The sequence below is a fragment of the Trachemys scripta genome, chromosome 11 (assembly GCF_013100865.1).
Source record: "Trachemys scripta elegans isolate TJP31775 chromosome 11, CAS_Tse_1.0, whole genome shotgun sequence".
In the NCBI taxonomy this organism is placed as follows: domain Eukaryota; kingdom Metazoa; phylum Chordata; order Testudines; family Emydidae; genus Trachemys; species Trachemys scripta.
Genome location: NC_048308.1, coordinates 31,933,507 through 32,077,685, shown reverse-complemented (window position 1 = coordinate 32,077,685; position 144,179 = coordinate 31,933,507). Strand labels below are relative to the sequence as shown.

Here is a 144,179-nt window from a genome sequence, read left to right as displayed (position 1 = left end):
TAGTCACTTTGAAAATCTTGCCTATAGTACTAGTCATTGAACTCTTAGTGTTGATACATGTGGCACAGGTTGGGAACCACTGCTGGGTGCTATGGACTAAAAAAAAGAAGTGGGGAGAGAGAATCTTAAGAACACTTGCTCCAAATGCAGCTTTTTTCAGGAGTTCTTTTAAACATTTGGCTTGATCCAGACACCTCAGTTTCACACCAGTATAACTCAGTTGGAATATACAGCATTACACTTGCATAAAATCAGTACAGAATGAGGCCCTTTTTCAGCATTTCATGACACAGCACTAGTACAATGTAGCATGTACTTTGGAGGTGGGGAAAGTGGATTAGTTGGCATCCCAAAAGAGAAGAATTCTAATCAGAAAATAGCCTGAATAACAACTGGGCTCCCACCCACCAATCTCCATGTCTTTGCTGAAAGCCATCACAGTATTAACCATTCAGCAATTCAGAGTTCTTACTATTTTTGAAAGAAATGCCAGGATACTTTTTACCCATGACACTTAATTATAGACACTGATGGAATATTGTAAATAAGTCTTATATCAAGCTACAGACTATGGCATGCTAAAAGGAAATAACATCATTAGCAGAAGTAGGCATCCACTTGCTTTGCTTCTTCTCCAAAAGACGGAAATCTCCTTTCTGATAAGCTGAACCACTCAAGTTCAAGCCATCAATGGCATAATACAAGCTCAGATAACTTCCTAAGCTATTCTAAGACTGATGGATCTGAGACCTTGCCTAGCTTTCTAAATGGTTGGAAGGAAAAGAAACTCCACAAGTTTCAGTACAATGTAAATAGAAATTAAACCCTTACTAATGTTGCCTTAAATATAAAATCTTCCAGAGGGGTGGTTGTTTCTCTGTGAATAAGTTGGAAGAGTGCACACCTTACGTCAGTAGATAAGGGCAGTGATTTAATAAAAGGCATTTAGGGCTCAATCACTGATAGCTTGACTTCTTGGTTACTGTGACATAAAAGCAGATTTTTATGGGCAACAACCTATAATCAATCTATAAACAATTCCCCATTGCCCACACGCACACAGTCAGACACACTTGTGCAGGCATTGCTGCACCTCAAGAGAGAATTCATACCCCAGAACAGGCGGTGTTTGCACAAGCCTCTCTTGGAGGTTACACTAGTGAAAAGGCAGCGATCCTATATGTTACTGAATGACCCTAACTCTCATTGAAGTCAGTGGGGTTTGAGATGCTCGGCACTGTGCTGGATCAAGCCCTTGAGTTGGAGTAGGTCTGATTCTAGTCCATCACAGTATGTCTGAAGGTATTAAATAACAGGAGTGCACCTTAAAAGGAACTCCTTCACCTTTGATTACTGGATGTGACTGCTATGGAGACACCTGTATGAAACAGTACCCACAAATTGGATGTTGTCTGGTTAAACTTTGCATAATGCAGAAATTGGTATGTTGGGAGTTGTCTTAGATTTGTCATTTATGTGAAATACAAATTAAATGGATTAAACATCCCCACCTACATCAATATGATTGTGAGGCAGTATGAAGGTTTTGTTTTAAATAAAATATGAAACAATAACAATCCAGATTAGTGGCTTGTTTTGTTATATTTTATTTCTTACTCTCTCATGCTAGTCTATCTCTCAAGTCTATGACAATCATTTAATTTACTTTTAATGTGCGTTTGTTTGAATATATTACACATCAATTCAAGGTTGATATGCCAGTTGTCTGATTTATGTTGTACTTATGAAAGATTTATCTCTTTCCTGTCTGCTTCATTCCTAAATACATGGAATAACACCATCCACTGGTAAGAGCAGGAGGTATTTGTATCAAATTTAATTCCAGTGTAAAGTGTGGAGAATATCCATGTTATCTGTTGGGTTTAGAGCTTGTTTAATGTTTTCTATTTTTAGTTGTAACCTTTTTGCATGATGAACTGGTAGATAACAAAGAGAAACGCACCTAAATTGAATCAGGGGCAAAATAGATAAAACTGCTTGATGTTGCCACATTTATTAGACAGTTTTATCCCACAACTCTAATCAAACTTCTCTGTCGAAAAAAGGTCATGTGTATATGATATTCATTAGATAGTTGCTCTGTAGAAATGTCACACTCTTATAAACCTGCCATGCTGATCATTCTGCATTTTCCTTTTTATGTGAATGCTTTTAGTTCAAACCCCATATGCATGTTAGCAGCAAGTACTGACGAAGCTTTCCAGGCTCTAAACCATGTCCATATGCAATGGACTGGCATGTGGTTTTGAGAGTTTGAACTTGCATGAAATCTCTATATTTACATCCAAAGGGATCAATTCTGTCCTCAGGCAAGTGTGTGACTCCTGCCAACTTCAACCGGAGTTCTGTGTGAATATCTAAGGGCAGAATTTGATCCTGACTCTCTCCCTCCTCCCCCATCTCATCACTGAAATCTGCGTAAAAATAAAGTCTAAAATAATTTTCCTTCTTTGAAACCTGAAATTTATGAATAATTTACATCATATACATAACTAATAATATGAATTTTGTTTCAAAAAATGCTTTTACATGTCAGGACTAATAATTTAAGAATTCAGGGAAAACAAACTAACTTTTCACTTAAGAAATAATACTGTACTTAGATAAATAAACTTGCTTTCTTTAAAAAATCCTGCAGTTTTTTTTACTGAAAATAAGGAGATATTTCATGTTCGTCTTAGATGACTAAACATAAAAGTAACCTTAAAGCTCTGGTGGTGAAATATGATAAGAAAATGATTAATTTGTTCCTCTCTGCTTCACTTCTACATCTCTTTGATTTTGATGCATTGCATAATGTATTTTGATAAAACAGTTGTACTGATAATATAATTTTGCATGGACTGGATAAACAGTATTTAGGATTTACTTTAATCTGGATCAAATTCTTGAGTCTACAGAATAAGCATAATTTAAATCATGCTGTTATTTTATTCACTGGCAAAGTTAGTTACAAAAGACGATTTATAATGAAAGCTCCTGCCAGTCCCTGAGATTTAAAAGGATTGTTTCATTGTTATAGAATTTTTCAAACTATCCTGTTCTGTTTTTCTTGTATTCTTTTCTCCTTATATTTTCCACTTCCTTCCAATATTATCAGTCCAGCACCCACTGATAACAGCATGACTGTACTACCCCTTTTAGAAAGAAACAGTACTTAATATCCGAAGATCCTTTTTTCAATTATGCATGTGTTTCTTCTAACCCCCACTTTCCCATGCATTTTTCTTTGCATCACGATAGGTGTATTGGTTTATTTTGCCTAAAAGAAAGTCCAAAATAAGTGGGCCATGCTCTGGGAAGGGTTTGCCCAAACATGTATTTTAATTAACATTTCAAATATAGACTGAAGGAAGTCATCATTTCTTCCAATATACATTTTTAGGCTCTTCTCCTGCAAGCACTATGAATATGCTTAATTTTGACACATGTGACTAGTCTCATTTGGCTGCAATGGTGCTAGTTGTGTGTATAAAGAAAAACACCTGCATAACTATATGCAGGATAAGGGCCATAAATGGTACTGTATCAAAAAGGCAGCTTTCACCAGCTGGTAGTGCACAGAAGTTTCTCAGTTTTATATTCTGTGGTACAACTGTTTCAACACAGTCTACACTTGCTTATGCTCCTCATACAATCACTTCTGAAGCCCAAATTGATGCTACCATCATGTGCTATCTATGTACATCCCAGAAAGATAAGAGAATAATTCACATTTCACAAGCCAAAGTGAGGTTACTTAACTTAACTCCATCCTGACCAGAGCCATTAACTACATTGATTTCTCTATCACATCTGAACTGTACCCAGATTGCCAGAGTTTGGATCATTAACCTGTAAATGAATTGGCTGAGATTAGAACTGAGTGGGAATTTTCCAACAGAAAGGTTTTTTTTCTGAAAATGTCAATTTGTTGAAACTGAAACTTTTTGCAGGAACATGCCAGCTGTAATGAAAACTTTTGATGCAAAACGGGAAATTTTCTGAAAATTTTCAAAATAAAATAAAATTGCAGGACAGTTTCCTACTCAGTTTTACTTGAGACAGCCAAAAAGTACTTCAAATATGAATATATTGGGAATTGGAACGTTGTTTTTTCCTTGTCTATTGTAATAATGGCTAATGAACAAAAAAACTACAGCTAATCGAGAGATCCAACAGAAGAGACTTATGAGACTTGAGTATATGAATAAACTAATCTTGTATCAATAGTTCATTGCATTGTTTTGTGGGCTAAAGTCTCACATACAGGATAATTACTAATCTTTCTACTATTGATTGCCTTCATTCCATAATGAAGACAGGATATGACTCACCACTGAACTGACCATGAAGTAAAAAAAAAAAAAAGAGAGAGATGGTCAGCCACATTCTACAACAGTTGACGTTTCCAAGAGGTTTTCAGGAGTGAACATTTCAGTGATCCATTATGGAGGTCACAGAGACATGAGGAGGTCTTGTGGTTAAGGCACTGGACTGGAACTCAGGAGATATAGCTTCTGTTCCTGGCTCTCCCATGTGTGACCTTGGGCAAGTCATTAACATCTCTTTGTCTTATCTGCCACTGGGACAAGGATAAAATCATACTTCCCTACCTCGCAAGAGTGGTGTAAGTCAAAAATAATTGTCTGAAAGATTTCACAGTGATGAAGTCCCTATACATACTTAGATAGACAGTGATAATCAGAACAAAATCTGCATTCAAAAGAACAGGTCACAGCCTGAAGCCTGGCCTTTCACTCTGCCCATCTTAGAAAAGAGACCACCTACATTGTCCCTGGAAACCCCATGGACCTTGCCAGCTTCCTAATTTTTATAGTAGTAAAAATTATTCTCTCCTTGAATTAGGGGATCAATGACCTAATAAAACATTCAGACCACTTGCTGTCCACAACACTTAAGCTCCCAAACACTGCAGACCACCATCCAGTTCGCCACAGCTCTCAGATAAACTCACAAGGTTAATAAGGAAGCTGGCATGTGGATGGAGAATTCCAGCAAAAGTATTTCACACAAACTTGTGCATAAGTGCTGATTGAAGCCAAAAGATTCTACTTCTCCATGATGATAGCAATCAGCAAATCTCATCCCAAGGAGAATCACATGAAAACCCAGATTGCCTCCTCTGACTGCTATCTGTTTTAAGGAATTCTTTCATGTTGTGCCAAAATCATGTGAATCCATGACAGTTTTTTAGGCACAGAGAAGAAGAATCTCATATTTCCACCCATCGCGATAGAAATGTGCCTAATCCTATACATAGAGGCACTAGATGCACTGAAAGGATTTTGTGCCCCCACCTATGACCTTGCCCCTTGTCCTTTTTAACTGGCCAAAGCCATGTGAAATGCCATGTGAAATTCCCACTGCTCACAGAAACCATTAACTCCTCCTAGAGATGGAACTTGGCCTTGTGTACTAGTATCCTGAAACATGCTCTAAATGGCACGTTCTTAAGAAAACTAAAGCTCAGACACCACTGACATAGCTTAACTATTGTAGAGTCTAGAACCTCTTCTCCCTGGCAAGGTTATTATGTAAGTGAATGCAAAGAGATTTTAGTAGTGCCTGGCCTTCAGTGATAGCCTAGATCCCTCCAGTTAGGCTTTAGGCTGGTTCCTATCAGGCAGCCAAAACTGATGGAAGCTCTCCTTATGATGAGCAGTGGCAAAACAATGGTGCTGAAACTTCTAGAATTGTCAGCAATTCTGGATACTATCAATCACAAGATATTATTGCATGACCCTGTCAGTTTAAAAGCATCCCATTTATTCTCATAACAATCTATTCTTTTTTCTTCTCAAAGATCCTAAGAGTCAGCTGTTTCTCTCCTCCCTGTGAACTGATACAGAACCCATAAAATAGAATCTTTTGATTGACTTCATTGTGTTTTGGATCAGGCCTATAATGAGATGACGAGGGGTACATTGCCAGTAATTTCACGTAGCTCTGTCATCTTTTTATTCATCTTAGAAAGTGCGGTCTCCCTGATATCCTACCACATAAAGTAAATTGGAGTAAAGAACAGCTGGCTCTAACTGAACCCAGGAAAGACCAAAGAAAAGATAGTTAGAAGAAAGAATCTCTAGCTATATCTGAGGGTTTAGATGTTTCTTTAGTTGCTTTACCAAAACTTTCTCATTTCTTTCCATAAAAACTGGAGATTTCAGACAGAATATTAACTGGTGAGATTGCTAGCCATAAATCACCCATCTATCACCCTGTCCTTCTAAAAGGAGGAATTAAAATCTTCTCCAATTATAGACAAAGTGTCTCCTCACTGGACTTCTCAAAAGAAGGGATACATATAAGTCCAACTCATAGGTTGGAGCCTGAAGCTCCCTAAGTGTCTACAGAATGTAAGTCTTGAAACATTGTTACATGCCTCAAAGACTTATCTTCTATAGTCATATCGATAGGTTTAAAAATTGCCTTTTTCACCGTAGATAGAAGAAAATATGGTGGAAAAATATAAAATATCTTTCTCCATTCTGCACATCACTCTGATCTATAATAAATTGGCTAAAAACCCAGCCAAGTAAATTGTATTAACTTTAAAAGTTCTTAGAAGTTGGGTTGACATAGGCTGGAATAGCTATAACATAGCTAACTCCCAGAGGAAGTGCAGCTATGTTGATATAGGAATGTTTCACTTGATGTAATTGCCATTGCACAGGGAAGGGTATTCCAACACCAACAGAAAAAAAATTTCCATTGGCATAGACTGCATCTACATACTAAAGGATTATGTCAGAATAGCTATGATGTTGTAGCTTTGCATAGTGTAGACATATGCTAAGGCATGTACCTGAGTATTAAATAGGTTAGTTAAGGAAAAGCATGTGGAGATTCCCTCAGCAAATCTCCAAGGGCTTAATTCTGCATCTATTGAAGTCAATGGAAAAAATCCCATTGACTTAAATGGTGAAGGATTAAGCCCATAATGCATAAATGTTCTCTTATGTGCCTACACTTATTCCTGCCTCTTCAATTATTGGTATACCTGCCTGCATTCATAAACAGGTCTGACTCTTGCTTTAGGGGAGGGATGCCAAGCAAAAATGAGTTTGGGGTGAGCCTTCGTCCAAATATAGTTAGTGCGATCTCTTCCGCAGAAAGTCTACTCTGATTGTCAAGTGCATGCCACTTTATATTTGATCATGTCCGTATCAAAAGAGACAACTTGAACCATTGGAAGAAAGACAGACACAGAGTACAAGGAGCACCACTGACTGCCACCAGGACCAGTGTACTGCAACATGTACTGCTTGTGGAATCAAAATATATGTAAAAAAAAAAAGGGATACTGCATCCCTCAGGATTTCCATCCAAAGTCAAGCCTATGCCTGACAGAACAAAAAACTGAATTTCCAAGGAGTGTGAAAGCAGTACCGCTGAATACGAAACACAAATCATGTACCACGCTTGCCCCAATGAACACGCAATATGTAAAAGTAATGTAGCTTGAAATGGTTGGCAAAAATACATGGAACATGACACTGTGGGCCAAGTAGAGTGAAGATAAAAACAAAGAAACAAAACACATTGCATCACATGATCACATGAGCCAAAACTTATTAATAAAAGGCCTGTTAGCATGGTGCAAAAACAGCCCATGCATGTTGCTTCATGATTGCTCATTTATAGAGGATTTATTGTGCAATAATCCTGACCAACCTGGAAAGGAGACTCAGTTAAGGGATGCAAAAGACCTGTGAAATAGTGGTTACCTTGAAATACTCATCATTAACTACACAGGAGTCTTTGACTTTACTGATGTATTTGTGGGTTTTTCATGAGTATAATCCCACCAATAAAGCAATGGAAATAACTGCTGTAGCAGTATCCTGATTTGCACCTATTGGAGTACTTCCCTAGTATCTTGTAAGGGATAGAAGTTGATGGCATATCAAAATACTGTTCAGAAGTTCAACAGAAAATGCAAAACCCACATGGCTCATCATATACATTATTATTGACTCAGACAGTAAACACAGGCCACTTTTCCTAATTATGAATTGTATCTTTCAGTAGCCAATATAAAAATAAGATGGTTGCCTGAGGTTAAACCTCATAGATATTGCTCATTCTACTCTCATAAATCCTTGTGCACCAAGATACATGTGAGGTTGACATCCAATAGAATATTCTTGGAAAAGCTTTCAATACCAGTCATCTCAGGGTATGTCTTCACTGCCATTAGACTCATGCCAGCTGGTGCAGGCTAACAGGCTGTTTCATTGTGGTATAGGTGTTCTGGCTTGGGCTGGAGCCCAAGCTTTGGGACATAGCCCGAATGGCTACCCTGCAATTAAACAGCCTCTTAGCCCAAGCCCTGTGAGCCCGAGTCAGCTGGCATGGGCCAGCCACAGGTGTCTCACTGCAGTGTAGACATACCCACAGTAAGTTATGCGGCAAGAATTCCTCACCACCTCCAAAGAACTAATCTTCTAGCCAATTTGAATAATCTCAATACCTTCCTTTTTAGGTTGCTCCTGATCATGACACACAGCTTGGCATAGAGAATCCTCCCCTGTGTATGAGCTTAACTTTTCTCGCTGAGGATGCCAAATAAGATCAGTCAAACATTATGTACCATACAGTGGGTTACAAAGATGAGGAATGAGTTTGTGTCCCATGACTGCCAAAGAACAGAGCTAAAACCCGTAGTAAAGAAGTACAATAGCATTGTGCGGAGAGCGGAGTCTCCTGAATTACACTCCAGTACCATGGTGGGGAAGCCCCTACCCCAGGGGCGGGCAAACTTTTTGGCCTGAAGGCCGCATCAGGTTTCCAAATTGTATGGAGGGCTGGTTAGGGGAGGCTGTGCCTCCCCAAACAGCCGGGTGTGGCCCAGCCAACACCCCCTATCCAACCGCCCCTCTCCTTCCTGACTGCCCCCCGGGACCGTTGCCCCCATGTTCCCCACCCTCTGACCACCCCAACCTCTATCCACACCCCCGCCCCCTTACCATCACCCCGAACTCCCCTGCCCTCTATCCAACCCCCGCTGCTTCCTGCCCCCTTACCGCGCTGCCTGGAGCACCAGTGGCTGGTGGCACTACAGCCACGCCGCCCAGAGCACCAGGACAGGCAGCCACGCCGCCCGCTTCGAGCGAGCCATGCCACCACGCAACACAGAGAACCAGGTCAGGCCGTGGCTCTGCAGCTGCACTGCCCCAGGAGCTCGCAGCCCCACCGCCCAGAGCATTGCGCCGGCGGCGCAGTGAGCTGAGGCTGCGGGGCAGGAGGAACAGCCAGGGAGGGGCCAGAGGCTAACCTCCCGGGCCAGGAGCTCAAGGGCCGGGCAGGAGGATCTCGTGGGCCGTAGTTTGCCCACCTCTGCCCTAGAGGTTCAGCTGCAAAAAACATGAAAATCTGAGTTTTTGCTGAACAGAGCCCAGTGGGAAGAGATTACTGAGAAATGTGAGGTGTCAGAGTGTGGAGGTAGAAACATGAAGGGGAAGAATGGAGAAACTAAAACACACACATTTAAAAATCTTCTCCTGATAGACCCCCCCAACACTACTATCTCAAAATCTGTCACCTAGAATGATGCTGTTTTGAGAGCACTTCCTATCTCTCTTGTACTCAGTGTTGTCAACTTTCATGATTTCATCACAAGTCTCACAATTGTTAGCTTTTTTCTTAAAGCTCCAGCTTGTGGAGTCAGATAGCTACAAGAGCATCTCAGCTTTTATTTTTTAAAAGAGTAAGTTTTTAGTCCTCCTGGTCACAGAGAAACTTGTAAATGTGACCAGAGTGTATTTAATGGCCTAGAAACTAGATGATAGATCAAAAGAACCCTCACTCTATTAAAAAAAAAAAAAAACATAATTTTTAAAGACCTGACTCCTGATTATTGAACACTTTGGGTTGGCAATTCTGGGTACTCTATAAATATTAAGGCCTGGTTTCCCAATTCACCAATCTACAGGAGTTATAACTCTATTAATCTGAATACAGTTATTCTGGATTTACAGTGGTGTGAGATCAGAATCACTCTTCATTTTTTTTAATTTTTTTTTTTTTTTAACATCTTGGTAAAATTGCTGAACCAAATATTTTCATAAAGACCAGAATGGATTAGAAAAGAATAAGTAAATTTTATGGCAGATTGTGTTTTAAATTATTCTGTCAATTTGCTAATATTTAAAATAGGATCAAGTATAATATAAGTGGTGAGGCAATTCTGCTCTTAGTAGTACTGTATATACCAATGTTCTAACAAATTTTAACTCTACTGACGTCAAGAATTTAGGCTGTGATTTTTCAAATTTTGCCTTAATGGAGTTAAGCACCCAATTCCCATCACAATTAAATGGACTTTGGGTGCCCATTTTCCTTAGGGACCATTGAAAATCATAGCTTCAAATCATAAATGCTTTTAATACCTGATTTATGGTATTTTAGGGTATAATCTGTTGGGGGCAGGGCCTATCTCCTCATACATGTTTGTACAGTGCCTAGTACATTTTGGGTGCTATTGACATATGAATACAGCAACTAACAAATATTAAGCAATGGTTTAGAATATCTTCATAGTCAGAACAAATTAATGACCTTTATACTTGTTTCTCTAAATAAACCAAAAATGTGCAGAAATATTAACTAAACCAACAAACATGCTCTGCATAGCTTTTGTTTAATAGTAAAGTACAATTCTTTGTTAACTAATACAAATAAAAACAGAAGTGAATCTGATTCATGTTAAGGCTGTGCTTTTGTGTGTCTAACAACATAAAAACATTTCACTTTTAGCACATCTGAATTGAAAATATGTTGGTATTTCATGTCATTTAAAACTGGGGCTCTTCTAAATTACATTAAAATGGGAGCATAACAAAAAGAGAGAGAAAAAAATAATTAAACACTTCAAAATAATATATTCTTTTCTTCAATCACATGAACAGAGACCAAAATAATTTAAAAGAAAATATTTCCAACTTTTCATCCCCCAGACTGTTGATTTAATATGTTTAGATATCAGTTTTTTTGTATTATTCAGAACATGGTAAATTTTGTAAATGATAGCAACTTGTTAATATGTTTGGATATAACCATATTAAAATAAATAGAATCAATTGTACTTTAAGCAATATCAGGTTATATGTAGTTAGACATTGGTAACAGAGTGCTAAAATAGGGGCTTTTCCTTTTTTATTTTTTTGTTTTCCTTTGCTTCTTGTTGAATTCTGGCTTCTTTGAAGATGTATGACTGGTGTGATAGTGTCCAAAGGCCATAAATTGTTAAACTATTTGTATAAATGTGTGTTATAACATTGTGTTTTCTGTTATTTCACAGTAGAAGCTGTATTGATTTCAGTTAGCAATCATAGAAATATTTCAAAAGCAATTAAAGGTACTAATGTTTCATTTGTAAATCATAGCTTGGCTTTGGTGGACAAATAGCCTCATGTCAGAAATGTACACATCCCTCTTCTCTGTTAGCAAGGCAAGAGATAGCAGTTAAGAACCTATTTATGGACTGCACAGAGCTTTATTGTGCTGAAATAAGAAAATATACAGTGAGGATTGAATCCTGTTATGACAGGAATTATTTTAAATTGCATTCTCTACAGAAATACCCATTGATATTACTTATGTCCATGTGTACACACTGTAAAAGAAAAAGTAGTAGATCAATAGACTGTGTTAATAGCAGGAAGGCAAATCCTGTTCACATTACTCATTAGATTAGTCCCATTGTGTCGAATTCAGATAGGTATATGCAACTCCCCCTGTAATCAAAGAAAACTGTGCAATAAAAAAGAATTTGGCCCATTAACTTCAATGGGATTCTCTGCATAAGTGAAAAATAAGCAGGATGTGGTCCAAGAAGTGGACAGTTCATAGTAACTTATGTGAGTCGTGTTTCTGAATACAATGAGTTTACTCAGTGGGTGGGCATTGTTTCCATTGAAATGAATGGTAAAACTTCCATTACCTTCAGACGAAACAAAGGTTAAGGCTGAACAATTTAGCAAATCTCGCACCCATAATGACCAAGTTGTAAGCAGAATCCTAGTCTTCATTCTATGAACAAAATTAACATTGTATCTTTGGGGAATCCTGAGGTTCTAGTTCAGGTAAACTCCAGTGAACCTGAATAACAGATGAGCAAGTACCTGCAGTTTATGGGCCAGATCCTCAGCTTTTGTAAATCTGGCTTGAATGGAGTACACAGATTTGCTACGGAGGATCTGGGCTATACATTTCTAAATTAAATATATTTCACAATACTCATCAATTTAAATTTTCACAGTTATGCAAAATTATAGGTTTTAATCTTTTTTCCCTATTTTTATCTATTTAAATTTTCAGTTGTGGGAAATAATGGGGGTCAGACAATAATTGTTGTAGACCATAAGAATCAAAAAGTTAAAACCTTGTAATCATTAAAACACAAATAGCCAACATCACAGGTCAAGATATACAAAGTAAGTGTACTTAAACCAAACTCTAAGTTCTCAAGCAGCATTTCTCTTACTTCACCTACTTGTAAATTTTGATTATTATCAATGGAAATATTTTTGTCAGAGTGTGTATGGTGAAATCGACATTTAGTGACCTTTACATATAAAAATCTAATCCTTCCAAGCTTAGTTATATCTTATCGTTATCCTGTTGCAATATATTCATACATGTTCTGATTACATTTCCTGTAATGCAAGAAATAAAAAAAATCGTGCGTGGGCACTAAATAGGGTGACCAGACAGCAAACGTGAAAAATCGGGACGGGGGTGGCAGTAATAGGAGCCTATATAAGAAAAAGACTCAAAAATCAGGACTGTCCTTATAAAATCGAGACATCTGGTCACCCTAGCACTACACTTTCAAGAGACCCTGATAGTATTCAAATTAAATGATATTGAGAACACCTATTTGATCCCATATTTTGATCAAACTACACATTCATTAAATTGGATGAATTGAAAATACAGTAACTCCTCACTTAAAGTTGTCCCGGTTAATGTTCTTTTGTTGTTTTGTTGCTGATCAATTAGAGAACATGCTCATTTAAAGTTGCACAATGCTCCCTTATAATGTTGTTTGACAGCTGCCTGCTTTGTCCATTGCTTGTGGAAAGAGCAGCCCATTGGAGCCGGGTGGACCGGCAGCCCCCCTATCAGCTCCCCCTATCAGTTCCTCTCTCCCCTAAGTTCCCTGTGCAGCAGCATCCCAGCAGGCTATCAATTGCCCGCAGTTCAGCTGTCCCTCCCCCCACTGCCATGTGCTGCTCCTGGGAGCCTCCTGTTTGCTGTGCGGGGGGGAGGGAAGAGGAGGGCTAATATCAGGGTGTCCCCCTGCCCCCTGCTCCTGCACCCTGCCTACCCCATCTCCGTAGAGCAGGGGTAGAACATGACAGGGCTCAGGACAGAGGGAGGGAGGGAGCGTGCTGGCAGCAGCTGCTGTCTCAACTTCCTGCTCTACTTAAAAAGGCAATCTACTTAGAGTGGTTCAGCGTACTTAAAGGGGCAATGTGCATCTCTCTCTCTCTCACACACACACACAGGGTGTGTGTCTCTCTCTGTCATGCTGTCTCCCCTCCCTCCATTCGTGCTGCCTTGTAGAGTATGAGGCTACATTAACAACAATGTGTTAACCCTTGAGGGCTCAGCCGAGTTCTAGTTCATCATTTAGCAGTAAGGCATTCCCTGGGAAATATCCCACCCTCTGACTCCATCACCTCAACCAAGTTTCACAATCATCATTGTGTACAGTATTAAATTGTTTGTTTAAAACGTATACTGTGTATACATTTTGTGGTGAAAAAAATTCCCTGGACCCAAACCCCCCCCCCCCCCCCCCCCCCATTTACATTAATTCTTATGGGAAAATTGGATTTGCTTAACATAGTTTCGCTTAAAGTCGCATTTTTCAGGAACATAACTAAAACATTAAGTGAGGAGTTACTGTATTCTGAACAGCCTTCTACTCACCACTATTTTTATGTCGATGCATTCATATTGGGAACAAAGAAAACATTACAAGTTACTTAAAATTATTTGCATAGTATTGATGTGAAACTCTTTCATTTTTCTCTTCAGGTCCTAAAGGGGTTTCCAGAATGCTTACAAGCTGACATTTGTCTACACCTCAACCAAAACTTGCTTCAGAACTGCAAAGCTTTCCAGGGGGCCAGTAAAGGTTGTCTCCGAGCTTTAGCTATGAAGTTTAAGACAACCCATGCTCCTCCTGGTGACACCTTAGTCCACTGTGGTGATGTTCTCACAGCTCTTTATTTCCTGTCAAGAGGCTCCATTGAAATCCTCAAGAATGACATTGTTGTAGCCATTCTTGGTATGTATTTGCAAACTAAGGAGATGGAATGCCATCTTTCTGCTAGCACAAACTACAGAACAGCAGACTGAAAAGGTCTATTGCCATATTTGGTTCATGTACCCTGTGAATGATACAGTCACTTTAAAATCAAGCTTCTCAATGACTAATTTAGCAGCACCACCTACATAATATCCTCACCTCAAGGGCAGGAAGGGGGCCTGTCCATATCACAAGTGACTTTGCTGTACAGGGGAAAGGCTAGGATCTGGAGAGTCCATGCAGGGAGTGGAGAATCCCTGTGCACCGAAGAGCCCAGCTGCCTGTGCATTTAGAATTTTCCCCGATCAACTCCAACATAAATCCCTGCCTAAGTTAATATTATTGAAACAGCATTAATGTAGCACTTCCCCCTCCTGTGAGTCAGTCCTATGGCATTGGCTGGTGACAGAATCCTTAGAGGTGAGGTTACAACTGGAGATGGGTGAATAATGGATTTTTCCATGCATTGGCAATTCCAAAAAATTGGGAGGAAAAAGTGTTTTGCATCAAAACACAAACGAAATTTTGAAAAATGTAAAAGTAAAAAAAAAATTATCTTGAGTCCAACAAAATGTTTCATTTCAATTTTGAGCATTTAAAACATTTTTCACTGGGTTTTTTTAACAGAATTAAAGGAAATGTTGAACCAAAAAGTCATTTTGAATTTTAAAAGTGAAATGTTTCATTTAGAAAATGTTGAAATTAAATGTTTTGATTTTGGGGAATTTTGGAGGGGAGGGGTCAACTGAAGCAATTTTGACAAGAATTCATGAAATGTTTCAGTGTTGCCAAATCTGCATTTTTCACCAAAAATTATTTCATGCAAAAAAAATGTCACCTATCTTTAATTACAGTGGAGTTGTGTTGAACAAAAAGTTTTAACCTTCCTCACAGGAGTCAATAGAAGTTTTGTCATCTACTTCACTGGGAGCAGGATCAAACCCCAACAGAAAACACAGAGGGGAGAGAGGGGCTAGTGCAGAGACAAATGACCTCCCTATATTACCTGAGTGCCACAAAGGTTTTGTGGTATAACAGACTCCTACTCTTATTGCAAACCCTATCCCTCTGGAAAGAATAACACCAGGAAACTGGAAGGAGAACCATGTGGAGCTTCCAGAACACCTTCCAGTAGAGTGTTCAATCTATTCCATGGAGACCATCTTAAAATATGTGAAAATAATTGTAGTCCTCACAGTCAAGAAAAGAAATGAGGGAATTATTTTTATTTTATTGGCTATTGTGCTATGCAAATGATAGTCTTTTATGCTTGCTTGCTGCTGCATTGGTCAATAAGGATTTGTGACAGCAAGAATATAAACACATGGGAGAGTACAAGTCAACAATAAAATGATATTGGTCAGAATGACGGGCTGGTTTAAATTAGCCTGCATGAAATTAGCCTGCAATAAAACCTCATTGGAAAAAAAACAAAGATAAACAACATTTTGCCAAAAACATCTTGGGCCCTACTATTGCCTCCTGCAGAAAAGCACACAGGAGGGAAAATTAACATGGAAAACTCCTGTTGATGCATCCTTCCCTCTCCACTGGGAAAGGTTTGCAGCCATACACAAGTGGCATGGCGAAAGCCCTCTGCACTGTGCATATGCAGGAGCGGCGCCAGGGTTTTTGCCGCCCTAGGCAGCATTGCTCCTCCTCTGAGCATTTGGCGGCGGGGTTCCTTCCACTCTGCATCTTTGGGGCACTTCAGCGGCGGGTCCTGGAGTGAGTGAAGGGCCTGCTGCCGAATTTCTGCTGAAGACCCAGAGCAGAAGGACCCCCCACCGCCTAATTTCCGCCGAGGGCAGCAAAATGCCACCCCCCAAATCCTGCCACCCTAGGCGACCGCCTAGGATTGCCTAGTGGAAGCACCATCCCAGTGCATATGTCCCCAAATCCTCAAAAAAACCCTTAGATGTGAGGGGGGTCTGGACAGTCAGTCCCTCCTTGGTGCTCCCCAAGCCCCTTCCTCCTAGCAGCAGATCATTCAAGAGCCAAGCCGTGTGATCACTATGGATTTGATTGCAGCGGCAAACTAATCCTTTTCTCAGGGGGAGATAACGCAGCTCAGCATTATAATGGAAAAACCAGTCGTCCTGGAAAGTATAATCCTGCGTAATTGGACTGCTCCCAATTCCTCCCTCTCTGGACTGCCATTCCCCCCAAATTTTCAGAACTCCAACCATGCAGTATATTGAGGGGAGGAGGCTTTTTAACATTGTTGGTTGGCGGCGGGGAGCAAGGTTTGTATGATGGTTCATTGCTACCTCGTTCCAGGCCAGAGCTGAAGGGTGTTTGTGATCATTTTGTCCCCTTTGTGCCTTGCAGAAGAAGGGATTATAGGGAAGAAACAAAGGCCAAGATTTCCTAAATGGCTACTGATTCACTGAATTTGGGTACCCAACTAGAAACACTCTGGGCCCTATTTTCAAAGGAGCTGAGCATCCACAACTTTGTTTTGAAGTAAATTGGAGCTATGGGTGCTCAGAACTTCTGATAACAAGGTACAAAGTGTCTCAAGATGGACACCCAAAATCAAAGTTCACTCCTGAACATGTTGGCCAAAATCTTTGTACATTTTTGAAAGATGGGTAATGGAGATAAATTCTGGACCCATTTCAATCTGAAGGCCTGATCCCACATACCTCACTGCATGCAATGGAGATTTTGCCGGAATACAGTGTGAAGTGATTACAGAGTTCCTGGTCCTCCACAGCTACCAGAGATCAGGATGCAGCAGGGATCTTAATAAACAAGGGAACTTCCTTGTCAAAGGATTCTCTAGTTACTGCTTAAGGCATGCTTCTTTGTGTCTATGTCCTCACACTACATATGCTATGAAAGATCAGACGCAGATTTTGGAAAAACAAGCATTTACATTACTGTTGACAATGTTAGTAATAAATACTGTAAATGTGTCAAGGTTGAAGGAAAGCAGAGTTGTAAAAGTATCAGCATGAAAACAGCTCTGTTTACGGGGCTCCTGTCTCTTGAGGTATTGAATTACTGTTTAAAATTAATTCTAATATTGAAAATTGAGTCAGCTTCTTCCATTGCAGATCTTTGGGGAAAGGACTATGTCATCATATATATTTGTACATTTGCTAACACAATGTGGTCTCAATCCAGATTGGGAACTATGGGCACTACTATAGTATAAAATATCATTATCAAGAATATTATTTACTACTCTAGATTATATTCTTTTTACAAGAAGGGGCTAGCAGAAATTCTGCATGTATTCTGTTATGGCAGGAATAATGCAGAACTGATTCAAAACAGAGTTTAAAAATTTCCAGGTTTTCCTCTCACTTTGACCAGTTTTATACCAGTGTAACTCCATTGATTTTGATGGAATTACTCCTCTTACATACACTAGTGTAAATCAGGATAATCAGGTTTTATAACTTCATATCCCATAGTATAAGTTTCTTAAAGAGTTATGGGTGCATTCATTTTAATGGATTTCTCATAATTAAAATAATCTGTCTGATTTTGTTTTTGCAGGTAAAAATGATATTTTTGGAGAGATGGTACATCTTTATGCAAAACCAGGGAAATCAAATGCAGATGTGAGAGCTTTAACCTACTGTGACTTGCATAAGATCCAGCGAGAAGACCTACTAGAGGTTTTGGATATGTATCCTGAATTTTCTGATCTCTTTCTCACCAATCTAGAACTGACTTTTAATCTGAGACACGAAACTTCAAAGGTACATACAGTAGGTGTTATTTTTTTTCTATGATTTTCTTTCGAGTGTATGTGTTAAGTCACAGAAAAGAAAGACATCCCTGGAAAATATAAATTCTGGCTCTTCTCTTACACCAAAGTTAAATTGACTAATAATGGTGTGAGAGTGGAATCAGATCCATATGATCAAAACTGGAATGAAATGAAAAACAAAGGTTAACAGAATTAAAAGCAAAAGGCTTGAGGCCAAATTCTATTCAAGAAAACTTATCTGTGTGGTCCCAGCGAAGTCGGCTAGACCTAGCAGAAGTGAATGAGATGACTCAGGTGATGTTAAACTACCAAGATTTGGTTCTATATTCAAATACACCACTACCTCAATATAACGTGACCCAATATAACACGAATTCGGATATAACTTGGTAAAGCTCCGGGGGGACAGGGCTGCGCACTCCGATGGATCAAAGCAAGTTCAATATAACGTGGTTTCACCTATAACGCGGTAAGATTTTTTGGCTCCTGAGGACAGCGTTATATCAAGGTAGAGGTATAGTGTTAAGATTTCAACCAGGGGGATTTTGAATATTTTGATACACCCATTAAAAAACTGTTTTGAAATAAACAAATATAAATTGAAATATATTGACAGTGTCAAATTTCTCTCATTATCAGAAATACAAAATAAACAAGAATCAGGCTACCCTGGTTCCATTTATGACTAAAACTACAACAAATGTAATTGTCTTGCAAATCTTCTTCCACAGTTCTGTCCTCTTGGACTACATTTCCTATATTCAAAATTAACTAATAAAACATATGAAGCACTCTTGGTAGGACACCCCATGCTTGTCTTCTCTACTCTGAACCTGCAGAACCTCCGTTTGTCTCTCCTCCCACCAATTACTTCCTTACGATGCCTCCCTGCCCACAGTGTCCCCTTCAAAAAAGGAGAAGGAAGTGCAGCCTGGGTAGGGTTTACATCTCCCTGAAAGTTTGTCAATCATCCCTTGTTCTCTTTCCTTTTAGACGTAAAGTTTTTAGGAGGAAACCCCTTGTCTGACAGTCTTTTAGATGGTATCAAAGATAGTAATCACTGTCCTTTTGCGGGAAATGGGAGGAAGTTAGTTGAGATGGGCTGGGGTTTTTAAACAGATGAGCTGTTGTTGCTGAAGTTCAACCCCATTTCCTAGAAGACAAAACAAGACACAAACACACAAAAGGGGAGAGGAAACAACAGCAAAGATAGAAAATGTGGTTTCTATCTCTGATGTTGAATATCACTTGCAACCTCGCTGCTGAAAAAAAGGAAGGCACAATGCACAGTCTTATCAGTCACTCTGAGACCTGGCAAACTTATACCAGCATCAGGCTATTTAGGGCATTGCTTTTAACTGCCTCTTTCTGGTCACAGGCTCTCAGCAGTGTTGCAAAATATACAGTTTTTGCCAGCTAAATTAGACTCCTCTTAGACAGAAGGCAAAAGGAGAGGGAGAGGAAATAAGGGGGGGAAGGAAAAGAATACACAGAGTTGGAGGAGCAGGGTGTGATAAAGTCTCACATCCCAAGTAGTGGTTGGGATTTAGCTGAGCCAGGTAGAGGTGACGATATCTTCTGGCTCCCTCTTTTTTTGGCCTAGTCTGGTCAGGACACCTTTCAGGATTAGGATGAAGATCCAGGGTCCCAGGAGACCATGGGGCAGCAGCTATGATGGTGAAGCTCGCTCCTTCACCTTCTCATCTTTCAGTCAGTGTTCTGGCACCCAGCTTTTCCCCTATGGTCTCTTTGTTTTTAAGAACCCCAAAAGGGACTGATGGGCAAAATAGTCCGTCCACTCATTATTTTATCCACCAATTAGGCCTAATTTCTAACACACCAATTTTGGTCCATTGATTTCCAGTCCCATGCTTCTCTTGTTTGCCAACCATGATTTGAAACAGAGTCCTTGAATTATCTCAGTAGTCCTTTCTGTTTGAACTAAGTCAGTCTTTGTCTCCCTTTTGTACCTTTTCCCATCAGCATTTATTGTAAGTGGCTATTGTGACCATTTATAAACATTCACTCACTTTTTACTGTTGAGCTCCCAATTAGGGTACATTTGTAGGCCTAATCACCACAACATAATCCCTCTTTTTCTGTTAACCAGTTCTGCCTACGATCAGACATTTGTTCATAATGTCACAAAAAACATATTTCAATTTAAGCATATAGAGGAGGATGGGGCAGGGTACTTGGTTATTATTTACCCCACAGCTGGCATTTACAAATCTTATTTGATTAGATCTTAACCAAAATTACAGTTAAACCTTCCAGATGTTAACAAAAGCTAAGAACTTACCACTTACTTCTTTTGTAGCTAAAACAAATCTCAAACAGCTGCTGTTATATGACTGTAAGATGTTTAAAAAACAAACCAGCTGTTATCAGTTCTTTGGCTGTATGCCCAGAATGGGTAAAGATGGGGGTGGAGGGGAAAACTTTCCCCTTCTTTTTGCCACTTACACATTCAAAGCTGCATATTTACACAAACTGTGAACATTTATGCACCAATGGTTAAACTTTGTCACATGGAGAAATTTGTTTAGCCCTGATGGCATTTTTACCCAAGCATATTGCCTTCTTTTACAAAGAAGCAACAAGATGATGTTCTTTAGGAATCACTTCTGCATTTATGAGCTATTTCAGAGGAGGGCAAACTATGGCCCGTGGGACCATCCTGCCCGGCCCCTGAGCTCCTGGCCTGGGAGGCTCGCCCCGACCCTTCCCCTGCTGTCTTCCCTCCCCCGCAGCCTCAGCTCGCTCGCTCTGCCGCCGGCGCAATGCTCTGGGCTGTGAGCTCCTGGGGCAGCGCAGCTGAGGTGCTCTGTGCTGCATGGTGGCGGCGGTGTGGCCCAGCTCCAGCCAGGCGGAACAGCTGTAGCGCTGCCAGCCAGCAGTGATCCAGGCTGCGGTCAGGGAGCAGGGGGGGTTGGATAGAGGGCAGGGGAGTTCGGGGTGGTGGTCGGGGGGGGGGAACAGGGGGCTTAAATGGAGTTAGGAGTCCCAGGGGGGCAGTCAGGAAGGAAGGGGGGTTGGATGGGGCAGCGGGGGGCAGTCAGGGGCAGGGGTTCCAGGAGCAGCCAGGGGACAGGGAGAAGGAGTGGTTGGATGGGGCAGGAGTCCCGGGGAGGGGGCAGATAGGAGGTGGGGGCCAGGCCATGACCCCCTCCCCTAACTGGCCCTCCATACAATTTACAAAACCTGATGCAGCCCTCAGGTCAAAAAGTTTGCCTGCCCCTGAGCTTATGAAACACCCAAAGGCAGTAAAAACTTAGCAGGCATTTGTACTCTATGACAGACCTTGCCCACCTTTTTCACCACTAATATTTGTGAGGGCAGCGAAGCCCACCATGAGGTCTAACCTGTGGAACAAAAAAAATTGACACCACAAACAAAACAGAAAAAAAATTGCAAAAGCATAAAACAAGAATAACCCCAAAACATTGCAAAAACAATAAGGAAAATTTATTTTAAAAACAAAAATTGCAAAAACACAAACAATCACAAAAGTCTTTTAGATGGTAATAAAGATGGTAAAAACTATTCTTTTTGGGGAAAAGAGAGGAAGCTAGTTGAGCTAGACTCAGGGCTGGCCTCAGGGGTGGGCCACCTGGGCAGCTGCTCAGGGTGCCCAGTCATCAAAGGGGTGCTATGCAGCAGCGCAGGTTAGTGTCAGAAACTGCTCCCTGAGGAGGGCATCCAGATTTCTCCCTGCTTCCTCCTGGCAGAGGAGCATGGGGGGAATGGTGACACAGATACTGCATGCACCCCCAACGTTCCTCCGTGCTTCTCTAGAGAGCTGTTGGGGGTGGGGGGGAGAAGCAAGGAGCAACACCAAGAGCTCCGTGCATCCAGGTCACTTTCCCCACTTGGGCTGTGCTCTGAGGCAAGCAGCAGGAGCTGCTACTGTCTGCCTTCCCCTTACGTAGCCCAGATGAGGAAAGTGACCTGGATGCAGGGAGGTCACTCCTTGCTCCCCCCGCCCCCACACACACAGCCCCCTAGTGGTGCATGGAGGATCAATGTTCTAGGGGGAGCAAAGGAATAAAGTCAAAAAGGAAAGTGATACTTCCCCCGCCCCCGATGTGTAAAGTCTTACATCCTAGGTAGTGGTCAAGATTTACCTAGAGGCAGTGGAGGTGGCAATGTTACCTACCTCCCTGTTTTGGCCCAGTCTGGTCCAGACATCTTTCAGGATTAGGATGAAGAAGGTCTGGGATGTTAGGAGACAGTGGGGGTGACAGCTATGGTGGTGAAGCTTGCTCCTTCCCCTCTTTTTGTCTTTCAGTTAGCCAGTGCTGACCTAAGTTCCTTTTTAAGGACACCGAAAGGGAGTGATGGGCAGAATAGCCTATCCTCTCATTGTATTGGAAATTAGGCCTACTTAGTGGATAAAACATCAATTTTGGTTAATTGATTTTTAGTCCCACACTTCTCATTTCCCAGGCATGATTTAAAACACAGTACTTGAGTTAGTGCAGTAGGCCTTTCTGTTTGGACTAAATCAGTCTGTCTCCCTTTCCCTTCAACATTTATTGGTATCGGTTATTGTGACATTTTATAAACTTTCACTCACTTTTCACAGTTAAGCTCACACTTAGAGTAAATTCCTACGCCTAATTATCACAACACAGGAGGAACAAGAGAGAAGCACCTAGGTAGGTTTGCCTAACACATAATGCGGTAGAACTGCATCTAGCCATGTCCAGAAAGTATGGGCTATACTGCACGGTGGATCTATAGTTGTATATTTGAAAAACTTAGTTAAAATTTAGGTTTTATTATTCCTGATATACATCACAGTATTCCAGGTTTTCCAGTATATTTTAAAGTAGAGCTAATAAAGCCTTAGTATGGAGAGACCTCCCTGTAGCACTCTGATCTTGAATCCATGCTGAGACACGGGGAGACAGAGACCACTGGGATTTTGTACACAAATGCCGGGCACGAGGGTTGCCGATCAGCAAAGTACAAATCAGGAAGGTTCTACATATGTTTTAGGTTTTTGTTGTTTTTTTTAATAGAATATATTAAAAGTCACTTTATAGAACAAATCATGTTATGTTTAATGCTGAGCCTTCTTTCATAAAAATTGTATTTTTTTTTCTTTACAAAATTATCCTTTTTGTGCCACATTTTAACTCTGCTTTGGAAAGGTCATCACTGTTATTTAAATGTTAGATATAATATACTTTACTGATACATTGAAGATAGGCCTGAAACTCTGCATATTTGAGAGCTTCTAAAGGATAGAATTAGTTCTACATGATAGTTTCTCACAAGCCCCTATTTCCTGTACTTTCATTATAATAATGTTTTATAATTATTTTTCTCCCTGGAGGCTCATTGTCAGTTAAAATGAAACTATCCATCATGTGTGTCAAAAATCCATGATGTAGAACCCAGAGACAGTCCCCTTACACCCATCCTCCCCACCTATTAGTTCCTTCGGGGTGGCTCCTGATTCTTACTGCCCCACCCATACACGCCCAAGTGAAGAAGCAACTAGAGACACCTTTGGGGCTCCACACAGCGGGAAGACACCCATGCCTATGAATTCTCAGGAACGCGGTTTTCACTAGTAACTCACTGACTAACACAATGTTTCTCAAATGCGGCCACTGTGGCTGCATGCAGCCACCGGGGGCTTTTCATGCGGCAATGACAGCCTCCTAGGTGGTGATGGGGGGAGGCAAAGCATCAGCCCTTCCCACTCCTCCTTGTTGCTCCTGGAGAGAGGACACAACGCTGCAGGAACAAGGTGAGTTCTTGATCCACGTTGTGGGGTGGGGCAGCAGGCTCCAGCGGCAGGACTTCAGGAACCTGGCTGTGCGGCCCTGGGCTCCGACTGCGGAGCTTCAGTCTCCAACTCCTCGTTCCAGATGTGGGGCAGCAGGCACTGGCCCCCGGCTCCAGTCCCAAGCGATCGGCGGCAGTTCGGCGGCAGCTCTACCGCGCCGCTTCATTCTTCGGCGGCAATTCAGCGGCTGGCCCTTCCCCTGAGGGACCCTCTGCCGAATTGCCGCCGCAGACCCGGACGTGCCGCCCCTTCCCATTGGCTGCCCCAAGCACCTGCTCGCTGCGCTGGTGCCTGGAGCTGGCCCTGCGGCCTAGGCTCTGGTGTTGTTCCCCTGCCCTAACTACATGGCAGCAGGCACCAACCCACAGCTCTGGCCGTGCAGCCCCTGGCACTGATCTCCTGCCCCGGCTGCGTGGCATCAGGCTTCCCTGCACAGCAGCAGGCCCCAGCCCACAGCTCTGTTCCCACGTAGAGGCAGGCGCTGACTCCTGGCTCTGGCACTCAGCTCTGGCCCTACAGCAGCAGGCACTGGCCCTGGGCACTGACCCACAGCTCCAGCTACGCAGCAGCAGGTTCAGATCCCTGCCTCCAGCCACGCAGTTCCTGTCCCCAGCTCCAGGCTCTGGTTGAGGGCACTGAGCCCCAGCCCTGGCTGCATGGCAGCAGACACCAGGCCCTGGCCACGTGACAATGGGGCTCATCACCCATCGCCCTTGGCCACTGCTGCCTCCTACGGCCCCGTATCCATCGCTCCTGGACCCCGGTGCCTTCCTGGTCTCGCATCCATCCCCCATTGCCCGAGGTCCCCACTGTCTCCCCCGGCCCCGCATCCATCCCACCATCACCTCTGGCCCCTGCTGCCTCCTCCTTTAGACCCCACATCCAGGGCTTAATGGGTCCTGGGGCTTGCTGAGAAAAGTGATATTAACAAACATGCAAGTATCACTTTTCACAGCAGACTTACTAGGTATCTGTGAAAAGTGATACTTGTATGTTTGTTAATATCACTTTTCATAGCCTCCCAGGTAAGTGTGCTGTGATATTAACAAATATACAACTGTCCCTTTTCACAGCAAGCCCCAGGACCCAATAAGCCCTGGGTGGAGGGCTGAAGGGAAAGGCAGCATTATTTTTATTATTGAGTCTGCCAAAAAACAAAAATACAAATACAATGACTTGGATGTGAATCTGTGCATTTTTAATTGTTTTTCCTAAAGTTAATTAAGTATTTTAGGAAAAAGTGTCACTGTGGCCACCAGTGAGAGTTGGCGGCTGCACTGTGAGGCCACCAAAAAATCTGTTGGGAGAACAACACTGCACTAACATAACTCTCAAAATAATATGTAAATGATGCAATCGGCACATTTGTGACCAATGTGCTTTTGGAAACTCCAGGAGGTCCCATTTTTTTATTTAGCCGATAGATGCCTGTGCCTGGCTATGCCTGAGCTATTCCTACCTTCTTTTCGCTCCATTATTCCATCCGTGGGGCACTGTTGTGAAGTCCATATAAATCTAAACCTCATCCTTCAGGACTACAATGAGAGTGGCAGCAAGAGCAGTAAATGTTGCACCGTCCCTTCTTCCCAGCCCAGTCACATGACCAAGCAACTTACCCAATTGGCATGTCCTCTCTCACCAGTAAGAGGAAGGGAAGTGGGTTCAAAGCCCATGCCTTGTGCATATTCACACACAGCACTGCCTTCATGCCATATCATTTGTTTTTAAATACATTATCAGCATGTTATTGCTCAATTTTTTGGCACTAAAAACAATTCAAATGTGTTAAATGCTTCTTGAATCCATTTCTGCAACAAAAAGCACAAGTTAAAACTTCATGTAGACAACAAGATAAGATGGATAAAAAGAGAAACCACAATTTTCAACTACAGAAAAAATGTTTCAATGAGGTGAATTGGAGAGGGAGGAAGGGAGGGACTGGACAGATAAAGAGTAAAATGCATGGTGTTTATCAACCTTATATTTATTGTTGTAAAACTTAACCTTTGTAATCATTACCATGTAATTAAACATCACAGCTAATTATAATCAGTTACCACATTACTGCCTGCAATAATACACATCTTTTGTAAGAGCTTATTTTAATTTTTTCTCTTATTTAACTTCACCACGCTTTGTTACTTAAACACTATTCCAAGAAGCTCAGGAGCTGATGACTACACACTCATGCATTATAGTGAACTAATTTGTCTGGACATTATTATTTCACCATCAGATGGTAACACTGCTGGAATTATTCCATCCATATGATCATTTTAATTATTAATATTGAGCTATGTCAATAGTGTTTTCATTCGATCCTGACTGAGTAGTGTAATCTTACCTTCCTTAAAACAGGAACATGATTAACAGTCAATCGCCTATTGATAATATGCTATTTTCAAATGGGACTAATCTGTCATTGCATTACATGTTTCATTAATCAAGGCTGATCTCATAATAAGATCACAAACCACTAATGATTCGGATGGAGATAACTGCAAACTTCGAAGAAGGAAATTGTCCTTTGAAAGTGAAGTAGAGAAAGGTAATTAACTTCATGTCTTATATTTAATAGACAGCACTGGGACATTATTCATTGATATTTAAGAGGGTATTCTTTTCACTGGGTAACAGAGATACATTAAGGTTCCATTGCAGCAATTACTTGTGAGCTACTCAAGGTTTTGTTGTTCAGCAGGCAGGGAGTTCTGTGCAGTGGCTCTCAAAATAATTACACACGGACACTGGATATCAGCTTCACCTTAACTCCTCAACCACCACTACAGATCCCATTTCTTTATATGTGTATATACTTAGACAACATCGTGTCCTGCACTATACTATTAAAATATTTGGAGATTCTAGTCTGTTGGATTTTTATTAGTCGTATTAATTGTATTCTCCCACTAAGCAGCGATTTTGTGCTTGATGCAGGCTAGTGTTTCTCAGTTCCTGTGATATCCCTGAAATTATAGCATTTTGTTTGCAGTGTACAATATATAATTGTGTGTGTGTGTGTGTGTGTATATATATATATATACACACACACACACACACACACCCTAGTGAATTTGTGCCTCAATTGGCAGTGTGCAGATGGGTCTCTTGGCAGGTCTTCAGGTGTCATTTTCTATGCTTACATGTAACATAAAAGGCCATTGGGAGTAGTCAGAATGGAGGGGAGCATTTGGCCAAATATTAACTCATGATACCAGCATTAAGAACTCACAAATACCAAGGGCATTGGTTAGGTACTCATGAAGGAAGCTAAATTAAAACTTGTATGCCTTTCTTTGGAGCTGGGTGAATCCCGTATGTGTGTGTGTGTGTGTCCAATGATTTGGCAAATCAATGTTTCTGACATTTGCCCCACTCTGCCTTTCCCTTTCATGTTCCACTGTTAAAGGCCAATCCTAAATGCAGGACAACACTTTGAGAGCCAAAACTTGCTGATGATAAAAAAAGGACAGGTGGAGTGCTGGAAGAAGAAGAACTTTAGACCAGTATGTTCCTGGTTAGCAGAATGGCATTGCCATTTCATCAAAGAAGCATCTTTGAGCCATGAAGCCACAAGTGACAACACATCTGGCAGGAAAATGCCCCCATCAAATATTGAGTCTGCTCATCAAAAAGAATCTGTTGACAGAGGTGCCTTACCTCTGTAACCTTCACATTTCTTATGAGAAAACCTACCCTGCCACCTAGACAATATGGAAGTGATTTGTCAGCTGTGCTTCCTGCTCAGAATAGCCTGCTAAAATGCCAGGAGGGTGGCAAAAACTGTGTTTTGTTGCTCTTACCAGTAGTTCTTGCCTGCTAAATTATGAGTCTCGCTGAGCAGTCTTCTGATTGCTGGCATTCTTTCACATTACTTTTGACAGGATGTCATTTGCCACAGTTTTGTCAATGAAAATAGCATGCCTTTGTGGGAGAACAGAAATGAATGGTAGCCTACTCCTAAATTCTGGTAATTATAATATGTTATCTGGCTGACTGAGTCACACCAGAGAGAGAAACTCCACTTCCGGAGAGAGGGTAACCAATAAGTGTGTAGAGTTTTGGTCCCAACGGCACACTTCTTCCCTGCCCTAGTCTATGCTGCAAAACTCTGCATGCGGCCATAGCTGTAACAGAGCACATGGAGTTGTTTTTCTGTAGCCTGTCCCAGGGCCTGTGTTGTTCTGTGAAGAACCATGGCAGTTCCACTGATTTCAAGGCCTTCCACGCCTGTGGGAGGGTGTTAGAACAGAATTTGGCACATTCTAACTTAGACCACAATCAATAAACAGTTTGGAACAGACAATACAGCAGTTTGAGAGGTACAGCACAAAAGACATAGCCCTTGGCTGAGACACATATTTCTGCCACCCTCCTGGCATTTTAGCAGGCTATTCTGAGCAGGAAGCACAGCTGACAAATCACTTCCGTATTGTCTAGGTGGCAGGGTAGGTTCTCATAAGAAATGTGAAGGTTACAGTCTTGTTACTGTTTAGAGAAAAGTTATCTTTATACAACATTTTAAGTGTCATATTTTCACTTCATAAATAAAATCTCTAAAAATTAAGCAATCCGTGCATGTTCTTATGAGGCTTCAACATTTTAAATCTCAGTAAAATCTTAATGACTTATACAAGTATCAGAGGGGTAGCCGTGTTAGTCTGAATCTGTAAAAAGCAACAGAGGGTCCTGTTAAGACTAACAGTCTTAAAGGTGCCACAGGACCCTCTGTTGCTTTTTAATGACTTATACAGTCAGTTGTTCATGTTGCCTCTCTAGTGCGGTACCTAACTTACATTCTTGATCTTACAGAAGGGGGGCTCTTTTTAATAGACATATGGACCTCCTGCTAGTGCTTCCCATTCAGCTGTTGACCAACTGGTAAATTATACTGTTTGAAATTGCACTTGTCCCTTTTTGGTGAGAGCCTACAGTAGTTTGAGATTTTCTCCCTTGTGGACTGTTAAACATGGATTTGTATTTCTCTCTTCCTTCAGTTCATGTGAGCCTGATTTGGACCTTGTTGCCCTGGTAACTCATTGTGCAATAGTTTCATCAGGGACTTAAAGAGCTGTGAGATATTGTCTGATTTATCTGCAGTATGTACTCGCTTTCTTTCCTAGAAATGGGACAATTAATTCAGTCAAGGTAGTTTGTGATTTGCTGAACAAGCATTGCACTCTCGTGTGGTGATACAAGACTGTCTTAGTCTACTCCAGATGCATTTCCAGCATATTCTAGATGATTCACCACATATCTGATCTTAGCTTCTATGTATGGCTTATTCTTTCGTGGCCAAACCCTGGTCCCAGAGAGCTATGTGGTGCAGAGCTAGCTGTAGTTCTGTAGCCCAGCCTGACTCTATGGTTGCCAAGAGCAGTTGGAATCCTGAGAGAGCCCTCGTTAGGGGTTGCCACATGTCCACTACCTGGCAGTTTTACCCTCACACTTACCCAGTGGGATTCCATGACTATTATCCCATCCTATCTTTTGGGAATAGTGTTGGGGGGTGGGAGTCCTCTGTGCATATGCAGAGCACCACCACAGCCGTAGAAGCCAGTTGCCACAGATGACTGACAGTCATCCACAGAGATTCTTACCAAGATTACTTGGGCCCAACAGTGCTACTGGCTGACAGTTTGTAAGCAGAGCTGTCAGCCAGGGTGAAGTTTTCTCCTCAACATAAACAGGTGAGAAGCAATGGGGTGGTACAGTGCCTTCACCTATACTTTTGCCTCCTGGCCCACACACAGGGAAACATTTTTTTCCTTTCTTCCCCATTTCCTCCCTCCCCCCCACTCTCTCATATAACAGGTCAGTAGGAGTTATCCCAACCTCATGGCCCACTGGGTGGGGAGAAGGGGAAAAGTAGTTAACCCTGAATTCAGATGTGCTGTGGAGCCCCTCTACTCCACCCACCTATGCTGGCCTGGCCATCTTCAGGGTCAATAAAGCCAGCATAAAACCCCCATATGTGGCATAAAGGAAGTCATGGCATTGAGGTAATGGTCAGAATTTAGCCCTGACAGAGTAAATTCATCTGTAGCAGGACTTTGAAAACACTTTTTTGGTGAGCTCGTCAAACTTCCTGCATCATTACTCACTCTGGTGTCATATTTAATTTTTTGTTAACATTGGCATTGCTGGTATCTAAGAACTTCACCTCATTGGGTCTATTCCAGCATATAATCATTCTTACCATGAAGAGATGTTCTCCATGTCAGCCTGGAATTCATTTTGTCCTTCGCTGAAAGCTATCAGATGCACACAGAATGCACACTGAAATATGATGAACCTCAAGAGGCAATCAGATGTGAAGACTATCCATTCCAAGCAGAAGATTACTTCAGGAAGAATGAGGTCAAACTGTATTGGTGATCTTTCAAACTCCTTTGGACAGGGCATGTAAAAATCCATTAGCCACATCCAGGATAGTTGTTTTAAATACACCATCTTAGATGCAGTAACTTGAATGGAATGATGATGTAGACAGCATTACTCTGGATTTTCATCAGTGTAAAAGAGAGCAAAATCTGGCCCACGCTTCTAGGGCAAACAGAATCTAGTGAGAGGCATATTGTTCTGTTAATACCCATCAATTCAGTGAAAATAGTTGTTTTGTCAACTTATTGCCAACTAGTCCATGACGAGACACTTAACTCTTGACAGGAAATTTTTATTTTCTTGGATTTCATTTTAGGAGCCCACAAAAGAAAGTCCCTGTGAATCCTACTGATTGCATTTGCCCAGCTTGAAAGCAAGAAATGTGTTCCTCAAATCCTACATTTTGCAAGGACTCCCTGACAGCAAGTATATAATCATCAGACAGTCCATCACTGCAATTGTCCATCTGCTCCTATTGCAGCCTGTCCCAGGGGAGCACAGCTCCTACAAGAGCCTTGTTTCCAAGGGTAACTCCTACTGAAGCAGTTTTCCCATGAAATGTGGCCTTCTGGAAATGTATATGCAGTCATACATATTGTCAGCTATCAGAGAAAAATAATCTTGTAGTGGAAGATAAGCTCTGAGTGTAAGAGACTGGAATTCTATCATTGGAGTCAGAGATCCTTCGGCCTTCACCCTGCATCATTTTGCATTACCCTCACATTGTCATCTCAGTAACATTAAGATTGTGGCAAAACCAGACAAAGCTCAAACTATTCAGAGATCAGGCTCTCACTCCATCCCTAACTAATGCCATTGTGCTAAAAATGGCACAAAAGAATAAGTTAAGGATTGAATGTTTGCTTTAACTTTGAAGTTTCTGGCTTTGAATTTGACACACATTTACAGTCACTCAAAACTAGCTCTTTAAATTGAATAAAAAAGAAAGGAAAATAAATCTTTATGGAAAGGTTATCTTGCCTGTATATGCCTGCTGTCCCATTTGCTAGAGTAAATACACTTAAGGTGCTATAAAAATAATTACACACAAAAAAGCTACATTAAAAGAGCATTATTAAGGTTGCAAAGTCAGGCATTCAAAAGTCAGGAAATGCCAGAATTAAGGCTCTCTGTGCAACTTTAATTCAGCTCCCTTATGCCTATATATTATGACACAGTCTAATTCCATGATCACATACTACTTTTTCCAGAAGTCCCCTGCTTCATTCAATGCACAGAATGCATGGTGCTCACTTAGTAAGCAGCTATTCAATATTTTGTTTGCTTCATTAATGCAGTATGTAGATGCTCAACAAGGTAAATTAGCTGCACAAAGCGTTGTCCTTGGTGGAGTTCAAAGTGGATTCTTCTCTCAGGTTCAAAAAGCTTTTCTAGGAGTTCTTATGTGTGTGCACAGATGTTAGTGTTCTTTTCTTTTCTGCTATGGCATGGTTGCTTTGGCAAACACAGAAGAGTCTAGCAATGTATTCTTGAAATGGCCAGGCTTTGGCTTAGTCTTCCCTCTTCAAATATATTGTTCCAAAGCCAAGAAGTCCTTTCTGGGAACGCTTTTTCTTCATTTCTCATTAATTTTGTCTGAGACCTTGTTAGGTGCAATGTCTCAGAAGAGCACAGCCACTTAGGAAGGTAATAATAGGTCAAGGTCACATCATATAATGGGTCATAAAAACATAAATATGGCATTGTTGTAAAATTCAGCTATGAATGAATCTATGATGATTTCAGGAGTCTTCACGTCAGTCATATTTTATTTCAATTAAAATCTGGAATCACTTTTAGTTTCCCAAAATTTGAAGCTGTCTGTGGAATGACTTCAGCACCATTCATTAGATACAGTGAACTTTAGCACGGCCTTTCATTATGACCAAAGACTGTCACTGTAACTTTCCACCATTTAAAGAAAAGCAATTTCAGAACAACAAAATCCCACATTAAAACAACACTATGAGATGCTTTAAGCCAACAAAAACAAAGAGGCTGCCAGTCTGTCCTTAATTCTCATTCTGCTGAGTATAGTGTGGAACATATGGGATATAAAATTGTCCACTGTTCAGAGACCTTTGCAGTATTCAAGTGCATTGAAATTGGTTGACAGAGTTCGAGGCTCACTTCTGAATTTCACAGCTTTTGTCAGCTTGTTTCAGAGCAATACAGCCAAACGTTCTGCCTGGCCATAACCAGTTTTCCATTTTTGCACTCACAATTTAGGTCATTTGTATGTCTAAGAACCAAACTGCACCCACAATCAGATACTTACACATCTAAATTACCTAATTAGTGATCAGAATTGGTTTGGTAGAAAAACTGCAGATGTTTGCATTTGCAATTTGTGTGTGCAAAAGTGGAGGCTGTCATTTAAAAATATGGCCCCTAAATTTGTGTGTACATATTCTACTTCAATTGGAAAATAAATCTACTGAAGCCCTCAGAAATAATGTCATCTTCCGTAATAATGCTTTGCCCTTCCATAGTGTTTTCCATCTAAGGATTTCAAAGCCCTTTACCAAAATGAATGTGTTAAAATTCAACAGCCCTGTGAACTATGTTTGCATTGTCATCTCTGCACATTGTGCTTGGCTATCTGTGGATGGAAGATGTTATAGATGTATTGTACAATAGTACAATTATTTCTGGGGAAACAGACACTGAGGGTATGTCTATACTGCAGCTGGAGCTCTAGGACCCTGAGAGGTGGGACGGCCCCAGAGCTTGATGTGCAACCCTAGCCTGGATGTCTACACTGCAATTAAACATCCCCTTAGCCTGAGCCCTGCGAGCCTGAGTCAGCTGGCACGGGCCAGCCACCGGTGTCTAATTACAGTGTAGACGTACTGTGAGTTAAGATACTTACCTAAATCAGAACAGAGATGGGAACAGGAACCAGATCCTGTAACATACAGTCTAGGATTTGGCCTTTATAATAATGTAATCCGAAGGATTCCAAATTACTTCTTATAACTTTCCTTTGATGATTTCTTATTGTTTACTTGGTAGGCTCTTAATATTAAAGGCATATTTTAATAATAGCATAAAATTTGGATTGAATCATCTTGCACTGAGTCATTCTCATCTGGAAGAAAAGACAATCTTTCATCCTCACATTCACCAGTACTCAACTTCTGCTATCCCCTCTGATGTGTGTGGTCCCACTGGGTCCTACAATAGTGAACACTACCCCAGGGTTTAAGTGTTTGTACCATCTGACCAAACTTAGCTGGGCATATGGAATTGATCTCTTCTCCACTTGCTTTTCCATCAGTGACTATACCAAGCCATAGTTAACATAATACAACATGCAACTTTCCCTTATGGTCATAGGCTTGTCTAATTAAACACAGAGCAGACCACACATAAAGGGGAGTAGTGCTTACAAGTCATATATTGTTCTATGAATATTAGACAGTATTCATGTTCTTTTTGGTACTACTGAGTGAAAAGTAGTAATTACAGTAGTTAGGAATAAAACTTCACTAGTTTTCTTTGACCTGCTCCTAGTCTGTGCTAAAGAATCATTCACATGTCATGACTATATAGGGATGGAAGATATGCATGTATTTGTGCAGAAAAGTACAAACTGTGCATCAACAGACTGATTTTTGCAAACATATGGCAGGAGGGGGTGTTGTAAGGAAGTGAAGCAGTGATCAGGTGAGCTCACCTCATGCAAGATAAGGCCCAAAATGTATTTAGACAGTGTGACAGTGCAGGACTCACCGCTGTGGTACCTCCTGCTTGTCATCTCAGTGAATTAGCATTTCCAGCCTCTGGAGAGCCCTCTGCAGGCCAGTGTCCCACTGCCACTGGCCCCCATGTCCCTCCCAGGATCCTGGTGCCCTTTTATCTGGGGGGCTGCCCCCTGGCAATACCCCCACACTCTGCCTCTGGGTCTCATCTCTGAAGAACCCCCAACCCTCTAATCCCCACCTTGCCTCAGTTGTGGGCTACTGCCAGTCACCATCTAGCCCCCGTTCACTGGGGCAGACTGCAGTGTAAAAGCCACTCATCATAGGCAAGGGGGGGTTGAACCTGCTGCCTCTGCCTACCCGTGGGCTGCCCCCTGCAACTGCAGTACCTAATTGGCCTTCTACTAGGCCACAGTCTGGGGGGTTTCCAGGCCATAGCTCCTCTGGCCTTCCCCTAGCCCTACTCCACTCCAGGTACCTTCTCTCAGCTCCCTGCAGCCAAGTCCCTCCCTCTCAAAGCTAGAGAGAGTCTTTCAGCCTCTGACCCTCAGCCCTCTTATAGGGCCAGCTATGGCCTGATTGGGGCATGGCCCCAGCTGTGGCTACTTCCCCCAATCAGCCTAGCTGTTCCTTCCCTGCCACAGACTCTCCCCCGGCTGTTTTAAGCCTTTTAAGGTAGTAGCGGGTCATTACAGGGGTTGTACATTTTAATTTTGACATTTTTACAAAATGTATTTGTTCAAACCATTTTTGTAACTGTTTGATAGAGAGTTTATTCTAACTGGCAACTGTCATTTGCAGGCTTTTCACTTAACTATGTGCTATTCTTGGTGTGTGATTAGTCACCGAAGACATTATTATTTCTGCTTTCTGACTAGATGGCTGACATTTTTAAACAGGAGACTCCTGTTCACTAACACCTTTGTTTGCATATGAATATGGACAATCATACAGAAACTATGGACAACTTGAAGAAACACTCACTGAAATACCAAGTAAAGATATTACCCTTGTAACTGGGGACTTAAATGCAAAAGTTGGAGCTGCAAGATCTCATAAAGAAATAATGGGAAACAATGGTCTGGGTTCGTAAAATGAGAGAGGAAGGCATGTAGTTGAATTCTGCAGCTCTAATCCCCATTTTCACTCAGCAGGTGGAGGTCACCTGACAGTATGGCAAAGAACCAAAATCACCTATGGAATAAATATAACAATGCTGGAAATTGAATGGAAAATGGACAAAGACTTTCATGAGTACAGACTGGGTCAGCCCATCAGCTGTTAGCCTCAAACATAAATTGCAACTTTAAAGATACCATGTTTGACAGGTCTACTGCATTTGGACTTGTCCAGAATCAATTAAAATTATGGGTTTGAGGAATTGGCACAGATGAAAGAGGAGAATAACCCCAATGAACTTTGGAATAAAGTGAAAACTGTTATGTTTAAAAGGCCAAGCACACATTCAAAAAGTCAGTGTCAGACTACACCATGGTTAACTGAGAAGGTGTTTGAGTTGGCAGAAAAATGATACAGAGTAAAAGAGAATGGTTTGGAAATGGAAAAATATAGGAGAGAATATTCAAAGGCAGACTAGACAAGACAAGAGCAAATATATAAGGGCAAAATGCATGGAACTTGAGAAATGTAAACAGAGTAATAATATAAAAGATAGATTCACAGTGGTCAGACTTCTTACCAAAAGCTTTTCACTGTGATCAAACATAATAATAAATCATGATGGCAGACTCCTGACTGAGGGTGATGATACTAAACACAGGTGAAGAGATTACTGTGCCAATCTGTATGCCTCACCAGAGCCACTCATAATACAGGCTGGCAGAAAAGAGAATATAGAACTAGAGCTGTCAGTCTTATGAGAGAGAGAGAATGAAGCCTGGAAAAAGCACCAGGGATAGATAACAGGCCTGCAGAATTGTTAAAAGTGATTGGCGAACACAGTATTGATCTTTTGTGGAAAATTTGTAAAGATGTACAGGTGACTAGAGGCAGAGGACTGGACGAAGGGAATTTTTCTGCCCTTACCAAAGAAGGGAGACATAACCAAGTATAGTAATTATTGTACCATCTCCCTGATTTCACACATGAGCAAAGTTCTGGTTTATATAATCCAAGATTGCATGATAGAAGCAGAACTACCACCACCACAAGTTGCTTTCAGAGTTTTTGAAATGTGATGCTGGCAAAGGTTCTTGCATACTTCATGGATGGGGGAAAAAATGAATGCCTAGGTTAAAAATATTATTGGAGAGAAGCAGACTCTGATGTTGGAAATGAACAGATGCAAACATATGTACTGTGATCGCACTAGGCAAAGAGATTAAAATAATCTAGAGAAAGGTATGGAAAAAATGGTGAAGAGTCGTCATAGTAGGGAACAATCAATGAGGAGATGGATGGTGTGCAGCAAATCACTGGAAGGTCAACTGCTGAGTGCTCAAAATTAGCAATGGATTGTGGAGACTTCCAAAAATTCTGCCACCATATTCAATATTTAGACATGAATAAATGGATGTATCTATACAGAAACCAGCCATCCTACCAACATTCCTGCAAACAAAATTCCCTTCATGTGAAGAGATGTGACTATCAAATAAAAGGGGAACAATGATGGCTGGACCAAACTGCCATTGGGAATATGAATGAAAATTTGTAGACTGTTTTACAGCATTTACTTCACACTCAGAATGTCCCACGCCTCAGCAAGTGCCTTACCTGGTGGTGTTTAAAATGGTGTGGCAGGATTTTATAAAAGGGGCTAGAAAATGTCATGTCCAGTGATGAGGTTTGTAGTTATACAAACAAAGTTAATTATAAGGATTATCCGTCTCATGATGTGTGGTGTAAATTGTTTTCTGCAAGAGTTAGTAAGGTAGTCACCTCACTTTCTACGCAAAATTGAATGTGTCTAGACACACTAAGGTTTTTACTTGGAGGTGGGAGAAAGGAATTAAAGGTTTGCCTTCTTCTGAAGCAACAGACTAGATAGCTGGTCCAATTCTATAAGCAAAGTCTAGTTGACCAAATTCCACTAATAATAAAAAAGCACCTGTTGCTCTCTATGTAATATATTACTATGCCACTTTTATTGGTATCAAAATTTGCAGTGGTATTGAGTATAAAGAAATCCCAGTTCACGTAGACTGCCACTCACTGAACGGAGCCAATCTTTTTTACTACTGAATTAGCATGACAAAAAATAAAAAAAAAATATCTGTTCTCTAGTAATTGTCACATCTGGAAGACTCCGAAAAGTACTGGAATAAGTCATTTCAAAGGCCTGATCATGTCCCTAATTCTTCTTGCCCGTCTGCCTGAAAGGGGCAAGCAGTCTTTCCCATAGTTAGAAGTCAAGGGCTTTGTTATTTTCAAGGCTGAAAAGTCAGACACTGTTGCTCCTATAAATCAGGAATTCCAGTGTCATCATGTTCATTTGTGCTCTTTGGCAGACATATAAAAAAAATCACAGACTAAAATGGTACACATTATGTTTGAAAGGATGTTTGGCAACGCAGGAGGTTACAGAATATTCAGCCTCTGAAAAATTGTTTCTAGCAATCTGAATCAAAAAGTGAAACGCATCTCATTGGAAAACAAATGGAGGAGGGAGGATGAATCTTTAGTGAAGATAATAATCAGTTCAGAAATCAAGCTTTTCTTGCAGTCAGACAGGGGAGGGAAAGAGAGGGGAAGAGCTTATTTGGAATTGCCAGTCTGTATAATGGACAGAGAACTTAAGGAATTTATTCCTGCACAGAAAAAGCCCAGCCAGAGAAAAAGCCATTCCTGTCATCTGCAATGTTCATTCCAACCCAATACCGTGGATTCTTTAGAAAAAGCAGAAATGATCAAGCCCTATCTGAATAAAGCATTACCTAGAGACTGCTTGTAATGTATTTCAGCTGAACTGTCCTGTGAACTCCATTAGCTCCTACGGTTCAGAGCCAAATAAAGAATGCAATTTCCATTTTTAATTCATATTTTAGTCATACAACATCATAGGATTATTCTCAGTGCTAATGTTTTTGCTACATTTCCTTACAGTGAAGATTTCGTTTCCAGCCTAAAATGAAAACCTTCCTGGAGTAACCGCATAATGAAAAAGCAATGTTAAAATTTCTGAATACAGGAAGAGAACTAGCAGATGCAGAAATGGCATTGAACACATGTTATGAAACTGATCAACTAGTGGGCAAAAGTTATCTTCCTTCTATTTGGAACCCAGATAATATCATCGGAAGGGACTTCCCTTTCATCTGTTCCTTTGTACTTGGGCCTCTAGCTATTACAGTGATTGGCACTCTGTAAATATGATAGATCCGTCCTCTACACACACTTCAGCCATTATGCGATCTCTCCTGTCTATGTTAGAACTGTCTCTGCATGACCTCTCTTTGCAAACTAGTTCATTGATCAATCTTTCTTTTATAAAGTGCCTATGACTGCTATTTTTGATTCACATATTCCCATGAGAATACAAAATTGTTCAAAAAATGTGGACATATAAATGTTTCCATTTCAAGTCAATGTAGCATTGAGTAGTTAAGCCCATTGTCTTTGTAGGACTGCAATAAAACAGTTCCATCACCCAAGAGTGAGGACAGGGGAAATTGCTGCAAGAATCATCTCATGGAGCTTTAGCCTCCATTGTTCCATCAGGAGCGTGGGAGGATGGGAATTGCTGGCCAAAGGGCCATCCCACAAAACCTATGGATCCCCTGCAAGCCACACTATGCAAGCCCACCTTCATCTGTGCTGCGCCACAGCACCATCCCTGTTCCACTTGCCATGTGGTTTCTCCAGCTGGTGACAGGGATCCTTGTTAAAAGGGGAGCCTCACTGTGGAGACAAGACCAACAGAAAGTGAATTCAGCTCAATGCTGTATTAATTTCCCGCAGGGACTCCAGTGAACGCAGGTGGGGATGATGTGCATCAAACTTGGCCTTGCCCCCAGCTTGATCATTGTTATCACTCACCACTTGCAGATCTCTGAACTCATGGAGTCAGTGCAATAGAGGGAGATGCTGCTGCAAAGGCAACAGAGCCTCGCTTTCTGAGCAGGAGGAGGTTCATTCTGTGTGCAGATCATGGGGGTATGATCAGGCCCACTTACATCATTGTAAATGATGACCGGGAAACAGTGTTAGAAAAGAAGAAACCTGGGAATGTACAGAATCTTGTATTAACCATTGCTGTGAGGATTACATGCACTCTAGAATTATGTTGATTAGTAATTAGCTAAAACCAGATGGGGAATCATGCTACCTCCCCAGGAAGTTAATGCAAACTAGTTACAGTATTTATATCTAATTGAGACTCCCCTGCTAAAATATGTTCTAAATAAACCTTCAGAACTGGAATTATCTTCACATTTCAGTTAAAAATAGGCAAGATCAAATATTGGATTTGAAATGATACAATAAAATACGCTTTAAATGTTACTCTAAAGGCAGTTCAAGAGGCCTCCATACTCACCAGATGATCACTGTTGGTTTCTTGTCCTTATTTTATTTGTTTCAATTTGTAATACATTGCTGTAACTGCCAGAAATCAAAAATACAGCCCCAGGAAAGTATTGAACCAGTAGCTGTTCCTCACTCCGGAACCTAAAAATATTCGAAGATGAATTCAAGATTCAACCAATACCCACCTTACCACACACACCACATCAGCCCTTGTCATGTACCTCACTCCCCAAAAACCTGGTAAAGAGATGGGCCTTGCAGAGAACCCTAATGGTCAACAGACTGGGGCTATTTTCAACCAAGTTGAAGGCAGTAGATTCCAAGGTTGAGGTGCTCTCAGAGAAAATGCCTGCTGGCAGCCCCCTTCTCTTGTAGACTGAGGGGGCTCCAGCACAAACACCTGAGATTGCTATATAAATGAATGGTAGAACCTGCATTAGAAGGAATATCTCCAACATCTCTACTGTGGTCCTTAATAGAAGAGACATTAAAGTTATGTTATCCCTAACAGACAGTGAACTTGCTAATTGATATAACTTCTACTCTGCCCCTGAGGCCAGTGCTGGTGCTAGCCCATTGGGGCTCTAAGCAGGAATATTTTGGGCCCCTCCACACACAACCACATACTAATAATTAATGGTGGGGGACTTGAGCTGCTTGGGGCCCTAAGCAATTGCTTAGTCTGTTTATGCCTAGCGCCAGCTTGGCCTGAAGTCCAGGATAAATTGGAATAAGATCTCATGCACTGCACATTATTTTATACAATTATTTCTATTTGACAGTCTATGATAAAGAAAACAATCAGAATGATCCTGAAGACTCCGTGGATAATACTAGACATTATCAGTGTACCAAGAAACACTTTGAAGAGAAGAAAAGTGAGTCATCATCTTTGGTATCATCCATTGAAGATGAGCAGAAACCTCTCTTCTCTGAAATAATCAATTACCAATCAATGATAGGAAAAACTACAGGGCTGGACTTCGAAGAAGTGGTGCGTGCAACAGAAAGGATCCATATTGACAAAAGAAGCCATTCTTGCAGAGGTAATCTATTCCATGTTGCTATTTTGTAAAGATGGCCTATTCATTTTTGCTCTGATGATCAGTGGGAGAGAAATAAACCTCTTCAGAATGGTTCCATTGACAAATAATACATTAATTTACCTTTTAAGGGTTTCATGAAACATTGACAAAATAATCTTCTTTTATGTCAAATGTGGAATGTTCAGAGAATTATTTCCCTTGAGAGGCACTATGGTTTGGTAGCCTGGGAATGAGATTGGAATCCAGGAGCTCTTAAATTTTAGTCTAGGCTTTGCAAATGACTTCCTGAATCATCTTGGACAAGTCATTTAAGCCAACATTTTCATTTCATTTCATAATGTTGGATGCCTCTATTTTTTGGATGCCTAAAATAAATGGGCACCTTTGAAAAGCTGGGCCTTACTGTCTGTGGATTAAATTTTACCTTAGTTAATGATGGCTTTCACTATTGTAAACAAAGCCAGAGGATTCACAGTTGTGGTGAGTCCATCAGATGGAGGTTGGAGTGAAAAAAGTTGACTGCCCATCATGCTACAGTGTTGGGTGGCAGTACAAAACCCTAGATAGAAAGCTAGATAGGGATACTAAATATGAGTTTCACAAACCCAGTCTAGTTAAAGGGGATAAATAAATATTTAATTTAGAAAATGTTGAAAAAACATTTTGATTTTTTTTTCCAAAAAATGTTGAGGTTTGTTTTTGACTTAAACAATTTGGTGAAATTGACATGAATTCATGAAATATTTTGATGTCATCAAATTTCCATTTTTTGCACACACACAAAAAAAGTTTTGCTCATAAACTTTTACCAGCTTAACCCATTTTCTTCATATTTTGTACTATTGAACATGTAAAATAGTGTTGAAGCAATGCATAACAATGAGATTGAAAGACATGTTATCTAGTTCTGTAATATTACTTAAGTTAAAATGATGAAATATCACACAGGAACACATCTTGACCTCAGTGGGAAATTTGCTTGAGTAAGAAGAGCAGAATTTGGTTCTTAATATATGTCATATGGTTTACAGTGATTAAGCAATCTCAGTTAACTTAATATGGAATGAGTGTTTTATATCATCTCATCAAACATTCTTTTGTCTTTCTTTAAAGCCTTAATTTTCTGTGATAGGGTGAACTAATGAAAAGTCTATTTATACAACATTAAAGGTTTTGTTGCTGAAGATGCATTTACAGTTGCTTCTGTTTTAAAGGACTACTTCTATGTTTAGTGTTTATTGCTTTTTTCCTCAACAATTTATTTCCTGGTACAATAAATTTTGCCACACAAATTCAGGATCAACTTTAGGTTTCTAAGATATTATTTTAAATTATTCTAAAAACTAATCCAGCAGAACAACATATTTTGATAGTCCAAAGGCCAAGCTATGTGACATCTGGTCTTCTCAGGGTAAGGTTAAATGCTGATATAAAGGTGTTTTGTACATATTGCTGTTTGAAAGCTTACCTTGCCCCTGCCGGTAGCCAGAAATGTGTCCTTGCAGCTATAGCAACGTTTTCCAAGGCAACCTAGTGCAGATTTTACTCTGAGCTAAATTTAGCAAGTCTAAAGGGTGTGCATTTTGATTAAGACCATATACAAGCCAACATTTTGAGGGGGTGAATGGGTGTCTTTGTAATCCTGCATTTTTAGTGGTGTATTTGAAAGCTGATCACCTTTCTTATAGCTTCTATAAAAAGTCAGATTGGTTTTGATTGGTTTTAAATTAAATTCTCATACCTGATATCAATTAGAAATTGATTTTATGTTCTCTAAAGGCAGTTGTAAATCTAATCTGACTCAATAAGTATAAATCTTGTAAATATACATATAAATGAACTTCTATATAAGCTTCCATAACTCATTACCATTACAAAAGATATATTTTTAGCCTAGTCCTTATTTTATTTTTTGTTTTAAATGTTAGCAGTTAATGTACTGTCCATGAAAGGAAGGGATTATTAACCTTGAATTGGATAGGGTGGGACAGGCAGTCTAAATGTTGCCAGTGTAATCCTGACCTGCAGCACTCATTTTATTTCAACCCTGAGCCTTTCTTAACAGCACATGGATAGCTTCTATGTAGTTGCTGCTCCCCCTTTCCCCTCCCCCCTCCCCACTGCAGAACAATCCCATTTTTCACTCTTTGGGGCCTCCCATGGCCTTTATTCAGGTCATAGGATTTCATCCTTGAACTGTTTAGATTAACCAGGCCATATATTTATTAATTTAGTTCACAGCTTGAGAACAATCCTCCATTCTTCCAAGGCCATGCTGAGTAGTAATGTTTTGACTGTCTCCTGGCCATGGCTTTTGTGGCTGTTCATACATGTGGGACTACCTAAGAAGATGCACAGAACAAGGGGAGTGACTTATCCCTTGAAGGATATGTCTAGATTAAAGTTTATTATGGTCCTGTTTTGAATTCAGGTTAATTGGCAGTTGCATTGTAAACATTAATCTAGATACTCCACAAACATTTATTCCAGGACACAAACAACTGTCATTCAACCCAGGGCTGACCAAGAGACACCAAGACCAGGTACAGGAAAATATGTGGTTTTAGTGGGTGATTTATATGTAAAATCTAAGGGATTTTACAGAGCAGTAAAGAAGAAGTGTAAACAAACAGCATTTATTGTTTACATTTCATTCCTGATAGTCATTGTCTATAATCAATGAGTTGCTTTTCCAATATCCTGCAAACATTCTACAAACAGATATGGATTAAGATTATGCTGGGTCTGAATCTGTCAGAATTTTGCTCCCTGCTCCTCTCAGAAAGCTCTCCAGTTTCCTCAGAAAACTGTAAATTGTACCATGCATGCTAGCTGAGTCAAAATTACACAATTCTCACCCATTCCCTTTCCCGTGGGGCCATGTAGTGAGTGGTCAGAGAAGCTGAATGGGCCACCATGGAGCTAAGGTGAAATCTCCTCCTCCTTCAGCCCTATTCATACTATCAGGTGCCTATTACATCCTATGACATTCACAGACTCACTATAGCCCTAGGAAACCCTGGGACCCCTCAGATCCCAAAGATCCATTAATCCAATAAAGCTCATCTCCCCCTTCTCTTACTAAAAGGAGAGGAAGAACTCCTCCTCCTTTTTGGTTTATGTGGTGAGAACTCCCCTTCCTGATTCAATCTACTTTAACCACTGTATATAACTTTGGGAGGGACTTCCTTTCTTTACTATGGAATATGCTCCCATCTGGTAAAAGGATTAGCTGGGGGCATTTGGACAGGTCTCTCTGGTGTCCTCCAGAGGCCCTTCTTTCTTATAGGTAAGTCTCTAGCTGTTATGATTGCAAAGAAAACCTTGAAAATGTGAAATGAGTGTAACTGATGAGGATGGAGTCATCTGCCTGGGTTTGAAGAGAGTGAACTAGTAGCTCTGAGAAGTGATGTGCCTCACCTGTTTCAATGGGTGCTAACATTAATGTCAGTTATAATTCTTTAAATGTCAACATTGTTGATGATTACACTGCCCATCAAAGTATGTACAAAGGGAGAGGGAGTATATGATGATGCTCTACCCCAGCATTTCCCAAAGACTGTGCATAAAGGGTGCACCAACAACTGCTGGGGCAAGCATGGAAGATGTACAGACTAAGATGTTAGCCTTTAACAACATAAGAAGGAATTGCAGGTCAGAGCTGTGATTGGTTTAATTTACCTTACCTGAAGAGGGAGGGCTTAACTTTCAAAGGTTTGCGAAACACTGGTTTATGTTCACTTGGCTGAACACTCCTAAAAATCAAGTGTAGAGACTGTAGCTCTAACTCAGTCATGCCATACATTCCATTAGTGTCTATTCTTAGTGCATCTGTACGTTTATACTTCAAGAGATTTGTTTTTTGGCAGACATCAATGATAAAAGAAACTGGGAGTGGGAAAACACTAAGGGGCACCAGGACGTCTCCAGACAGTCAGCATTACCTCATGTTACATGGGGCATCTGTGAAACTGAAAGTGAGCTGACCTATGGGGAAGTGGAGCACCGGCTAGATTTACTTCAAGAACAACTCAACAGGTAAAAGTAATTATGTGACAGGATCAGATTGGGTTGATAACAACACCATTGATATCAATGGAGCCACAAGGATGAATTTGGTGGGAGATTTTCATAAGCACCTAAATGAATCTAAGTCACTTAGGGCCAGATTTTTTTTAAAGTATTAAGGCTCCTAACAATGCAGATAGGTGCATAGCAGAAATCAGAAAAGTGGCGAGGCACCCACCTGCATCTTTAAGTACCGAAATACAAATCTGGCCCTTAAGCCCTTTGAAAATCCTATCCTGGGATGGGTAGGTGCAGGTTTTTGACTCTCTCCGTCAACCGTCTTTCCCCTGAACTTTTCCTCTAAAAGCAGTTCCTGGCTTTCTACACACAGTTCCTGTCCCCAGAAAATGGGAGGTGCTATGCTTTCCTGGGGGTGTACTGAGCGAACCAGCTGTCTTCCTTGCAGAAGCAGCATTTGTATGATAGGCATCTTCACTTTTTGATGAGTAAACCTCCTTCTGCAGCTGTCTCTATAATAAACAGCCATGGGAGTATCACAAGTGCAAAACACACGTACTACAATAGAAAACAGTCATTTTCTTTGTCAAAAAATGCATGTATAAGTTACCTTTGCTAATACATCTCATCTTCCTTCTCCCCCTCCCTACTGGTGTCTAACATATATAGTTGGTGGCTAAACAGAATAGCTTATGGAATCTTAAAAATATGGTGAAAGTATTCTGATCAGTCATATACTATAATTTATACTATAATTTACCATGTAATTTCAGTTCATTTTAAGTTGGCCTGTGCTCGGGTCTTTGGCTTTTTATTATTTTCCCCAGAATTCCATTATTCTCAACATTTTTGCCATGACAATTACACAATTTAACTCCAAATTTACCATGACACAAATTCAGCCTTAATTATACTTTAGTACAGCTTCATTGACACACTGTATTGTACATTTTAACAAGCAATTGAAAGTGAGTGTAAGGACGTCTTGCCCCCTTTGCATTCTGTGAACCAATCAAACTTCAGTATTCTCATTTCTAGTGACATACTATATGCTACAAGATACATGTTTTAACATGTAGGTTGAAATTCCTATAAATCATGAATGAAGTAGAACTATGTAGGTATTTATCTACCTATCTAATCTAACTAGGCACTTACTGGGCTCCCATCACAGCATTTGAGGACATAATAATGTCTTGCTTATTATTCTTTCCTTTTCTTGAAATCCTAAATGTATCTAGAGCTATTGCTCGGTGCTGGTATTAGGGTTATTGATGCCATAGACAAAGATTTTGCGGCAGGGAGTTTTCTGATGAACTGCTAAGATTTTAGTTTTATTTATTTCTTTTTCTGGATTTTATCCACATCCCACTTCATTTATTAATTCTTTTGGTGCTTTTTAAGGTACCTTTGTGCCTCCTGGATTCTGGACCTGGCTAGTCCCTGGCACAGGTCAGATCAGCTGCAAGGGAACTATTCTAATTTATGCAAGCTTTGAACAACTATTATGGTGACCCAGAAAAGTCAGAAAAGTCAGAGAGCAATGTGCCCTGAGCACACCTCCCTGCCTCCTCCTACCCTCAGCCGTGTCCCTGATATGATGCTAAACTGGGGGTACATGGTGGACTGGTAGAGGGTTTTATACAAGCTGGAGAAGCCCAGTGATCACCTATCACTCTCTTTCTGCTGCTTTTATGCCCAGCCATAATATGGCTGTTTTTTAAGGGTTTGTTTGTTTGTTTGTTTGTTTGTTTGGCTGTTTTTTGTGGGGTGGTGTTAAATGGTCAAGTGAGAAAGAATGAAGAGTAGAAGAAATTAGAACTCTCTGATTTGGAGTGGAGGGGAACTGAAAGGAGGGCCATTCTAAAGGCAGGGGGGAGCAGGGGCAGAGAGGTACGAGAGGGCAAAATTATCAGCCAAGTTCTCAAATTCTTGCACATCTTCTATTCAAAAAGGAATTATGACAGTTTTAGCAGACATGCTCTTTGGATGGTGGTGCTGCTGCAGCATTTTTTCCCTGTGGTATCGGCAGGATGCTTACTCTGAGGTCAATATTGGCATATTGGCAATCAGCACACAACGTAAGGGAGCTGAGCAGAGGATGAATAGGACATGAATGGGTATAACCCCAGGGCTTGAGCTGTGTATTAGGTTGCTTTTATAAAAGCTGATGCCACAGAATCTATGGCAACAACAGCTGACCTATGGCAATGTTTCCTTTAATATCTACGTGAGGAGCAAAGGCATCTTCAGTGTCCATTAGGGGACAGAGATCAGGTGCAAGTTTAGGGCTTAGTGCACAGCAAAAATCTGCTAGAGCAGGAGTAATTCGGCTGCTGCAGAGCTGTAGTTGGGACGTTCACAACACTGAGGGCTGTTGACATAAAAATTTGTTTACAGTGAAAATGATTCTGTCAGGAGATGAGTTCCAATACAGGAGGATTTATATCCAGATTACAATCTGTTATAACACATTGTGTGGTCTCCTAGCAGCTGGGGAGGCACAATAGGCATTACCCATTGCTGAGTCTGTTAATTATGTTGGCAAGACAACTTAAAAATCATTTCAGTGCCATGGCAATGGAAGTGTGGAGAAGATAAGCAGGCTCAAATGTTGTGACTTACACCAAGGTTTATTTAAACTTTCAGGATTCATGCACCAGATCATGAAGAGTTAGTCAATCAGTCAAACAATCAATAAATATACCACTTTTGAACATCAGCTATGTCGAGTTTAGTTCTGAATTTTGAACACAGTTTCAGATCAGTTCTTCCCACCCACCCCCCGAATCCTACTTTAAATTCTAATAATTCACCATGCACCTAAAGAGATGACTGTTTTCAAGACCTTTACTTAAAACAACTGGGAAAACATAAATTATGTCGCCTTGTTGTGTTGTACCCCCTTAGAAGTAGCTTTGGGACTGTCAGAGTTTTCTGTTGCTTTAGAAATCCTGGACCAGACCCTCAGCCTGTATAAATCAATACAGCTCCAGTTAAATCAATGGGGGCTATGCCAGTTTACATCAGCTGAGAATCTGGCCCCCAATATTCATATTTATTGCAAACAGAAATGATAGTAATGTATTATTCTTAAATTAAACTCTTAACTAAGGTCTGGAGCAAACATTAGAATGTATATTCTGTATGAGAGCGTGAGCTGCTAGCCCTGGAATGGCTCAGTGCTCCCCCTTCTGTTCTTTCCTATTCAAAACATGATAATACTGTTACACGTAATGGCTTGCTTTGTTAATAAGCTGCAGATCCCTCTTGAATGCATTTGTAATCGGTGTGTTAAAACATAATCATCCATGACCATGTGTTAATTGATTTCATATTACTTCCCTAGGCTTGAATCCCAAATGACTGCTGACATTCAAACCATCCTGCAGCTTCTGCAGAGGCAGTCAACACTCATTCCACCTGCATATAGTATAGTGACTGCAAGTGCAGAATATCAACAGCCAGCTATCCGGGTGATGCAAAGCCTTCATCCTGTAGTATCTATTAAAACAGATAGAAGCTTCAGTCCTTCATCACAGGTATGGATGTGCCCAGAATCAGCTATAGTGATTGATTAACGTTGTTACCTATTGCTGGAAGACTGAGCATTTGTTCTGTAGTTTTCTGAACAGGAAATTGTAACTTGGCCAAATGTCTCCACAGGATTCATCTAGTTATATTATTTTGGAAGCGAATCTCTAGAGGTCAAATTTCCTGCTGTGTAGAAGCCAAATATAGGTCTCAAAGCTACAATTGTAGTCATCATCATGCATTTAGCAATGGTTGTGGACCCCACAGAAAAATATAGAGGAAGAGGGGAATAAGAGGCATGCCCAAGTCACAAAAGGGTAGATTGTGGTTAGCCCGGCAGGGGAGCATGTGGAAGGACTCAAGAAATTTCCAGTCATGACCCAAGGTTTGCCTTGAGACACATCTTGCTTGCACCGGCCATGCAGAAACTCAACTGATGCACCAGGGAGTATATGCTGCCTAAGTGGGTGCGGGAGGATTACACTCCCTCAGCACTCCTGGAGGTAAAGTGCATGTGCCAGAGAGTTGCCACCAGGACATCTCTGCACACTTTCTATCACAGGCTCTGACTTAAAAGATACAGAATAACCCAGTGTTTGGATCTGTATCCAGATCCACACTGCCCCAGAGTTAGGAATTTGATACAGTCCCAGATTTTGATTCTGAACTGCCCCAGATTTCAGAGATGTTCAGAGACCCAGGAGCTCAGCGTTGGCCCATCTCAAGACAGCTCAGTCTCTGACGGAAAATTTTTGTAAGATATAGAGCCAGGAACAACTAGCCTGAGGAAGAAGGGTGGGATTTCCTGGTTTATCCTCCAATAAGTCCTGGGCAGAATTGCATTAGACTACAATTAATTGAACACAGTATTTAGTGAAAATGGTTGATTTCTCTGCTCATGTTTCAGATTTGGTTTGCAAAGAATGGTTTGGGGTTGGGAGGGGGTTTTTGGATTTTGTTCATTTTCAGTAGAAACAGGAGTATCCATGAGACTGTTTTAAATATATTGTCACCTTATTTCTTTTCCTTTCTTTCAGTGTCCTGAATTTCTAGACCTTGAAAAATCGAAACTTAAATCCAAAGAATCCCTCTCAAGTGGAGTGCATCTTAACACGGCCTCAGAAGACAATTTGGCTTCTTTTTTAGAACAAGAACATGACCAGTCTTTAGAGTTTCACCCACAGCGTTATAAAACTTATCTTCATTCCATTAGGCATCCTTCCTTGCCAGATTCTTCCCTAAACACTATAGGAATCTTGGGTCTTCATAGGCATGTTTCTGATCCTGGTCTTCCTGGGAAATAATCCTTTTATACTATTACTTCACATAAAATGTAAGTGCTTTTAATGGCTGTTTTCCTTTTTTTTTTTTTTTTTTTTTTTTTATTTAAATCCTCTATACTTGACTCAGGGGCTACAAGGATATACCATTATATGCAAAAGTACTGTATATTTTCCTAAATTTGAAGCTTGTAAGGTAAAGTTGAGCAGTTACGATGTAAATATATATATATATATATATATATATATAAAAACTGTATGTTCCAAATGTAAAACTGCCAGCATTCTCAAGGCACCTTATATTTTTTAATTTTTTTAAAACACATGCATGTTCTGAAATTACAATTTATGTTGCATGGAAATTACCATTTACTGCTTTCACTGAAATGGTACTTTCTTGTGGATAAGCCTTCAAAGCAAATAAGAGACCAGGTGATGATGATAATCCACACGGTCGTAACTCATACTTCGCTGAGCTCTTTTAGTTCAAACCGAAACCTTCTTCCAACTCACATTTGAAAAGATACAATTATCCTTCTTGTACTGAGCATTTTACAGTCAATAGCCATCATTCTGCTGCTTAGAGAAAGAATAAGAGAACAATGTCTACCAGGTTCTAAAACATTAAGATATAGTACAGAAAGCAGCCGCTTCAAAGCAAATTGAAGTAGGTCACTATTTTAACAGGCAGAACAACAGTACTACACAATGGGAAAGTACTGTCACTGATTGCATCTTCAAGACCATGCTAACTGAATAATTTATCGGATTTTTATTTAGGATTTTTATTTTTATCCTCATCATGACTAAAAGGTTGGCTGTCATAAACAGGCAGGTAGTTCTCATCTGTCACCCAAACATAATCAAATGCAATAAATATAATTTCTATGTAATACAGAAGACTGTGTTCCTTTTGTTCAGTGCAAACTACTAACAAGCTGTATAATTCAAATATTTTACAAGTTTTCTTTTTATAATTATCAAAATTGTTGTTTGTGATATCTCTTTTTACCTACTGGTCCCTCCATAGAGAGCTAGTGAATATATATATATATATATATATACACACACACACACATACATATCTATGTGCATATGTGTGTGCATACATATATACGTATATGTAATATAGATGTATATACATACAAATATGTGTGTATATAGCTACACATGTATGTGAGTATAGATATATGTATATATACATATGTACATATGTAAAATCACTTTAAAGTACAGTTGTAAACTTTCTTATTACAAAACAAGTAATCTTGTGTCCACAGCTGACTACACTAGAATAAATTGAGTTAAGGTCCATAGGCTTTAAATACAGTATGTACTGTATATGCATAATGCTTTGTCAATACTTAGATTTAATTTTATTAAAATATTATACTGCTTCAAATATTGTGTTTGTTTTAGGAATAACTGACCTTTTTTATTCCTATTTTTAAATATCTAAAGGTGGTCATGTGATTTTCTAATCTTAAACGAAGCTTTAAAGTAGAAATCCCCTTGGAGGGGAACTCTGCTGAGTTCTGAAAAAGCAGAGACACAGGCAAGTTAATGGGTGGGCATATATAATTTAAACTATAACCAAACTGAAACGTAGGCTCTAGAAATGCTAAGGACCCCTCACATGTACAAGCACTGGTTCTGGCAGGTCAGAGTTTATAGTAGTGTCCTCACAGATTTTGTATCTTGATTCATGGCAGCTTTAATCATAACTAGCCAGTAGATAAACACAAGAGACCCTATTCTCCTCCCCTTATGCCATTGGGTTAGTCATGATTTTATTTGTGTGTACAGAAATCAAATTTAACTTACTAATTTACACTATTGCAAGTGAGAAGAGAATCAGGCCCTTGGCACATGGGATCTGATTCTCTTCTTGTTCACTCTAGTTTCACATCAGCAGTGAAAGAACGCAACCCTGAAAGGTGTGGGGCATCCTCAACTCCCACGGTAGTCAGGAGGTGGGGTGGTGGTTTCACACATCCCATGACTGGACCCTAAGTGAGCTCAGAATCAGACCCATTAGCATTCTCTGCTCAGAATCACTGAAACGAAACAGAGATGCTGAACAAACAGTAAATATTGTCTACCTTCACCTTTTTGTGCTGTAAGAGTTCATTGTTTCTGTTTTATCTTAATGAGGCAACCATCTGCTAAATGTTAATGCCTATTACCAAGTACAAAACAGCACAATTTCTAGCAAAACCACAAATATTTTTGTAGATTAAAAATAGTCTGATTTAAATTAAGCATTAAATTAAAGTAAATGAAAGAGATAGAGTTTAGCAAGTGCATTTCATACTATAGCTTTCCACAATCATGCAGTGGGACCCACTGTAACAAATAGGCCAGGGACAGCTCAGAGGAGTACAGCTGCTTCTCCTCTACTATATGCAGAGGAAGCGCTCCTCCCCTTATCCCTCTCCTGGCTTATGAAATGAGGTCTCCCCAGGCAGTGGACTCTGAAGTGGGAGCTGCTGAAGGGGATGGTACTTGGCTAAGGCGTTTCTGAGGCTCCCAGCCTCTTGCCAGTAGATGGAGCAGCAAAACATAATGAGGGAAGTCATAATATCACAGCTAGGAGACATCCATCCATTCTCCAGTAATGGGGGAAAGATCAGTCCACCTTTCAAGTGGCAATGGGGGAGCCTGCAGCTCTTTTTCCCCTCAGGGAGCACATAAAGTAAGATTCTATACAAAACTCTATCTTTGGAACAGTCTTAATCTTCTACATTGCATGAAATGGCATCAGGCACTTCAAACATTCCTGGTCCAGTCCCACCATTGTCCCGCATTCTTGTTTTTGAATCAGTAAGATGGCTCCATCTTGGTGACGTTTACATTTATAGAAATGGGGATGGAACACCTACTGTCAAGGCTGAATCCCCACTCTGTCACTTTGAGTGCAGAAGGTGGGGGCCTGCAAGGATTCTAAAAATTAATACTTGCCACTCCAGGCTTGTATTACACTCCCAAGGTTACAGCTTCTCTCTGACCTTGGCTTGGTAAACGCTGACACCACCCAAATGCAAAAAAAACCCTTTGAACATAGGAAGGAGCACTTGGGAATTCTTCCCTGTGGGGTACCCTCAAGCCTTTTCACACACACCCCCCTCCCGGGGAAGAGCTGAGAAAGAAAACAAAGGAAATGTGCTGTGACTACCAGCTAATCAAACAACATGCACAAACCTCTGAGGACATCAAAACTCCAATCCTGGTCTTAAAAAAGGTAAATTTTATTAAAAACAAAAAGGAAAAAAATACATCTGGAACTTAGGCTTTTTGCTAGATCTTAAAAGAAATAATTACAAAAATTAAGCACCCAAAATAGCTTTCTTGGGGGTTCAGCTTAAAGGTTACAAGCAAACAAAAGCATCTGGGGTTAGCACAGAGGAGATCCACCAGCCAAAACAAAAAACAAAAACCTAATTGTGCCTATTTAAACATGCCCTGTTCAATAATTTCTTCTAGGTATGGAAGATGATTTTTATACCTGATTCTAGCATTACACAGTATTCCTGCTGCCCTCTGTTCTCTCTTTCCCAGAGAGACACAACACACAAACAAAGGGAAGTTTTTTTCTCCCATTTTAAAAAGTTCTAGCCCTCCCATTGGCTCTTTTGCTCAGGTGCCCACTCCTTTTCCTTTACCTGGGGAACTTTGTTAACCCTTTACAGGTAAAGCAAGCAGAGAACAGCCACCAAGAGGGACTTTATAGCTAACTAGCTGGCTGGGTGTCCCTTCATTTATCACACCAACCCAGCTCCATCCATTGCTGAAACACACCCACCTACACACACACCCTTCTTCATGCAGCTGGCTATGGTCTGCCTGAGCACAACGCCACTCAAGTACATTTCTTGTCTTGCTCCCATTCTCTCCTTTGCTGCTTCTATGGCCACCTAGTGAAGTCATGCCCCATTACCCTATAACTTGAAGAGTTGTGACCAGTATTGCTGTGCACTTCCACCTATTTTGATTCACTTTAACGACTGAGAGAAGAATTTGAGAGGTAAACTAATAAAGGAGTTTAAGGCTACATCTACACTATGTGGGGGGTCGATTTAAGATACGCAAATTCAGCTACGTGAATAGCGTAGCTGAATTCGACGTATCGCAGCCGACTTACCACGCTGTAGGGACGGTGGCAAAATCAACCTCTGCGGCTTCCCGTCGACAGCGCTTACTCCCACCTCCGCTGGTGGAGTAAGAGCGTTGATTCGGGGATCGATTGTCGCTTCCCGACGGGACGCAATAAATCGATCCCCGAGAGGTCAATTTCTACCCGCCGATTCAGGCGGGTAGTGTAGACCCAGCCTAACATGGCTATCTGCATAAAGAGTTTGAAGGTGTCAGCTGTTTACAACTATTCTTAAGAAATGTTTGAATTCTCTCACGTATTGGCACAGATTCATTTCTTAGCTGGTCTCTGCACATTCTTAGAGCCCTTTGTACAAACTAGATGAAAATACGATGCTGTCTGTAGTTAATATCAACAAGCTGGAGCATCCTTTGCATTATTTTAGCCACATACTACTAATTGTGTGGCTCTGGAAACCAGTTTATCAAGTTCAAATCTCTCTGAGTTGGAAGGGTGGCAAGGGACCATGAAAATTGTTTCTTCCCTCCCCAGCTACCTTCCTGGGAGCCTGGTGGTTAGAATCCCTGTGTTCAAACCCTGAAAGTGAAAGTGTCTAGCATTTGGTCCAGAGACTGAAGCTACTTTGGATAGATTGTAATGCCCGCTGAACACTAAATGTGCAGAACATCCCAGCTGCACATGTCTGTGGGGTGGCCTCCCGGCAGACAGATAGCCATGTCCATGTCCCTTGCAGACCCATTGGATTGCAGTGTAGGAATTGAAAGGTTGTTAGTCTCACCATGGTGCTATATAAAAGCCAAGCCAGTGCTGCTGCTTGAAGGGTCAACTGACTCCACAATCCCTGGAAAGAGCTAGTCCCATCTAAACTCCACAATCCCCTATCTCCCTTCAGTGGGACGATTCCTAGGAAATCCCAGTTTCCCTTGCAGAGATTTCCTGTTGCTCTGTCCCCTCCCAGGGATTTCTCCATAGGATAGAGCAGTTTTCTGATCTTTTCGTCACTTTACATAGTTTTACTTTTATTTACTACGTCAGTCACCTCCTGGATGCTCCTTTATTGCTACTTTCCCCCTTCTATCTTACTTTAAATTAAACTGTGCTGTAGTGGCCTGCTTGATTCTTCCCATGCTGAAGGCAATGAACGTTTGCCCCTGACTTTAATGGGATCTAGGTGACGTCGTAAATGTGCTTTTTTTTAAAGAAAGATAAAACGTGGCCAACTCTAACTGTTATTGAAACCCCAATCTGCCTAGCAACTGGAGCTGGGAGAAGACCCAGCACTTGTATTCAAATGAGCCCATCCACTGATTGGTTTCAGTGGCACTTTCCTGGGGCCACATTTATCTTTCACATTTTTATATAAAAATCTCAATTATATTCTGTCTTTTTACCTTTTTTATATATGAATTAAAATATGCCAGTTGCGAGGAAGTATCCGAGAAATTCACAAATGGCTAATGCAAGTTAAAGCAAAGGGTGTTTTAAATATAATGGGCCAGCTGCTATAAATCAGCATAGCTATCCATGATTTACATAATCTGAGGAGCTGACACACAGTTTAAAGATATCATTCACAGCTTGGACACCAGGCAAGGGTCAAAAACTATGCACAAAAAACTGTTAAAAGAACATTATTAATATTGCAAAGTCAAGAACTCAAAAGTTAGAAAATATCAGAATTAAAGTGTCTCATGCAACCTTAATTCTCCCCACTTGTGCCTATGCATTATGATACAGTCTTTAATTGCATGATCATATACTATATTTTCCACAGGATGCCTGCTTCATTCAGTGCACCTTTTCTGAGAGCTAAATCCAAACAGCAAGACTTCTTCAGTCAATTTTTATTACATTAAAATTATTTTGCAGCTTATATATATAATGATTATTCATTTAACAGGTTTTACTCAAAATGAAGGAATTTTGATATTTAAAAAAAAAAAAAAAGGCAAGAGCAAAACTTGCTGGTGTCTGAAACTACCGGTTCCCTTGAGAGGAACCTTAATTTTGTAGCCTTCTTATGCTTTATAATATGTGTATACTTCAAAATTACATGGCAGCTCCATTTTTTGTTGTTGTTGTTGTTCTTCCTTCAAGGCCCACTCTTTTCATTCCATCTTTTCTTCTCCACTCCTCCTTTTCTTCTGATACCAAGAAAGGAAAAATAATATGTCCATTTTAGTTTGTGAGAGTGAAAATGTTGGCCTGGCTTATTCTTTTTGACTACTATAGATGTTAGCTGATACCTACTAATAACACATATTGGTAGAGATGAAATTACGCAGCAAAGTTCAAATCTGGTTGAGACCTAGATTTGAGGATTTTGGTTTAGGCCCATCTTTGTTTAATGAGCATGGATGGAATATTGCTTGGCGTCTGCAACATGGCAGGAGAGGGGAACAGCTTCTATAATGAAAGCTGGTGTAACATTCCATCATAAGCTTTCAATTATTTACAATATTAGTTATATTAACAATTCCTGCATTTTGAACATGAGTATATACTACTATTTTGAGCCTGATTCACCTTTCTCTAAATTGGGAATAAGTAATTCCAGGGAAGCCTACAGGGTTACAAATACCAAATTTTACACCAGCTTCAGGCTATGTCTACACTGCACTTTTGTCGGTAAAACTTTTGTCAGTCAGGGGTGTGAAAAAACAAACAAAAACCACTGACAAAAAGCACTCTGCCGACAAAGCTACCGCCGCTTGTTGAGGGTGGTTTTATTTTGCCGGCAGGAGAATTCTCTGCTGCCGGCAAAGAGCAGATACACAGGAGACTTTACAGCTGCTGTAAGGTATGCAGTGTAGACATAGCCTAAGAAGAGAATCAGGTCCATCATGTGTGTAGAGTCACACAAAATCATACTTTGTGTTTACATGTATAACGTTTATTTATGCACATATTCTGTAATCTATAACTCATTAGCAATTTGCCATTTTCAGAAGACATTCAGCTTGTCCATTGTTTGACTTTTTGATGTCATTATGTCTTTGACAATGTTTTGACTGGAATTTTGCAGTATCCATAAGATTGGTTTTATTTCTTTAATCATGAAAAGTCAAGTGGTTTTTACACTAAGAATTTTCCTTATTTAAAAATTTGTATGCTCTCCTCATATAGAATCATAGAATTGGAAGGGACCTCGAGAGGTCATCTAGCCCAGTCCCCTGCACTCAAGGCAGGACTAAGTATTATATCCACCATCCCTGACAGATGTTTGTCCAACCTGCTCTTAAAAATCCCCAGATCATTTTGAATTTTAATCCTATCCTCCAAAGCACTTGCAACCCTTTCCAACTTTGTATCGTCTGCAAACTTTATAAGTGTACTCTCTATGCCATTATCTAAATCAATGATGAAGATATTGAACAGAACTGGACCCAGAACCGATCCCTGCGGGACCCCACTCATTATGCCCTTCCAGCATGACTGTGAACCACTGATTACTCTCTGGGAATGATTTTCCAACCACTTATGCACCCACCTTATAGTAGCTACATCTAGGTTGTATTTCCCTAGTTTGTTTATGAGAAGGTCATGCAAGACAGTATCAAAAGCCTTTCTAAAGTCAAGATATACCACATCTACCGCTTCCCCTCATCCACAAGGCTTGTTACCCTGTCAAAGAAAGCTATCAGGTTGGTTTGACATGATTTGTTCTTGACAAATCCATGCTGACTGTTATTTATCACTTTATTATTTTCTAGGTGTTTGCAAATTGATTGCTTAATTATTTGCTCCATTATCTTTCTAGGTATGAAAGTTAAGCTGACTGGTCTGTAATTCCTCGGGTTGTCCTTATTTCCCTTTTTATAGATGGACACTATATTTGCCCTTTTCCATTCTTCTGGAATGTCTCCATCTTCCAGGACTTTTCAAAGATAATTGCTAATGGCTCAGATATCTCCTCAGTCAGCTCCTAGAATGCATTTCATAGGCCCTGGTGATTTGAAGACATCTAACTTGTCTAAGTAATTTTTGACTTGTTCTTTCCCTATTTTAGATTCTGATGCTACCTCATTTTCACTGGCATTCACTATGTTAGACCTCCAATCACCACCAACCTTCTTGGTGAAAACCAAAACAAAGAAGTCATTAAGCATCTCTGCCATTCCCACATTTTCTGTTACTGTCTTTCCCCCCTCATTGAGTAATGGACCTACTCTGTCCTTGGTTTTCCTCTTGCTTCTAATGTATTTGTAGAATGTTTTCTTGTTTCCTTTTATCTCCCTACCTAGTTTGATCTTGTTTTATGCCTTGGCTTTTCTAATTTTGTCCCTACATACTTGTGTTATTTGTTTATATTAATCCTTTGTAATTTGACCAAGTTTCCACTTTTTGTAGGACTCTTTTTTGAGTTTAGATCATTGAAGATCTCCTGGGTAAGCCAGGGTGGTCTCTTGCCATACTTTCTAACTTTCCTACGCAGTGGAATAGTTTGCTCTTGTGCCCTTAATAATATCTTTCTGAAAAACTGCCAACTGTCTTCAATTATTTTCCCCCTTAGACTTGCTTCCCATGGGATTTTACCTACCAACTCTCTGAGTTTGCTAAACTCTGCCTTCTTGAAATCCATTGTCTTTATTGTGCCGTTCTCCCTACCATTCCTTAGAATCGTGAACTCTACCATTTCATGATCATTTTCACTCAAGTTGCCTTCCACTTTCAAATTCTCAACCAGTTCCTCCCTATTTGTCAAAATCAAATCTAGAACAGCCTTCCCCCTATTAGCTTTCTCCACCTTCTGAAATAAAAAATTGTCTCCAATACATTCCAAAAACTTGTTGGATAATCTGTGCCCTGCTGTGTTATTTTCCCAACAGATGTCTGGGTAGTTGAAGTCCCCCATCACCACCAAGTCCTGTGCTTTGGATGATTTTGTTAGTTGTTTAAAAAAAGCCTCATACACCTCTTCTTCCTGGCTTGGTGATCTATAGTATACCCCTACCATGACATCACCCTTGGTTTTTACCTTTTATCTTTACCCAGAGACTTTCAACAAGTCTGTCTCTTATTTCTAGCTCAACCTCAGTCCAAGTGTATACATTTTTAATGTATAAGGCAACACCTCCTCTCTTTTTTCCCTGCCTGTCCTTCCTGAGCAAGCTGTATCCTTCTATACCAATATTCCAGTCATGCATATTATCCCACCACGTCTCCATGATGCCAAGTATGAAATAGTTGTGTTTATTTACTAGCATTTTGAGTTCTTCCTGTTTATTCCCCATACTTCTTACATTAGTATATAGACCTTTATGATACCGATTTGATTCCCCCCCCCCCCCTCCGCTCAGTCTGTCTTGTCTCTCCCTTATTTCTGCTATAACAGTCCACACTCCCTCCTCCCCCAGATTCCGACCCTTCTCCCAGGTCTCCATGTTTTTTACTTATCTGTGGGCTTTTGTCACCTGCCCCAGTTGAACCTAGTTTAAAGCCCTCCTCACTAGGTTAGCCAATCTGTAGCCAAATATGCTCTTCCCCTTCGATAGGTGGACCCCATATCTGCGGAGCAGTCCTTCTTCCTGAAACAGGAATATGCACTACATTATCAAAATAAATGAAAATATGGACTACATTATCAAAATAAATCCAAACCTAGGTATATTTGGAGAATAATAGTCTGACTTCAGTTGCTATATAGTAGTTCTTAATTTAAAGGGGCATTGTAAAGTTAAATTTTTTCTGTCTAAACAATTTTATCTACTGTTGTAATATTGTTGAAATTGCTTTTTTTAAAATATTTTAAATTGATAGTGTGCCTTTATCAAAATGAAATGTTACCCCAAAACTACATTTCCCAGAACTCATAGTCCCTAGAGGATATTATTCACTTAAATATTCAAAACCCTGCATAGTGTTTTGATCAAGTATTTCAAATTGGTTTTGAAGAAAGTCAGAGTTAAAATTGCTGCTTACAGTTTTGGCAGGGACGGAAGTCAGAAAGACAATACATTATTTTGAAAATTCTGAAAAGAAGAGAACCAAACCCATATTTAGAAATATGAGTGATGTTTTAATTCCTTATGGGGTCACTCAACTGTTTTACTCATATAAGGTGTGGAACCTTGCTGCCTTTTGTAATGTAAGTATGAGAGAATCTGCGGTGGTTTTTACCGATAATGAATGACATAACTGACCAAAGCAGATTGTGAGCTCCCTGTGTTTATCCACATTATGTTGCATGCAGGTGATTTTTAAAGTAATTTTCTTTGTATGAACAAATGTTTTTCCAAGATTGTGTTAAGGACAATGTAATCTGCCTACATAATCAATTTTTGCAATAACCTTCTGCAAATAACTGTAAATGACAAATGTAAACTATAGAGTAAAACTGGTCGCAAAAATGTAATAATTAAATAATTGCAAATGGTGTATTAAACACGTACAAGAATTTAAGGGGGGAAACCTGATCTCTGTTATTATGTTTATAATAGAAGAGCATATATGAAAATATGGCAATTTCAAATATTTAATCAAGACTTTTTGCCAGTACGGAGCTACCAACTATCTAAGATACAGAAGTTAGAAAAGGTCAGGTTTTTTTTTTTAATTAAAAATGTTATGAGGGTCTATACCCTTTAACATAGAGGTTATAGACCCCTGTGTTATAGAATGGTGATGCGCTCTAATATTTTATCAAGGGGCTCCTACAAAACAGCTCCACATAGCATGGCATTAACAGGCTATTTTACCAGGGATGGCTATACTTGCAGAGAGGAAGGTTGAGAGTCTGGAATACCTAGTCATTTATTTGCCCATAAAAAAAAATTCTTTTCCATAACTAAAGGGGCAGAGAACACCACTGTGCAAAAATCAGACTGAGCACTTCCTGGCAATGTAGGATGCCCAGATGTCCCAATTTTATAGGGACAGTCCTGATATTTGTGGCTTTTTCTTATATAGGTGCCAATTACCCCTCAGCCCCTGTCCTGATTTTTCACACTTACTATCTGGTCACCCTATGGCAATGTGTGCACTAGATTTTGTTCCTGAAAATATATGTATATCAGTTGGTATAATAGATGTGGATAAGAAGCTCCAGCAGGAGCTAGGGGCATCTTCTCCTGTGAAAGTTTTTGAAAAGAGTTGGCATGTGTTGCAAGCCAAAGGCAAAGAATTGCTCTTCAGAATAAATGTTTGTGTGAGCCTCGGGTATCAGTCATTTACAGTAGGGATGATTTATCCAACAGGTGGAGAAGAGGTGATTGTCACAAACTGGTAAATTACCCAATCTGCCCTTTCATATGGAGGCAGAAATTGAAGACTGGTCAGAGGTGACCTCATCCAGTACATTACTAGCATAGAGCATTTCACTGGTAGTGTTGTCTCTAGGCTCTAATGAGATGTTAAGTGATCCCTTCTAGACTGCATTAGGGGAAAACAGAAATAATAATATAAAATGCTTTAGCCAAGTAGGGTAGTCAGTGAATGAAGTTCCAAAGCCTGCCATTGTGGTGCACCACTTCTGATGTATATTTACATTCCCCTGAATTAGTACCACAGAAACATCAGGCTGCCACCCCAGGAGTGGTTTGCCCTTTAATCCAACTTCACTCTTTGGGTATGTCTACACTGCAGATTGGCGTGTGCCTGCTGGCTCAAATCAACAGACACATGCTACCTCTGCTTGAGCTAACACGCTAAAAATAGCAGTGTAGCCACTTGAGTAGCCCCTGGGTACCTACTCAAGCAGCTACCCCAAGCTGCTACCCACGCTACCTGCTATTTTTAGCATGTTAGCATGAGCAGAGCTAGTGCTTCTGCAGCTGAGAAGCATGCTCCCACCTGCAGTGTGTGACTGCTAGGAAATCACTGCTAGGGTTGATTTCTCTCACCTACAAATGCACAGAGAGGGAACCTAGCAGATCAGCTCCATTAGTGTAGCATTCACCCCACCTTGCATGAAAACATGGAGGTTCTAATTGTATCCAGAATCTCTACAAGAGCTGCCTGAGACCTCAAAGCGAGAGATCAGTGGCACGTTACTAGGAATGTTTTGCTCCCTAATCTTTTGCGGGAGTAATGTCACAGCACGAAGCAGACCTAGCCACAAAGTTTAGACTAGAATAGCAAATCATGCAAGTGGTTAAACAGCTCTAAGTGCTTTATATTGAAGATTACTCAGCCCACACTAAAATCAGCCACTCTCACTGAGCCAGGGATGGTCAGATTTTCAAGAACTCAGCATCCAACATGCTGAGCTTTTTTGAAAAACTGGCCCCACTAGTGGTTGTTAAGCCAAGCCCTGCTGACAATTCTGGCGATATAGTCAGTGGAATTGGAAACTGTTACAAAATAAGGAGATCTTGCTTATAGGAAAAATGCTAAGGTAAAGCCAGACTCAGCTCTGACATACACTGTGGTAAATCTAGAGTAATTATATAAGTGAATGAAGTTACCAGTACAGTGGCTTTACATTGGTGTAAACACACCAGATTTAGGTTGACTTTACACTGGTATCAGAGGTGGCTCTAGCTTTTTTGCCGCCCCAAGCACGGCAGGCAGGCTGCCTTCCTTAGAGGACATGCCTGCCGGAGGTCCACTGTCCCCGCGGCTTCGGCGTACCCACTGCCGAATTGCCACCGAAGCTGCGGACCTCCCGCAGGCATGCCGCCGAAGGCAGCCTGACTCCCACCCTTGCAGGGACCGGCAGGCCGCTCCCTGCGGCTTGCTGCCCCAGGCACATGCTTGAGTGCGGGGGCCTGGAGCCGCTGCTGACTGGTATAACAACAAAAGAACTTGGCCCAAACTCATAACTAGCATTTTGCAAAGCAGAAAACATTGGGCTGGTCTTTATTCACTAACAAGGATGCCCTTTGACTGATTTAAATTTTGTCTCATCAGTGACAGCAGAGTAAATTGAGTTTGCTGTATACACTGAGCAAAGTGGTAGTCTGCTATGAACAGTGACTTCTGTATACAAAAGATGGCCACTTCATTCTCACTGGAAGCAGGTTTGTCTGTCACATTTATGCACGTTACTCCAGTTTTTGTTACTTTTTACACAGTAGCACTGTAAACAAAACAGCTTTGAGCAATGTACCATTTCTCATGCAGCAACACAATTAACTACATTTTACTGCCAGAGTTAAATTCTTCTCATTTACCTCCAAGCAAACCCCACTTAAAAAAAAAAAAAGTTGTGCAGATGTAACTGAAGGCAGAATTTGGCCTATTTAATTCACACTGAATCTTTGTGACCATGCACAATAGGAAAGAGCCCAGCCTGGCTTTCTGATTCCAGGTGGAAGTTGTGGGGAGTCAGAGAAAATTCCCTTTTTTATTTGCAAACTAAACAAGTGATCCAGATTTACTGAGACGTAAATAGACATGAAATGCAGACATGCTACACTTAGGGACTTTCCAGAAGTATGAATACTTTAAATGGATAGTTTCTTGCTGACCTAAAATAAGACTGTGTAGGATGTTCCTGGCCCATGATCACACCGATTTTGCATTTCCTTTATATACAAAAATTTCATTAGCAAAAACTAACATTTTCTTTAGATTTGTGTGTATGCATGTATTGCACTTGACCCTCTAGGATCTGCTAATCAACTATGCCTATTTAGTGTATACTGATTTTTAAAAAAAAAAATATGCTTGGAAAAAGGAAGCTACAAGAAAAATATTGTCTGTAAATATTTTAGTTTAATAAGGGCAAAGATAACATACAGAAATAAAATCCACTGTGGAATCATAAGTGATCATGACAAATTTTACTGCTACTGTTCAAGAGGAGCACATCCTGGACCCTGTAATTGCATGAAAAACATTCTGGAGAAGTTGCTTTCCTCACTGTAGAGCTATGTGCGAGTAGAAGATGTAATTGTATTATTCTTATGAAAGTATTTGCTACTTGACTTTTCAATGCCCATTTGGGATGGTTTTGGATCATTAACCAACACAGTGTGGCTATGCTCTTTGTAATAGAAGTTAATTTAGTCCATCTAAGACTTCCCCTAGAATTGATTTGCCTCCCCTGTCATTTAAAATGTACTATAATTCCACTTTAATATAGAATTGTAAAGCTGGATTTTTAAAAAAATATTTGGCAGACTTTTTAAACCTAGATGAAATGCATCATTTACAAACCATAGCATCTCCTGTAACAACAGGTTTTTGTACAACAAATGTATGGCAAGCTATTTGAATGCTTATTTCTTTAAAAAAAAAAATCTCAAAGATGACTTGGAAAATTGTTCACTGTTTACAAATAAAAGTACGTGTACACAAATGAGTATATTCAGTATCTTTACAACATGAATACTTATTGGCAATAGGTCTAAACCTGCACAAAAATTGTTTACTTATTTCAGTCTTGAACAGCAGGATATGCAAATATTTAGTTCGATACAGATCTGAAAATTTACTTCCAATAGTTACTATAATGCAAATACAATTAATAGGGATCTAAAAAGGTTGAATACATTTCAGTATCAAAAATATTCAGCAAAATCATTCTTAAATTGTTATGTTTAGTAGTATACTTGTGACACTATGGGAATAGGTGTAAGAAGCACAGAATTACATACGACACTGCTCATTGGCAAAATGTATACACGCGCGCACACAACAGAACTACAAGACTAAAAGTGTCTTGTTTGTCATGAGAAAAATATTTCCATAAATTCTTAACCACAGAGCACTCTCAATGCATCACAGTAAGTCTCCACTTCAAGCATGACATGAGCATAACTTCCAATTTAACCCCTGCTAAGGTTTGTTGTTGAAGGATTCAGAACCTAGAATGGCTGTGGATTACAAAATTTGGGACTGAACAAAACCAACAGAAGTTTGATGAGATGTAGAGTTGATCATGGTTGTGACCCACTCATTACTTCTCTGTTAGAAGCACTGCTGAAATATCCTAGCAAAATAAGGACCTGCTTGAGTAATCCCTTAAATCAGACACTTCTGTTCACTGGGTTATTTTCTTAAGAGAATTTTTTTGATCTCAAAATGGAATAGGTTCACCAACTTGAGGGTCTACTGGGAGTCAATTTTTACAGAATAGGTGAGGGCTTGAAAGCTTTCAAACTGAAAGGAAAGTGAACTCTATGAAGACTCACAATAGTTCCTTGAAGATTTTTTTTTTTTTGGCTTTCTGCATGTTGATTAGCAGAGAGGGTCTCAACTATTACTCAACAAGCACTGTCCAATTCATAAATAAACCAAATAGAAGAACAATTTGTAACAGTCTGCCTCAGGAAAAAAAAAATCTATTGCAATGAGTTTGGAGAGTTTTACGTAACAACTTGTATTAAGTTGTTTCTGGTGGAATATTGAACTAGTGTCACCAAGCAACTAGAATTCCTCAGAGTATGCCATCTGAAACAATGTACTACCACTTTGATGGTCACATGCAATACCTATATTAGATTAAAAAACAGGATGTCTGATACTCTGCTCATGTATGCAGTCTAAATACATATAAAAATGAAATGGTCTATGCTTGCAACTGTTTAAACAAACTTTTTGCTTGTGTCTTCATTAAGCTTGAGTGCATAACAATAGAGTACTTGTCTGGAATTATGCATGTACATATAAAGAGTATGCTTCTGAAAAATAACTAAAAATGAAAAAAAAATGTATTGCTCTTAACTGTGCACTAAAATCAAAACATTTATTCAAAGTGGATGTCTTAACAGGCAGAAAGATGGGGGAAGTCTGCTACAGCTTCAATTCACAGCAGGTTCAGTTAATTTCTTCTCAGCAGAAGACTTCACAGGTCGGAGTCTATATCCTTTAGCAGCTTTCCATCAGATTGCCATGGTGCACTGCAAAAACTAGAAGGGGAAAAAAAAAAAAAGGTAGCTAACATTCAGCACACCACCACATTGGGAAATGAAAACAATTGAAAGACTACAAATTATCAGATCTAAAGAGTTCCGGAATTGTCTGTCTTGATTTTGTCAGATTTTTTTTGGGGGGGGGGGGGGGGGGGGTTAAGAGGGGAGAACAATGAATACCTAGAAGAAACTGTGGGAACACAACTTGGGACTTGTCTACTGGATGAACAAATGCTTAGAAGTGTCACAGAATTAGAAAGGAATAAAATTTAGAGATATTTATTTGTTTTTAAATTTTCAGCATTAAAGATTTTCAAATTGCTAAATCTGTACTATTAATAACGCATACACTATATAATGTCATGTATGCTTATGATGCTAAGTCAGTGCCATATAGGTAACAGATAACTGTTACAATCTAAGAGTCTGATCCTGCAAACACTTCCTACTGGATAGTAGTCCAATGAAGTCAATGGGCATACTCTCAGTAGTAATTACTACCCACAGCCCATGAATAGACTACACAAAACATATTAAAGCCCTCAGCTCTGTAAAGACTTATGCATGTGCTTATCTTTAAACATGCGAGTAGTCCTACAGAGTTCATCCTGTGCTTAAATCTTTGAAGGATTAAGGCCTTGGATTACAGAGTGGCCATTACAGGGTGGCTGCTTTACAGGAGGGATGTTTTTAGTCATTTTTTGGAGGTGAAGGTACAGGAAAGTTAACATGAATGCAACCAAAGAGTTTATTATAAAAAACATTTCTGAGAAGACAAAGCATAATGGAAGATAAGATTTTAAAATCAAATTTAAACATGCAGCTCTAGTCAGTCATTTGCAACAAAAATGTTTTCATACAGTCCTGACAAATTTGAGTATTTTAATCTAGAGATACTTACATCATCATATACAAAATTCACATATCCCTGTTGCATGTTGTCTCGTCTTCTGAAGAAATCTTAGAAAATAATAAAATAAGTAAATTGGAGCTTTGCAAAACTCCAAAGTATTTAATGTAGACACTAAATGTAAATTTGGTTGGCAGTATTACTTTGTCAAACATTTCTTGTTTTTTTCCCCATGGCAAATTTGTCACTTTTGAACCAGTTTAACATTTCATACTTCTTTCCTTCCACATTCTATCTAAACTTACAGTAAAAAAGCAAAAATACTTTCTAGGTATCCTGAATACTGAACAACTATTACTCAAAACACTGAAGACAATTATTTACAAAATAAACTTTTAAAATGTAATTTTAGAATTGTAAGAGATTTAAGAACTTGAAGAATAATCTTTACACTGCAATTACAATTTTTAGATGAGGAAAAATTAGAACATAACACACTCTGTACTGCATTTCTATTTCAAAAAATAGAAAACCCCATACATACCTGTCAATGCCCGTAATTTCACACAGCAAGCCACATAGTCATCAAAAAAGATTTTGCCATTCTTGCTATAACGTTTTACAATAGCAGTTAGTGTTTGAGGGCTTAATCTGTAACCTAAAAGACCAAAAATAGGAAGTTATAGCCTGTAATGTTGTCAATTTTGCAACAGTTTGCTAGATAATCTTTGGAAAGTATGACTACTGAAATAATAATTGCTATACATCCTGTATTGCAGTCAATGCTGTTTATAGGGCACAGTGAAGAAGTATTCATATACAGCAGTGAAAAAGTTCAAGTTTTCTGACATTAGAACAGTTCCTTTATACATTGTGTCCCCATCCTGAAATTCATCTGAAAGGACAACTCCAGACATTATCAGAAACAGTCAAGACATTTAATCTTTCACTTAAAGCAGAGATTAAGTAAATAAACATATTAAACAGAGATACTAATTCTGTGTAATCAAGTCACCCTTGACTTTTTTGCATGGTCTTAGCAAAAGTAGCCAGAGGCTGGCTTGTGGACATTTCTAACAAGACCCAGCAAAAGGATGTTTGGCATCTACTGCCTGTTTGCCAGTTCACCTGCCAATTGCTTTATTTGGAACGCACTCTGCACTAGTATTATTAGAGTGGCTTAACTGAACTCAGAGCCTTCTACAAGAAAGTGCAGCATGCTCTGACAGCATGACTCTCCACTGTACAAAGAGGAGTTTCTGTGCTTTAATGCTGCTTGACAGGTTGAAGAGAGGGGAAAAGTCAAACACAAAGGCAAATAAAGAAAAGATGAGCGGATTACAAAACCAGCCTGCCAGAACCATCGTGAACATGAAATTCTGCCTCTAGAAAAGTAGGTTCCTGTGTCTGATTGTTGCAGGAGCAACACGGGATGTTCTAGACCCCCTTTCATAACTTCAGAAAGTGTAAGAAGAGAGGGAAGAGAATTTTATTTAGGTATATAATGTTTTCCAAATTGCATACACTTTAAAAAGTAGTAGTTTTCAAGCAAGAGGCCAGAGACATCTCATGCAGGATTCAAGTCTCTAGCAAGTTCAGCTTCCCTTGGCATTTATTCTTCCCGGCCTCCTGTCATTCAGAATCAAGCGTGGAGATGTCTATACTGCAATCTGAGCTGTGACAGGCCCATGCTAGCACGGCTAAAAACAGCAGCGTAGATCTGGCAACACAGGCTTTCCTATGGGTTAGGTTACATTGCTGAAGACCATGTCCCTACATCTACACACTGTCATCTATGGCAATACTTGTGTGGGATGTCTACCTGAGCTGCAATCATACCCCCTAGTAGTGGAGTCAATGTCTACCTATGACTCAAGAGGAACTAGGAAGCTACTAACTTCCACCCACTACCTCTATTCAATAATTAACTTAGCAGCAGCTGCTAAAAGTTGCAGCCCAGAGACTTAAGGATAGTCTGTGCATAGAATACCCCATGCACAAAGTAACTATTGCTCCAAACACCTGCAGCACTTTGATCCACAAAAGCATTAGCCTCTCCCACTCAGAGGGGAATGGAACAGGCTGCCTATACACCAATGTGCCAGAAATGCAGTTTAACAGAAAGCCTTTTTCTGTCAGTGAAATGTCTGGTACTGGTTCCTGATTTACTACTGTTGGCTAGCAGCAGCTATGATCAAGATTTGTATAACTTTTTTACATTGGGGTATTCTAGATGAAGAGCAACTTTTAGTCACTAATCTTTAATGACCTACTATCAAAGGGGAAGCTCACAGGCTTGTGTACATCTGCCCTATAAGATGGTCTAGGTTCATCATAGTTTCTGTGTGTATCTTTATACACCTCTACCCCGATATGTCCTCGGGAGCCAAAAAATCTTACTGCATTATAGGTGAAACCGTGTTATATCGAACTTGCTTTGATCCGCCAGAGTCCGCAGCCCTGCCCCCCCCCGGAGCACTGCTTTACCACGTTAAATCCGAATTCGTGTTATATCAGGTCGCATTTTATCGGGGTAGAGGTGTACTCTGCTGAAATGCTGTGCCCCCAGGACATATTTTGCCTCATTAGGAAGACATATGCCCATGACTCCTCCAGCGGCAGAATATACTGAAAGTCTTCCTTTCCCTCCTGTACCCCAAATTAATGCATTAGCCCTGTGTATGCCAATACCAAGAAGTGCTGCATCTAAAAACTTGTTATGAAAATTAACACTGTTCAGTATTGAACATGGCATTTATTTTAAGAGGAATTTCCTGTCTCCTCCCAATCTTCAAGAATGTGTGTCCAGATGACCAACCTTTCCATCAGAAGATAGCTATATACAGCTCTCTATGAAGCTTATCGACACTATTTCTGGGCTAGCCAGAAAGGGAGGAATACTTAGTTGATAGTTTGGAGTTCCAGAAACGAAGCACAGTACCCGTACAACACTGCTGACAAGTCCTATACTTTGACCCAATAGGTAGCAACACAATCCACTGCAACCTTCCATATTCTACATGCTGCATCCTTATAATTAAAGTAGTAATATATATTGCAATAAATAGAACAAACAGGAGGCTGCAGAAGTTTTTCAAATGCTATCTTACCCATAGCTGCAATGACTTGACCCAATTCATGAAGTTCCACGGTTCCACTTCGGTCTTGATCAATCATCATGAAATTTTGCTTCCAAGCATTAAGAGCTGCCCAGAGTTCTTTGAATTCATTAAATCCCATTTTTCCTGTATAATCTCTCTGATGTAGTTTTGTTAACAAAAATAACTTAATACATTAAAATGAATAACTTAATAGGGCAACCAAATTATTAAATTACATATACTTTCAAGTCACATAAGGCAGTTTGACTTCTAACCACCCTGACAACACTAATACAATCAATTACTGTGCAACATTAAAAATTAATGGAGCCCAAAGATAGTTTAAAATGGTTCAAAATTCTAGTTTCTTCTCAGGATTATTAATTGGTTTAAACTGACTTTAAGATTATAGTATAGTCTAGATTTTCCCAAGGATACATCCATCAGGGAGATCATAATTCTGCAGGTTTCCAAACTGAATGCTGAAAAATAGTCAAAGATTGATTCAAAACTAGATTAATTTTACTGTTGTAATTTCTAGTAACCAGTGATGTTTCAGTGACAATAGTCAACACATGAATTAATTTGTTTTTGCAAGAGATTTTGAAAGCTCACCAGGAAAAACAAAATCAAGTAGGAGATGGCTAAAAGGACATGGAGATATTTGCTTCTACATTACTAGTTATTTAAACCATGGGTTAGATGTGGATAAAATGCAGGACAGATTGCTTTTTAGCATCTACTGAGCCAGGAACTGGTAACACAACTCCTGTTCTTAATGGAGAGTATTAATTCAGTATCAGCAGGGAGAACAAGGATTAAACAGGCATGGAAACCAAGTTACCATCTCAACTCAGTATCTCAAGGTGAAGGCACATTTGGCAGGCCAGTGTAGGAAAGCTTGCTCTACTACTAGGCTATGCATGTCAAATACACAGTAATACCTTAAGAACAGTAAGATTTGGTATTAAAATCATAACCTATAAAGCAAAGATACTTTATTTTGATTCCAGGAGTTATAAGGATTTAATAAAACAAAGTAAGAGACTATTTTGCCTTCCGAATAAGAGTTTTGGAACGCGTTGCACTCGAGATCCTACCTGGTCTCTAACCATATGCCATTTCATTCAAAGGTATTACAAAGCATGGTACATGTCTTGAGAGGGGGATAAGCACCCACCAGAGCCCAGACCCTGTGGTTGCAACTGTTTTGATATTCTGTTGTGTAAGAGGGAAAGCGTGAGAGAAAGTAAAAATAAAGTGTACTGGAAACACTGTACAGATGAACTAGCACAAATGCTGATCTTCAGGATTGGCATTAGCAGGGCTGTACCATTTATTTAAGGTGCATAGAAAGGACATATGCCAGCACCAAGTGGAAATCTGTGATAAGGAAGGAAATGAAAGAGGTACACATGGGAGAGAGGGAATGCTCCTTGAAGAACAGAAATTCCAAAATATCATCCACAGATTAAAAAATGAAGTGTACAGTAGCAACATTCAAAGTCTTACGAGAATAGGTCCCACTGATTCCAGACTGTGTTAAGCATCTCTGTAGTTCCTCTGCATCCACTTCACCATCCTGTAGAACAGAGTGCATAGGTTTATGGTCATGGACACTTATCAATACAAATTCATACAAAAATGAAGTGCCAGTGAATAATCTAACTGAAGACAAACTAATTAGTTCATTATAACTAGGTAAAGATATTTAATACTTAAAAAATTAAAAACAATACTACAGAATGGTGCCTCGTCTAGATCAAGAATCTGCAGCACTAAAGTTAAATAGAATTCCTTGCTTACAGCAATTACATGGAATCCTTCTATCTTAGCAACAGTAATTAAATGGAATCTTATCTTAGCAACAAATACCTATTTAAAATGAGCCTTCAGCAGTAATTGTTACAGTGACATTTTCTGATAATCAATATAGAATTTTCATAAAGTTGCAAACAATTCTATCAAATAATTGGTTAAAATGTTTTCTGCACTTATTTCTATTTTGTTCATGATTTTAATGAGAGCCTTCTAGAGTATCAGAGCCTCCATTTTAAAACAAATTATTAAAAAGGTCCTTTTCTTTTGCCCATCACATCTCCCATTATATGTCAAGGGTCCCCTGAAGTTTTGCTGCTGTTCCTTTGGTTGACGTATACAATAAAACTGACATTTTGACCATTTTGTGGTCAAAGAACCTATGATGCTATTAAGAGCAGGGATGTTATTCCCAGTGCCCTGGCTAAATTTCAATTTGTGTAGTTATATTTTAACTACCGAAATCTTTCTATAGTTCAGTGGATACATATTCCTCACTTACTGTGCTAAGCTATTGTACTGTGTTGCTGTGCAGTTTTAAACAGCTTGCAGATGTTTCTCTTTTTAGAAGAATGCGAACTCTTCAAACTGAAAAGGAAAAAAAAAAAAAGAGCTGCTATGTTCCACCCCGAAGGCGGGGATAGCTACATTTTAGTAATGGGTCGAGTTATTCCAGAATCAATGCAGTCGATTGTGCTGCACAGTGCTTTAGAATCCTTCAGGTTGAAAAGCAATAAAGAGGGATATGATGCTGTCTGATGACTGACTGTTGAACATAAAGGACATGTGACTATACTAGACGTGCTTTTTCTGTCAGCCAAGTATCACTGTGTCTGTTACCTCGTGTTCCTCTGCTCTGTTCCTAGCATCCTGTTCTCTCAGCATCTCCACAGAGCACTTCAAAAGAAGGATATTAAAATAACCCAAAAGCTTGCTTATTTCACTGCCAGTACTGATTATAGCTGAAGTAGAACGATGCAGATAAGAGCAGCATAAAAAGGTGAATCTGAAAGCTAAACATCCCATATAGACATGTACAGATCAGCCCTCTGAACACCCAAGACCAAAAGGTAACAAGCTCTCAAAACCTCCACATTTGATCCTATAAAAAGGATTCTCCAAGAACCAAGTTCTCAAGAAGCAAGTGAGTGTAACAGGAAAATCATCTTCCATGGAAAAACAACAACAAAACACATGACAAAGGACTTTAAACAAGATTCTCTAGGCTTCACTGACAGCTTTGTAGAAAGGTCTAATCAGCTGGGCTTCTGCTCTGTCTTGGAACTAGAAACTATAGCAGCAAGCTAAGTTTTGTGGCTAGTAAGTATAAATAGCTGACACACTGAGCAGATCTGGTATCGGGCGGAATGACATCTCTATGAAAGGACAAGCAGCACTTTTCACTGTACTTAGGTATACACTCTAAGTAACATTTGGAAGAGCCATGTTACAGTTCTAGGATATTATGATTGGCCAACATAAACAGTTAAATAAGGAAATCCAGCATACAAGTCAAATTATTTTACTGCTACTGTATCTTACACTAAAATGCTAAAATTTGGTTTTTATAAAACAAATAAAATTAAACATGAGCTGTAAAATAGGAAGAACCAATTTTTGGTGAGCTTGTCCCATGAATAGATAGAAGTTAAATGTGAGAGAAAATATTGTAAGACCCATTTTTCTTGTTCCTTGCCCTGCCATTCTTTATACTGCCTTAAGGGTAAAGCCATGAGGGTAGCGCATTCAGAGGAACTCCCCAGAAACAAAGCAAAATTAGCCCATCCTGGTAAGATTCATCTTGTTCCTGCTTATATCATTGGATTTCATGCAGGAGCAGAGGTGACATTGTCATCTTGAAGGGAGTAGGAAAAGAAAAAGGTGTTCTATTTGCAGCTCTCCATGGAGGACTGAATTTCACCCATCACTGTGTTACAGCAGGGGCTAGTAACACTGTGTAGACTACACACAATCACATGCTCTTCATCAATCCACATCTGCCTGACTGAGGAGCAACACTGGCAGGCTCTAAAGTAAAAGTGATCAGCTCTATTAAGCTGCAAGAATCTCCACAGTATGGAGCCTTTATCCTCAAATAGGAAAAAGGACATTTTTCAATGGGTAAGCTCACACAAAAAAAAAGAAGGGTGAAGAAAAAGAAGGGAACTGAATAGCTTAAATTTTAGTGAGGTGAATATTATATTTCTGAATCTCATTTACTAGTCATATCAATAGTACAATGAAAGTCAGAAATACAATTTTCCCCTTTTGCCCTCCACCCAAAAAGCAATTCAATCCCCATGTTTCTGAATTTCTACCTGCTCAGTTCTTTGAGAGTCAAGGCCAGCGCTTCCATCACCCCACTGGTCTTGCTACATGGTAGATGACAGATTGTGGTTATGTGCCTCGTACTTCAGGAGTGAATGTGTATTCCCCCTACAAAAAACTAAGTTTACTATAGTATTATACTTGAGAATTTAAAAAAAAAAAATAAGTAAAAGGAAAAACCCCTCTAAAAGTCAGCAAGAGCTCAGTTAAGATTCCAAAAGGAGCTCACAAAAACTAACTCAGCTCCTTACCCACACGTCTTACAATAAGGGCTTTTGTTACATAGTTACACAAATACACATGCATGCAAGGAAGAGAGACCAATATATGTTTCAAGGTTTGTCATATTGCAAAGCATACTGCACTTAGAACAGAGATATGGAAAAGAGTGGACAACAGAAGACCTCTTTGTTAACTGTAATCTACTTTTACTTACAGATGTAAATTTCCTGAAGATAAATTTGGAATAGAATTGATTTTGACAGCAAAGACAATGCAGGTTTGAAGCTACAAATTTTCTCACTATTCCTTGGTAGACAACAGTGAATGAACCAAGCTATTTCTGAGTTATCAGAGACAGACAACAAACACTAGGAACATGCTAAATCTGTTGAGTTCCATAGCTCAAAACCAGCTCATCCAATAGTCATGAAACTGGAGACCACACTTTTAGGCCGATACTAACCAGGAGACACTTCCACTGAAACACATTTGAGAAAATTAGAATGTGAAAAAATAGGGAATGGAATGGCTCCTGCAAACTTAGCTAGGAGTTATTCAGGATTTCGTAATAAAGCATGCTATCAGAAGGAAAACAGGTGGCTTGCACGTAGCTCAACCAGGTTCCAACACTCATCCATCAACCTCTCTATTTTGGAGTTTGTCCACTCTGTTTAGGGACTATGTGAAACTGCATCTTTCACTAAGTGTGATCTTCGTCTCCTCTGAGGCAGTCAAGCTTGCCTCATGCATGTTATGCCTATAAACCAAAGTCTTGATTTAATCTAGCTTTGAATTCACTCTAACATGCTGGAGGACACTAATCCTACCGATGAGCTTGGCTGACAAAACAAGAAATGATCTTTAGCAAAAGTTTTTTATGGAGACAGATTCCTGAAAGGTAGAAAAATCTTTTACACTAAAAGTTTGAAATAATTTGAGCTTTGGACAGAGCCGGCTCCAGGGTTTTGGCCGCCTGAAGCAGCCAAAACAAAAAACAAAACAAAAAAAAAGCCGCGATTGCGATCTGCGGCGGCAATTCAGAGGGAGGTCCTTCACTCCCAGGCGGAGTGAGGGACCGTCCGCCGAATTGCCGCCGAATACCTGGACGTGCCACCCCTCTCCGGAGCGGCCACCCCAAGCACCTGCTTGAGAAGCTGGTGCCTGGAGCCGGCCCTGGCTTTGGACAAACATTTCCTTTGCCTAGTTCAATTTCATATGAGCATCAGGATAAAGGGAAACCCACAATTTTGGGAATGGCAGAGAGTTTTAATTCCGAGTTTTTCCTCAGCTGTCAGTCCAATTAACTGTATAACTAAACTGGTAACTGAAAAAAACCATACAATATCCACTCTAAAATTAAGCAATGACCTTTTCTCCCCCACTCTTTAGGTTGCGTGCATTTCTTTTGTGTAGCAGGCACTTATCTTACAGTGATACTGTGTAAGAGCCTATACAGAAGAGAGGAATATTCAGTCCCTCTTTCTATTTCTCCACTTTTAGGGGAGAAGACACGAGCACACAGTCATATCCAATTTTTTTTTTTTTTTTTTTAAACCTTTTAGTTTCTTCCCTTCACCACCACCACCACAATTACTCACTGAGGAGTCAGATGCAGATGCTTCTCCTACTCTGTTTATGCCTCAACACATTCTCCCCCACCTTTTTGGGCCTCTGCCTTGAATCATGTCTCGTACCTCTGGAACAGTGTGAAACTGATAGAATCGTAACTCGTATTACTGCCGCTCCTGCTGAAGACATGCTATGGGTTGAATCCTGCTCTCACAAAAGTAAATGGCAAAACTATCATCTCTCTATAATGGCTATTATAAAGTCACAAGCTATGCATTTAGGCCCCAATCCTGCACCTGGATCTGTGTAGGTATGGATCCCTATGCCTGAGCAAAACTGCTAATAATTCCAGGAGAGCGAAATGGAACAGGCCTTTCTGAGCAATACCCAGAGTGGTTTAAAAGGATAAAATTTTTATTTTTTTTTAAATTCAGATTTTTTTTTAAAAGTGTATTTAAAATGATGACAACTTACATTAAGGTCTAAATGTACTATAAGTTATTAATCATTTCAATTAAATTAATATTGTGAAGTTTTAAAAACAGTCAAACTAACCACTGATCTGATGAAAGCCACTAGCTTAGCACCTGCAACCAGATTTAGCATTTGAAGAAACTCAGCTTTTGACACCATTAGTCTCCACCGAGAATATTTTCTTCATTTTAGCTTATTCAACTAGTTCAGTTCAATGACTCATTCATTCAAAGTTAAGAAACCAATTAGGAGTTGAAAAAGCAAATCAAGCTTATTTTCCTCTTCCAATCTATGAATAAAAACTAGGTGTGAGGATGAGTTCTACTAGAGTAGAACCTCAGAGTTACGAGCACCTCGGGAATGGAGGTTGTCATAACTCTGAAATGTTCGTAACTCAGAAAAACATATTAAGTTTACAACTGAACATTGACTTAATACAGCTTTAAAACTTTATTATGCAGAAGAAAAAGGTTGTTTTTCCTTTTCCCCCCCCGTAGTTCACATTTAACACAGTACTGTACTAGATTTGCTTTTTGGTCTCTGCTGCTGCCTGACTGCATACTTCCAGTTCCAAATGAGGTGTGTCATTAACTGGTCAGTTTGTAACTCTGGTGTTTGTAACCCTGAGGTTACACTGTAGTTCTAAAATCTTGAAGGACATAGTGACCAAAAACAATCACTTCAATTCACCAAGGATAATACTTCCTAGTTTTAAATGCAAAATGTTTTGATAAAGTTTTTCCCTTCTGTATCCAGCACATTTAAGGTTCAGTTTTACTGAACTAGTCAAACAAACAATTTTACATATTTTTGGACATAACTGAATTCCAATTTCCATCTAAATACAGCTGGACACATCACTAGTAAATAAGAAATACATCATTCACCATTTTTAACATAAAAGTGTAAAGTTAGGAATATGAATGTATGTTAAGCTACATAATTGCTTAAATCCTCCTGGTCAGCAAAAGAGTATCAAATTTAGTGTAATGGCTATATTTAATAGCAAATCAACATGCTTTAATGGCTACCAACCAATGAGAATCAAAAATTTCTTTAGGAAGATAACCATAAAAAGCACAGTTGCAAAACAAGATTACCATTGATGTAAATCAAGGTTTCCTGCTTGCTGATTTAAATCAATCCACCTGGTTATACCAGATCATATCAGTCCTAGTACTAATCCAATGACCAGACAGAAAGTGAGTTTTAGTTTACTGTTCCTAGCAGCACCAATTTATGTTGCATGCCTCAACCAGTCAAACAGTTCAGACAGGTTTGCAATTCACAGGTAAACATGTGGGTACTTCTGGCCTGTAATCACTGAAACTGAATGTTTTTGCAAAGGAAGTCATGAGTGTCCTAGTTGAGGAAATTTAATTATGAAGTCTTAATATGCTTTGCTAATACCTTTTGGATATGTTTTATCCTCTTAGAAAATGTCATGTCTTAAGCATGTTTGAGAAGGAAGAAAACCAACGGTGATCAAGTATTGCTCAGGGATCACATACAGCTACACAGCAGTTTTAATATGATTTGGACCCTTTACTCAGGAATGCATTAAAAACGTCTGTGTTGCTCTAAGCGCTGCAGCTATTTCACAGTGTATCCATCTGCTCCTGCTTCCACAGGTTAGTAGGGACAAAGGCAGGATATGACTCATCACAAAACAGAAAAAGTGGTGTTCTGCACCAAAAAAGAAATAAAGGATAAAAGATGATTAGGCAAGCAGAGTCAAGGCAGCACAATGCATCTTAAAGCAGAAGTCAATAGACAGTTTGAGGTTCACAGCCTCAATCTGTAATGACTGTGTGACTTATGCCAGAAGGCGGGGGAAGGGGGAATAAAAACAAACAAACAAAGCAGCTCCTGTAATCTAGAAGAGAAGATTACTCACCTGGAACTGGAGATCTTCAAATACATTGCCTCTGCAGATCCACGTTCTTAGGAATGTGCATGTTGGCAGCACAAATCCCAAACCATCTAGAGAACAGTAACCTGTGGGGCCATGCACATGCCCTCTGTGAATCCTTGTCAGCCCCCTTTCCTTCCCCCTCTCCCCCCACATTTTTCCCCCAGATCACACCGAGAAACTTCCCGGTTCTTATTCCTTACATCCCTTGATCATAGGTTGTGCTGTTGCTGCCATTCCCATTACAGAAACATAATGCAGACTGGGACATGGTATCTATTTTCACTCCAGCCTAATACAATCGTCATGTATACATTATTCTCAGTGTTTAATACCCTTATTTTATACTACACCTCTACCCAGATATAACACGGTAAGGCAGCAGTCCGGGGGGGGGAGGGGGGGGACTGCACAGTCCAGCGGATCAAAGCAAGTTAGATATAACGCGGTTTCACCTATAACGTGGCAAGATTTTTTGGCTCCCGAGGACAGCGTTATATCAGGGTAGAGGTATATATAGTTCTTCAAAGCCATTCAGTAGCATGCTGGCACAATAAGCAAGTTAAAAAAACGTGACTAGATTCGTCTACCCTCCATCACTATCTTACCAAAACATACTATGCAATCCTGTATCAATAAGAGATACTGTTTGGATACCAATATGTGACGGAGGAACTTAAATATCAGGTTTAGGACCTCAGATTAAAAGAAGCACTTTAAAATGGATGCTGCCTGAATTGTATTAAAGACCCAAGTCCCTTGGGATTTTACTTTTAGATGCCATGTTCTTGCACTGTCTTTCCCTTTCTGCTTTGTCCTGTATGAAAGCACCAAAATTAGTTTCATGAGAATCCTGGTTTGTTCTCAGACCCCACTTGAACAGGATTTTAGTGTTTCCCTTTACTACCTGCATAAAAAACTGTGGCACAATACTATGAGAGTGCCCTGGAGAGAGAGAGAAAAAAAGAGAGAGAGAGATTGAGGGAGACCATCACCTCCACTTCAGTAGGCAGTGAAAACATGAATATGGAATATTTATAGGTCTACCTCAATTTTTATCTTTATTAATAGAGTAATAAGACTACACCAAGTCTGCAAAGGTTTAACAGGCTCTTATTATTATTATTATTTTGGGGGTTGGGGGACACAGTAATTGGTTCTTCCTTTAGGCAATCACAGGTATTTTTGAAGATGTCTATATTTCAAGCATGTAAAACTGTAAAGTTTGTTCTTCAGGTTAAGAAAGTATTACTGAAGGATGAAAGCTTGTTTACAGCTCACCACTGACATTAGGCTTTATACTATTAGTCACAAACACTGCTCAATTAACTGAGGAGAGGGGACATCAAACTCAAATGCCAGTTTTAGTTACCACTATTGTTAAACACAATCCAATTTTACCTGGTGAGACACAATTCTTGAGAGCTTTAATAATATTGTACTGCGCAAGCTAAGTGTTCTTCTTTCACAGAAAAAGCAGACTTTGCTGGGTAAACTCATAAGACTTACTTAATTACATTACATATACTACTGTACCTGTCCAGCGATAGCAGCGAAGTAAGTCCACATAGGGTCAGCAGCAGCAGAGTAAGTACCAGAATATGCAGAATATCCAGAGTATCCTCCATGAGGCATATTTGGTACTGCTCCTGGCATTGGCTGTCCCACTGTCATTTGCATTCCTGGCATCTGACCACTGTAACCTCCATACTTTTGTGAAAAAGAGAAATATTTCAGTTTCTTCACCAGCTCAATCTATAGTAACAGACTTCCACTTACAAACAAATGCACTTTTATTTAAATGCCCATTACACAGCCTAATTCAAATAACTATACCACTTCAAATTCATCAGTCATATATCCAAACACTGGCACCACATTATCTGCCCCCCCTCCCCCGCCTTTTTTTACGTATGCTGTGATCACACAACACTTTCTAATTCAGAGTTTTTAGAATAGTTCTAAAATGAATACACCTCTACCCTGATATAACGCGGTCCTCGGGAGACAAAAAAAAAAATCTCACTGCATTATAGGTGAGACCGCGTTATATCAAACTTGCTTTGGCGTTCCTTGCTCCCTGACCGCCGCCTCCAGAGACCCCTGTCCCTAATCACTCCAGGACCCCACCCCCTACCCAACCCCCCTGCTCCCTGTCCCCTGACTGCTCCAACCCCTATCCACAGCCTCCGCCCCGACAGGCACTCACCGGCAGTGGCGGGAAGCGGAGCAATGCAGCCCCAGCCCGTTCCACTCCGCCACCTCCCAGCTGTGGCACTCCGCTTCCCACCGCCGGTGAGTGCAGGGAGGTTGGGGAAAGGATGCCCCCCGTACTCACCTGTGGCAGGAAGCGGAGTGCCGCAGCTGGGAGCTGGTGGAATAGAGTGGGCTGCTCTGCTTCCCACTGCCGGTGAGTGCAGGGAGGTTGGGGAAAGGACGCCCTCCGCACTCACCTGCGGCGGGAAGCGGAGCACTGTGGCTGGGAGCTGGTGGAGTAGAGCAGGCTGGGGCAGGGCTGCTCCGCTTCTCGCCGCCGGTAAGTGCGAGGAGGTTGGGAGAAATGTGGCCCCAGCCCACTCCGCTTTCCTTGCCCCAGCCGTGTCGCTGAGGGGGGGTGTTGGGGAAAGGTCCCGCACTCACCTGTGGCGGGAAATGGAGCGCGCGGCTGGCAGCTGGCGGTGTGGAGTAGGCTGGAGCTGGGCTGTTCCGCTTCTGCTGCTGAGTGCGGGGGGATCCCTTCCCCCAAGCCCCCTCCCCCGAGCGACACTGCTGGGACCAGGGAAGTGGAGCAGGCTGCTCCCGGCCCCCTGCTAATCCCCCAGACACTGCTGGGACTGCAGGGCCCCCAAATCCCCCCCCCCGCTTCTAGACCTGGGGGGTGAGGGGGCCCCCGACCCCTCCCAAGACCCTCTGCCCCTTATCCAACCCCTTGGCCCCGGCCCAGCCTGGCCCCCTTAACACGCTGCTCAAAGCGGCAGGTCAGAATTTTACCACGTTGTATGTGAACCCGTGTTATATCGGGTCACGTTATATCGGGGTAGAGGTGTACTTTACTACGTGACTGCAAAAGAATAAATTGCACTACCAAAGAAATGTTATATGAGAAATTAAATTATTTTCCAAAAAGAAATGGTGGTTGTTAGTGGTTCTCTTTTAAATGGAGGTATAAAAGAGAGAATATGGACACTTTTTTGCAGAATTTAGTAACTAATTCCAGTTTGGATAAAGTCTAACCATCTAATCCTACCTGCAGTTTCCATTAGTTATATTATATTCTTCACTCCTGTGCTAAACTGTTTAGTTATTTAAATCAGTCATACAGACTGTTTCAGCAGTCTTGACAGGTTGAGCAGAGAAACTGTACTGTGATGTTGAAATGGGTGAGCCTTCAACTACTAAAATAATGCTTAGAAGTGATTTTTATTTGTATATAGCAGAGGACCTCATCCTCCAATAAGCACTTATTTTTATCAGTACCATAAGGACAACCTTCAAAATTTGAAGGTTTTCTTTCCCCTGTCTCTGACTTATTAAAAAGAGTGGGAGGAAAAATATAATGAACATGCTAATTGCCTTTTGCTCATCAATAGAAACTGAAAGGATTTTCCAGAATAATTCAGCACCAGATCAGACACAAATGCCAGTGCCAAGGCAACTAGTGTGTGAGAGATAGGAGACAGAACTGGAAGCTGAACCATAGCTCTACTGAGAAGGGAATGAAACCAACTCTGCACACTGATGCTTCAACAGAAAGCTCTAGCATAAAAATAGAAGACTCTGCAGAGGCAGCTGTCAATATTGGATACTACTTTAAAAGGCATCTTAGAATGGCCCCAAAGAATCCATCCTCTGTATAATATTTCAAAAGTAGTATCAGATCCAAGAAAGCAGTGAGGGTACCCTACCCTTCAGAATCCCAAGAAGTAGATTGCGTAGCTACAGTACTACCTGTGTTCCAATATTAAAAATGAGTACTTTTCAATGTAGCTTTAAGGAAGCAGAAATGGTCTGAGGGGACAAATGCACCAGGGGAAGATGGGACCCATGTAGCTACTCTTGTCTAAGTAAAGCTGAAAGAAGACAGCGGAGCGCCTAGTTACACCTGAGCCACTCTGTGCAGCTGAGACTTGTTTTATGGTTAAGGAATTACTGAAGGACAATCTCAGAGGAGCAACCTGGAAGTCTCCATAGACAGCCTGTCTTCAAAGTTGGTAAATATCTGGGCTATGGATCCTGACTGATCAAACTTCGCATTTGATTGGCGGAAAACATTTTAGTAGGTCAAGGCACTGCGTTTATTTTCCTTCTGCTGTGCCACAGTTATAAATACAAGAATAGTGTCTCTTACCTAGAAGAAGAAATTGTATTATTGAGGACTGGATGCTAGTTAGCCACAAGTGACCCGTGCTGCTATAAAGTGAGAAGTGCCTTACAGTGGTGCCCGCAGCTGTACACATTATGCATGGTGCACACCACTGCGGTAGCAAGGAGGAGCAGGCATAGCTGCTACTCTATTGCCTACTTAGGTTTAGTACTGCTGATCCTCTGCTGTGACACAGGGATGGAAAGGCCAAAATTAAGTGACCGGTGCTGCGACTCCCATGCATCATGTCACAATGCCACTCATTCAATCTTGGTCCCACTCCCTCATCATACCAGAGGGGCTGTGGAACCAAGCCCGAGTGGACAGCTCCTGCACCAGAGCTACCGGCAGGGGCATGCCTTGCCCCACTTCCAGCTGCTCCTGCCCCATCTCAGGAATGGGGAAGGGCACTGCACCAGGCTGGAAAGCGGGGGCAGAGCATGGTGTGGTCTCAGCAGGTCAGGCACTGGGATCAGCAGAGGGAATGGCATCACAGGTTTATAGCACACACCACGGGAAAAACTACTGAGCACACTACAAACTCACAGAAGTGGCTCCATATTTGTACAGGGCCATTTTGTAACTGGGTGTGCCTCCTGTTGCAACATCACCACTCTCGCGTGGTGGTTTGTGAGGACAGTTCAGGCTCCATGATTATTCCAGCCCAAGACCAACTAGGACCGTCAGAAAGGCACTCCGTGCCAGAGCAGTCTGTGGCGATGGCCACCAGAAACGGAAGTCCCAACTGCTTCCCAGGATAATTTGGACTGCATTTAAAGAGCGGTGACGCAAAGGTTAGAGGCGCCGCAATCCCAGTTCTCCTTCTCCGACAGCTACTCACTGAAACTGGCTCTGCTTGTTCTGAAAGAGCCAAATTTTCTGTGTTTCACACCAGGGCCCCCGGCCAGCACTCGAGCCCTGACTTCATTCTCTTGACCTCTCCCGCGTGCTCCACGCCACGAGTGGGTGCGAGCTGCCGCTCTAGGCAATCCCCCTGCCTGGCTTCCCGTGCCACCGCTAGGGCCGCCGCAAGAGGCCCAGGGCCGCGCCTGCCGGGGCCTACCCGCGGCGGCTGCTCACTACCGGGAAGTGCACGAACGGGTGACGAGAGCCCCCTCGGGCGCCCCCCACATCCCTCCCACGCAGGCGGCCCCCAAGCACCGCTGGGAGCCTGCCACGCCCGGCCGCCGGGGCGGGACCTGCCCGTCACGGCTCGGGCGATCGCTCCCTCCCACGCCTGCTGCGCCCGCCCAACCGCACGGCAGCCCCGAGGAGCTGCTGGTCCCGCCGGCCCTGGTGGGCTGGGAGGGCGCAGCCCAGCTCAGGCCTTTGTCCCGTGCGGAAGCGCAAGGCCCCCAGGCGGCAGGGCCTCACTCCGCCCTCTCCCCGCGGAGCCCGCAAGGGGCGACGTCGGGGCTTTGTTCAGGCCGCGGGCGCCGGGCCGGGCGCCGGGCCGGGCCGGGCCGGGCCCCGCGTCGCAGCTACTCACCGCTCCGAACCCCGGGTAGGCCATGGCGGAGACACGGGCCGAGCCGCTACCGTCACAGTTCACAGCCCGGGAACCTGCTACCGCTGCTACGCCGCCGACTCACCCCGCCCGATCGCGGAAGCTCGGAGGAGCCAGAGCCTCCGAGCCCTGCCATTGGCTAGCGGGCTCCCCGCCCCCTCGCCGTCAGGCCGCGTGAGGGCGGGGCGCAACTCCCCTCCCCCCAGTTTGTGCAGGGCCGGCGGCAGGAAGCGAGCGAAAGGGCACGTGTGGGGAGGGGGAAGGCGTTGGTAAGGAGGAGAGGGGCGGTGTGTGGGGGAGGGCTTCTCTCTCGGTTGTTATATTGCAGACAGAAATGAAGTGAAAGTGGAGCCAGAGCAGGCAGGCCGCTGAGCCACTGCGCTAGTGTCAGACCCGGCAGAGGGAGAGGCTGCGCTGGGGGATTTGTAAGGTGGGTCGCAACAGCAGCAATGGTTTTTTGATTGGTACTTAAACAAGTTACCCTCTTGTGCGGAGATGCTATTGGAAGCATTGGGGTCTAAAACCCTCAATTTCAAAATCACAGGTTGGGCTGGAAATGTTTTCCCTCCTGTTATTTCAAATATGATTGTTACTGAAGCCAAGAGAGAAAACAAAATATTATTCTTTTGAATTTGTTTAATTTTTGCATGTGACAGCACTTTGTACTTAGTCAGAGGCCCCCGCTGTTTATGTTGGCCTTTCAACCAGTAATAGGCAAGAGGAAAAATATTTTTTTAAAACATGGAAATGTGTTTCTACAACCATAAAAACTGACTGGGGGATTCAGGGACTTGTTTAGCAACTGAGACTATTTAACTTTTTTTTAACTGACTTGATTTCAGGTGTCTTTTAATGTTTGTAAACACTTTGAACCCTTACAAGTAGATGTATATTTTACACGTCAAATACTCCTGGCCTAATTCTCCACAGCTCTACACATTACATAGTCACTATCTGCAAAATAGGCATAAGGCCTAGTCTAAATATACAAGTTGTGCCAATGTAATTCCTTACTCCGCCACACTTCCCAGCCTGTGCAAAAGGATGCACTTAATTGTGCAAATCCCCACCACAACTTCTCCCTGCTGTGGATTTCCCTACACCCAACTGGGGCCTTGCCCTGTTGACCTGGAGCAGTCTTGGATGGCAGGCTTTCTTATTGCCATTGCCATCACTTCTCAGCTCTGAAAGCAGGTCTCACTCTACTGTTATGGCAAGATAAGTCGGGCAAGCTTGGCACACCAATGTGGAATGTGGCCTTTCAGGTCCTGACATTCAGCAGCCACTGCTGATTGTCCCAGGTCTCTATAATGATTCAGCTCTTCTTGTACTGAGTGCAACTGCTCTGAAAATAGATCAAACACAAATTCCTAAACAGCTTCAAAACATGGAGTTCTCCTCAGGCGATTCCTTCCACCTCCAAATTCATTTAGTCAGCACTTCTGGATCAGTCAGTGAGAACTCTGTCCAGTATAACAGGATCTGCTTTCTTGTCACAATAATGAGCTACTGCATTCCTCTGTGCTTAGGGTTGTGAGCTGTTAGGAAAGGGAATGGGGACCAGCTGAGTTCTGGGATATGGTGGAAAAAATAATAGGTGATTGACCTCTATTCCCACAGTTCACTCAGATGCCAGCAGATATCCTACAATGTACCATGAAAAAGAGATCCATTTTGCCCTTACCAAGGAGTGCCTTTAGGCTAAAGGTTTGTAAACTGCTTTGAGATGTTCTGATTAAAGGAGCTATAGAATTCCAAACATCTCTTTGCTGTGAGCCAGATTCTTCCATCTTTCCTCAAATAGTCTCAATGGGGAAAAGATACTACTTAACATAAGGGTGGCAGAATCTGGCCTTTTCTTACAGTAGCTACACTTACATTTCATTCTAGGTGTTTGGTTTACTTTTAGTTGCTTTCGATGTACTGTGTGTGTGTGCCAGTGACACCATCTACACTTACTAAAAAAATAGCATCACTCTCCTATAAACCTTTGAGAATGTATTTGATGACCTTCTTTAATTTTCTTGATTTTTGATTTAAACAATTTATACATTTACAAGTTTCTCAAGAGAAAGATGTCATGAAGAAAAATGAAAATGTGTGGGAAAGGGAGAGTGAAGAGCTTTAGAATCTCATGAGGAAAAGGGAAAATTGACAAAAAGGAAATGGGCAAAGTGAAATGAAAGCAAAATACTGTGAATAAGGGAAAGAGAAATAGAAAATGGATCATGATCAAAGAAAAAACACAAAGCACTAGATGTGTGTACTTTTGAAGATTTTTGCTGTAGTGCAAATTTTTTTAGACCAACAGAAGGTCAAGTCATTAGCACAGTTTTCCTGCCCATGTAGGATGCATAGATTGGAACAGAGATCCTGAGGGGATAAATGGAGGGGAGACAGGGAGTGTCATAGAGTTTAAGGCTCAAAGAGACCACCAGATCACTAACCTCTTGTCTATCACAGGCCACCCGCACCACTCAGTACTAAACCCAACAACTGAAATTAGATGAAAATATTACAGCCCACAGGAGACTAGACTTATGTGCCAAAGGCAGTGAATAGGAGTGACTGAAATGTATCAGTGCCCAATCCCCCAAGGATGACAGGAAAATGAGTAAGCGGCTAATCTTGGGCAAGTGAAACCCCCCGACACTGCAGTGGAAGGAAAAAAACCAAGGTTACTGCCAATCTGATCCGGGGGAAAATTCCTTCCTGATCCCACGTAACAGCAATCAGTTAGCAAGAAACAGCCAGCCAAGCACCTGAGAGAGAGAGAGAAAATGCTCTGTACCACCTCAGAATCCTTACCTTCCCTGCCCAAGGTCCCATTTCCAGTTGTGGCCATCCCTGATGCATCAGAGGAAGATTTTTTTTTTTTTTTAAATTACACTGAGGAAAAAAATCCCTTCCTGACCCCTGCAGGTGGCCGGCTGAAGTCCTAAAGCATAAGTTTGTAGGAACATAACATTAAAAAAAAAAAAAAAACTATTGGGAGGCTGTTCCAGAAGCTCACTCCTCTGATGGTTAGAAACCTAATTTCCAGGCTGAATTTGTTCATGGTCAGTTTATATCCATTTGCTCTTGTGCCAACATTATCCTTTAGCTTAAATAGCTCTTCACCCTCTCTAGTATTTATCTCCCCCCCCCCCCAAACACATTTATAAGGAGCAATCGTATCCCCTTTCAGACGTCATTCTACTAGACTAAACAAGCCAAGTTTCTCTTACGTGATGGGCCCTCCTTTCTCCTGATCATCCTAATAGGCCTTCTTTGCAACTGTTCCAGTTTGATTTCATCTTGCTTGAACACGGTTGACCAGATTTGTACATGGTATTTCAAATGAGGTCTTACCAGTGCCTTGTACGATGGTATTAATACTTATCTATTGCTACTGGAAATGCATTGCCTGATATATCCTAGGATCACATTTGCCTTTTTCACAGCTGCATCACATTGGTGGCTCATAGCATGGGGGGCGGGTATAAGAGGCGTGGGGAAGCTAAGCCTCCCCAAATGGGGTAAGAAATCCTGGGTGCGGCACACTTCCTTTTGGAAGCCCATCAGCCCACTGCCTTTGGAGCGCCTTGCCTTGCCAGAAGTTCCTGCATCGGCCACAGGGAGCTGCTGGGGTCCCCGCAGTGGCTGGGGGAGCTGCTGCCGTCCCCCCTGCTGACGCTGGCAGCTGGGAATCTGCAGGGGGTCCCCCCTGCCTGTGGCGGCTGGGAATTTGTGGGCACCGCTGCCTCAGGCAATGGGGGTTCCTCATGGCTCCCTGCTGCTGGGAGTGACTGCATGACCCTGCAGTTCCCAGCCATCGGTGTTGAAGTCACGGAGGTCATTGGAAGTCATGGATTCCGTGACCGCCGTAACTAAATCGTAGCCTTACTCATAGTTATCCTGTGATCGACCCACAAACCCAGGTCTCTCTCCTTCTTTGTTGCTTCCAACTGATAAATCCCCAGCTTGTAGCAGAAATTTAATATTATTAGACCTTAAGTGCATGACTTTACACTTTGTACTATTGGATTTTATCCCATTTCTTTCACACCAGTCTTCAAAGTCATCCTAATCTTTTTATATACTGTAATATTCTGATCCTCCTCTGTATTGATGATGCTTCCCAAGTTTCTTATCAGCAAATTTCATTACCACATGCCTGCTTCTTGTGCCAAGGACATTTTAAGAGATTGAGGCCTACTTTGTAGCACCCACTTCCTGCTGGTCCCCAGCTTGCGCTTGCTGAGCCAGCAGCCTCTCTGGGGAATTCTGCCTGAAACCTTCTCACCAAGTCCAGGGAAGGTAGTTTCCAGCAGGGTCAGTTGTTGGGTTTTTCATTATTATTATTATTATTTCAAGTCTTAACAAACAAGATCAAAACTTCCCCCAGTTTGTCCTTCACCCCCCATAAGTTTCTCAACCCAAAGTTCCTGGCTCTTATCTCAGAGCCTTTTCATAATAGGACTTCCTCACTGTCCATTTTTGTTTCTGGAAGTGGTCCCTCCCAACAGTAGCTCCCAACCTCTAGCAGGAATTACAGCTCCTCCTCTCCATTTCCTGCTCCTCCTTTTATGAGGATCACCCAGTAAAGCTGCAGGTCTTTCCCCAGGGGTAAAGCTTGAGGAAAAGAAGCACAGAAGTCTGTTATCACTAGAGCATTCTCTCCTCCAGAGCCTGGAATGAAACCTTAAGACTCCTGACTCCCACCATTCCTCTGCTGTCAGCAAGTACCTAAGAAACCCCTGGCAAAGTGTCTCATTGCCCTGCAGTGCTGGTCCACATAGTGGATGACAACCTACTATTTCTATTGTTTAGCTCAAGTGGCAAGGATCTAAAGTTTCAGCCTTGTGGATGACCTATATGGGTATTAATATGATGCCACATGATGGAATTTTGGGGGAGAGGGCATTAGTTTGCCTTTTTTAAAACCCAGGAAATTACACAGACAAAATTACACTAAAAGAATATTATTAAGATTGTAAAAAGCTAGTAATCAAAAGTTAGGAAATGCCATAATTAAAGACAGAGCAACCTTAAACAGCCCTCTTGCATGTATGTATTAGGATTATGCTTGGAATGATTCAGTTTTTATCAGTAAATGTCAATTTCACCATACACAGTGAAAAAATATTTCCATCAATAATTGAAATTTATGGATGTGATTTAAGTAAGAAAAATGCTGCTTGAGAATTTATTAGAATATCCTTAAATCAAAGTCTATTTTGTATATATTTTGACATGGGATGTTGACAATTTGTGTTTTAATGGTTATAAATCTTTAACTTCTCTAATCTTGACATCTACTGTCATTAAATAACTATTGCTTGACCTCCTCCATAATTTCACACAACTGTGAATATTTAAATAAAATTTGAAAAAATGCTTAAAATAAATATAATTATTCATTGAAATAATTTTAAAAAATTGAATTTGGCTAAGTCTAATTGTGATACAGTCTTTTCATGATCGCATATATCTTTCTACAGAACCGGTGCCTCATTCAATGTTCAGAATGGACAGTGTTCTTAATGTTTCTTTAACAATTTTTGTGTGTGTGTAATATTTCAGTTACCTATCAGTTTCCAATATAAAAGATTTTTGTGACCATTTTTCCAGGAACTCGATCGCTTACGTTGTTTACAGCAGGCCTTTGAAATGTTCCGGGCAAAAGTCCTTGGGCTAGAGAAGTACTTTTCCTTTGTCCCACAAAATTCCATTCAAGTCTAGCTGAGTTATAAATACTGACAATCACTATTTCTTTTCTGCCACTTGCATTCCCCAATGTGTTTTGGCAGCATGTCAAAATAATAATTGAATGTAAACATTCGAAAGAGCCACCCCACCACTGGAGCCAATGCAGCAGCAGCAGTAGCAAACTATACTCTCATACGTGAGAGCTGCTGGAATAGCTGGAGTGGCAGTGAGGAAAGAGCCAGACAGAGCTCCAGCCCCTCCTTGACAACACCCCTGGATTCAGCAAGAGGTCCCAGCAATCCATCTCCCCAATGTAGGGGCAATCACCTCTCTCCAGTGTGAAAGAGGAGACAGTTGGGCCATCCCCCAGATCTATCCCATACTATCAGTGGTCCTTCATTGTCTGGGATAAGTATTCTCCTGCCATTAACTAATGTAATTAGTCTATAGGTCAAATTGTAATAGTCTGTGTTGAAGTACTGAAGGTTCAAACTCTGCTGTTGATGCAACATGAGGGTGTAAATAATGGAATTTGTTTTTACCTTCTTCCTTTAAAACTAGGAAATTACTTACAAAAATATTCCATTCAAAGAACTCTAGCTTGCAAAGTCAAGAATTTAAAAGTTTATGATTGCCCATACATTCCTCCTTGTGTGAGTGCATTATGATATAGTCTTTAATTACACAATCCCATACTGTTTTTTCCCTCTGGGTACTTGACTTTCTCAGGGTACAAGTTGGATGCACAATAGGGCATAATTAAGTTTGCCCAAGCAACCATAACTCTGGCATTTCCCAGCTTTTGAGAGCTGGATTTAATTTAATCTTTTTTTCTCTTTTTACATAAAATCATGTATGGATTTTATGCAAATATGGATTTGGTGGAGTACCTACGCCAATGGGAGGAAGCATCTTCAAAAAATACTTAGGTGTCTGCTTCCAGGAGAGGGTTCCTGGCTGTGAATCCCAAGCAGAAATAGGTTCCTCCCTCCAGCCTAGATTTAGGTACCCAAGTTTGTGTGAGGAATGGGGCTTAGGACACACCCCTCTCATCAGTATTTCCCTTTGGCTAGTTTACACAGGTCCCCACTTAGCATGCTGGCTGTGGCAAATCCCGTTCTTAGGCACCTATCTTTCCCCATTCATTATATAGAGAGCCTAGGTGCTGGACTCAGATTTTGGGGATTCCAGTGCCTTTTTTTCTAGGCACCTAAAAGTTAGGTGTTGTAATGCTTACTGTCACAATGCCTGAGTCCCGTTGTAAATCTCGCCCTCAGTGTGTAGTATCAGTGTTTCCTGGGTTGGGGAGACAGGCTACTATGCTTATATCTGGTTTTATCCTAATTTACAAATTAAAACAATGGATCTTAACCCAAGAAAAACAGGGTTATAATAAAATGTTGTAGTCATGAACTGTAGCTTTGCTGTCAGATGTGGCTGTAATGATACCTTTATAAAACTCCATATATATGGAATGGATTCCAGCATGTCTTAGTTTAGAAATTTAAACAGTCAAACTCCCCCTTTTACTAAAATGAAAACATTTTTAATGTGCTTTTGAAAATCCCATGAGGTACTAGGTTATGCACCTATCTGAATCTGTAGGTACCTAAATAACTTTAAAAATATGGCCCCCACTCCTACCATCTATTTCCCTATAGCCCTGTTCAAGGAATAATGACTTGTGCTTGTGCTAACCAAAGGTGCCATGGCAACAAGGATGCTCAGAAAAAGTAAGGGTGGGTGAAGACGTTACTTAGCAACAAGGATCTTTAGGTTGGAAAGCTCTGTTCCTAATTGTGAAGGAGAATGACATTCAGAATCAGAAAATGTAAAAACTCAAGGAGGGAATGTGCAGTGACTAGTGATTGTAATGTGTTGGAAAGAAGTATCAGAGGAAAGTCAGAGGGGCATTATTATGAAATCTTAGGAAATATAGGAGCTTCTGAACAGATCTGGAACAAACCAGAAATAAAAAAGGAACAGTAAGAGACAACAGTCGAACCAAACAGCACAGAGTGAAATGAAACCAAAACCCAGAATGGAAGTACAGAAAAGGGAAATAGAAAGCAAACAGTGTTGAAAGAGAAAAACAAAGAACTATAAAACAGAAGAGAGTTTCTATGTACATATCTAGTTACAGCTCTACTTAAGAACATAAGAATGACTGGGTCAGACCAATAGCTCAGTATCCTATTTTCCAGCAGTGGCCAGCACCAAATAATTCAGAGAGAATTAATAGAACAGGTCTATTATCACGTGATCCATCCCCTGTTGACTGGTCCCAGCTTCTAGCAGTCAGAGGTTTAGGGACACCCGGATTATGGGGTGGTGCTCTTGACCATCTTGGCTAATAGCCATTTATGGACCTGTCCTCCATGAACTTATTTAATTCTTTTCTGAACTGAGTTATACTTTTGGCCATCACAGCATCCCATGACAATGAGTTCCACAGATTAGTTGTGCATTGTGTGAAAAAGTACTTCCTCTTGTTTGCATTAAATCTGATGCCTATTAATATCATTGGGTTTTTGTATTGTGTGAAAGGGTAAAAAATAACCCTTTTTCTCCACACTATTCATGATTTTATAGACCTCTAACATATACCTCCTTCGTTGTCTCTTTTCTAAGATAAACAGTCCCAGTCTTTTTAATCTCTCCTCATATGGGAGCTAATCATTTTTGTTGCCCTTATCTGTACCTTATCCAATTCTAATATCTCCCCTTTGAGATGGAGTGACCAGAAAGGCATGCAGTATTCAAGGTGTGGGCATACCATGTATTTATATGACATCATGATATTTTCTGCCTTATTATCTATCCCTTTCCTAAGGGTTTCTAACATTCTGTTGGCTTGTGCTGCTGTACATTGAGCAGATGTTTTCAGAGAACTATCTGTGTTGACTCCAAGCTCTCTTTCTTGAGTGGTAACAGCTAAATTAGAATCCATCATTTTGTGTGTACAGTTGGGATTATATTTTCCAATGTGCATTAGTTTGCACTTATCAACAATGAATTTCATCTGCCACTTAGACATGTTTTGAAGTATTTAACACTTTGCCCTTTTTGGGCCAAAGCCCACTGAAATCTATGGAAAAATCTCATTGACATCAATGGAATCTGTATTAGGTCCATAGAGTCTTTCATCAAAGATTAAAAGTCACAAAGACTAAATAAAACATTACAGATTTATGTCAGTATAACTACATCACTCAGGGGAGTGGAAAATGGGCTTCTCACATTGACAGCTACCGCCTCTCAGGTGGAGTACCTACGCTGATAGGAGAAGCTTTCCCATCGGCATAGGTAGTGTCTTCACTACGGTGGTACAGCTGCATCGGTACAACTGCAGCACTGTGAGTGTACACAAGCCCTAAGACACACAACTTCCTTGCACAGCAGATGAGAACGTTATTTGACAACTTTACAGAAGGGGAAAACAGACAGACACAGAAGAGTGAAGTGACTTCACAGAAACTAATGTAATTTAGCAAGTTACTACTTGGATATTTGGAATGCTGATTTGAGTGCCCAAATGTAGAAGCGGTTGCCTTAATTTAGGCACCCCAATTTTGAAAGCTCCACCCACAGATTATACAGGAAATGGGGCACTATAATGATGACACTAAAGATATGTCTACACTTTGAGTTGGCGATATGAGTCCCAGCTTGAGGAGACATACCCACACTAGCGCTCACTGAGCTAGCATGCTAAAAATAGATGGTAGCCATTACCGGAGGAGCTAGCCACCCCATGTACATACCCGTCTGAGGCACCAGGCACATACTTAAGGCACTGAGCACCACCCATCCCTTGCGCTACTGCGACTACACTATGTTTAGTATGCTAGTTCAAACAGAGTTAGCAAGGATATGTCTTCTCAAACTGGGAATTACATCCCCAATTTGGAGAGTAGACATATCCTAAACCAAGTTTGGCCAAACCTGAGTGACATTGTGACCCCATATGCCAGGTTGCAACACCCAGAGTGGGGAGTCAGAACCCCCACAGGTTCTGCTGCTGCAAGGAGAGTACAGGCTCGCTCTCCAACACCTCCCTCACCCAGGGCCTTCCCTCCACACCAGGCCAAGATTAGGGTTGTGGTGCAAGGGAAGAGGGTCCTGCTGCAACTGGTCAGTTCCCCCTTGGCAGGGAGAGGAGGAGGAGGATCCTCACCTATGATTTTTGCCATCCCTCTCCCCCACCCCCACCCTGCCGTGAATTTGGATTCTGGATGGGTCATACAAAGGAAAAAAGTCCCCTTAGTATAAAGTTTGGGAACCACTGCCCTAAGATGAAGTCATCAGGTTGATCTGTGGCGAGATCCTCTCCTGAAATCTTATTAGAAGTGCCAAATTTATTCTTTCTTGGATTAAATTTATCATGCCTTTCCTCACCAGCAAAAAAACAGTTTTCTTGAAAGCAGTTATGGATTATTGTGATTAATTCATTAAAAATAAAAACATATTAAAGGACAAATTCTCAAGAAGTCCACTTTTTTGGAGCCACCTGCACATATGTTAAAGCCATCTATAATAGTTTAGATTAAGCAAAACATTTAAGGCCTGCTCCTTTCAAGGGATCTGGATTAATTCTCTTGTGTTGGCTGTTCTTAACAAACTGACTATTCCTTAGTGAAAGCCCTAACCATATGTATATGCACAATGCACATGTGCAAAAGTAAAAAGAGATCTTTGTCACAGAGAAGTAATCTACACTTTGTGGCAGCAGCTGCCCCTCACTTTCGTGTCTCCACTCTGAATTTGATACGACAAGAAGCTTTTGATTTTTTTCTTTCTTGAAACTAATGATATTGGCAAGGAATTATTTTAAACCCCAAAAACATTTTTGGTGGAGAATCATGTTTAATCAATTCTAGCAGGCAGTCGCTTTCAGTTTTTTTCTGACAGAAGAGCTGGATTATCTAGACATGCTAGATTATGATTTTAATACCACAGTCCTGTGTAGGTAAAACTGAAAAAATGTATCCTTCAAGGAGAAGGCTCTAGCCCAATGGTTCTCAAACTATTGTACTGCTAACCCCTTCCACATAGCAAGCCTTTGAGTGTGACCCCCCCTTATAAATTAAAAACACTTGTTTATATATTTAACACCATTATAAATGCTGGAGGCAAAGCGAGGTTTGGGGTGGAGGCTGACAGCTCATGACCCCCAATGTAGTAACCCTGAAACCCCCTGAGGGGTCCCAAGCCCCAGTTTGAGAACCCCTGCTCTAGCCCATGTCTTTGCCCCTCTCCTCCCATATTTAGTGTTGTCAATTCTTGTGATCTGATTTTGCCAGAAGCTGGGATTGGGTGACAGGGCATGGATCACTTGATTATAACCTGTCTGTTCATTCCTTTTGGGGCACCTGCCATTGGCCACTGTCAGAGGACAGGATACTGGGTTTGATGGACGTTTGGTCTGACCCAGTATGGCTGTTCTTAGGATTGCAAGTTGGTCTTGTGATATTTAGTGGCTATTTTTACAATCTCCAGCTGCTAGAATCAAGAGATCACACTATTGCTGCAAATTTAAGCAATTTACGTTTAAAAAAGAATACAAGAAGAGATTTTCATTTACTCTCGGCTAAAATACATATACACACAATTGGTCGATGTAGTCTGCAGTTTAGGAGCGCTCCTCAATTCCTTGCTTCCTACCATTTTTAGTTAGCTGAGATTCCATCCTATCCTAATTGGATGATGACCTGGCATCAGCAATACGTGCTTTTGTGACCTGCTGACTGGGGGGGAAAAAAAGCAATGCATCATCCCTGGTTGTTAAACCATCAGCTCCTAGGAAGCTCCAGCCCATACAGAATGTTACAATGTACTTCCTCAGCAACATTGGCTACCTCCAGTATGTCTAACATGTTTTCTGCTTTCTACACTGGCTTCCCATTGAATGTCAAGTTCAAGATGCTCTATGGGCTGAACCCCGGATATCTAATATATTGCTTAGACCTGCAGGATAAGGATTGTAGCTGACAACTCCTTCTACCATAAGGTAAAGATTGTCGGACAGAACCATCTCTAGATCTGTTCTGATATTGTGAAGCAAACTCCCTCTGGAACTAAGGGCCCTCACAAATCCCACCTCCTTCCACTTCCAGAGCAAGGCATGCTTCTTCAAGCTGCCTTCTCTAACATAGACACACAGCAGCATAGACATTTAAAAACAGCCAAAGACCTTCCAAAACAGATGTTAGTCTGTTGCTTATTGCAGGGGGTGGAGGATACACAGCTACTACAGTATTGTGATGTGGGTGGTATAGGAACCTATACGGAACCGGCCCTTATGGTTGTAAAGAAAAGCTTGGAAAGTGAAGAGTGTGGGACCTAATGCCTCAGAAAACAGAAGGCAAATCAAATCCCACACTTAAAAACTCCTCATGAATTTTAAATCAATCTCATGATTTTGGGGGAGCTATTGTTTTGTGCTGCACATATGACTTCTGTGCCCCCTCTGTATTCTCTTCCTTTCTCCCCCTCCGCCGCCCCCCTCTGCCGGCAAGAGTCACTACCGTGCTGGGCTGGCCACTTGGGCTTCGGCGGGGGCTGGCTGCAGGACTCCGGAAGATGCCTCAGTCAGCCCTTTGCGTTTGGAAACCGAAGAGCGGGCAGGAATCGAAACCGAAAGCGGCCGGCTGGGGAAGTTTAAAAGCGCCGTGCGCGTCCCCGCTCAGCAGAACCTCGGAGGCACGGAGCGGGGCACCCCGGGGAGGCGTGTCCAGGCCAGCAGCCTGCCCCTAGCCGGCCCGCACCGACCCAGAGAGAAGCGCAAAGGCTGAGGGTTAGCTACACCCTTCCAGCAAGGGCCGGGCGCAGGGGGAGAACGGCATCCACCCGCCCCCGTCCCAGCGGCTAGGACCTGAGCCCCGGAGAAGCGCAGGGAACCTCCCGCTTCCCTTGGCACTAGGGACTCCTGGAGCAGGGGGGAGCGCCGTGACCTCAGCCCTGCCACGGTGACTCCGGGCGCAGGAGAGATGGCGGCCCTATCGCCCGACGAGCAGTTCCTCTATCTGCTCTCCTGCTTCAGGGCCCGGCTCACACAGTCCATACGGGTGGCACCGGTGCTGGACCGCCTGGTCACGCTGAGCCTGCAGGAGAAGGAGCGGATCCGGGCGGTCGCTGCGCAGCAGGGCGACCCGCAGGCGGCTGGGGAGCTGCTGGACGCGGTGGCGCGGGGCTGCCAGCAGCAGGGCTGGATCCAGCAGTTTGTCACTGCGCTGCAGCAGGGGGGCAGCGACCTGGCCGCCTGCTACGTGAACCCCAACCTGAGCGAGCTGCCCTCCCCGGCAGAGGAGGCCGAGCACGACCTGTGCGTGCACCTGGTGCAGCTGCTCTATAGCACCCTGGTGGACAAGCTGAAGAGCCTGCAGGTCGCCAACAAGTGCGTGGAGAAGGGACTCTTCCAGGGCGATGACCGGGAGCGGGTAGGTAGCGCTGCCCCCTCCACCCCCGGTGCTGGGCCTGGCCGCGGAGCTGCTGCATTTGCACACACCCCTTTAACCCACAGAGCTGGAGAGGCAGCTACCGTGGCATTGTTTGCTCGGCAGCAGGGGTGCGGGGCAGGATTCCCGGGCAGGGTGGACGAGCCTCATTGTCTCCCTGTCAAAGGAAAGCCTCCCCCAGGCCGAGCGCTGCTCGCCTGATTCCCGCCCCGCCGCAGCAGCCGTTCGCAGGGGAGAAGCGCTGCATCTGGGATTCCTTCCCTCCCTCACCGGGCAGCGAGCCCAGGAGAGAAGTACAGGGATGGCCTTCCCGGCCTCTGGTCCCACCGCCCACAAGCCGTCAGGTGACCTGGGTGGCGAAAACGCCTCTGCGGAACTGATCTTCCTCTCCCATTGCTCATAACTGGCGCTTGTACAACATAGGGTGGTGACCAGACCGCAAATGTGAAAAATCAGGGTGGTGGGTAATAGGAGCCTATATAAGAATGCGGGCAGGGGACTGGACTTGATGACCTCTCAAGGTCCCTTCCAGTCCTAGAATCTATGCATCTATGAAAAAAGACCCCAAAATCGGGAATGTCCCTATAAAATCGGGCATCATGTTTGCTCTCCTATTCCTGCTGCCCCCCATCCCGTATTTGTTAATTTTGTACCTTTTTTTTTTCTTGCTGTGTCTTGTGCTTGGAACAGTCTCTATCTGATAATACACCTGATGACCATCTTTTCATACAAATTCCTCCTCAGAATATGTCTGCTATATCTTTTAACAATAATCCACTAACCAATGAATCTCTCCGTGTATGGTAAAAAGGGTACCATTTTGAGGTTGGAATTTTTTGGGTTCTCTGGTATCTATTATAAGTGATTGGCTTACATAGGGTATGTCTACAGTACAAAATTAGTTCGAATTTATAGAAGCCGGTTTTATAGAAATCCGTTGTATACAGCCGATTGTGTGTGTCCCCACATAAAATGCTTTAAGTGCTCTAGTCGGCGGACCGCGTCCACAGTGCCGAGGCTAGCGTCGACTTCCGGAGCATTGCACTATGGGTAGCTATCCCACAGTTCCCGCAGTCTCCGCCGCCCATTGGAATTCTGGGTTGAGATCCCAATGCCCGGATGATGCAAAACAGTGTCGCGGGAGGTTCTGGGTACATGTCGTCAGGCCCCTCCCCCTCCGTCACAGCAACAGCAGACAATAGATTCGCGCCTTTTTACCTGGGTTACCTGTGCAGACAACATACAATGGCAAGCATGGAGCCCGCTCAGCTGAGCTCACCGTCACCATATGTCCTCTGGGTGCCGGCAGACATGGGACTGCATTGCTACACAGCAGCAGCAGCTAACTGCCTTTTGGTGGTAGACGATGCAGTAGACTGGTAGCCTTCATCGGCGATCTGGGTGCTGGCAGCCGTGGGGCTGCATTGCTACACAGCAGCAGCCCCTTGCCTTTTGGTAGAAGATGGTATATTACGATTGGTATCCGTCGTCATCGTACTGCAGAGGCTATCAGTCATGCTGCACCGTCGGCTGCCAGCTTAAGATGTAAAAAATAGATTTGTTCTGTATTCATTTGCTTCCCCTTCCTCCGTGAAATCAACGGCCTGCTAAGCCCAAGGTTTTCAGTTTAATCTTTGGGGGGACCATTCTGTGTGACAGTTGTTTGTGTTTCTCCCTGATGCACAGCCACCGTTCTTGATTTTAATTCCCTGTACCTGTACGCCATGTCGTCACTCGGCCCGCCCTCCCTCCTTCCCCTAGTCCGTCAGATACTAGTTTGCGCCTTTTTTCTGACCAGGCGCCATAGCTAGCACTGGGATCATGGAGCCCGCTCAGATCACCGCGGCAATTATGAGCACTATGAACACCACGTGCATTGTCCTGGAGTATATGCAGAGCCAGGACATGCCAAGGCGAAACCCGGACCAGCCGAGGAGGCGATTGCAGCGCGGCGAAGAGAATGATGAGGAAATTGACATGGACATAGACCTCTCACAAGGCACAGGCCCCAGCAATGTGGAAATCATGGTGTCACTGGGGCAGGTTCATGCCGTGGAACGCTGATTCTGGGCCCGGGAAACAAGCACAGACTGGTGGGACCGCATCGTGCTGCAGGTGTGGGACGATTCCCAGTGGCTGCGAAACTTTCGCATGTGTAAGGGCACTTTCATGGAACTTTGACTTGCTTTCCCCTGCCCTGAAACGCCAGGATACCAAGATGAGAGCAGCCCTCACAGTTGAGAAGCGAGTGGCAATAGCCCTGTGGAAGCTTGCAACGCCAGACAGCTACCGGTCAGTCGGGAATCAATTTGGAGTGGGCAAATCTACGGTGGGGGCTGCTGTGATCCAATTTGCCAGGGCAATGAAAGACCTGGTGATATCAAGGGTAGTGACTCTGGGCAACGTGCAGGCAATAGTGGATGGTTTTGCTGAAATGGGATTCCCAAACTGTGGTGGGGCCATAGACGGAACCCATATCCCTATCTTGGCACCAGAGCACGAAGCCACCGACTATGTAAACCGCAAGGGGTACTTTTCAATGCTGCTGCAAGCCCTGGTGGATCACAAGGGACGTTTCACCAACATCAACGTGGGATGGCCGGGAAAGGTACATGATGCTCGCGTCTTCAGGAACTCTGGTCTGTTTCGAAAGCTGGAGGAAGGGACTTTCTTCCCGGACCAGAAAGTAACCGTTGGGGATGTTGAAATGCCTATCGTGATCCTTGGGGACCCAGCCTACCCCTTAATGCCATGGCTCATGAAGCCGTACACAGGCAGCCTGGACAGTAGTCAGGACCTGTTCAACTATGGGCTGAGCAAGTGCCGAATGGTGGTGGAATGTGCATTTGGACGTTTAAAAGCGCGCTGGCGCAGCTTACTGACTCGCTCAGACCTCAGCGAAAAGAATATCCCCATTGTTATTGCTGCTTGCTGTGCGCTCCACAATATCTGTGAGAGTAAGGGGGAGACATTTATGGCGGGGTGGGAGGTTGAGGCAACTCGCCTGGCCGCTGATTACGCGCAGCCAGACACCAGGGCGGTTAGAGGAGCACAGCAGGGCGCGGTGCGCATCAGAGAAGCTTTGAAAACGAGTTTTGTGACTGGCCAGGCTACTGTGTGAAACTTCTGTTTGTTTCTCCTTGATGAACCCTCCAAACCACCCCCCCCCCGACCCGGTTCACTCTACTTCCCTGTAAACCAACCACCCCACCCCACCCCACCCCACCCTCCCCTCCCCAATTCGAGCACCGCTTGCAGAGGCAATAAAGTCATTGTTTTTTCACATTCATGCATTCTTTATTAATTCCTCACAGAAGTAGGGGGATAATTGCCAAGGTAGCCTGGGATGGGTGGGGTGTAGCGGCGGTCTCTGCTCCTGCTGCCTTTCCTGCAGCTCAACCATACGCTCGAGCATATCAGTTTGATGCTCCAGCAGATGGAGCATTGACTCTTGCCGTCTGTCTGCAAGCTGACGCCACCTATCGTCTTCAGCCCGCCACCTCTCCTCTCGTTCATATTGTGCTTTTCTCATGTCCGACATTGACTGCCTCCACGCATTCTGCTGTGCTCTATCAGCGTGGGAGGACATCTGCAGCTCCGTGAACATATCGTCCCGCGTCCTCCGTTTTCTCTTTCTAATGTTCACTAGCCTCTGCGAAGGAGAAACATTTGCAGCTGGTGGAGGAGAAGGGAGAGGTGGTTAAAAAAGACACATTTTAGAGAACAATGGGTACACTCTTTCATTACAAGGTCGCATTTTTCCTCTGCCTGCCGGTTTGGTATGAGAGATCACTCACGCAGTGCCCCAGGCTACATATTTCGGCTTGCAGGCAGCCATGGTAGGCCACAGTCTTTTGGCTTTTTTAACCTTCTTAACATGCGGGAAAGGTTTCAAACAGCAGCGCATTTCCCATATCAAGGATGAATTGGGTTGGCCATTGAAAATGGGTTTTCAATGTAAAAGGAGGGGCTGCGGTTTCCCGGTTAACATGCGGCACAAACCCAAGTAAACCACCCCCCCCCACACACACACCCGATTCTCTGGGATGATCACTTCACCCCTCCCCCCACTGCGTGGTTAACAGCGGGGAACATTTCTGTTCAGAAGAGCAGGAATGGGCACCTCTGAATGTCCCCTTAATAAAATCACCCCATTTCAACCAGGTGAACGTGAAACATATCACTCTCCTGAGGATAACAAAGAGAGATAAGGAATGGATATTGTCTGCATGCCAGCAAACACCGGGACCATATGCTGCCATGCTTTGTTATGCAATGATTCCAGACTACGTGCTACTGGCCTGGAGTACATGAAGGAGAGCTTTCTAGAGATGTCCCTGGAGGATTTCCGCTCCATCCCCATACACGTTAACAGACTTTTCCAGTAGATGTACTGGCCGCGATTGCCAGGGCAAATTAATCATTAAACACGCTTGCTTTTAAACCATGTGTAATGTTTACAAATATTTACAAAGGTACACTCACCAGAGGTCTCCTGTGTGCCCTGAGGGTCTTGGGTGAGTTCGGGGGTTACTGGTTCCAGGTCCAGGGTCACAAACATATCCTGGCTGTTGGGGAAACCGGTTTCTCCGCTTCCTTGCTGCTGTGAGCTACCTACAGTACCTCCATCCTCATCTTCCTCGTTCCCCGAACCGTCTTCCCTGTGTGTTTCTCCATTGACGGAGTCATAGCACACGATTGGGGTAGTGGTGGCTGCACCCCCTAGAATGGCATGCAGCTCCGCGTAGAAGCGGCAAGTTTGCGGCTCTGCCCCGGACCTTCCATTTGCTTCTCTGGCTTTGTGGTAGGCTTGCCGTAGCTCCTTAATTTTCACGCGGCACTGCTGTGTGTCCCTGTTATGGCCTTGGTCCTTCATGGCCTTGGAGACCTTTTCTAAGGGTACATCTACACTACAGCGGGGAGTCGATTTAAGATACGCAAATTCAGCTACGTGAATAGCGTAGCTGAATTCGACGTGTTGCAGCCGACTTACCCCGTTGTGAGGACGGCGGCAAAATCGACTTCTGCCGCTTTTTGTCGGCGGCGCTTACTACCACCTCCGCTGGTGGAGTTAGAGCGCCGATTTGGGGATCGATTGTCGCATCCCGACGGGACGCGATAAATCGATCCCCGAGAGGTCGATTTCTACCCGCCGATTCAGGCGGGTAGTATAGACCAGACCTAATACTTTGCCGTTTCTTTTACTGCTACGGAGTTCAGCTAGCACTGATTCATCTCCCCATATGGCGAGCAGATCCCGTACCTCCCGTTCAGTCCATGCTGGAGCTCTTTTGCGATCCTGGGACTCCATCACGGTTACCTGTGCTGATGAGCTCTGCGTGGTCACCTGTGCTCTCCACGCTGAGCAAACAGGAAATTAAATTCAAACGTTCGCGGGTCTTTTCCTGTCTACCTGGTCAGTGCATCTGAGTTGAGAGCGCAGTCCAGAGCGGTCACAATGAAGCACTGTGGGATAGCTCCCGGAGGCCAATAACGTCGAATTCCGTCCACACTACCCCAATTCTGACCCACAAAGGCCGATTTTATCACTAATCCCCTCGTCGAAGGTGGTGTAAAGAAACCGGTTTAAAGGACCCTTTAAGTAGAAAGAAAGGGCTTCATTGTGTTGACGTGTCCAGGCTTAATTTGATTTAAAGCTGCTAAAGTCAATCTAAACCCGTAATGTAGACCAGGCCATAGATTGTAAGCCTTTTGAGGAGAAAACCATGGCTTGGTCTACACTACTACACTACAGAGTTAAGGCAGCTTATGTGGACCTAATTAAGTCAGTGTCTACACTAGAATGCTACTTCCCTGGAAGTAAGTGGCCTGCTACACCAACATAATACCAACCTCTACAAGAGGTGCACCGCTTATGTCAGTGTAATTAGGGCGATGCAGGGTCTGTATAGACATTGCCTTACTTACATTGACTCTTGGCTGTTGTTCTTGTCAGTTTCAGGACTCAAAGTAGAAGTGGGGCCCTCAGCTGAAGCTGTGAAACTGACAAGAATGTCAATTTCACTGCTGGTATGCTCCATGCTATGAAACTGAGCTTTTCATTGGGCTCCAGCTGTGAGCCCCGTCTGGTTGTCAGTGCCCCATACTTGGCTATTAGTGCCTCTCAATGCCCCACTTAAGTCATTGCCAGCGCTCCTGGTGAGGGCACGCACCACCAGCAGAAGGAGTGTAGTGCGAACACCAATACCTGACTGAATTACTGTGGTGGCTGTATGTCAACCTAAATTGTCAACCTAATTTTGTAGTGTAGATAAGCCCCCAGTCTTTACTCTCTGAATTGTACAGTTCTGTGCATACTGTGCTAAATAAATAAGTGTGGATTTTATGGCCAGTGGTCTCATAAATATGGGAAATACTGTGTATGGTTTGGGAACTCAACAAATGATCTGAAAGTGAAAGCTACAGAGAAGTTCAGTTGCATTCTTTTAATAGGTTTGCTTTTGCCTGTTTATCAGTCGATGAATTACTTAAATCACTAGACTGAGCATCAGGAGATATTTTAGTTCCTAGCTTTGCAACTGACTTCCTGGGAAACCTTGCACAAGTCGCTTAATTCCTCCACATCTGTAAAATGGGGATAATATCTCCTTTGATTGTCTTGTCTGCTTAAGCAGTAATTTAAGAAAGTATCCTCATTTTTTGGCAACCATCTGCCTTGAAAGACAGTGTAAGCACCAAAGCAGAACAGTTATTGTGTGTTATGCTGTAGCATTGCAAGTAGCTAATTCTCGAGGTACAGTCCTTGCCACAGATAAAGCACAGGGTCAGAGGATGGCACACTGCTAGGTGTAGCAGTGCAGGACTCACTCCTGCAGCACCTCCTGCTGGTCTCTGTTGGGAATTAGCTCTGCCAGCCTTGGAGCGCCCTCTGCAGGACGGTGATCTGCCTTGCCGCTGGCCCCGTGTCCCTCCCAGGACCCCGGTGCCCCTTTTCTCTGGGTGCTGCCCCCTGGCAGTAACCCCTCAGTCTTACAGTCTCGTCTCCCCTCCCCAGGGAACCCCCACCCACTATCCCCACCTCGCCTTAGTATACGGCTACTGCCAGTCATTGTCTAGCCTCCACGCCCTGGGGCAGACTGCAGTATCAGCCTACTTATCACTGGCAAGGTTGGGTTTGGACCTGCTGCCTTTGCCTACCCCTGGACTGCCCTCTGCAACCACCAGTACCTTTTAGCCCAATGCTAGGCCCCAGCCTGGGGCTTTCCAGGCTGGAGCTCCCCAGCTCCTCTGCCTTTCCCCAGCCCTGCTCCACCCAGGTACCTTGTCTCTAGATCCCTGCAGCCAGGCCCTTCTTTATCTGAATGCAGAGAGAGACTTTTTCTGGGCCTCTGGCTCACAGCCTTTTATAGGGACCAGCTGGGCCTGACTGGGGCATAGCCCAGCTGTGGCTACTTCCCCAATCAGCCTAGCTTTTCCCTGCCACAGCCCTCTCCCTGGCTGTTTTAAGCCCTTCAGGGCAGGGACAGGGTAACCACCCCACTACATAGGACTTCAATACCAGGACCTCCTCTGGACCTGGAAACTGTTCTCAGCGACCAGGTCCGTGGTGGCCACCGAAGGGGCTGATCTCGCAGAGCCCCTGCTACACAATCCCCAGCTCCGTGTGCAGGTGGCGGAGTCCCCCTTGGTGCGCCAGAGGTTGGTCCTGACAGAAATCACCAGAGTCAGAGACCTCCTGGATTACGACCGGGGAGACTGGCTGGATCCCCTGACCCTCGCTCAGTGTATGGGGCTTTCCAGGCCTTGTACTCTCCGGTGCATACTTCGGGAGGTGATGGCTGCTTTGCCACCCGCTGCTCGGTCCTACCTTGACTGGGTCCTGCACGAGGGCGAGCCCCGCCCACCCTCCACTCCGGACCTTTTCATCGGGCCCTCCCCGCCCCTTCTCTGTGAGCCGGCTACACAATCTGCAGCCGGTCCACTTCCAAACCACGCCAAGGAAACACCTATACACGCTCATGCTCCACACCCTTCACTTCCTCACCCTCGTGTCCCGCCCCGCTCCTGCCACCTCTAGAGGATGAGAAGCCCCGGTGGGCCAGCCTATACTCCACCCTGGTCCCGAGGCCCGCCAGGGATATCAGCTGGCGGCTCCTTCATGGGGCCGTGAGCATGAGTGTGTATTTGGCGCGGTTTACCCCCCGTCCCAGACACCTGCCCCTTCTGCGGCGTGAGGGAGACCCTGGCTCACATTTATTTGGAGTGCGCCAGGTTGCAGCCCCTATACCGGCTCCTCATGAATATTCTGTTATGTTTCTGGCTGCACTTTTCCCCTCACCTCCTTATCTATGCACTCCCCAGCCGTGGCCCCACAAAGCCACAGGACCTCCTAGTCAACCTCCTCCTGGCTCTGGCTAAAATGGCCATCTATAAAACCAGGGAGAGGAGGTTGGCCAATGGAGACTCCTGTGACTGTGGGGCCTGTTTCTGATCCTCTGTCCATTCATGTATCCGGGCAGAGTTCCTCTGGGCGGCATCCACTGGCTCCCTTGACGCCTTTAAGGAGCAGTGAGCACTGTCCGGGGTTCTCTGCTCGGTGTCCCCGTCACGTTTCCTTCTTTTGACCCTCTGACCTGACTCCCGTCCCTGTTATCTCATTAGTTGTCCCCCCAAAATCAGTTGGGTTTCAGGTCCTGTAGGTCTTCCCCTTAGGCGGGGGGGGGGGGGGGGGGGGGAGATCCTTTAGCAGGAAGCCCGCCCACTTCCCAGAACCCAATAGGTACATAGAACTTCACCTCTAACTCCCTGGTGCAGCCCTCTAGCGTAGCTGCATCTTCCCAGCTTGCGGTGTTGATGCTGAAAGTTTTCACGTCCCTCTTGCAAATGTCCTTGAATCTGAACCTAGGTTGTCCCAGTGGCCTTGGAGCATCTACAAGTTCTCTGTACAGGAGATCCTTTGGAATGTGTTCATCCAGTGAAGATAACTAAGCTAATGAAGACGTCTGTGTTGGATTATAATGATTAGACTTGGCAATTTTGCTTTCTCAATTATTTTGGGGTGAGGAACTTTGGTTTCTTACTTGATACTTAGAACACGGCAAAGACAGCAGGTGTGGAAGGTATTTAGCTTTTTCTCATGACTACTTTAAGCAGTCCAGGTCTCACCACCATACTGCAGCGTGCTCAGAATGCACATTTAGTGGATCCATATTTTGGTGTTCAATATTAATTTCTCATTATCCCACATACACTTGCTCAGCTGCCCAAATGTGGTGCCTGCCTTCCATATGTGAGAATTAACCTTGTCATCTTGAGATAAGATCTCTGATACAGTTGATCTCAGAAAGCAGAATTTGTGTACAACTTCTAGTGTGGTGCTAGCTATTAAAACTTCTGGTGCAGTCAATACACCTTGTGTCAGAATCATTATCTTCTTTAGACTGTTGGTTAGTCCAAATTCATCATAAGCTAGTGCAAAGCTACAGTAGAACCTCAGAATTACAAACACCTCAGGAATGCAGGTTGTTCAGAACTGAACAAAACATTATGGTTGTACTTTCAAAAGTTTACAACTGAACATTGACTTAAGATGGCTGAAACTTTACTATGCAGAAGAAAAATGCTCCTTTTCCTTTATTTTTAGTAGTTTACATTTAATACAGTACTGTACTGTATTTGGGTTTTTTTGTCTCTGCCGCTGCCTGATTGCCTATTTCTAAATGAAGTGTGTGGTTGACTGGTCAGTTCGTGACTCTGGTGTTCGTAAATCTGAGGTTCTATATTCAAAGTTGCTGGAGCGCCTCTTCGCCATGTGTGACAAGTATTCCATCATCAGCTAAAAAGTTTTCTCTTGTAAGCAGGTGTTTAATTTTGCTAGATGCACAATGTTGTAGAGTTTTCCATCTGATCTTGTATGGTGATGTACACCCTCAGTTTGCTGGATGAAAAAGCATGACAAAGCGGCAGAGAGAAGAATATACATAACATAAGAACATAAAGGCAGTACCGGGTCAGACCAAAGGTCCATCTAGCCCAGTATCCTGTCTACCGACAGTGGCCAATGCCAGGTGCCCCAGAGGGAGTGAATCTAACAGGCAATGATCAAGTGATCTCTCTCCTGCCATCCATCTCCATCCTCTGACAGACAGAGTCTAGGGACACCATTCCTTACCCGTCCTGGCTAATAGCCATTAATGGACTTAACCACCATGAATTTATCCAGTTCTCTTTTAAACTCTGTTATAGTCCTAGCCTTCACAACCTTCTCAGGTAAGGAGTTCCACAAGTTGACTGTGCGCTGCGTGAAGAAGAACTTCCTTTTATTTGTTTTAAACCTGCTGCCTATTAATTTCATTTGATGACCCCTAGATACCAAAGAGTGTTGGTGCCAGAACACATCCCTGTTTGACACCATTGCAGATTTCAAAGCTATCAGAGTGATCACCATCAGACTGAACTGTAATCTTCATGTGATCAGACTGAGGAGGATTGGGGGGGTAACCAATTCTCTCTAGCAAATGGAAAAGGCCCTTTCTGCTGGCTAGCACAAAAGCCTTTAAGATCTACAGATGAGGCTGGGGAAAAGAAAGGAAAAGAGTAATGTTAGACATTATGATTAACTTTCACCCACCGAGCGAAAATGCATACATTGTTCCATGTAAGCAATTGCTTTAGTTGCGATGGAGATGTTATACAACCGTAAATGGGAAGAAATATGGCCGCCCAACTGTGAAAGAGGAGGAGGTCCATGTGATCCATCTCTCAGTTAAGGGGAGGGGTGTGTGTGCGTGCACGTGCATGCCACAGAATGTGGTCATACCATGCATTCAGCCTGGAGCCAGTAGGATCTGCAACTTCAGTACCTCTTTATTTCAGCCTTTATTTATACCACCTACCTTAAAATATACCACTGGTCAGACGGTTGCAAAGAAATCATTGTTTGATGCCGGACCTCACAAACTAAGGCCTGGTCTACACTGGGGGAAGGGTGAGGGAGAAATCGATCTAAGATACACAACTTCAGCTACGAGACTAGCGTAGCTGAAGTTGATGTATTTTAGATAGACTTAGAATCACTTACTTCACGTCCTCGCGGCGTGGGATCGACGGCCACCGTTCCCCTGTTGACTTTGCTTCTGCCTCTTGCAGAGCTGGAGTTCAGCAGTCGCTGGGAGAGCGATCGGGGATCGATTTATCGCGTCTACACTACACTCACCTGTTTTGTATTTTTATCTATATCTGTATGTATTCAGATTTCAAGAAAAAAAAAAACAACCAGAGTTCTGTACATTTTGTCTTTACTATGTTGTTTAAGCCTTCTTTTTTAAAAAAAATTGTTCTGAGGTTTTAATCTTACTTTGAGGATTTGTTTTCTCCTTTTATTTTAACCAGATCTTAGCTGCAACTGAAAATCGTGGAGATAGGGAAGGTGCACGGGAGTTGTTAAGTAGAATAATAAAGAAGAAAGATTGGTTCTCTCAATTTTTGGCTGTCCTGCGTGAAACTAAGCATGGAGACCTTGCAGATGAACTAAGTGGAAATGTACCAGGTAATTGTTATTTCACTAATTTAAATTATGACTTTTCGCCAGCTTTGCTTTTTGTACCTGTACTAAGTCTTTGGGCCCAATTCCAGAATTCACTTCAGTGGGACTACTTATTTAAGGATTACTTATATAAAGGTGTCAGGATAAGGCTCTTAAGTCAGTCAGTAAGTAAAAAATTTTCAACACATAACCAGACAAATGACAAATTTAGTCAAGTATCAGGGGGTAGCCGTGTTAGTCTGTATCTACAAAAACAACAAAGAGTCTGGTGGCACCTTAAAGACTAATAAATACAATACAATAAAGACAAATAAATCTGTTAGTCTTTAAGGTGCCACCAGACAAATTTAGTGAAGATTAACTACTTAAATTATAATTCAGTTGCATATTTTCCAGCCAACTTATTAACTTTGTTTTGAATACAGTATTTTTAAAATCCATGTAATTTTCAGCACAAAGGCATTCTGAAAATTGTTTTTGATAAACACAAACTGACAGTTTCAGGTTTCTTGCACAACAGAAAGGTTTATGTCTTCCTAAGAACCCCTAGTTACAGATGCATGTACTCTTGAAGATCTCCTATATGGGTAAGACAATCAGAGGTTTCAGATGTTAAATACGTTAGAGTAAACAAATAATTCATTCATTCAAGTAAATGACAAAATTGAGAGGGCTTTAGTGTTTCAGCTGCTATTAACTATTCATACTACCACAGAATGATTGTCATGTTTTAAGATCATCCTTTCCAGATTGCTGACCAGGATTCTTCAACAGCTAAAAAAGAAGCAGCAGCTCAGATATCTGTTCCAGGATTTAGATCAGTACTCAGCACACGCTGGGACATTTTAGAAGTTTTGGGGACTTTTAGAAGTTTAGTACCAGATTTGTAAAGTCTCCTGTTCAGCCAGGAAGGTCCTGTTTTTTCATCAGTTTTTTGAACTGTCCCCCCATGACAGCTTCAGCGTCCCCGTTTGAAGAGCTGAGGAGACACTGGCTCAGGGGGTTTGTCTATAGTTAGCACATAGGACTTCACCCGGTAAGGCTATGATTAGAATCTTCTAGGTCTCTAAGGGGCATCTCGCTACTAATAGCAGGAAGCAGCCAGATCCCCCTCTCAGCCCAGGGCAAGCAGCAGCTAGTATCAGGGACTAGCAACCCAACCACAGTCCTCCCCCCAGTACAGGACAGGTTGCAACCAGGTCAGAGCATCAAGGAGTCAACCCAAGTTGATGCCAGAGCCAGCTAGCAGCATATTTGTTCCTGTGTTCCTAAAGTTCATTCCATGCAGCAGCTTTGTCTGACTTAACTTCTAGTAATAAGGACACTTGCTGTCGTTTATGTAAACAATGTAATGCATATTCCTCAAATATGTAAATTAGAGTATTAAGTTGTTTGTGTACAAACTGCAGATTTCTGAACCTTCAGCTTTAACATTGCTCTGTGCAGATACTGTGCAAGGTAAAAAGTTGAAAAAGGCTGTTATTCAGTGCACTGTTGAGGCCAGGTCTACACTACACACTTTGGTATAACTACATCGCTCAGTAGTGTGAAAAATCCACACCCCTGAGCAACGCTGTTATACTAACTTTACCCCACAATGTGTACACAGCACTATGTCAGCAGGAGAGCTTCTTCTGCCAACATAGCTACCGCCTTTCCCACGATTTGAGGACTTCAATAACTCAGACATAGGTTAGGCGTTTGTTACAGGAGTGGGTGGGTGAGATTCTGTGGCCTGCGTTGTGCAGGAGGTCAGACTAGATGATCATAGTGGTCCCTTCTGACCTTAAAGTCTATGAGGTGGAGTTACTAAGCCAATGGGAGAGCTCTCTCCCATCGGCTTAGAGCATCTTCACCAGAAGCACTACAGCTGCATTGGTGCAACTGCACAGTTGCAAGTTTATAGTGTAGACCTGCCCTGAGTCTTAGCGCTTTATTCAGTAACCTGGGCTAATGCAGCCTCAACATGACATTACACAGAATAGCATGCAGTAAGTCCATCATGCTGTTATCACCAAAAAAATAATATTTTCCCATGTCAGGAATGCTGTGTGCATGTAGAATATGGTGAGAGTGGATGATGGACCCTCTGAGAGGGTTGACCTGCCCACCTTTTTGTATATGTCTCCACAATTGTAAGGACATCCAGCACTCTAAAAGGCCCTCTGTCATTGGTGTGTAGTCAAGAACATTGTAAGAAAAAAAGAGGTGGCAAAATTTTGTCTCTCTGCTCTCTGATCCCAAATGACTTGTTAATGGAAAATGGCTTCTTGAAGTTGTATGCAGAAAAAGACAAGGTGTGAAAAAAACCTCAAAATAAGAGAAACTTAGTAATTCGATAATCCTGCAAAACAAGGCCACTTTTTAAAAACAAAAATTTAAATAAATGAACAAAAGTGGAAAGCCCTGGAGTGCAGTTTTTCTCCAGTGTTTCTGTGTAGAGCACTCATATGTAATTTATCAAACTGCTTTGTTATTACTGACAAATATTCCAACTTTTAGTTTTCAGTGTGTGGGTACACCGAATGCATAAAAGTACCGCCAGGGTTGAGTCTAAAAGAGGGATGGTCTTTGCATTGAAAAGAATGCAGAACAATGACAGAACATTGTTAGGCCAAACCCTCTATTATGTTTTCTGGATTTATGGACCCACATTATAACACAGGATGAATCCTGCTCGCCTTTATGTCCATGCAACTCCATTGACTTCAGCAAGGATATACAAATATAATAGAAAGCAGAATCTGGCCCATTATTTTATTTTCAGACCTAAACAGATCAAACATTTGTTTTTTTTCCCCCTAGAAATGGTGGCATTAAGTATTATAAACACAGTGAGTCCAATTTTCCAGTGTAGGTATCTGAAGAAATCATCTAAATCCTATATTTTGACCCTCAGGTCAACACTTAGGACGTTTACGCCTTTATGTGCTGACTCAGACGTGCAAATATGAGATTAGACTTTCTGTTTAGTTGCCTGCGTTTGGAGAGTGGGCTGCACGTTTCAGTGAAAACAGCTTGTTTTGTGATACAGTTCAAATTCTATTACTTTTCTAGAAACAGAAAACAAAGAAAATGGGATCAAGCAGCCAGCTACTACAGATGAGGCCATGGAAGCTGAAGAGCCATTGGCCTCTGAAGTGGGAGAGGAGCTGAAGCAGATTGATGAAATGAATGATAGTCTGGCCAGTGAGAGCATTATATTAGGAACATCTTTTGAAGACGCTTCTGTAGTTTCAGGTAATGTAATAATGAGTACTTTATTTTAGCATGTCACATGACATGACAAAACTTCAGGAATTAGGAGTAGCTGAAACCAAGATCTGTAAAATATCAGAGATAGATTTGTTTCAAGTAAGTTCTCTGTAGGTTAGAAATTTCAGTTTACTGAATGTATGCTATTAGCACTGCTGAGGGCTTAAGTGAAAAGGAGAAAGTACACCCTGGTGGAAGTGGTAAATTCCCACCCTACTCCCCACTGCATATTTACAGTAATATAAACAACTGCTTATCCACTTTGGGCCAAATTCTGCAGCCTTTGTTCTGTCCTTAGGTAAAACAGTCACTTGAATTCAATGAGAGATGCAGTGGGCTAAGGCATGACTAAAAACAGCCACACTTTAACTGATTAAACACAACTGGAGAAAAATCTCCCTTAAGGCATCAGTAGGGGGTCCAGGAACCATCTTGCTTGCACAAGACAGAATGGCTCAGGGGGACCTGTGCCAAAGCAATCTGCAGCACTCCTACCTGCTGTTCCCATGGAGCAGGGGTCACTCCCATGGAACCAGTGCAGGTTTATAGTGAACATCTAGGATTTGCTACTTTAGCATGGCCTTCGTGATTTGCTCACATTTAATAAAAAGAGCATCAGTATTGGTCTTTCTCCTGTTTGTAATAAAATATTTTAAAACTATTTGAAAACCAGTGTTAAGATGTTGTTTGAATAAATGTATAATTCTCATATAGGTTCAACAATTATCACAGATTGCAGGTTAAATCAGGCCAGGTCTACATTAGAAAAGGTTTGCTTGTATGGTTCTACTACTGTAACTATACTGGAAAACCCTCCTGATGTAGGGGCAGCTTATACTGGCAGAAGTACTTTAATGCTAGTATAATTGTGTCTCCACTAGGGCTTTTGCCAGTAATTGTCTAACAGCTCTTTAAGGGCAAATGTTTTCTTTACACCAAAAACAACATAATCAAACTTAACTTATTAGATCATGTACAAACACAGAATCAGAAATAACATTTTTAATTACTTATATTCCCATTATATATGTGAATTCATTTTTGAAAAATGTGCCTTGAACCATAAATAGCAGCGGTACAGGTCCACATGGGATCTGATGATTCAAACGTAAGCTTGTGATCTTGGAAGACTTTCACATCTGTTACAGGTTCAGATAGAGCCCATGTTGATAGTAATGATAATGGTCAAGATAAATCCTGCCTGCCTTGCTCCATATGTGCTGATCCAAACAGGGATTTTAATGGAGCTTCTCATATGAGTAAGGCAAAGAGGGACTTGGCTCTGAAAACTGTAACCCTTGGACAAGGGTAACAAAACAGCTACTTTTTTGTCCAACATAATATAAACAATATATCACAAAGTGTTTTGTTTTAAAGTAACTGGTAGATTGACCTACTGTGACAAAGTTCCTCCTCTATCTTGGTGAGTCCTGCGCTTATTGGCAGATTTTCTTGCCTCAGAGATTCACCATGTGGGTTGGGGAACAGCCCAGAGACCTTCCCCTCTGGAAGAACCCACAGTCCAGGTCAATTGGGAGGTTTGGGGGGAACCCAGGCCCGCCCTCTACTCCGGGTTCCAGCCCAGGGCCCTGTGGACTGCAGCTGTCTTTAGTGCCTCCTGTAACAGCTGCATGACAGCTACAACTCCCTGGGCTATTTCCCCATGGACTCCTCCAAACACCTTCCTTATTCTCACCACAGGACCTTTCTCCTGGTGTCTGATAATGCTTGTGCTCCTCAGTCCTCCCACAGCACACCCTCTCAGCACCTTGCACCTCTTGCTCGCAGCTCCTCACACTCGCACCACAAACCAAAGTGAGCTCCTTTTAAAACCCAGGTGCCCTGATTAGCCTGCCTTAATTGATTCTAGCAGCTTCTTAATTGGCTCCAGGTGTTCTAATTAGCCTGCCTGCCTTAACTGGTTCTAGCAGGTTCCTGATTATTCTAGTGCAGCCCCTTCTCTGGTCACTCAGGGAACAGAAAACTACTCATCCAGTGACCAGTATATTTGCCCTCTACCAGACTCCTGTACCCCACTGGTCTGGGTCTGTCACACTACATAAAAAACATGCCAAGTACTGAACTGATCAGATTGAACTCCCTTTCACTCTAAGGGTATGCCTACACTGGAAACTTCAAAGTGCTGCCATGGGAACGCTCCCGTGGCAGCGCTTTGAAGTGCGAACATGGTCGCATGCGAGCTCTCTCCCAGCGCTCTTGGTAATCCACCTCTACGAGTGGATTAGCTCCGAGCTCTGAGAGTGTAGTTCCCAGCGCTCGGAGCCTGTCTACACTAGTGCTTTAAAGTTGAAAAATCACCCCCCTGAGCCAGCAAGTTAGAGCGCTATAAAAGTTAAGTGTAGACAAGCCCTAAGTAAGGGTCTTTCCCGAACAGGGCCCAGACACAATGACATTCCCTGAGCCTGGTTATGTTTCCATGCAGAGTTAGCCTTTGCTCTTTTCTGGGGCTACATCTACACTACAGGGGGGAGTCGATTTAAGATACGCAAATTCAGCTACGTGAATAGCATAGCTGAATTCGACGTATCGCAGCCGACTTACCCCGCTGTGAGGACGGTGGCAAAATCGACCTCTGCGGCTTCCTGTCGACGGCGCTTACTCCCACCTCCGCTGGTGGAGTAAGAGCGTCAATTCGGGGATCGATTGTCGCGTCCCAACGGGACGCGATAAATCGATCCCCGAGAGGTCGATTTCTACCCGCCGATTGAGGCGGGTAGTGAAGACCTAGCCTGGGTGTTGCCCCTAACCTCCCTTCCATCCATACACAACAACCGCTCTCTTTAGTGGTGATTTTAATCTGGGCTATCTGACCCAGATGAGGGTGTGGGTTAGAGCCTGGGTTTTGCTTTCACTCAGGCTGGTAAACCACCCACTTCGCAGTGAGGACACAGGCTGAGTCACTTGAGTGGTGATAGTTTTCCAGTGTCTGCCCTTGGTTTCTTCCCATGTTCCCAGAAAGACAGACAAATTCTCCCATAATTAATTGGAAAAGAATCATAGAGCAGCTCCGTTTAGTGCAGCACAGAGAACATGAGATGTGCCCCCAGAAGTCCTCGTGACTCACGCCTGGTGAGTGCAGCACCAGTCGTGACCGAGTAACCTTGGTAGGGCTTTGCATTGTAGCATCTCTCACCCAGTCTCCTTAAAAACAATTTCAGTTTTGTTTGACAAGATCTATTTTCCATACAGTTATGTTGATTGACATTAATTATGCTATAGAAAGATAAGTTCTATAAGACACTTCCATAGGGATGGAGAATGGGGAAGTAGCTACTGTACCCTGTTTTCCACTCCACCTTCCCCTCCACACACAGATTGGAACCTATAGATCCAAGTTTTGCACTATGGGCCAGATTTTCAAAACTAATTTGTACCCAGCTGCTCCCATTGTGACATATGGCCATTGAGTGTTGAGCTCTTTTGAAAATCCAACCTTACATCTGAGTTCACTATAAATTGATTCCACTGCATTCATTTTAAAAAGGGAGGTTTCAAATATGTCTTACAAATGATTCTCTGATTCCCTCATGTTAGAAATGCCTCACATTGTTTTAATATTGCAGTCCAACTAATTAGGTTTACAAGATTGTTTACATTTTGATTCCAATACTTTCTCCATTATGTTTGTCCACGTGTTCCACATTTTAGGTGTATTTCCCAGTATAATGTAGCACAAAGGGGTGCTCTTTTCCATTTTATCAAAAGCACAAGGGACCTTATTCTCCACTGTCTTGCACTACATGTGCAATCATTTCTGTCTGTGCAAAGTGGGTGTAAAAGGCTTTGTAAGGAGCAGTGAAGAGTAGGGCACAACAAGCACTCTGAGGGAAGGATAACAAGGCTGATGAAAATGGTCGAAATATCAGCCTCTTTGTTTTGATCATTTGGGGAAGGTATACTCTTTTTTTTAAAGTAATTTATGAAAATGACCACAATTTTAAAATAGAGAATGTTACTCTTCTTTCACCTGAAAAACCCTCTTTCATTTTGGAAAATGAGTTCTCTTTCATTTCTCTTCTAATGAATTCTCTTGAGGGAGGGTTTTATACTGTAGCTTGTGATTTAAATGTTAGCATAGAGAATATATTAACATTTTTTTAGGGCCAGATTTTGGTGCTGCCCTTAGGGTTGTGCCAGAAAACCTACACCCATAATGGAGTAGCTGATCTCTTCACTGGGAATGTAGAGCCTTTCTTGTCCGGTCACTCACTAGAAGTTAGACCAGATTATAGTGGCCATTTTGAACACCTGAATGGAGAGGTTGGTAGACTCACTCCAGGCCCCAGTGACAGGTGTTCACATCACAAAGCAGCACAATGCTTGTGCCCTTGGTGGTGGTCTCATCAGAGAGGACAGATCAAGAGTAGATATTGATGGTGGCTCTCCAGGACAAAGTTAAAGATTGCTCTGCAGTTGCCTCTGTTTTATTTGTTCTGTGGACAAATAAAAGGATTAATTTCTGGTAATCAGCCACCTTTCAAGGGCACTAAAACTTGCTTAAAAGAGAGCAAGACCAAGCTGTCATGTAGTCCCTGGGACATGCTGACCATGAAACAGATTACTTCTCCCCCCACACATTTCTCACCAGTATGCTTGTATCATATATTTAAAAGGTACCATTCTCAGAAGCAAGTGTAACTTCTCTTTATCCAGGAAGTGCTAGATCTCATTTTTTTAACAGAAGCTTTTATTATTAATGATCATTTTGTTATGTGGATTATTTGTTGACTACAGCAGGACACATGTATATGGGTAATAATGGATTATTCATTGAAAACCTACTAATAGGTAGTATTGGCCAGGTGTTCTACTGCCTTGCATCTTGTGTAGTCCTTTAAACCTGTGCAAAGTAGATGCACACAGTACCCTCTGAACTTGGTAGTTTTCTACACTTGCTTTGCACTCACTTTGCACAGATGGAAATAACATAAAAAGCTGCAAGGCAGTAGGGAATCAGGTCATGTGGGCTAGATGTTTCAGAAAAAGTTCTTCATCCATTTAGACACCAAAATAGTTGAGCCTTTTTGAAAATCTGACCATACTGTCAAGTTTATAATTTAATTCTGCCATATCGTTGTCGTCCAGCAGAGGGCGAGCTAAACATTGAAATGAGTCTGTCATACCAGAGATTTTCATTGCAGTGTGTTCAAGTCTTCTAGCAGGTATAACATAATTGTCACTCTCTAGTTTTATTTGGAAATTGTTTAGTAGGTTAAATGTTACCTCTTTGCTGTTAAATGACATGAAAAGACTTTTTTTAGTTGTGCTACTTAAAAGGCACCAATGTAAAAGTCACTTCTGGCTGAATTTTTTTTTTTTTTTTTTTTTTTGCTTGCTTGTTTGTTTTTAAATCTACTCTAGATACAGATAATACCTAAGATTACATTGGCTGAAAAAGAGTAGAAGGGAACATTTTATTTTCCTTTTTTCAGTTTTCATACTTTATTCATTTGGCAGCACTTGGTATATAGTCGTTTTCACTTTTTTTCCTTTTATAGCTATTGTTAGTCAGTGTCCCTACTCTTCCATGCAGAAACAGATAGGTATGAAATATGATTGTTAAAATACCCCCCCCCCCAAAAAAAAAAAAAAAAAAAAGCCAGGGGGATTCAGGTGCACATGTAGTATCAAATTGAGTTAAACACAGTTTCAGAAACTTAGATTTCATGTTGAAGGAGTCTCTTTAACATTTTTTTGGAGAAAATACACTTGCCTTAACAAGTTGTAGTATGATTACAACCACAAAGTACATTTAATTGCTAAGGCCCTGATCCTGCAAACACTTGAGCACATGCCTCTATTAGAGTAGCAACGACATTATTTTCAGGAGTCAAGGAAAATGAGATGAACTATTAACAATCTTTGCTATAACTTGTATGCTATAACTGTAAGTCAGTGGTGTTGTGTGCTGTGCTTTAGCCATGTTTCACCTCAGTGGTAACCAAAGTGACATGGCCAGATATAAGTGTAGTCAATAGAGTGCTTTCGGACCCTGTGGAACAATACTGTGTAAGTATAAGATTTTCACTTAGTTTTTAGACTGAAATTTTAGGTTTAAAATTAATAAAATGAAATTTTGTCTTAAGCACTGTAGGAGAGGAGCCATGTCTTCATATATGCTTACATAACTGCAAGCACAGTGGGGCACCAGACTAGATTAGGGCCTCTGGATGGTACTGTAATACAAATAATAGATTTTTTTTTTTTAATTTTACTAAGTTCCAATCAGTTACACCTGTAGAAGTCAATTAAAGGCAGTTAGGTTGTAGTGACTGAACTGACCTATGTAGCCTTTCTGACTGGTAATAGTAATACCCAAGAAGGAAAGCTCATTTTGTCTCTTGATACCTCATTGTTTGCCAAGCTGGCAAGGAAAAGCAAATCCAGGTATTGAGTTTGTTAATAAGAGGCTTACAAGCAAGTCTTATTGGAAGTTAGATTTGTCACAGTAAACTTCTGTAACTTGTTAGTCCTTTCTGTTTTTATATTTATATATTTCAACAAGATAAACCCCAAGAAAAAACATTAAGAAATCTGACAAGATATGTTGTGTCAGCTTTGGGAGTGCAGGATACATATGTAAATGATTTTTATGACTGTCAGTTTGAAAGTAATAAATTAGACCAGAAAGGGCTGGTGAACTTCCTGTACACTTTAAAGAAATTTGAGGTCCTAGCACATTCATGTTTAACTTCAACTTTCTGTATTCTGTTATTGTCTGGTTATGTCTGTAGCCTAAAGTGTCAAAATAGGTCTCCTAAGGAATCATTTTTACACCTACAGTTTGCAAACCACAAAGTCTTAGATTTATTGGGAGATGGGCATCTCTACAGGTCACCACAGCAGTTGTTCTTCCAGTTCATGCAAAGCTAAATGCTGGGCCTGGGTCTGGCCACTTTGGACTCTTAAAGCTGGAAAATTGCCCTGTAGGGGTAGGCAAGCATTCCCTCTGACAGTATGGAATCCTCCTATGGCATAGCTGATTCTATACTATCTACACCTCTCCTTCCTGTGCACCACAGCCTTGGTATTGGGAGCAGGACTGAATGCTTGGTTCTCCTCTAGATTGTCAGCCACCACAGCCTGTTGCTGCAGCTAACATAACTTGGAGCTCCCCTCAGCTTTTTGGCATGCCTTTGTTGAAATACAGTGTTAACTACAAGCACGCAGGGAAATATTCTTATGTCATAAAACATTTAGATTTATTTTTAATGTTATCTTTTACAGAGTCTGATGTCAGTTTGCCAGATGCAAGTGTCAGTTGCTTAAATGAAAGCATGGGTCACAGTAGCGCCACAAGTGGTGATTCAGGTACGATTTCTTTATATATTCTAGTAAGCGTGAAATAAGATGTATGGGAGCAAGCACATGGAGTGTTCTGTACCAAGAATGATGGTTTCATTGTGAGCTCCAGCTTAGTCTGTAAGCTCTTCGGGGCAAGGACTCTAGTTTCACGTAACACAGTCGGATCCTGACTGGGTCCTCTGCGCTCTTCCATAATATAAATGCCTAACGATATGCGACGTGCCATAAAGTAATTCATCACTTGCCTTTTCTGCAACTTCCATCAAAGTAAAGTGCATCCCGGAAAAGAGAGTCAGTTTGTGCACAGCCCCTGAATAAGGCAGTGAGAGGGAACAAGTTTTAGCAGCACTTTGACTGGTTATGTTTTGAAGGATCTAAGGGCTAGAGACAAGATTTTTCAGGAGCAGCTGTGTGACTTTAGGAGAACAAGTTCCACTGAAAATTAGAGAGACCTGTGTTCCTAAATCACTTAGAGCCAGCTACACAAAGGTATTTAGGCACATACATCCAACATTTAGGCACCGCTGACATTCACAAAATCACTGCTCAGCTGCCACCTATGTCCCTTAGACACCTAAGTTTCCGCTAGTCAACGTTTGCAAAGCTGACTAATTGCTGACTCCACCCCACAGCTAGCCAGCTCCTCAGCGCCCTAGTCCCAGACGACCCACAGCAAGATTTTCAAACTAAGAGGGGGAATGCCTTGGGCAGGGACTTGATCCAACATCTCTCACATCCCAGCTGAGTGCCCTAACCACCGGACTGTTGAGTATTCTGAGGGGTGGCTCTCTATCTCTCTTGTTGGGACTGTTCCATTTAGTATAAATAACTAAATATTGATTGAGCCAGAGAGAGACTGATTCTGTAGCCCACTGGTTAAGGCACTCGCCTGAGAGGGGGGAAGATAGGTTCAAGTCTCTGCTCAAGATCAGACAGAGCAGGGATTTGAGCTTGGGTCTCCTACATCCCAGTGCCCCACTCACTTAGCTCTTGTGCATAAGCCCTCTCTCACTCCCTCTTCTTTGGGCTCCCTCTCCCCCCTGGATTTTTTTGTGAGAAAGGTCTCTGTTTTGAGGGTGGCACCAGCCTCTGGCCCATCAGTAAGGGACTTAAGGCCAGGATTAATAGGAATTAGGCACCTAAATAACTTTGAGGCTCTGGCCCCTAAGACCTGTCCCTTTCCTGTGCATTTCACTCTCGGCTAGTTTAGATGGCTCCCTGCTCAGCTTGCTGGTTTCTGAGGATCACCTCCTTAGGTGCCTCACTCTCCCTATACAATACATGGCCTAAGCACCTAACTCAGGGGCTGAGAATTTCACAAGGCAGTCGGGTGGCTAGGGGTTAAGCGCTGCAACATGAGCAGAGCAATGCCTAAGTATCATTGTGGATCTTCCTATGCAGAGCTCGGTTGCCATCAAAGGGAAACCTTTTGTCTTCAGGGATCTAGCCCTAATAAAGATTGCCCCCGGCTCCCCTTTGTGTGGGGGCTGGGAACAATCTGGGTCTCCAAATATAACAGGCTGACACAATCTGTCTAATAAAACCAACATAAGGCGTTCATGAAACCACTATTAATAATAGGAAACCTTCATATAGGGCCTGGTCCAACACCAACTGAAGTCTACGAAAAGATTCCCATTGACTTCAGTGGGCATTGGGTCAGGCCATCGTGCTTTATATGTTCAAAATGTACAAACATTAATCACTCAGGGTATGGGATAAAAGGGGTTTTAAATTTTTTTATTAATGTGTTAACTTGTTGAAGGTGAGTCCTGGGGTTCACCAGGACCAGTTAACGCATGCTAAAATACAGCTTGCTCCGTCTACAGTCGGGTTTTAAAAAGATGTTCGTTAAAATATGTTTGCTAACACAATTCTTGATAAACTATGGTTTGTTTGTTTTTACTCATCTAGCAAATCTAGTGAAGGCCAATATTAGAGCTAAGGAGAGAGAGAGGCCTCCTGCTAATGACAAAGTTTGGTATTTTACATGAGTGTCAAGGGCGCTGTAATACTGTCATCAGTGGTTTACTAGTAGTGTCTTACTGTAGTGAAGTTTTTGTTCTTCACTTAGGTTTGACGGCAAACAAAGGGGAGCCGGGGGCAAAAAAAAGGAGGTTAGGAAAAGGATGCAAAGCAAGAAATACTGATCGTGTGAGTAGATCCAGCACAGCAATTCATATGAGCCTTTCAGGGAAACAGCTAACTGGGAGAAAAGGACATTGCATAAAGGACATTCTTTAAAAAAAATTAAATCTATATGTTTATCAAAAGAGAGGAAAAAAGATACAGAAAAAAGAGAAATATTTTCCTAAAGCAGTTAGGTTAGTTTGAGGATTTCAAGACATTGAAAGTTAACCAAACAGACAGGTGATACAGTGCTAGTTTCAATATGATTAATCTATTGGATTTAGCCAAGCAGAAAGCAAACAAATGCACTTCCTCAAAACGGAGCAGTAGTAGTTAGATGACTACTGCCAAGCACTCTCTGGTGTGAATTTTCCTTTGCTCAAATAGTACTGCACTCAGACTAAAAGATAAAACAAGCGAAAAACACTTAGAAATGGAACCCGGATGTTTCCATCAGCAGTCTTTTCTCAAGGTTCATTAAATTCTGTTAGTTTAGTTTTATTTAATGGAATCAGATACAAAAAATGGGACACATTATACACAAAATAAGTAACAGTGATGTTAAAAGCCCTGTAATTCTTCATCCAGTGATCTCATCAGACAATGAGAGCGGGATTTGGGGTTTGTTTTTTGTTTAGTGAAATAGTGTCTTTTTCTTTGCTGTGGAATGTAAGCACTTTGAGAACATATACAGGGAGTTCTATAAAAATATGGTTGAAAATAAAATAAATCTTAAATAAATGTATATACAATAGTGTAGAAATAAGTTCTGCCTTTTAAAATTCAGTAAGTTTAATATGCATCAACTCAGGGCTTGATCCTGTTCCTACTGTCTTTGTGCTGCGAGATTAGCATTGAGCCCATAATGTCACTCAGATTATATCTACACTGCAAACTGAGGTGTGGTTGCACCATATTCGCATTGCTAGCCCTTGCTGCTGCATCTACTCTACTCTTTTCAGCCATGCTAGCATGGATATGCCTGCCTGTGCTGCATCACACCTCAGATTGCACTATAGACATACCCTTGGGAGGCAAGTGAAGATGGGATTGTAGCATGGGGAAGCATACCTGTGCTAGCTTTAATCTAGTTAGCATAGGTAACAGCAGTGAAGGCGTGCCAGTAATGTAATTCATGTGTGATTATACATATCAATGAAAGGTTAGCAGTATTTCAGGAGACATAGATTTCCAGAATCTGGACTACTTTAGGGTTACCATATTTCAGTTTTAAAAGAGGAGGACACTCCATGGGGCCCCGGCCCCGCCCCAACTCTGTCCCCTCCCCTGAACGCTCCGCCCCCTGCTCCTCCCCCTCCCCTGCTTCCCACGAATCAAATGTTCGCGGGAAGCCTGAAACAGGGAGGCAGCAGGTGGGCTGGGGCGGGGTGCGGTGCGGCCCAGTCCAGCTCCCCTGGCCGAGCGGCTCCTTCCGGCGGCCGGCCGGCCCAGGCCAAGAGGCTCTGGCCCCAGCGTCTCCCGCCCAGCTCGGCTCGGGCCCTGGCCCGGCCCCGGCCAAGCACCGCTGGCCCTGGCCCGGCGCTGGCCCCTGGCTGAGCACTGCTGGCCCCGGGCCCCGGCCACCGGCCGAGCACCGCTTCCCCTTCCTATATTCCCGGACATGTCCGGCTTTTTGGGATTTCCTCCCGGACGGGGATTTGAGGCCCAAAATGCCGGACATGTCCGGGAAAATCCCTAGACTACTTATTATGGACCAAATCCTTTGTCCCACACAAAGCCCAAATAAATGGGATATGTGAGGGGGGGATTCTGTGGCGGATGACTGAATAAAGAGCAGCAGTAGAGCTGTACAAAGGCTACAACCGCCCCCAGGCTGCCTTAGCGTCTCCAGTCACTATACTCCCACCTCACACAGTGGTTTTGGTGGTGGATTCTCAATTTGTGGATCATGTACCGAAAAGCTTTGCTTCATACGTAGACAGACAGAGTCCTCACAGAGCCCTATGGTATGCAGAGATTGTTTCCTTTAACATCCATCAGTAGAACTATACTAGCTCACAGCATTCGAGGACTTACTTCCACTGCCCCTACTTGTGTTGGAGGATTTGGCTCTCTAGGTGTTAAGTAATAAATTAACACATATAACTAGCTTTGCCTATTTCCTGATTATGTTTATTATTATGATTATGAACAAGCCTCTGACTGGGCTGTTTTTCAACCCAGGAAGTCCCTTCGATGAATTAAAGTAAAACTTTTGGACATGTCCAGTTATCTACTCCAGATTTTTCTGTTAGTATAAGGGAAATTGTTCAGATTTGCACAAGACAAAAGCAGTTACATGGAGAGGCCTTCATTTTACTCGGAAAACATATGTCATATTTAAATTTGTATTATATTTAAACTTTTCCCATGTTATTTGTAGAATTTGCTGGTGATTTCCTCTGTTTGACTGTTTGTATTTTTCCATCCTCTTAGATGAGGACAATATGGACAAAAGAGCTTCCCCTGAACCAGAGCTGATTCTCAGAGATTACCAGATGGAGGTTGCAAAACCAGCACTGAATGGGGAGAACGTTATAATATGTCTCCCTACAGGCAGTGGTAAAACCAGAGTGGCTGTTTACATTACCAAAGAGCATTTGGATAAGAAGAAAAGAGCATCAGAGCCTGGAAAAGTTATAGTACTTGTGAATAAGGTATCCTGTGCCATTATAACAGGAATAGCAGATTAAAGCTTTTTGCATTATCAGAAATGTGGGGCCGGAAGGGACCTCGAGAAATCATCTAGTCCAGTCCCTGAGCTGAGGCAGGGCCGTGTATACCATGTTAATATTGATCTTTTAAATTAAGCACAAATCATTATGCCAATAAACTCTTTGAATCGAGCTATGTTTAAGAGGGCAGTGATCCAGATTCTGATCTCCATTACGCTGGTGTAAATCCAAAGGACTCCCATTTACATCAGTACAACTGAGAAGCTAATCTGCCCTATCAATTATATAGAGAAAAAAATTACCATTATCTGTGTTACTTAGAACAGTTTAGATGAAAATTGAAAATATTATTTAAAAAAAATCAAAATGTATGTTTCATCATTATGATATTTTTATACCTGAGTTTGATAATGAAGGCCATCTGCTGGGTTTCGCTTTTCTTTGTAGCAATTTTTAGCCAGTTTTTCTGAGTGGTTCTGTTGAGGAAGAACAAGTTTAAGTTTACAGCACTGCAATTAAATGTATAAATTAAAACTGTTCTCACTGAAATTTTAAAATACTATACAAATATTTCTATTCATATTAGAATTGTGTAAATAAACAAAAAAGTATAGCCTATACCCTTAACTTAAAAAATATTTAAATTGTTGGTGTGTCTTTAAGATCTATTTGTTAAAATATTTCTCTAGAGTTTAATAAAAATATCTGTATTAAAAATTTTGGTGGATAGATTTTTTTTACCACATTATTAGGGGCATAGGGCGGGGGGGACGTGCCCCTAAATAACTAATTAATGAAACCTTTAGAAGATTTTTCATTCTTGATGTAAAGATCCAGTAAACCCACTCTCATAAAAATACAGTACAGTCCTTAGTACAGTACTTTGCCATTGGGCATTTTCCACTGTCTCTGTAGCACAAAATGCCCAAGGTCTATAGTATTATAGACATTAATAATTCTGTCTAGATTGAGGTATATTCTCTCACAGTGCATGTACTCTATATTCCATTAATGCCAATGGGTATTTTGTGTGCTTAGAGAAGAAATTTACCCCAAAATATGTAATAAAGGTATGTGTATCCAGTGTGACAAGCTCATATAAAAGGTCTGGGGATACTGTTATAGAATAAATACTGGTTTACACAGAATGGAAGTTTGTTAGCTAACAGTCATTTGATGTGTGATATGCGTTTAATAGAATTAATTCTGCATGTCTTGTGTAGTTCAAATTCTTCTCTGGAAACTTTTATTCAGGTACCACTAGTGGAGCAGCATTTCAGAAAAGAGTTCAACCCATTCCTGAAGCATTGGTATCGGGTTACTGGATTAAGTGGTGATTCTCAGCTGAAAATCTCATTTCCTGAAGTTGTAAGAAAGAATGATGTCATTATCAGTACTGCCCAGATCCTTGAGAATTCACTGCTGAATGCAACCACAGAAGATGATGAAGAAGGTGTCCAGTTATCAGGCAAGTTTTTCACTCAAGGTTTTCTTTGGGGGAACTTAACGTGTGGTTCCTCTCCGGAAAGTGTCAGTGTGAAAAAGGCATGGTGGGGTTCCATGCTCATTGTTTCTCACTGCTGTTTTTCTAATTGTTAACCTTGCAAACTCAACCTGAGCTCTGAGAGTCAAGATGAATTCTTGCCCTCTTGTGCACCATCACCAGAAATAAAAATTTTGTCAGTCAAATTAGACAGAGTGATACCTTTGCATCTCCATTCCCTTCAATGTGTTTGCCAAAGTGAACTGACTGGAATCTAATAAACAATTATGTGGATGATGCAAAAGGGAATAGAATCCAGCTGATGCAATCTTAGCTGTGTTGATCCAATAGCAATGATGGACAAAAAACAGTAAGCACTTTATTTTAGTTAAGTAGATATGACTGAATACAGAATAGGAACCACTTTGTTGAGTAGTAAGATATCATTTTTACATAGTCACTTTTCAAAGCCAAATTGTACTTGAGTCCTTAGCTGTTATATTCCTACACACACACACACACAAACAAATGGGATTGCTCAACATCACAACTCTGTGAGGTAGGCAACTATAACAATATCCCATTGTTGGAGAAACTAAGGTCCACAGAAGTTAAACTACTTGCCCAAATTAATAAAGGGATCTGTGAGGGGAATGGGAAGGAATTCTTCTATTTCCCAGCAGTGGAGCTACAGCGCATGCGCCTGACTCCATTGACTTTAGTGGGGCCACGATTTCACCCAAGCTGTGGATCCTGCCACGTGTAGTCTCCAAATCATGTGTCCCATTTCCGTAGCGGAAATGCACCTATTCTGGTAGGCTAGGCCCCTCTGAATAACAACAATAATGCCTTCCAAAATATACAGGTTCCAAGTGGAAGGGCAAAATAGATGTTATAAGAATCCAATTCAGGAGACTCTGAGAACCTGCTGGTACTATAGCAATAGTCCTGCAATACTTTGGGACAAAGCAAAATGGGCTGTGTCCATTCTGACGTTCTGGGGCACTGTGTGTGGACATACACATCTCCTCAGTGAATATATAGCACAAGCTAATCTCCTTTCCTAGCTGTCAATATTCAGCCCTAAGGTAAAGTGCCCGTTGTTCATTCTCCACATCTCCTCCCTTGCTCCTTATCTTTTCTCATGGCCTTTTTAAACAGGAGTCTTAAATTTCACTCCACTGCCTACATATGCAAATAGAACAGGGAGATGTTTTATGTTTTTGTTTGCCACCCTGAGATTTTAAAATAGTATAGAGCATCCTTGACACAGTCCCTTTTCTAACTGTAGAGTACTGCATGATTCTGCTTTGCATTTTTGTGGCAGGGTTGCCAATTACAGAGCGCCCCTTCTTGGCCAGGGGTGCTTCTGCAGCACCTTCACTCTGTTCCCTCTTTTTTTGGGTCCCCCCTGGATCTCCCCGCAGCCTTTCTCAGGACTTCCACCAGCCCCCTCCTGGGGCTGAGCTAATAACGAAAAGCAGGTCAAATGGTCTTCATTGTCCCAAATATAAAGTCCATTACAGCAACACAAAAGTTCATACTCCTCTCCAGTTATTCTGCCACAGGTGGAGCTCTTACCCTGCCCCAGACTGTTTTTCTTGGGGCTGCCAATCATGTAGTTCCTAGTGGGAGCTCAGCATTCTGGGTCTGTCTTCCTTCTCCATGGTGGTGCATTCTCTCTTCCGAAGGAGAAGGCAGCATATATACTGCCCTCCTTCAGAGAGCTTTCCCCCAATTTCCTGGGAGGGAAAGGAGCCCTGCCCCACCCTACATTACAGGGCTTCTGGTCCCTGCCTCCCCCTCTTCCCCCCGAAAGTCTCTGGAACAGGGTCTTCCAGCCACCTCTGGTCTTGGAAAAACAAGCAAACAATATCTAATTATCCTTAGTTTCCCCAATTACAAGACACTGGTGATGATACAGTAACTTAACATTTCTGTATTCTTTCCAGTGGCTTTTGTGTATCTCTTCTATATATAGCTTGCCTTCCTCCCCATCTTTTTTTTTTCTTTTTTCTTTCTTAAGGGAAAAAACCTCTCTCTGCTTAGATTGTGAGCTTCTTGGGCAAGGCCATCCATTCCTGAATGTCTGGAAAGCATTTAACACGTCATAGGTTCTCCCATAAATAAATAATAAAGCACAGTTTGTTGAACACATGGTTAAAAAAGTATGTTTCTGGGGTTCATTCTTGCAACAACAAAAGGCAGTTTATATAATGTAAAAAAATACTTTGCACTTTAATAGTGCTGTTTCAAACAGATTTCAAAGCACATTGCAATACATACACATACATAAACACAACCCTCCAGGGATAGTGCATGAAATTTACTTTCTTTTAAAGCAAATATATATTAGATCCCAAACAGATTTACAGGGTCCCTCTTCATTAGTGGCAAGGTATCCTTTGCTGTAAGAAGATTGATTTACTCCAGTACTGCATTCAAAGGAAATCTTAACCATTTTGTACTGGGTGTGTTTTCCAGACTTTTCTCTCATTGTTATTGATGAATGTCATCACACCCAGAAGGAAGGCGTCTATAACAATATAATGCGACGTTATTTAAAAGAAAAGATGAAAAACAATAGATTCAGAAAAGAAAACAAACCCCTGATTCCACAGCCTCAGATCCTGGGACTAACTGCTTCACCTGGCGTAGGAGGGGCAAGAACTCATCAGAAAGCGGAAGAACATATTCTGAAAGTAAGTAGCCCTTAAAGTTGCAAATCACCAAGGAATATTATCTTATTCAAGCAAAATTCCTATTGAAGTCAGTATTTTGCTGTAAATGAATCCCCTAATTTTTGGTGAGTACATAGGCCTGATTCTGTAAACCTCATAGGTAAGTTGTCCCTTTGAAGTTAGTGAAATCATTTGCATGAGTAAGGATTTGCAGGATCTGGTAAATAGATAGGGTTGGCTTCACTTTATTATTAGAAACCTACAAATCCCATCAGTGCTCTGGAAATTGTAGAGTACTGTCATGTCCTGCAGGAACATGTTGTTTTTTAGATGTGTTTTTTAGAGCTGCTGATATTTTAGAGCTTCAACATTTGTGTGGGTTGAAGAAGGTGGGAAACAATCCAGTAATACTTAAACAGGCAGAAATTGTTGTGGATAGAACAATAAGCAGTCAAAGGTGTAAATTTCTAACAATTAGAACTTCTAATTAGGAAGAAAGAATGGGTAATTTGCATAAGATGATTCTGGAGACAGTGGCCAACTTCTGCTCTTATTTACACAGCTGTAAATCCCATGTAACTCTATTTTAAATGGACTCCATTGGAATTATATTGGTGAAACAAAAAGCAGAATTTAGCCCAATGCCTTAGTGCAATTTCTAGATAAACCAATTACTGTTGAATAGGCATGCCCTATAAGAAGAAGTTGTGTTGTCTCAACTTAATCCCAGTTAGATTAGGAAGAATTGTGATGTACTTTTAAAAATACAGCCACTTGCTGTCTTAAAGAAAACCAGAAAAACTATATTCTTCATCTGTATTGAAAACTTAGTAAATAGGATGTTTGTTTTTGGTTTAATTTTTGATGAAGAAATGTTGCAATTCAGATGTCATATGTCATATACCCTTTGTTTTCTACATTCATGAAGATATAAATGTTTCCCTTTATCGTCACTGAGATTAATATAATAGAGAGAAAATATTTTCTTACTGAAAACATCAAAAGTGAAAAAAATCTCTCAATCTGTGCAGTTAACAGGCAAATGTCTAGATGTTTCATGTTCCAAAAAGGTCCAGCTCTTACTTTTATAATTACTCTCTGAAACCCAATTTCCTATATTCCACTTTATTATCCTACATGTATCCAAAGTCTTTTTGATCTAGATTTTTCATGTCTAAATCTTGATGTACTTTTTTTTTTCTCATCTCAAATTCCCATTTTGCAATCTAAGCTGATAGTTACATTTGTTTGTTTCCTCTATATAGGAAGGCTCATCTTCGATTTACGATGTGGTTTGATTAGCTTATCTCAGATGCTTTTCCCACACTTCTTTATATTTTGCAGAACTATATAGGATACATAGGATGTGCACACTGTCTTTTTAAGGAAGAATTTAAATTAGATCAGATACCATGTTAAAACATGTATATAAATAAAGGAGGCACAATATACTCATCCAACTGTTTATGTAGAATAACTCATAAAATATATGAAAAGTAAAACAAAAATCTTTCTCCTTCCAGATTTGTGCTAATCTTGATGCATATAGACTCATGACTGTTGAAGAACATGTCTCCCAGCTGAAAGATCAGGTGAAGGAACCATATAAGAAGTTTGTGATTGCAGATGACAAAAGAAGGGTATGATGTTTTGTTTTTGTTTTTGTTTTGTTTTTGCAAAATCTAAGCAGTAACGTATGTTCATCTTTAAAGAGGTATTGATTGGAGTCAAGGTTTTTTAGGCCAACACTATTGCCCTGCAGGTTGATAGTGATCCATAGTATTTCTACTCATCCAACAATAAATGAACTCTGGAAAAAGAAACAAAATTTATATACACCTCTACCCCGATATAACGTGACCCGATATAACACGAATTCGGATATCACGTGGTAAAGCAGTGCTCCGGGGGGGTGGGGCTGTGCGCTTCAGTGGATCAAAGCAAGTTCGATATAACACGGTTTCACCTATAACGCGGTAAGATTTTTTTGGCTCCTGAGGACAGCATTATATTGGAGTAGAGGTGTATGTTGAAATTAATGACGCACTATATTTCTGTAGACCAATGTCAAGCTGAATGTAAAATGTTTCTTTCCTTTTCAAAAGGGCTTTGGGTTGCTTTTATATTTTTGAGATAACAGAAAGAATAGTATTAATTTGGGGTCATAGTTAAGTTTGTGTTGTGAGGAAATTTGCATTACTTTATACTCATTAGAAATGTATTATGTGGACAGTATAATATTTATGATTTCCTTGGCTTTAAGTGTTTAGATAAGCAAGTACCTTCAGCAACCTTAATTGTTTTCTGAAACAAATTTTTGTTTAAGGAATTTCCTGTAGACAATATTAAACTGAAAAGGTCAGTCCATTTTTGTTGCTGGCAGAATAACGATTGTAAGTTTAATTACTTTTTATCCATGTGCTTTTAGGATCCCTTTAGAGAGAAAATTACAGAAATTATGACAGAAATTCAAAATTATTGTCACCTCAACCCAACATTTGAATTTGGAACTCAGCCCTACGAACAGTGGGCGGTTAAAGAGGAGAAAAAAGGTATTAAAAAATACTTTAACATAAATGCATCATGACTTTGGAGGTGTTTTAGCCATCTGTGTGTGCAGCCATACAAACAGACACAGATACAGATGTGTATATATATGTTCTGTTTTTAGCTGCAAAAGAAGAAAACCGTAAAGAACGTGTTTGTGCGGAGCATTTAAAGAAGTATAATGATGCCCTGCAAATTAATGACACTATCCGAATGATCGATGCATACAACCACCTCAATAACTTCTATAAGGAGGAGAAAAGCAAGAAAACAACAGTAAATGAAGACGACGATGAACCAGTAGCATCAAAACTAGATGAAACAGATACGTTTCTGATAAAGTTATTTTACGGTGAGCATGAAATATATGGTGATACTTAATAAAATCTGAAATCCATGCAGCTGACTAGTATACACTACTGACATTGTAATATGTGATTTGCATTGGTACTTATTAGTTCATAGACCCTTCTATGGCATTCAGTGCTATAGAGTTTGTATGTCACAGCATACTATATAAAATATATTAAACACCCTGTCAGCATCATACGATATTTTCATATCTAATGGTATAGTCCTTTGTACAAAAGTGTATTCTCGTATTCAAGATTTTGCATATTTCTGATACAAGCTCAGGAGATCATTTATCGCACGTTAACCAGTCTGTCAGGTACTTGAAGTTTCTGGGGATTGATAATTGTGAGACGCAGTCTCTCATGTCTAGGTCACTGGTGTGAATCCAGTCTTGGTTGATGACTGAAACTTGTTTCTGTCAGATGGTTGTTTGATGGGCTATGTGAGGTTCTTCAAACATGATCATTAAATCCTCTGCCCTGCTTCTCAGGCTGCCAACAAGAACAATGCTAATTGTAGGGGTGGTTCTGTCATGTGAATAGTTGTTTGGTAGTCTCGGCCTATTGCAGCTAGACTAACATTTTTTAGTACAATAAATAAGGCAAGCTATACTTCTGATTTGCTATGGCTCTTTTAATTCAAACCCTTGTGCCAAAAAAACACATACTATATTTTTACTTTTCATTCAGAGGAGAAAGTTCTGATTATTGTTAATATAAATTACCATAGACCTCAATGGGAACAGGATCAGACCAGTTGATAATTTGGACCAAATCCTAGTTGCCTTCTAGAATTTAGAAGTGCATGTTGGGTTCTTTGTTGCTATAAATACAAACGCTCTGTGCCTCCACCACCACATATGCACACATCATAGAGAGCCAGGAAAAATAGCTTCCTAATAGAAATGGCTTTTTACTAAAGATAAAGCGTACTGGAAACCTGGGAGATATTCTAAAGAGAGAGGGCCCCATCAAATTAGGTCACAAAATTTAAGTTTTGTGAAACCACGCTGCAAAGCCAAACTTATTATAAAGATTTATTGTAAAATATTTAATAGCATATTAAATATGTCTGGTCCTTACAGAATATAGATAACATACGTTATTGTAGATAAGCCTCAAAGAGATAATAGGCACAACAGTCTCAGTAGAAATGTTTGGGGGTTTTTTTTTTCAACTTCCAGTGGAGGAAGGTTTATATTTAAAGGAAATCCCTTCAAATGTTTGCAGCCTGAACATGTCAACATCGGGTTAATATCTGAGAACTAGAAAGTTAAACAGCTCAGAAAGTAAAACTTAGTAGACTAGCCTGTTTTTCATTGCCAAAAGTGAATGAAATTCAAAGAGCTTAATGAGGGAACAGTAAATTAAAAATCTATTCCATTTTATTACTGAAGGTGGCATTAGTGACACTGGGATAGAAATTTATTTTTACATTAATTTTTCTCTGTTTAAGACAGGGGATTGCCTATGGGAGGTGGTCCTTACTGTAGAGATCACTATGTAATGGTTTTAACTAATTAGAGTGCCTAAAGAAACTTGTCACACCTCCAATATTTGATTACATTCTAAGATAGTATTAATAAGTCTCATTCCCTCAAAAAAGCACATTATGTGTGTTGGAATTCACTATATGCTCCTCCCATGCTGTAGCAAACATACAGTGTAATAAACGTGTCTAAGGCCATTCAGCTGAAATTTGCATTCCTCTGTAAGGCACTGAACGTATAACGTTTTTTTCAGACAATAAGCCAAACCTGGTGCTTCTTCCCATGCAATGGAAATTGTTAGTGCGGGGCATCCTTACAAGGGTCTCTCAATGGGCATGGCCTCTGTCCTCTCAAAGCCACCACTCCACAAATGCACTCCAGTTGTAAGGTCCAGTGTGTCTTAATGTAGGGATTTTTAATATAAAGCCTGCCAACACTTCTCAAGCTGTTCGGTAGATTAGTGTAAGGACTAAAGTATTGTTTATTCTTGAGACCCCAAAAATGTTGTAACATAAAGTAGTTTGTAAAGTAAATTGCTGTGTCCCAGCCCTTCATACTGTGGTGTGAATTAGCTTGTATGGGAGAAATATAAATTCATTCTGCTTTTTCAAAAGCATTTATTTACATGATGGCATCTTGTTGATTTTATATTTATTTTTACAGCAAAAAAGAAACAGCTGAAAGAGTTGGCTGGAAAGCCAGAATATGAAAATGAGAAGCTGACACAGTTGCGAAACACCTTAATGGAGGAGTTCACAAAGACTGATGAAGCTAGGGGAATTATCTTCACAAAGACTCGGCAAAGTGCATTTGCCCTTTTTCAGTGGATTAAGGACAACACAAAATTTGAAGAAGTGGGAATTAAAGCTCACTACCTTATTGGAGCTGGGCATAACAGTGAATTTAAACCCATGACTCAGGTAACTCTAACAGAAAATGTAATTAAAGGAGTGGTGTTAAAAATGTGTTTATATTTGAAGGAGGCAGCTTGTCTTAATTGTTAGAGCAGAGGACTGGGAGTCAGGAGACCAGAATTCTAGTCCCACATCTGTGTCTGACTTTGTGCGATGGTGTTCAAATCACCTACCTGCTTTGTGTCTCATTTCTGCATCTGAAGAGTGGGGGCACTCATAGCCACCTTTTGTAAAGCACTTTGAGAGGCTTAGTTGAAAAGCATTACATAAGTACAAAGTGCTATTCATATTTTAAAATACATTTGTTGAAAACTAGACCATCCCGCCCTCACTTATCAGCTGAGGCCTGAGATCAGAATTCTGAGCTATGTCTTCACTGACAAAAAAGGGGTGTTTTTACCATGTTACAACTAACACTCCATTAGCTATCATGCATACAAACATAGTGGAGACAAGGCACTGTAGCCAAGGACGGCGGAAAGTATAGTGCTGATCCTGCTACCTCCTGGTGTAAATTCCAAGTGCCTGGTCTTCTCTTCATTATCTCACTGTAAAATTCTATCATGCATTATTTATCTCATAACAAAACACCTTTGTGTCAGTTAAGACAAGGCCTAAGGTTCCTCTAGAAGAGACGATCTTACAAAGGCCAAACGAGCAGGGATTGTTGGGAATTTTCTGCTTTGGGTGTTTGTAATGTCACCTCTTCCAGGGAAGAACCCAAAACTCTGTGTTAAGGGTCCCTCCTGCAAACACCACCGAGATCAGCATTTAATGGTCCTACTCACAGCAATTAGAACTGTCCCCAATTGTTTTCAAAGGATTGGGCTCACAGAAGTAAGGTAGATTTTCAAATAATGGGCAGAATTCCACTTGACTAACACTCAGTACAAGCCTACTGACATCAATGAACTGACTCCTGTCATTTGTTACATCTGTACAAACCCTTGAGTTCAGTAGGGCAGCCTTGGCAGGACAGACCTGGGCGCTTTATATTCTGGCACTAAAGTGGGATATTAAACTAATTTTTGTAAAATACAATTTATCCTTAAAAATTGTATTTTAAGAGACAAAAATAATACCTATTGTCATATTTAGTATTAAATTGAAAAGAAAAGAGTTGTAATGTTATTGACCTCTGTCTGTTCTTTGTATTGCTGTTTACTTAATTTGCATAGGCCCATATGCTTCACACCAGGGCTGGATAATTATTGAATGAGAAATTGCCAAAATTCACAATGAATATTATTCACAATGAATCACTCAGTTTGGTTTACTTCATGCTATTCTGTTTGTTGACTGTGCTTTCTGTGTGACTTTCTGCAGCCAAAAATTATTCAGATTTCAAAAAGGAATGTTCTAATTGGCTAAATTTTCCCCTTGTATTCCTGTTCTAGCTCCCAATGAGACAGACTATCATTTCAGCACTTTAAAAAACAAGTGTGGTTTACATGCTAGACAGAACCAATTTACATCAGGGTTTCTCAGTTTAAAAATATGTTAGGAATTGTTCCCTCAGAGACATGATTCTGGTTTAGATGAAGATTTTTTGCAATATGGTATAATGATAAAAGAGCAAACAGAGCTTTTCCTTGAAAGCTGCTAGATTCTAAAGTTGAACAGAGCATGTAGAAAGATTTCAAAAGATGTCACATGTCCCTGCACACAAGATTGTTTTGTTCTAAAAGCCTGGTCAGTGCTCCAGTTTTTTCATTGCCAAGTCACTATGCTGTTTATCTAAAGAGGAAAATTTTACATTAACATTATTATTATTATTATTATTATAGGGAAATTAAAAAACCTTTTGGGCCTGGTTATGGAGGTGCTGAGCCCCATCACTCCAGTTGAAATCAGCGATAGTGGCAGATGTTCGCAGCACCTCTGAAAATCAGGACCTTATTTTTTTTTTCTATCAGTGCTGCTGTTAATGACAGAAAAAGAACCGGTATTGTCCAACCCCTCTGATACCTCCGAATTCGCTAACATTATAGGGTGAAATTTTCCACATTTGGGCACTTAATATTAATATTAGGTGCTTAAATAAAGGTGACCTGATTTTTTTTTTTTTCTTTTTCAAAGGTGTTGTGCATCTACAGCACCCATTTAAGTCAGTGGTGTAGTTTCTTATCCCCTAAAAAATGCTTAAATATGGTGCCTAATATTAAGTGCCCAAGTTTTCAAACTTTGGCCATAATTCACTGCACTTTTTAAAGAAAGGAAAGGGTGACTAGTTTTAGGTGCTAGAAGTTAACACCGGAAGTTAATATATTGAATCAAATTCATGGAATTGTTTTGACAGAATGAACAAAGAGAAATAATCAGTAAATTTCGTGCTGGAAACGTCAACCTACTTATTGCTACTACTGTGGCTGAAGAAGGCCTGGATATCAAAGAGTGTAACATAGTTATCCGCTATGGTCTTGTTACCAATGAAATAGCTATGGTGCAGGTATGTCAGTTTACAACATGGGTCTTTTTTTTTTTTTTTTTTTTTTTTTAAATATGGTTTGTATTTAGGGTTGTGTTTTTGTTGTGGTTTTAAATAAGCATTTCTCATTGTCGTGTCTAAAATCCAAAATAACTTTTTTCAGTCAGGAGGCGGATTGGAGGTGATACACAGGAGCTATGCGCTCTCTGATGGTTGTTTTCAAACCAGTTTAATACGAATGATGATTTTTTAGAATTGTACGTATCATATTTGGAGCAAATCTTGGGACCCTTGCGGACTAAAGGGGAACATATATGAACATAACATAAGAACATGAGAAAGGCCGTACCGGGTCCGACCAAAGGTCCATCTAGCCCAGTATTCTGTCTACTGGCCAATGCCAGGTGCCCCAGAGGGAGTGAACCTAACAAGCAATGATCAAGTGATCTCTCTCCTGCCATCCATCTCCACCCTCTGACAGACAGAGGCTAGGGAAGGTGCTCAGAGAGGTGTTCTGCACAGTTGTATACTAAGGCCATTTCCATGCATCATCCTCTGCCTGTGCACAGTGTGAAATTCACCCAGGTGCGAAGTGCCTGCTCAAAGCTCTTCACAATATTTAAGATCTTTGGTGGCCCTTTCTGAAGACAGGAGGGAGGATGGGCAGAGCAAATGTGAAGGGCTGGCCGTTACTCCCTTGTATCATGTTGGAGAAGGGGCTCCAGAAGGAGAAGTGTACCCACCCCTTCTATTGATTTAATGAGCTTTCATTTACTAATTCTCCCCCGCCCCCTCACGAAAATAAATGACAAAGGCTTTTAGTGGAAAAAAATTCTAAATCATTCACTGACAATATTAATTATTTGTATTGCATCGGAATCTGGAGGCCCAAGCCCTGGTGTGCTAGACACAATACAAATAGATAACAAAAGACACCCATGCTCAGAAAAGTTTACAGTCCAAGTAATAAACAGAATATAGAATTGTGAAGGCATTTGCTATGGTAAATAACACACATGCAAAGGAACACTTGCATCCCAAAATACCACTGTGTCAATGCTAGAATTTTATGTGTGAACTAATATGGTGTTTGTGTGTGCAACACTTTTTTTTTCCCCCCCGGGCAAAACTTAGGTTCTGAGTTTCAAAGATTTTTGTCTCATGATCCCTTTAGTACCATATCTCCTTAACACCCACGTGCTAGGTGTTTTATCTTTAATGGACTACAGAAACAGCCCAGGGTATTAGAATGCTGCTTATCCAAGAGCCAGGTGAATAATCTTTAACTGCAAATATGCTGCACAGGGATTCTTATTCTCTTAACTTCAAGTAAGAAACACTGAACATCTTTAGTTACATGAATATGGCCGAGCGAAGGGCTGTGCAGGATTTCTAAGCCTATGTTTCTTGCAAACTGCAGGCCCGGGGTCGAGCTCGAGCTGATGAGAGCACATATGTACTGGTGGCATCTGGTGGATCGGGAGCTGTTGAACGTGAAAATGTTAATATATTTCGTGAGCAAATGATGTATAAAGCTATTCAACGTGTCCAAAGGATGCGACGGGAGGAATATTTAAATAAGGTATTGCCTCTGACTCCTACTTAGAATCATAGAGTACCAGAGTTGGAAGGGACCTCAAGAGGTTATGTAGTTCAACCCCCTGCTCAAAGCAGGACTAATCCCCAGATGGATTTTTACCCCAGTTCCCTAAATGGTCCCCTCAAGGATTGAACTCACAACCCTGGGTTTAGCAGGCCAATGCTCAAACCACTGAGCTATCCCTCTCCCTTGTCTTATAAAGAGAAACAGGTGTGTTTCTTGAAGACTAGAAGGAACACTGTCAACACAAAATCTTATTTTTTAAAAAAAAGTTATCTGGTATGACAGTTGCCCCCAATTCCTCATGCCAATATTTATTGATTTACAACCACATTTACCTGTTTTTAAAAGAACATTTTCTCTTTCCTGTTGATGATGATAGAAAAAACCACCTAAACTAGGTGAAACTGACTATGAACAAAGTAAAGTAACTGAAAATTTAGAGAAAAATACTGTTCTCAAATCTCTGTGACAGTCGTTGTAGGAGTTACTTGTAACAAGAAGAGCCAGACATAAATTGTTGGGCAAAAGAGTGATTTTAAAGTTGACCGTGTCCTTTTAACTGTATCCATTTCCAGAACCTGTATTCATTGCAAATGTCTGGAGTTTTGGAAGTAAACTTGGAAATAAATCTTTCAGTTCTATAGATCTGCTGCTGTAGCTTCAGCAGACTATGACAGTGTTGTTGTTCTTGTTGTTCTGCTTCTAGATTCAGGGCTTTCAGATGCAAAGTATAATGGAAAAAAAAATGAAGGCAAAGAGAGATCAGCTTAAGACATACAAGGAAAATCCATCACTAATAACTTTCCTTTGCAAAAATTGCCACAAACTGAAATGTTCTGGGGAAGACATACAAGTGATAGAAAATATGCATCATGTCAATGTGAAAAAGGAGTTCCAGTAAGTGTTACCCAACTACTTGTTCTCTTTGAGGAAGGAACCTGTTTTACTGTCAGTATGTCTGCAAAGAGCCTGTAACATTGCAGCTGCTATAAAATAAAATATCAAAGTATTTTTGGAGATATCTAAGCCAAATTCTGGCTAGTAAGAAATGGAGGACTCATTCCTCAGCTACACAAGGTTTTGGTGCAGCTGAGGAGGTGGTGGGGCATGGTGGTCCTAAGCTGAATATAGGATGAAATATCAATAAATGAAAAAGATTGGGTTCCAGTTGCAATATTGACTAGGTCACTTTGTATAGACTGCATGTAATTAACAATCCAACCAGCAACCGAAAACGCTAAGTACGTGCAATGTTGCAAACTGCAATACAGCATGTTTATATTTCCTTTTGTTTTCTGTTTTAGCAGTTTTTGATATTAAACTTGCAACTTTAATGTTAAGCTAATTTTTAACTTCTGTGTATCTTCAAGAGATAGAAAAGCGAAAAAAAGTTGTGCAATTATTTTTGGAGTCAGTTTTAAACATTACGACTTTATAGATTGAAGACAATAAAATAGCTATGGTACTATGCAGTTATATAACTATAGCTGTAACACTGTAGCTCCATAATATCATAAGGTGAAACTAATCCAGTACAAAGGGGTCTACACAAGGCCCTGTACGCTAGTCAAACGCTGCTTAAACATTGGTGCTGAATGTAGAACAGTGATCCTAGGATGTTGCATGGGCATATGGTGTGTGTTGGGGTAAATTTCACCCACTGATGATAATGTAACAGAAATACTATTAGAAATGTCTTGCTACAGCTGCACAAAAGAAATTGTAATTGCTTACAATGGAGTGTGTGTGTGTGTGTGTGTTGTATTATTTCCAATTTGCCAATCAATTATTCTTCACTGTGAACTAGCTCTATATCAGACTCTTCCCGACCCTTGAGCACTCCCCCAAAAGTTACTTTTGGTTGAGACCACTTGCTGTAGGTTTCAGTCTAGGAGAACGTTTGAGAATGTTTATGAGAAAGTGAAAATGGGGAGTTAGAGAAAAGTTGAGTAAATATTAGTTTCTATGGTAGCAAAATGATAAGGAGGCCCCACAAAGAGTTCAGTAAGCAGCATACCACTTTGTTAGCATAATGTTGGCAGCTGCCTACCCAAGCACTAGATTAGTAATTCTTTTAACACTTTCACATAGCCTAGGAACTCCAAACATCAAGCACTCAGTAGAATAACTAGCAGAATGAAGTACATGCACTCTGTAGCTTTGTATTTTCAGAATCAGGCACAGCTCCACATTGAGAGGAAATACAGAAGCAGGGCCACACACTATTTCTCCCAAAGCTCCATGGCACATAGAACAAGCCAGCTGCACCACCATTTCTGAGGGTGTAGCATGCTCTCCTTTCTAAGGAGGGTGTGCTCTGATGGCCAGTACCTAGAGAAGGGAGGGTCAGTTATGGCACCACTTCTCCCCTGTCTCCTAAGTAGGAGCTACCAGAGAGTAGCTTCTACACTCAGAGGTGCATACAGAGTGTAGTTGTCATTGTCTTGCCCTTACATTGTCTTGTACACACACAAGGGTCAGTCAGAGTTTATGGCAGCAGCTCTAGTATAGCCATTTTACACCCACATCTTACTTCAGCAGTTATGGTCTCAGTGTACTGTATTTAAGGCCATCTCTGCTGTAAAAAGTATAACACAATCTGATTAATCTTTCCTGTCCATTTTCAGGGACCTTTACAGCATAAGAGAAAATAAAACACTGCAAGAAAAACATGCCGATTACCAAATAAATGGTGAAATTATCTGCAAAGATTGTGGGCAAGTAAGTGTGTGTTCCCTTTTTCTATTTTCTGCCAATATATTTCTGTCTGATTACACTGAATATTTTAACTGAAATATAACCTTCCTTACATTTTTCAGGCTTGGGGAAATATGATGGTGCACCGAGGTGTAGACCTGCCTTGCTTAAAGATTAGAAATTTTGTAGTTGTATTCAAGGATAAGAAAACCTCAAACAAAATTTTCAAAAAATGGGGAGAGCTACCAATCAAGTTCCCTGTCTTTGACTATGCAGAGCATTATGTTTCCAGTGACGAAGATTAAAAATTCATTCAAGGATGTAAAGAAATGCAACTATTCAGCATTATTTTGACTGCTATAATCAGACTCCTCTTTTGCATACAGAAGGCCAAATTTTGCATCCTACAGACTGTGGAAGGCCTTGAATGCAGTAAAACTATTGTGTGTGAAGAGGAAGGACATGGAGAGGAGAGAGGACTGTGCTGTCTGGCAGCTGTTTACACTCCAGCATGCAGTGGAGGTTTGGGATGGGTTGAGGAAAAAGAAGACCTCATGGAGCCAGGCTTAGTGTGGGTCCACAGAACAAGCCTACTCTACCTACACAGCAGAATCCAGTCAATTATCAAGGTCTCCCTTATATTTTTTTAATTGCAGCTGTCATTTTTATTATTGCAATGAGTGCCTTTCGCTGGCTGAGACTTTCTTCAAATATTTTGGGGGTTTTATCTCAAGAGACGCTTTTTAAAAAATAACTTGATTGTAGTTCAAATGTGCTGAAAGCAGGGATTGGGAATCAGTTTTTGGTGACACAGCAGCAGAAGTGGAGTACAGGGTATGCAAGCATTATCCCAGTGCAAGAGTTGGTATGGGCCACTGACTCCTAGAAGTGGTCTAAGCTGGTCATTTTCCTCTCCTCCTTCCTCATGCTCACATTGCTACTACTCAGAAGCACAGGTGACCTTGCTGTCTCTACTTCTACACTATGTCCTGAAAGGGGAGGCCGGTGAGGGGAGTAGATTTACCTAGTGTTGTCTCCCAGAATGCTCTGCTTCTCTCCCTTTATGCCATCAGCTGGCGACTCCCAAATGTGTTATGTGGTCAGACTAAAACTAAACTACTATTAAAACATGGTTTGAAAAATCACTGTATTTAAACCCATTTAAATATCCAGCTTCTCAAATTCCAGAACTTCGGTGACAAATATAACTTTACCTGTGCAGTAACACGAAAAGACTGTGTAAAATGTTGGAGATAAAATAATGTAGCCCATTAATAAATAATCTCTGTAAACTGTGATACAGCTTACTTCCTGTCGCCATTAGTGCATAGACATTCAGATACGGTAATTGTTGAAGCTTCTCTTCATGACATATTTTTTTAAACACGTGGTGTAAAATCCTGGCCCTATTTGAAGTTGATGGCAAAACTCCTATTGACTTCAATAGGGCCAGGATTCCACCCTTGCAATTTAAAGTGCAGCTCTGCGCTAAAAAGTGACTGCAAAAATGGCACCATGTGGTTCCATATTTGTCTCATTGACCAATTACATATTTTCTCACCTTACAAGTAAGATAACTGTGGTTTTGTCTTGTTTTCCATAATGTCAGTGTTGTAAACTCAACCTGGGATCTCTGAAAGTAAAGCTGTGTTCTTTCTGGCTTGATCTTCATTGCTGGTAACCCTGACCTACATCGGCGCCGACTCCATGGGTGCCCCGGGACTGGAGCACCCACGGGGAAAAAAAATAGTGGGTGCTGAGTACCCACGGGCAGGCTCCTCCTCCCCTCCTTAGCACCCTGCCCGCCGATCAGCTCGTCCCCGTACCCTGCAATGCCTTCCACCGGGGGCCATCAGCTGTTTGGCGGCGTGCTGGTGGAGAATCGGGGAGTGGGCCTGGGCGACACATGGCCTAGATGTGGGGAGTGGAATGGGCAGGATCAGCGCCTTCCAGCCACTGAGACGCTGCTCTGCAGCCCTGCACAGCGGTTGCCTGAGAGAGCATGGCTGGGGAAGTGACTCCTGCTGCCTGCCCGGCTCGGGTGCTGGGGTCCCCAGCAGCCGAGCCAGGTGGGGAGCGGAAGCCACCTCCTCCCCAGCCAGGCTCTTTCAGGCAGCTGCCGGGCAAAGCAGCAACCAGGAGGGGCTGGCGTTAAAAGTGGGGAGGAGGGAGAGCAGCAGAATGTGCCAGGATGGCAGGAGCAGCGGGAGGACAAAGCGTCCCCCCCATGCAGGTAACATGGGGCAGGGAGAGTGCGGTGGCCCCGGGGCTGGGCACGGGGGGACACACACATGACCTGCCCTTTTGCTCGTGCCCCCCCACTATGAGGAGGCACCAGTTCAATATGGGGCACCCTCGAGGGAAGGAGCAGGGCAGGCAGAGGTTGGGCAGGGGTGGGACATTGGGGGGAAGGGGTGGAGTGGGGACGGGGCCTAGGATGGAGCAGGCGGTCAAGCACCCCCCCGCCCCGGAAAATTTGGAAGTTGGCGCCTATGCTGACCTGAATGAGATCTGCAAAAGTGCAGTTGAGATGCAACTCCATTGCTCTGCAACTCCAGGTGAAGATCCTGCAGTCGAAACATAGCTAAAAATTCATTTTGATTATGCACAAGACTGAAAGTAATCCAGCTCACTCTCTCATACGAATATCAGCTTTAGGTTGCTAACAGGAGTAAAAAGTAGTATGAACTCGTTTTTGTTATTAAAGAGTCAGTGTCCACCAGGAGCAGCTCTGTTGAGTTAGGACTTCTGACCACACTTTAGGCATATTAAATTGTTACATAAAAAAGCAACATAAATTATGACTGGCAGAAGACAGTAGCATAACACAGATATCAACAAACTGTGGTATGGAACAATGTTAAATTTTAATTTACATATGTCAATGTCTATTCTGATAGGCTCATCTGGGGTCTATATTGTTTTATTTAAATTCTTGCCTCGGTCATTCAGATAACTCATGGGAATCTCTGCTAATTGACTCAGGAGTCAATTTTAGTATTTGCCCCTTTAATTTCGTTGTGGATTAAAATGTTAATATTTAAAAATACTACTAAACTAAATTTCATGATAGATATGGAGAAATATCCAGGTATTTCTTATGAAATTTCTTAGACAGCATGTAGTAATACCTGCCTACAGTGGTGCTGTTTCACTGAGCATCAAATTTTTTATTGACACTCAAGATAAATGCTGAATTTGGCTTCACCTCAATCAGTCTCTACCATATTTCAATTAAACTGGATGTTCCGCTCATCTGAAGTGATACCGGCTCATTTTTAAATGAATAAATGGGTTATAAAAATAAATTTGTATTCTGATGATAAGTTTTCCACTACAGGAAGACTGTAGATTACAATGTGCATAAACTGTATAATTTTGTAGCCTGGATAACTGGATAATTTAGACCTATAAATAACCCAATAAACTACTACTTTGTGGATGGAAATAACTTCCTTACGTCAAAAGCGCGAAGGCCAACAAATTTATATCCACTCAAATGTTCTGAGACGGTACTTTACAGGTCCTTTATTGATCCTGTTAAAACAAAAATGGTAGTGGGATACTAGAGGATAAATAGAACATGGCACATGAGGGTTGAATTTTACATGTATATATCTAATCCATAATGATATTCCTCCTCTTACATATTGTGTAAAGTATGATACAATACAATTTATAAATGAAAGCTTTATTCATTTCAATACACAGCCTTATGTCCTTATTATTCTCTTTTGTCCTTCTTTTAAAAAAAAAAAAGTTACAAATCAATGCCTCTCGTACATGTCATCTCTAGAAAGAAAGATGTTGTGTAGTTTTACTGTAATATTGTTAGCGGTTAGAGTGAAGTTGATCCCGGTTCAGCGCTTTGACTACTACTGGGAGCTGTTGGTTATTCTGCACTGGCTGAGATCACATTTTACAAGCCCAAATACACATATATGCATGGTAATGAATGGAGGCTATGTCATACACATATCTTTGGCTTCTGGTGAGTAAGTCATCTATGCTGTGCCATCATTCTTGTGATTTATGGTATGGCCCTTGCTAGCTGTTCTATCATAGCCAACTAAGCATGTGTGCCATCCTCACATCATGCATAACCTATGACACCAAATACTGAAGCTCCAGTTCACATATTGGCTAGGCAATTTTCACTCCAGTGCATTTGTTCACATATGGTGTTGTAAAACTCCTATTGCTCATCCAGGAAGTGCGAAGTTGTAAAGATGGGACTAAATTTTCATATCGATCTGCTAGTTTTATCTCCATTTATTGCCTTATGGTCCCAAAGTCTTCCAGGAGAGTGACAAATCCACACAAGGTTCCTGATTGTATTTTGCACTTAGAGCTCTGATTTTACTGACAGATGTGGAGAGGAAAAAAACATGTATAATTATTAGGAATTTGTCTAGCTATGTTTGTAGATTCTTAAGAGTGCACAATAGTTCAGCTAAGGGTTAACTGTAAGTTAGGCTTCCATTGATTTCCTTCTGCTCTAGATTTTCGTTGTATTTTGTATTTTCCCATCCACTTTTGGTCATGTGTC

The 144,179-nt window shown here is 41.6% G+C and overlaps 3 protein-coding genes across 13 annotated transcripts in view; 2 read left to right on the top strand and 1 right to left on the bottom strand.

Annotated features, from left to right (window-relative positions):
* The window catches only part of KCNH7 (potassium voltage-gated channel subfamily H member 7), a 326,748-nt gene extending 276,337 nt beyond the window's left edge, over positions 1-50,411 (top strand). For 6 of the 8 annotated variants that reach the window (XM_034785517.1, XM_034785514.1, XM_034785515.1 and 3 more), the window contains 7 exons: positions 14,074-14,326; positions 17,858-18,072; positions 26,326-26,425; positions 40,235-40,498; positions 44,368-44,536; positions 47,874-48,066; positions 49,096-50,411. In XM_034785517.1, the coding sequence (XP_034641408.1) occupies positions 14,074-14,326; positions 17,858-18,072; positions 26,326-26,425; positions 40,235-40,498; positions 44,368-44,536; positions 47,874-48,066; positions 49,096-49,362 (1,461 nt within the window). In that variant the 3' untranslated portion in view covers positions 49,363-50,411. The remainder of the gene's footprint in view (positions 1-14,073; positions 14,327-17,857; positions 18,073-26,325; positions 26,426-40,234; positions 40,499-44,367; positions 44,537-47,873; positions 48,067-49,095) is intronic. The other 2 variants (XM_034785518.1, XM_034785512.1) reach the window with 1 other exon arrangement.
* A 14,616-nt stretch (positions 50,412-65,027) lies between these two features.
* GCA (grancalcin) lies at positions 65,028-83,533 on the bottom strand. 3 transcript variants are annotated; one of them, XM_034786314.1, is made up of 9 exons: positions 83,377-83,533; positions 79,061-79,234; positions 71,860-71,916; positions 70,714-70,783; positions 69,640-69,683; positions 69,211-69,358; positions 66,645-66,758; positions 66,152-66,210; positions 65,028-65,247 (listed from the first exon to the last, which is right to left on the bottom strand). In XM_034786314.1, exons 1-9 carry the CDS (start codon positions 83,398-83,400, stop codon positions 65,221-65,223), a joined length of 717 nt encoding a protein of 238 aa, XP_034642205.1. In that variant the 5' UTR covers positions 83,401-83,533; the 3' UTR covers positions 65,028-65,220. The 3 variants fall into 3 exon arrangements, with proteins under 3 accessions (XP_034642205.1, XP_034642204.1, XP_034642206.1); XM_034786313.1 differs by lacking the exon at positions 83,377-83,533 and adding an exon at positions 82,434-82,453; XM_034786315.1 differs by lacking the exon at positions 71,860-71,916.
* A 214-nt stretch (positions 83,534-83,747) lies between these two features.
* Positions 83,748-141,295, top strand: IFIH1 (interferon induced with helicase C domain 1). 2 transcript variants are annotated; one of them, XM_034786312.1, is made up of 16 exons: positions 83,748-83,824; positions 107,895-108,051; positions 111,106-111,288; positions 118,552-118,635; positions 123,196-123,416; positions 124,689-124,902; positions 127,402-127,619; positions 129,122-129,238; positions 130,027-130,150; positions 130,270-130,497; positions 132,652-132,908; positions 135,202-135,351; positions 136,751-136,912; positions 137,640-137,830; positions 139,561-139,654; positions 139,753-141,295. In XM_034786312.1, exons 3-16 carry the CDS (start codon positions 111,159-111,161, stop codon positions 139,933-139,935), a joined length of 2,373 nt encoding a protein of 790 aa, XP_034642203.1. In that variant the 5' UTR covers positions 83,748-83,824; positions 107,895-108,051; positions 111,106-111,158; the 3' UTR covers positions 139,936-141,295. The 2 variants fall into 2 exon arrangements, with proteins under 2 accessions (XP_034642203.1, XP_034642202.1); XM_034786311.1 differs by lacking the exon at positions 83,748-83,824 and adding an exon at positions 95,739-96,524.
* The last annotated feature ends 2,884 nt before the right edge of the window (positions 141,296-144,179 follow it).

Excerpts from the sequence above, each read along its gene's own strand:
- IFIH1 (XM_034786311.1), top strand. The coding sequence starts at position 96,075 with ATGGCGGCCCTATCGCCCGACGAGCAGTTCCTCTATCTGCTCTCCTGC. Across the intron at positions 108,052-111,105 it reads ACTAAGTGGAAATGTACCAG|AAACAGAAAACAAAGAAAAT; the intron begins GTAATTGTTATT and ends TTACTTTTCTAG. Across the intron at positions 132,909-135,201 it reads AATTTAAACCCATGACTCAG|AATGAACAAAGAGAAATAAT; the intron begins GTAACTCTAACA and ends TTGTTTTGACAG.
- GCA (XM_034786314.1), bottom strand. The coding sequence starts at position 83,400 with ATGGCCTACCCGGGGTTCGGAGCG. Across the intron at positions 69,684-70,713 it reads AATCAGTGGGACCTATTCTC|CATTCAGTTTGGAAACCTGC; the intron begins GTAAGACTTTGA and ends ACTATTTTTCAG. Across the intron at positions 65,248-66,151 it reads TGAATTTTGTATATGATGAT|TTTTTGCAGTGCACCATGGC; the intron begins GTAAGTATCTCT and ends TTCCCCTTCTAG.